The 144,179-nt window shown below is 38.1% G+C and overlaps 3 protein-coding genes across 5 annotated transcripts; 1 reads left to right on the top strand and 2 right to left on the bottom strand.

Annotated features, from left to right (window-relative positions):
* Positions 1-31,203: 31,203 nt before the first annotated feature.
* On the bottom strand, positions 31,204-91,337 carry LOC134534724 (TELO2-interacting protein 1 homolog). 2 transcript variants are annotated; one of them, XM_063373213.1, is made up of 18 exons: positions 90,965-91,337; positions 87,916-88,158; positions 82,889-83,025; positions 82,120-82,297; positions 78,202-78,385; positions 70,879-70,997; positions 69,002-69,196; positions 68,236-68,426; positions 67,216-67,395; positions 66,319-66,543; positions 65,472-65,641; positions 62,555-62,866; positions 47,090-47,275; positions 46,339-46,475; positions 44,936-45,181; positions 40,708-40,933; positions 33,928-34,017; positions 31,204-31,447 (listed from the first exon to the last, which is right to left on the bottom strand). In XM_063373213.1, exons 2-18 carry the CDS (start codon positions 88,107-88,109, stop codon positions 31,358-31,360), a joined length of 3,060 nt encoding a protein of 1,019 aa, XP_063229283.1. In that variant the 5' UTR covers positions 88,110-88,158; positions 90,965-91,337; the 3' UTR covers positions 31,204-31,357. The 2 variants fall into 2 exon arrangements, with proteins under 2 accessions (XP_063229283.1, XP_063229284.1); XM_063373214.1 differs by having other exon boundaries at positions 87,916-88,111.
* Positions 91,338-94,590: 3,253 nt separating this feature from the next.
* LOC134534723 (isochorismatase domain-containing protein 1-like) lies at positions 94,591-115,176 on the top strand. Of its 2 annotated transcripts, XM_063373212.1 has the most exons (5): positions 94,595-94,799; positions 95,331-95,540; positions 96,510-96,626; positions 113,247-113,448; positions 114,378-115,176. In XM_063373212.1, the coding sequence occupies exons 1-4, from the start codon at positions 94,668-94,670 to the stop codon at positions 113,397-113,399; spliced, it is 612 nt and encodes a 203-aa protein (XP_063229282.1). In that variant the 5' UTR covers positions 94,595-94,667; the 3' UTR covers positions 113,400-113,448; positions 114,378-115,176. The 2 variants fall into 2 exon arrangements, with proteins under 2 accessions (XP_063229281.1, XP_063229282.1); XM_063373211.1 differs by having other exon boundaries at positions 94,591-94,799; positions 113,247-115,176.
* Positions 115,177-116,249: 1,073 nt separating this feature from the next.
* LOC134534722 (deoxyuridine 5'-triphosphate nucleotidohydrolase) lies at positions 116,250-141,238 on the bottom strand. Its single transcript, XM_063373210.1, has 4 exons — positions 140,822-141,238; positions 118,918-119,054; positions 118,632-118,777; positions 116,250-116,833 (listed from the first exon to the last, which is right to left on the bottom strand). Exons 1-4 carry the CDS (start codon positions 141,007-141,009, stop codon positions 116,777-116,779), a joined length of 528 nt encoding a protein of 175 aa, XP_063229280.1. The 5' UTR covers positions 141,010-141,238; the 3' UTR covers positions 116,250-116,776.
* Positions 141,239-144,179: the final 2,941 nt, after the last annotated feature.

Genomic DNA, 144,179 nt, shown 5'->3' with positions numbered 1-144,179 from the left:
TACGGCCGCCATCTTGAAAACCCACAATTTTAATACTAGAAATTCCGAAAAAAAAATCCTAAAATATTCTAAAAATTGCCTACTTCAAATGTTTAGTTACTTAAACGATTTGCTCCTCGGTTCGATTCCCGGCGAGAGTAAACCAGTAATTTATTAATATATTTAATAAATTATCAATAAAATGTAATAAAAATGTCTTACGACACACCCGACATTTTTAATTATGTCACTACTTGTATCAATTAATTATCGTTAAAGGCACCATCTTGAAAATCTTTATTTATTATCCGATTTTAATTCACCAAAAAAATGACATTAATTTACTCATTGGTTCGAAACCGGTAAGAGCAAAAAATAAAAAACTACTGATACTTCCTCCACAGAATACACCTACAGACTGAACTACCACCACCAATAACAAGGTATATGTCGTCAGCTGGTATGACGTCATGCCCGTCATCTTGTCTTCGTCCGCTGGAGGCCGATATCTTGTTTTCGTCTGCTAGAGTGTGCTGATGCCTTGTTAGTACAATTTTCTGTTCACCATACTTATGACCACGACGTTGGCATTTAACTTTGACCTTAACCTAGAACTTTGACCTTGACCTTTGAATTCGACCTTGACCTAGAACTTTGACATTGACCTTGTAATTTGACTGTGACCTTGACAACCATCATGGATCAGACATTTTGTGTTCAGTACATGCTACCAGGAGCTACCACCTGCTAGAGGTCATTGCCACCATCTTGTTTTCGTCTGCTGGAGAACACCATCTTGTGTGTGTACTCGTATTATAGAGTACATTACCATCATGCTAGATTTATTATAACCCGCTAGAGTGCAGTAATAATTTATTATTACTTAGGTGCCCGCCATCTGGAAATTTGGGCGCCATCTTGGAATCGTGAAATTATTTAGCTAGAGATTCGGGGAAAAAATCCAAAATTCATCAAAAAATTCACTCATTAAAGTAATGATTGATTCGAAATTTGTTTCAATTCCTGGACGATATAAAATTAATTTAATATATCATCAATTTAGCATAATAGTTGCAGGTTCGAGGAATAAAACACAGCAATTTCTTTTACAAACATAATATTTATTACTTATTTTCTATTCTACTACAGGATCACCTGCGAAGGTTAGCAATCTTACAAAAATTTAGGACTATATAGGCGTGAAATGACTAACTCTTAGCTCAAATCGGTTTATACTAGACAGAGACCAGCCAGAAGCTTTACTAACATAGTTCTCCTCTTCGTGACAGAGTTTCTGGACACCGTGTTTAACAGTTTGCTTCACATCGTTAGAACTGTAAATTACTGCAGCCGACGTCTTGAATGCACACTTCTTCACTTTGTCATCGAACGGATATGGCTTTCCAAATATACAGTCCAACCACACGTTATATTTTAAAGGAACGTTTGTTGCTACATCATCAGTAAGCTGATTTATAATATTCTGCCTGATACCGCCAAGGAAAATAAAAATGTCTTTGTCTCCAAATGCTCAAACGACACCAAATGCTGAATCAGCTCTAAATGTTCCAACAGCTCCAAAGCTCCAACAGCTCCAAAACTCCAACAGCTCCAAAGCTGCAAGAGCTATAAAGCTCCAAAGCTCCAACAGCTCCAAAGTTCCAACAGCTCCAAAACTCCAAAGCTCCGACAGCTCCAAAACTCCAAAGCTCCAACAGACGCAAAGCTCCAACGCTCCAACGGCTCCAAATGCTGAATCTACTCCAAATGCTCAATCTGCTCCAAATGCTGAATCAACGTCAAGTGCTCCAAGAGCTCCATCAGCTCCATTTGCTCCAACACGAAATGTTTACTCAATGTACGCAATGTACGCAATGTACACACAGTACACACAGTAATCGGTATGAAGCCGCAATGTTCACGCAATTGACGCGCAATACACGCATTAAACACGCAATGTACGCAATGTACGCAATGTACGCAATGTACGCAATGTACACACAGTAAACACAGTACACTCAGTACACACAGTAAACAGAACGAACACGCAATTTTCACGCAATTAACGCGCAATACACGCAATGCACACGCAATTTACGCTGTTTTATAAAACTGTTGTGTTTGTTTCGTCTTTTCGTTTGGTCGTGTTTTTGTCTCGTTTTGACTGTTGTGCTGAATTTTTTGGGTTCACTATTTTTTGTGCTGTCATCATTTGTGGGGATTTTTTCGTTTTTTTTTTTTCGTTTCTCTTTTTGTTTTTTGTTTTTTTGGAAAACTATTGTGTTTGTTTCGTCTTTTCGTTTTGCCGTGTTTTTTTGTCTCGTTTCAACTTTTGTGTTGAATTTTTTTGGGTTCGGGATTTTTGTGCTGTCATCATTTGTGGGGGTTTTTCGTTCTGTTAGTCCATTTTTCTTTGTTTTTCCTTGTTTGTTGACCATATTCCTGTTGAGGAATATTGTGTGGCGTTAAATCCTGACAACAGCAATTTTTGCTTAATTTGTGTTTTTTGTCATTTGTGTTTTTTTTTGTAGTTTTCTTCTGCAGACATACATGTGCTAAGCAATGGCGTATGTCCAAAAGCCTACATCAAGTTATGCACTGTACACGCAATGACTACGCAACGTTCACGTAGGTCAAGCATTTAATGAAAAGGAAGCACATTTGGACGGAAATTCTACAAAACGGAAGCACATTTAACGAAAAGGAGGTGCATTCTCACGTACATTCAACTCGGTAGGATGCGATCGTCAATGTTAATTTAGGATATAATGTCTCCAACAGTCTATGAATCCAACATTTTTTTGTTCCAAAAGTCATTGGTTCCAATAGTCATTGGCTCCATTAGTCTATGAATCCCACAGTCTTTTGGCTACAACATTCATTTGCTTCAACAGTCTTTGGCTCCATCAATCCATAACGTCAAAAGTATTTGACTCCAAATAGTCAGACCTAGCGCTATTTGTCTACAAGACTAGGAGTCTACGAATATACGAGACTACAGGACTGCACGTCTACATGAGTACTTGACTACGCAGCTACAAGTCTAAAAGGCTCCAATTGCTGCATCTGTCTTCGGTGGAATTTTCTCTTTGGCTCCAACTGCTCCAGCAGCATTATGTTGTAAGGTTACAAGGCTACTTTGTTACGTAGCTACAAGTCTACGAGGCTCCAAGGCATCAAGACTACACGACTACGACTCATACGGTTACGAGACTACGAGTCTACAAGGTTACGCGACTACGAGCCATGAGGTAACGAACCTACGCGATTACACGTATACAAGGTTACGAGACTGCGAGGGTACAGGACTACGAAGCTTACAGAACACAAGGTTACGTGATTGAGTGGCTACAGGACTACGAGGCATCTAGGACACAAGGTTACGTGGCTACGAGACTAGTTGGCTCTTACTGACTACAATAGCACCATTCAGTGGTGAGAGTTAATTTATCTCATGTAAAATAACTTGCTGTAAGTAGTCCCGATTCTTGTCAACAGATGACGCCACGTGATGCTTGCAGGTAAATAATAATTAGTTATTTTATGTGGGATGCGGGATGCTCACTAACGATCGCAAAAGAAGGAAGGCTTCGCTAAGCACCAAGGAGAAGGAAGTCCGTCTTGCTTATTAGTGATTCTCTTATGTCTCAGAGCATATTATTATATATGACTGAGTAATGATATTTTCGTTTGAATTCCATCTGATAAAAATATTGCAACATTACAAGTGCTGATTTAGTAGCAGAAATTCACTAATAAAATGTAACCTTGAATAAAATAACATGACTCATTAAGTAAACATGCCTTTATGCAGAGATCAGTTTCTCAGAAATAATTAGGAGCACACGGAGAAAACCGTCAAACATTTTCTTTGATGTCAGAAAAATTACACAGGCCTTCTCGCAGGTATCACCTCCCGATAGGTCCGGTTCGCTCAGCAAGGACCACCTGTCCTCTTCACCTCTCGCTGATCGCACGGGTGTCGCCAGTATCACTCCTCGAGTGAGAGACTCTATCCTACTCTAAGAACTCTCCGCACCCTCGGAACTCTCGCGGAGGCCGGTGTCATCGCTTATATACCCGTGGCGTCCTTCTCGAAGGGACGAGAGCGGCTGTGACGAGTCACGCCATTCCGGGCCGACCCGACTTATAACAGCGACGCTTATTGACGATACTCCACGCGGCGGCCCCTGTAAGCCCGGAATTCCTAGGCCACTAAATGTGACAATAGCCAGAGGCGGGACGGTACTTGTTGAATGGTGAAGTGTGTGTTTAGGGGGGGGGGGGGGGGTAGCGAGGACCCTTGTAATCCTACCAGGCATGCATGGCATGCCTTACGTCAATGGACGGCGCGTGACGTCAGTGGCCGTGCGGGGCCGCCAGCCAGCTCCGAAACTGGCGCGCATCGCGGTCTGGTTTCTCGCGCTCGTAACAGTATAAAATGTTCAGTTTTCTTTTCTCAAGCCAAATCATCGCTTGAATTTCTGTGTACAAACGTTGGAGTTGTAATTAAGAGTCCACTACTCCCCGGGTTTTTAAGGTGAATATCAATTTTCTTTTAAAATTTAACTATAAAGATCACTTACTAATAAAAAAGATATAATGGTTAGACCGGACCCCCTCCTTCACAAAATCTTGGCTACTGTTACTGTAACTTTTTTTTTTCCAATAGTGCACACAGACTAACTGCTGCCTCAGCACGCCAGCTTTCGCATGTCGTTGTGTGCCTCGTCCTCGCATCCCAGCGATTTCTGGCCAATCATGACCCGGGGGAATAAAGCGACCCTGGACGCTTTTCCTGGCGCCTGCCGCTCGTCAGGCGGGACTCGGGTGTGCAGTACAATCGGGAAGCTACGAGATTATTCTTTAGCCGCTCTCCTGCGTGTGCCTGAATCCGACCGACGAACTTCGACTGCAGGTTCATCACAACAAAATAAGTCGACGATTATACGACTTGATGGTCTAAAGTGCTTCCCCGAGGCTGGTATACGTCTTTGAAGCTGAAACTGGACAAAAAATTTTATTGTAAATAATTGAGGAAGTATTTCAGATGTGACACTGAGCGTGTAAATTATGTTTAATTGAACGAAGTTCTACAATCGCCGCGAATTTTGTCGCTGTAGCAAAACGGTTTCTTTGAAACAATTGGGGGTAACACCTTTATTTTTTTACATATTTTTGGCATATATATAAACTTATTTATATACTAGCTAATGCCCGGCATGCATTGTAATGCCTAATTTTTTTTTTTTTTTGTTTGAAGATATACACAGCGTCTCTATTCATCTCTCTGATTCTCTCTCTCTCTCTCTCTCTCTCTATATATATATATATATATATATATATATATATATATATATATATACACACATATATATATATCGCTCTATCTTTCTCCTCTATATATCTATATATGACACTCTATAGCACTGAAAATATTAAAAAATATATGTGCCACAGTCACGGGTGACATAGGTATATAAAAACCCGCGCGTATTCGAATGAAACGTAGTGTCAAAATTTCAAAGAGATCGGTGAAGAATTTTAGGAGATGACGATTTTTAACGAACGAACATTTACATTTTTTATTTTTATATATATATATATATATATATATATATATATATATATACATGCAAAATTCGCGGATTCATTTCGCGATAGGATAGCATCAAAACAACTATACCTTCGTACCGCTTCTGCGATTGACCCACATTTTATCCGGGGAACTGTGAGCCAATGGGAAACACTAAACCAAGAAAGTGCCGAATTACGGACAGCCTAGTTGAAAAGTCTCACGCGTCAGTAGCCAATGAACAGGTGTCATTTCCGCGAGTATTTAAAGGACTGTGGAGTCTATCCTAGAGGTCAATAAATCCGCGAATTTTGCAGGTCTATATATATATATAAGTTAGGTCAGTGAGTGTGTTTTGTATTTCATAGTTAGTCTATACTAAGTATATACAGGGGTTTAGAATCTAGCCAGTCTGGTTTCTTGGGAGCTTCACTTCCCCACCGACACACGTAACTTCTGAAAAGAGCAACAAACCCGACAGCTCGTACACATCCCGTGAGCTACCAACTCACCAACACCTACACGCCCTGCCAGGGGCGTAGCCTGGGGGGGGGGTTAGGGGTTCAACCCCCCCCCCCCCCTTAGCACCAAATCTTTAATTAATTTCTTATTCATCACTCAAACAAATTTCATATTAAAATTAATAAAATTTTACCATTACAATATTTAAATTTTAAGAACCGAAAACTGCTAAAATAGCACTATTTTACACCTTAAAATCCAAATTTTTCCGGGGGAGGGCCCCCGGACCCCCCACTTTAATACGGGGGGGGGGGGGGCATGCTACTTAACACCCCCATACACAAATCCTGACTACGCCACTGCGCCCTGCGCCGTCGAATCCAACGATTCAAAACTGTGTCAGGGTAAATATAACGAACACCCAGTGATTTGTGGAAGCTCTGCTTCTGGCATCACGACACACAAAGCCTCCGGGGGCGTATGAGGATTCGGCTGAATGACAAACATTTCACGTTTGAGGTTGTACCGCAACACGATATATTTTATATGTGACTACCAATATCACTCTCGTGTAACTTGACTATCTTAGACTTGAGAGAAATTATAAAACAAGAACATTAACAGTATCACACTGATCAGCAATAATATGTGTGTTGTAATAGGTCATCGTGATGTAGTTCTTTTGAGGGTAAAAGCAACATATATCTTCAAATCAGAAAAACAAAACAAACCCGATAACATTAAATTCTTTATACTTAGGTCCTTATTGAAAACATACATTAGTAATAATGAACATACACATCATTATCTGTAAAAGTGTGTGTCTAAAAATCTCTTTTAAAACACGTTATGTAAGTTGCTTTCAATGTAATAAATTTACAATATAACCTTTATACACAATATTTAAAACAATGATTATTTTATGGCCTAACGAATACTTTTGTATATAAATGCTGGATATAGGTCGGACATTAAAAATAGCAATCGTTCATTCAATTTAGGTTAGTTTATAAGCCTTCGAAAATAACAACACACTGTTAATAGTTACTGATATTTTTAAGTAATGTGGTTGGCTACGGCTAGCTGAGGCTCAATGATAGTCACAAGAAACTTTCAATAGGACCACTGATAATGTTCAGTTTCAATTTTTTTGTTTCAATCATAAAATATACGTGTTAGATAAGTCTTATTGCTGATAGTCACGTTTTAACAGTGTTTTATGATCACGAGAACCTCATACACAAGCAATATTGTTTATTTAATTAGTGCAACGTATGTGGATAAGTGACGCGAAATGTGCAGAACAATGTAATCACCGTAATTGCCACTCACTTTACCGTATAGCAGATAATCACATTGTTTTATATATCAAAACAATTATCAACTTTACTAAAACACTTCGCTATTGTTGCTAATACTCAAAAATCCTTGTTTGCACATAAAACTCAGTGGATTCAACACCACATAATACCGTAGCACTAGGTACTTCATATTGGACGCTAAAACATACTTTTTTAATAATTTAAATGTTCTTAAATTAACAAAATGCTACTTCCTGATTGGCTGGAAAGTCGTGAGATTAAACTTTTTACCAAATCAATATAACATAGAAACTGTCAACAAAGATAAGTGTAAAATAACACAGATTTAAAATAAAAACATAATTAAAGTGTTACATTTCATAAAATAAAACTATTTCAGTTTACAAATATCATGACCAATAGTCCTGAGAGATATCTGTGCATTGCGTTGACATTCGAAAAAAAAACAATAGTCATAGAGTTCTCGGTTTCGCAGATACGGACATTTCAAAACTAAATACCGTTTATAAAGTCATAATCAATAAAATGCAGGAAATACAAATTATTAAATGACATGTTGTTTTAGTTCAAGGTGCTAAGGCGTTAAAAGACCCGCCGCAGGGCCGTAAAGCCGCCCCTGAGGATAGGCGAGCGATGCCATCGTTCGTCACCAACGAGTCAACCATTACTGACATTAGTTTATTTTATTCTACTGTTTTATCGACTTGCACATAAATGTCTTTGTATTACACAAGTTTCAACCCATGCCTTACCCAGGCCTCGAACCCGACCGCCCCACGCTCTCGATCACCGAGGAAGATCCACTCCTCCACAGACGAAGAACTGATCGCAAAACTGATCGGACCTCGGCCGTACGGGGGCGGCAACGTTAAAACGCGGAACGGTTGGACAATCTTCCAATTACAGCGACGGGAGCCGCCGCTACACCCGCGGCAACAAGTTCCGGTCTTTCCGCGCGTGCGGGAAGGGACCCGCCGATCAAAACTTTGGCGATGCTACGCGATCGTCGTCCCTGGCAACCCGTGCCGCTGGCTCGATATGAACTCCCCCCCCCCCCCCCGCCCCCATACCATCATCATCCGGGGGGGCCGAAGGGCGACCGCCCAAAAGCTGGCGGAACGACCCAACCTCCCTTTGGTCCCTTTCCCTTTTCCCGCCATCCTTGCCATGTGCCACTTCTGCTTCATAAATCCGGAAAGGGTGGAAGGGGGAGCGTGGGAGAATTAACTCGGGAGCTTGGTTAAGGGGCGGTTTGGAGGGGAAGGCGAGGAAGCCTCGAGTCTTTTAACGGTGCCGAGAGATTTGCGGCTAACCTCCGGATCAGTCACACTCGGGCCTTCGAGCAGCAAACAAGGCGGCGCACTCCTCTCTGTCCCGAAAAAAATAAAAATAAAACCTGTTAAAAAATTATTCTCGTGCTGAATTTTTGCACAGTGGTAGAGTCGAACATTGCAAAGTAGCATAATTTTTAAAACATGCAGTTTAAGTTCTAGATGACGGTCTCAAAAGCGATCCATTAAAATTTTGGTAATTAACAAAAGTTTTTACAATAGACTCTATGAAAACTTATCAAAATAATCAAGAAAACTTTTCTACACTACAATGTCAAAAATATTCCAGAACGTGATATTAAATATAAGTTAAAAAAGGTTTTGCAATAACTACTTTATCTAAGAAACAGGTTTAATAATACGATTTTTTATACAAATGAAGGCCCCAACGTTCAGAATCGACCTTGGTAAAGGTTTATTTTCCCTTATGTCTTACGCTTTAAGACAGTACTGTAGGTATAAAAAGTCAGATTTATTAGGTTCGCTCGGTAGAGCAGTGTGTCTACCGCGGCGGCGCTAAGCCCGGCCTCGCCACGCAGGGAATGACAATCGTCACACGTGACCCTCGTGGCCAAAAAATTGATTGTCTGTAAAGTCGGTTTACGGACGATAGTTTATCGTGACAACAAAACATTGATGAAATGATTGCATACTTTTATGAATAAAATTGAATAACTTTTATTGAATTATCACTATTTTGTATGTATACAAAGAAGGAGTGAAATGAAATCTACAATTTAATTGATAAATTTACTTTTATTTGCACTCATTAATTCAAATATGTTTATTACTTTAACGAAGAGATTATTTTAACTATAACTTTTATACATGTTTGCTATTTAACTTCTTCCGATCTGTGTTATTCTGTTAAGGATAGGACGATGATAGGAAAAGTAGGAAACGAATGGGAGTGTTTCAAGTTTAACGTGCCTCGAAAAAGTCAAATCGATGGTTGTTCCAATCCAGTGGAAGAGATATAGATAGATGCGGCGCAAGCGTACAATGAGCGTAAAGGGACAATGAGTCATCCTTTTTCGTGCGTGCAGCCGGCGTTCATCGATTTATTAGACGTCACGTCAAAAATGTACCCATTTTGAGTGTTAACTTTGTTAAGTGATTGCTTAGTTTAACTTAAGTAAATTTCAGTTATATAAATGCAAGTAAGGTATATTTTAATCACTTTTCTCTAGTGAAGTATTTTTGACCTTGCCCCATAGTCACCGTTTAACTTGTAATTTTTTTTATAAATTATAAACACTAAAATCTTCAAAACAAATTAGTAGTATATAATAGGGCATCCGGAAACAGGGTTCAGGGTGTGGAGCTTGGTGCCGGGTCAATGACCGACCTCTCTGACGTCACGACGGCCATTTTGGATGGTTGTGACCTTGAATTTGAACTTGACCTTTGACCTTCAAAACTTGTCAAAATTGGGCAAATTTTGCCCACAATTCCATCAAATTCGCCAAACTATTCATTTTTTTGGAAAAAATTCAGCCAAAAAATTTTAAAAAATTTTAAAAAATTCCTCAATTCAAAAATTAGGATTTAGAAAACACTCAAAAGTCGTTTTAGCATAGAAAGAACCCAAATTCCTAAAAACGGCTTAAGCATCCATGTCTAAAGCCTCCGGTAAGCCATTTCTAGGAATAAGGATACCATGACCGCCATTTTGGATTATGACGTCACCGTTGCAATTTCCGTTACGGCCGCCATCTCGAAAATCTTTATTTATTATCCGATTGAAAAAAAATTTAAATTTTATCAAATAAAGTAATTAAATTAAATTTAAAAAAAAAATATTTAAAAAACATACATATGACATGTACCTGGGAGACCTCGGTTCGAACCAGGTGAAGGCAAAAAAATTAAAAAAGGCGACAGATCATTTTCTCACGGTAGCTGCAGGCAGACTGACCCCCACCACTTTAATAGCATATATATCATCAAGTAGTATGACATCATGTCCGCCATCTTGAAAAACCATAATTTTTATGTTAGAAAATCGTGAAAAATTTAAAAATCGTTAAAAAAAATTAATCAACTAAATTAAATAATCAAAATCATTAAAACCACCGTTGCATGTTTCGTTACGGTCGCCATATTGAAAATCTTTATTTATTATCCGATTTTAATGGAAAAAAAAGTACAAAATTCATCAAAAAATTAACTTATTAGAATTCTGATTGATTATATCGATTCTCGTCCTTGGTTCGAGACTGGTGAGGGCAAAAAAAACAGATCCTTCCTCCACATAAGCCAACTACAGACTGACCTACCACCAATACCAAGGTATACAGGTATATACCGTCAGCTGGTAGGACAACATGTCCACCATCTTGTCTTCATCTGCTGGAGACCACCATCTTGTTTTTGTCTGCTAGAGTGTGGTGATACCATTTTAGTATAACTTTCTGGTCACCATACCTTAGTCCTCAACTTTTAGCATTGAACTTTGAGCTTGACCTTGAAATTTGACTTTGAACTTTGACCTTGACCCTGAACTTTGAACTTTACCTTGAAATTTGACCTTGAACTTGAAATTTGACCTTGAGCTTGATCTTTGACCTTGTCGACCATCATGGATCCGACATTTTATGTTCAGTACATGCTACCAGGAGCTACCGCCTGCTAGTGGTCATTGCCACCATCTTGTTATCAACTGCTAGAGTGCGCTGACGCCTTGTTAGTTTAATTCTTACCCGCTAGAGTGCAGTAATCATTTATTATTATTGCTGTGACACCTGTAATCTTTTCATTTGGCCATCATCTTGGAATTGTGTACTAGAACTATATCTTTGCTCAACAATGAGAAGTTCACAAGCTAGCGGAATCTGTTTATGTATTTTTTATTTTATTTTTTTTAATTTTTTATTAATTTATTTTTATTTATTATTATTTTTTCCTGAAATTTTATGATATCAAAGAAAACTTGTGGCGGTTTTCTCCGTGTGCTTCCGATTATTCTTGTCAATATTATGGCGGTTTACTCCGTGTGCTCCCGTTTATTCTTGACAGTATTATGGTGGATTTCTCCGTGTGCTCCTGATTATTCTTGACAATATTTTGATGGTTTTCACTGGGTACTTCTGATTATTCCTGACTAGACATCTGATGGTTTTCTCCGAGTGCTTCTGGTTACTGATGAGGAATTTATCTCTGCATGAAGGATTATTTACTTAATGAAGCATGTCATTTTTTATTCAAGGTTGCATATAATTAGTGAACATCTGCTACTTAATCATCACTTGTAATATTTTTATCAGGTGGAAATTAAAAAAAAAAAAATATCATTACTCAGTCAAATAATCTCTGAGAAATCTAAGAAGCACTAACAGGATGGATGAACTTCCTTCTCCTTGGAGTCTAGCGAAGCCATCGTTCTATTGCGATCGTTAGTGAGCATCCCGCATAAAAGAACTAAATATTATTTACCTGAAAGTAACATGTGTCGACATCTGTTGAAAAGCAGAACTACTTGCAACAAGTACCTTTGAATGAGATAAATTAATTCTCGCTGATGAAATAATTAAAAAATTCTATTTAAGTAATATATCTAATTTAAAACTCTTAGTTTGCATCTGGCATTAGTCTCGGTAACTAATATGAATTCCGATTTAGTATCTGACGCTGTATCGAAACGTCATCACTGTAGATACTGTAGCAAGGTGTTTACCTTGAGAAAGAATGCTAAACGACATGAGAGAAGCGATTGTAATATGGGTCCTTGTCAAAAACCGTTTCATTGCAGTCAGTGTCAGAAATCCTTTGGTAGAAGATATTACTTGGATAGACATTACAAGACCTGTACAATTAAGATGAATAAAGATAACGAAGACTGGGCTACAACATCGCGGAAGAGGAACGAAGGCGAAAAAGCTAATGCTAAAATTACTGATCTAGATCAAGATAATAATTTAAAATTTAAAACAAACGAAGGTAGTTGTAACCACATTAGAAATGAAAATATATTTACTCCAATATCTAGTCGTCTCCATGAAAATGAGAAAGATAGAGAACCATCTGAAGCTTACAAGGTCGAAGACTTTGATGAATCATCTGAAGCGTGCATGATTGAAGATTGTGGTGACACATCTGAGGCTGACATGATTGAGTACTGTACTGAAGCACCTAAAGCAGGCAAGATCGAAGACTGTGATGGCGGTCTGAGACCAAAACGATGAAAACGACGTAATAAAATAAATTATCCTGATCAAGTTTGTGGTGCTGACATGATTGAAGACTGTGGTGACACATCAGAAGCTGGCGTGAACGAAGACTGTGCTGACACATCTAAGGCTGACATGATTGAGTACTGTGCTGAAGCACCAAAAGCATGCAAGAGTGAAGACTGTGATGGTGGTTTGAGACCAAAACGATGGAAACGTTGTAATAAAATAAATTATCCTGATCAAGCTTGTGATAATCACTGGCACGATGACGAAAGTGACCTTGAGGTTGGTGTTAAAACGACAGACACCAGAGATAATAATATTTATTATAAACATGCAAGGATGATGAACGCAGCAGAAGAGTTTGATTATACCTCATGGGAAGATCCTAACATATTGGTTGACAGGCTACGACTACTACATGGATCGCTTTGTGCAGGAAACTATTCGAACATTAAAGAAATATCCTTCATACTCAAAGAACTGAGGGAAGCTGGTTACATACAATAATGGCTTAAATTAAATGTATGTGTATAAACTTGAAGATAAATTAATATATTTTCTTTCCAAATGGTATCTACGATTTATCGAAATCTGATTTCTAAATAAAACTTATAACTTAAAGGTGCAAAATACGTTACCACTGCCAGTCAAAATGTATACTAATAAAGACATGTTAGTAATCATGCCAAGTTCGATAAGAAAAGTAATTGGAATCAGTTGGAAGCTATTGAAGATGGAGCTCTTGGAACAATTGGAGCCTTTTGAAGCATTTGGAGCCTTTTGGAGCTGTTGGATCCATTTGGAGCTGTGTTAAGCATTTGGAGCCTTTTTTGGAGCAGTTGGAGCATTTGGAGTCATTTGGAGCATTTGGAGCTGTTGGAGCCATTTGGAGCATTTGGAGCCATTTGGAGCATTTGGAGCTGTCAAGCATTTGGAGCCTTTTGGAGCTGTTGGAGTCATTTGGAGCATTTGGAGCCATTTGGAGCTGTGTTAAGCATTTGGAGCCTTTTTTTGGAGCTGTTGTAGCATTTGGAGTCTTTTGAAGCATTTGGAGCCATTTGGAGACATTTGGAGCATTTGGAGCCATTTGGAGCATTTGGAGCCATTTGGAGCTGTCAAGCATTCGGAGCCTTTTTTTGGAGCTGTTGGAGCATTTGGAGCCATTTGGAGACATTTGGAGCATTTGGAGCCGTTTGGAGCATTTGGAGCCATTTGGAGCTGTCAAGCATTCGGAGCCTTTTTTTTTGGAGCTGTTGGAGCATTTGGAGCCTTTTGAAACATTTGGAGCATTTGGAGCCATTTGGAGCCGTTTGGAGCATTTGGAGCCATTTGGAGACATTAGGAGCATTTGGAGCCGTTTGGAGCATTTGGAGCCATTTGGAGCTGTCAAGCATTTGGAGGCTGTCAAGCATTTGGAGGCCGTTTGGAGCTTTTGGAGCCATTTGGAGCTGTGTTAAGCATTTGGAGGCTATTGGAGCATTTGGAGCCTTTTTTTGGAGCTGTTGGAGCATTTGGAGTCTTTTGAAGCATTAGGAGTCATTTGGAGCTGTCAAGCATTTGGAGGTTGTTGGAGCTGATGGAGCCATTTGAAGGTCGTTTGGAGCATTTGGAGCCATTTGGAGCTAAGAAGTAGTCGTTGCACGTCTATGCAGGGCTAAATGATTATAAGATTGCTGGCTTTCGCAAGTGATTCTGTAGTAGGATAGAAATTGAGTAATAAATATTATGTTTGTAAAAGACTTTGAGGTGTTTTATTTCTCGAACCTTACACTTTTCTGGTACTTTTTTAAAATTAAAGTTGATTTATATCGGCCAGGGATCGAACCAAGGACCTTAGACGATCTAATCAATCAGTATATAGATTACAAATTTATTTAATGAATTTTGAACTTTTTCCCGAATCTCTAGCATTACAATGGTTAGGTTAGGTTAGGTTAGGTTAGGTTAGCATAGATTAGCATATGGATTAGGTTAGGTTAGTTTAGTTTAGTTTAGTTTAGTTTAGTTTAGGTTAGGTTAGGTTAGGTTAGGTTAGCATAGATTAGCATATGGATTAGGTTAGGTTAGGTTAGGTTAGGTTAGGTTAGGTTAGGTTAGCATAGATTAGCAAATGGATTAGGTTAGGTTAGGTTAGGTTAGGTTAGGTTAGGTTAGGTTAGCATAGATTAGCATATGGATTAGGTTAGGTTATGTTAGGTTAGGTTAGGTTTGGTTAGGTTAGGTTAGGTTAGGTTTAGTTTAGTTTAGGTTAGGTTAGGTTAGGTTAGGTTAGGTTAGCATAGATTAGCATATGGATTAGGTTAGGTTAGTTTAGTTTAGTTTAGTTTAGTTTAGTTAAGGTTAGGTTAGGTTAGGTTAGGTTAGGTTAGGTTAGCATAGATTAGCATATGGATTAGGCTAGGTTAGGTTAGGTTAGCATAGATTAACATATGGATTAGGTTAGGTTAGGTTAGGTTAGTTTAGTTTTGTTTAGTTTAGTTAAGTTTAGGTTAAGTTAGGTTAGGTTAGGTTAGGTTAGTTTAGTTTAGCTTAGTTTAGTTTAGTTTAGGTTAGGTTAGGTTAGTTTAGTTTAGTTTAGTTTAGTTTAGTTTAGGTTAGGTTAGCATAGATTAGCATATGGATTAGGTTAGGTTAGGTTAGGTTAGGTTAGGTTAGGTTAGCATAGATTAGCATATGGATTAGGTTAGTTTAGTTTAGTTTAGTTTAGTTTAGTTTAGTTTAGTTTAGGTTAGGTTAGGTTAGGTTAGGTTAGCATAGATTAGCATATGGATTAGGCTAGGTTAGGTTAGGTTAGGTTAGGTTAGCATAGATTAACATATGGATTAGGTTAGTTTAGGTTAGTTTAGTTAAGTTTATTTTAGTTTAGTTTAGGTTAAGTTAGGTTAGGTTAGGTTAGGTTAGCATAGATTAGCATATGGATTAGGCTAGGTTAGGTTAGGTTAGGTTAGGTTAGCATAGATTAACATATGGATTAGGTTAGGTTAGGTTAGTTTAGTTTAGTTTAGTTTAGTTTAGTTTAGTTTAGTTTAGTTTAGCTTAGGTTAGGTTAGGTTAGGTTAGGTTAGGTTAGGTTAGGTTAGGTTAGGTTAGGTTAGTTTAGTTTAGTTTAGTTTAGTTTAGTTTAGTTTAGTTTAGTTTAGTTTAGTTTAGTTTAGTTTAGGTTAGGTTAGGTTAGGTTAGGTTAGGTTAGCATAGATTAGCATATGGATTAGGTTAGGTTAGGTTATGTTAGCATAGATTAGCATATGGATTAGGTTAGGTTAGGTTAGGTTAGGTTAGGTTTAGTTTAGTTTAGTTTAGTTTAGTTTAGTTTAGGTTAGGTTAGGTTAGGTTGAGTTATGTTAGGCTAGGTTAGGTTAGGTTAGGTTAGGTTATGTTAGGTTAGCATAGATTAGCATATGGATTAGGTTAGGTTATGTTAGTTTAGTTTAGTTTAGTTTAGTTTAGTTTAGTTTAGTTTAGTTTAGTTTAGTTTAGTTTAGTTTAGTTTAGTTTAGTTTAGTTTAGTTTAGGTTAGGTTAGGTTAGGTTAGGTTAGGTTAGGTTTAGCTTAGATTAGCATATGGATTAGGTTAAGTTAGGTTATGTTAGGTTAGGTTAGGTTAGGTTAGTTTAGTTTAGTTTAGTTTAGGTTAGGTTAGGTTAGTTTAGGTTATGTTAGGTTAGGTTAGTTTAGTTTAGTTTAGTTTGGTTAGGTTAGGTTAGGTTAGGTTAGGTTAGGTTAGCATAGATTAGCATATGGATTAGGTTAGGTGAGGTTAGTTTAGTTTAGTTTAGGTTAGGTTAGGTTAGAATAGTTTAGTTTAATTTATGTTAGGTTAGGTTAGGTTAGGTTAGGCTAGCATATGGATTAGATGACGATATCAGGTTGGCAACATCGAGGGTTGCAAGGCTAAAGGTCAGGGTCGAATTTCAATGTCAGGGTAAAATTTCAAGGTCAAGGTCAAATTTCTAGGTCAAGGTCAAAGTTCAGGGTCAAATTCAATGTTCAAGGTCAAAGTAAATGTTCAAGGTCAATGTTCAAGGGTAAGGTCAAGGTTAAATGTCAAGGTCAAAGGTCAAGGTCAAAGGTCAAGGTCAAGAAGTTTTATGTCACTGAAGATGTCAAATTTTATGTTAAAATTGAAAAGTTTTCAGCAGGTTGGAAAAAAAAACTTTGCAAAAATAAAACTTAATTTATTTTAATTGAAAATATATTAGAATACCTATGCTAAATATACAAATTTTTCTCTAGTGTTTGGTTTCAAGGTTTTTTTACATTTATTACAATGTTCAAAGATTTTAAACAAAACATTAAATTAATCAAATAGTAGTGAGGAATTTTAATATTATTTATTGGTTAACATTTTTTATTATTATAATTTAGTTCTCAATAACTTGTCAAAATTCTGTTTTTGTTGTACACGGGTTTTAATTAACTCACATAGAAAAAAAACATGGCGTGCGAAGGAAGTACCTACGGGTTCCGACCAACAGCGCTTCTCTGCTGTGAAGTATTAGGAGATCAGAACTTGAGAGGAGGTAGTAATAAAAACTTGCCGGTGCCGTTGCGCGTCGTGGAAGTACAGCGCGCCAAAACACATGGTTGCCTGGCCGTATGTATCCGGCGTTCATAACACGTGTAGAAGTAGGCTTATATTCGTTACCTCCTGGCTGTTTATTACCGCCTAATACTTTTCAGAGCGAGACGTCCTGGTGAGCTGGTCTGTCCGTCCTCCTCCATTCGTTCGTTACGTAACGGGACATTTTTTCGTGCGTACATGGCTGATGAACGTAACGGGACATTTTTTCGTGCGTGTATGGCCGGCGGAAGTGACGTAATCCAACATGGCTGATGATTGTAACGGGGCACTTTTTCGTGTGTGCATGGTCGAAGGAAGTGACATAATCCCCGAATCCCCCACCACCCACCGGTGCCCCCATACGAACCAAATACATCTACTGTAAACATTGATATAGTATGCTCACTAATGTACGTATCTGTTTTTTTTATATTTTTAAGTTTTGATAAAATCGTAATCTTTTAATGTATGAAAACACTAGTTACTAATTGTTTTCGAAAAAAAAGTCCATATGTTGATTACATCTGTTATTAGTGTCAACTGAGAATTTATTTGCATTTTCATAGCTGTTAGGTGCACAAATATAAATATTATATCTTGTATTAATGTACTTTTTAATATTAAAATTTCATTAGTTTTATTATTGAACGAGACTGTGCACGCACTGCGCACTGAGCGTACTTTGATGTGGGACAATAACCAAACGACTCGTAACAATTTCGCTTTGCGCCTCTCCTTCGACGCCTTCCCCTGCGCTTCGTCCCCTACATTATTTCCCTTCTTTATCCCTTATTCGTCGTTCCTGCTCCCTCCCCTTTCACAAGCTCCGCCCAAGTGACCGTCATCTGCGATCGGGTTCTGCGCACATTGGCCGTGGTGTTGTTCCAGGCGAATTCTGAACTGATAGTAAAGTACTTGATACTTTTCAAGTGTACTCGTGTGCCGTTCCTGATACAGACGCGTATCAGTGACAAAATATAAGGATGATACTTTTCGACCCACCTCTAGCAGCAAGGTTTTTACCTTGAGAAAGAATGCTAAACGACACGAGAGAAGCGAGTGTAGTTTGGGTCCTTGTCAAAAACAATTTAATTGCAGTCAGTGTCATAAATCCTTTGGTAGAAGATATTACTTGGATATACATTGCAAGAACTGTACAACTAAGATGAATAAAGATAACGAAGACTGTGCTCCAACATCGTGGAAGAGGAACGAAGACAGAATATTAGAAAACAATAATGATTATAAAGAATGTAAACAAGCTAATGCTAAAAATGCTGATATAGATAAAGACAATAATTTAAAATTAAAAACAAACGAAGAAAGTAGCAACCTCATTAGAAATGAAAAGATATTTACATCAATATCTAGTCGACTCCATGAAAATGTGAAAGATGGAGAACCACCTGAAGCTAACAAGACTGAAGACTGTGATGAAACATCTGAAGCTGACACGATTGAAGATTGTGGTGACACATCTGAGGCTAACATGATCGATGACTGTGCTGACACATCTAAGGCTGACATGATTGAGTACTGTGCTGAAGCACCTAAAGCGGTCAAGATCGAAGACTGTGATAGCGGCCTATGACCAAAACGATGGAAACGACATAACAAAATAAATCATCCTAATCAAGCTTGTGATAATCACTGACTCGATGACGAAAGTGACCTTGTAGTTGGTGTTGAAACAGAAGACACCAGGAATAATAATATTTATTATAACCATACAAGGAAGATGAACATAGCAGAAGAGATTGATTGTACCTCATGGGAAGATCCTAACATTTAGGTTGACTGGCTAAGACTTCTACATGGTTCGCTTTGTGCAGGAAACTATTCGAACATCAAAGAAACATCCTTCATACTCAAATAACTGAGGGAAGCTGGCTATATAAAATAATGGTTTCAATTAAATGCATGTCTATAAACTTGAAGAAAAATTAATATATTTTTCAAAATGGATATTATCATTTCTCGAAAACTCATTTCTAAATAAATCTTATCACTTAAAGGTGTAAAAAAAAGTCACCACTGACATCCAAAATGTATACTAATAAAGTCATGCATGTAAACATCTCAAGTTCGATAAAAAAAAAGTAATTAAAATCAGTTGGAGCATTTGGAGCCTTTGGAACATTTGGAGCTGTTGGAGCATTTGGAGCCTTTGGAACATTTGGAGCTGTTGGAGCATTTGGCATTTGGAGGTGTTGGAGTATTTGGAGCCTTTGGAGCATTTGGAGCATTTGGTGCATTTGGAGCTGTTGGAGCATTTTGAGCTGTTGGAGCATTTGGCATTTGGAGCTGTTGGAGCATTTGGAGCATTTGGAGCATTTGGAGCTGTTGGATCATTTGGCATTTGGAGCTGTTGGAGCCTTTGGAGCCTTTGGAGCATTTGTAGCTGTTGGAGCATTTGGAGCCTTTGGAGCATTTGGTGCATTTGGAGTTGTTGGAGCATTTGGAGCGGTTGGAGCATTTGGAGCTGTTGGCATTTTTGGCATTTGGAGCTGTTGGAGCTGTTGGATCATTTGGTGTATTTGGAGCAGTTGGAGCTAAGAAGTAGTCGTTGCTCGTCTATGCAGGGCTAAATGTTTATAAGATTGCTGGCTTTCGCAAGTGATCCTGTAGTAGGATAGAAATTATGTAATAAATATTATGTTTGAGAAAGAACTTACAGTGTTTTATTTTCGAACCTTACACTTTTCTGGTATTTAAATTAAATTTATTTTAGCTTCGTCCAGGATCGTGCCAAGGACCTTTGTTTACCTAATTAATCAGTATATTGTTTGAAAATTTTTTGGTGAATTTTGGAATTTTTCCCGAATTTCTAGCTAAATAATTACACAATTCCAAGATGATGGCCAAATGAAAATACGGGTGTCACAGCAATAATAATAAATGAATACTGCACTCTAGCGGGTAAGAATTAAACTAACAGGGCGTCAGCGCACTCTAGCAGTTGATAACAAGATGGTGGCAATGACCACTAGCAGGTGGTTAGCTCCTGGTAGTATGTACTGAACATAAAATGTCGGATCCATGATGGTCGACAAGGTCAAAGATCAAGGTCAAGGTCAAATTTCAAGTTCAAGGTCAAATTTCAAGGTAAAGTTCAAAGTTCAGGGTCAAGGTCAAATTTCAAGGTCAAGGTCAAAGTTCAATGCCAACAGTTGAGGACTAAGGTATGGTGACCAGAAAGTTATACTAAAATGGTATCACCACACTCTAGCAGACAAAAACAAGATGGTGGTCTCCAGCAGATGAAGACAAGATGGTGGACATGTTGTCCTACCAGCTGACGGTATATACCTGTATACCTTGGTATTGGTGGTAAGTCAGTCTGTAGGTGGCTTCTGTGGAGGAAGGATCTGTTTTTTTTTTGTCCTCACCGGTTTCGAACCAAGGACGGGAATCAATAAGTATAATCAATCAGAATTCTAATAAGTTAATTTTTTGATGAATTTTGTACTTTTTTCATTAAAATCGGATAATAAATAAAGATTTTCAAGATGGCGACCGTAACGAAACATGCAATGGTGGTTTTAATGATTTTTATTATTTAATTTAGTTGATTAATTTTTTTTAACGATTTTTAAATTTTTCACGATTTTCTAACATAAAAATTACGGATTTTCAAAATGGCGGACATGATGTCATACTACTTGATGATATATATGCTATTAACAAAGTGGTGGGGGTCAGTCTGCCTGCAGCCACCGTGAGAAAATGATCTGTCGCCATTTTTAATTTTTTTGCCTTCACCTGGTTCGAACCGAGGACTCCCAGGTCCATGTCATATGTATGTTTTTTAAATATTTTTTTATTAAAATTTTAATAAAATTATTTTTTTTTATAATTTTTAATTTTTTTTTTCATTTCAATCTGTTAATAAATAAAGATTTTCGAGATGGCGGCCGTAACGGAAATTGCAACGGTGACGTCATAATCCAAGATGGCGGTCATGGTATCCTTATTCCTATAAATGGCTTACCGGAGGCTTTAGACATGGATGCTTAAGCCGTTTTTAGGAATTTGGGTTCTTTCTAGGCCAAAACGACTATTGAGGATTTTCGAAATCCTAATTTTTGAATTGTGGAATTTTTTGAGATTTTTTGGCGGAATGTTTTCCAAAAAATGAAATTTTTTGGCGAATTTGAGGAATTTTGGGCAAATTTTGCCCAATTTTGACAAGTTTTGAAGGTCAAAGGTCAAATTCAAGGTCACAACCATCCAAAATGGCCGCCATGACGTCAGAGAGGTTGGTCTTTGACCCGGCACCAAGCTCCACACCCTGAACCCTGTTTCCGGATGCCCTATTATATACTACTCAATTTGTGATTATACATGTAAAAATATAGATTCAATATTCCGTCTCATAATGGTGACGACAGTCGTCGTACCCTCCCAGATACAGAGGTCGTACCTGGCCACCGACGTGGGCCTGAGGGGGGCTGTTTCCCCCCCCCCCCCCCAGTGAACCCCAGTGGACCCCCTACGAACCCCAGTGTGTGCATCGGCTAGGGACGCACCCGCGTGCGCCCTAGCACGCCAGTGTTTTTATGTAAATATTTCCGTGTATATATGTTTCTTTCTAAATGACAGTGATTTTGTTTAAGGGTGTAAATAGTGTAACTGTTATGTATGTATTAACTATCGGCAACTATCGTGTAATTCTTGTAAACGTATCGCAGTGTCTGTATGTAAGCGCGGCCTGGCGCTCATCCGCGTCGCGAGGGGTGGCGCTCTCCCACGCCGGCCGATTTCCCCTCCACTCCCCCGCATACCGCGCGCGACGGTCCGCGGACGAGCGGGGGAGAGCAGTAGTTGAACTCAGGACTCGAGCAGCGGCGGACGTGCGCTCCGCTCCGCGCTGATCGCGAGACGGGTGTCGAGCTCACGGTCCGGCGACTCAGCCGTAGGACGAGCATCTTTCGCAGCAGCCGTGCTGCCCACGACGAGCCGCCCACGTGAGTGGGTGCCTGAGTTGCGAGTACGTAAGTTACGTCACGCATCACGTATTACGGGATGCGTAAGCTTCGTTACGCGTCGCAGAACTTTCACAGACGTTACGAGTCAGTACGTAGGGGCCGCGCACGCGTCACGTGCCGTTACAACATAGTTGACTATCAGGAACTTTGTTACGTGGATAAAAGCCGGTACGCGTCGGGACGAGTGGGCCGTACGAGACGGTCTCCGGAAGTCCGGGTCATCGTGGGAGAGGCGCGCAACCTGCGACGGATCCGCCAGGCCGCTGCAAGCTCTCTGAACGCAATAAAAGAGCTCGTGAACCGATTAACAGCGAGTGGTCCTTTCGATCTACCTGTCACTCTACCTCACCATCCCTCCAGGTCCCACATTTCCAGGTCCCGGCCACGTCGGCCTGGACCCACACCTCTCCGACGAGAGCAGTACGGGCATAACGGACATTTCTAGCAAACAGGGAAATAGGGACCAGAAGCCGAGGGACGTCATTTGGCGCCCAACTAGTGTGGCCGTAAGCATACGCAAGCACACGCAAGCGCACGCAAGCGCGCAGGTGCAGGACAGGACGGAAGCAGGTGCGGCCGCGCGGCGTGGGAGCGGCGCGAATTCGAGACGTTTCGGCGAAGGATAACGCGTCGTGAGGGCGACAGAAATACAAGACGGCGGCGCAGCGGTATCCCGGACTGAAGATAACGCGCCGGGTAGGATCGTATTGTATTACTGGGAGAGATTGTGTTCACGATTCGCGCGTCAGTAGCTCCGAGAGGACAGAATGGCGTGGAAACAGGCGGGACAAGGGAGAGACGATCTAATAAGTTTCGAAACAGACTTGCATGAGGAAGGAGGCTCCGCGAAAATGGACGTAAAAGACGAAGTGTGCGAGTCCGGCGGCGCGGCCGAAGGCGCGAAGAGCACGGACAGCACGGACAAGGACTGTAAACGGGAACAAGGGGGCAGGCCCGCGGACATGGAGGGGCCAGTAGTGCGGTACGTGAACACGCAGTTCGAGTTGCCAGTGTTTGCAGGGAGGGACAACGAGGACCCGCGGGAGTTTTTGCGGGAGTGTGAACACCTCTTAAAACTGTACGAAGTGCGATGGGTGGAGTGGGCGTCGCGAGTGGCGGGACAGCTCCGCGGCGAGGCAAGGAACTGTTGGTCAATGGCTGGGAGTTTCGATACCGAGTGGGGACATTTTGTACGCCAAGTCAGGACCAGGTTTGATAACGATCAGGCGCGGGCAATGTGTTTGCGGACATTTTACTGCCGAGACCAGGAGGAGGACGAGAGTGCGGAGCAGTTCATTTACGAGAAGTTACGCATGTTCCGCCGATTGGGAATGAGTGAGGACGTGAGTGCGGCGTTGCCAACTATTGTCGAACAATTGCTACCAGAGTTCCGTCTCTTCATGAGAACGGCGGCTGGTCGTGACACAGAGGAGTTCGTGGCCCTCGCCCGCGTGATCGAACGTGACATGTCGCAGTGGAGGACGGCGCTCAGGGCGCGAGAACCCCCCGTGTCCGCTCAGGGCCGCGGGGGGTGACCGTCACAGAGGTCACGGACAGTGACTTGGCCGTGGTGAGCTACGCCGGCGGCGCGGGACCGCGCAAGACAACAGACCGGGGTGGCACCAGGGATCGTCCGGAATCAGCTGCGGCAGGAGGAGGACGTCACGAGCGGACAGCTACGAGAGAGAGAGGGATGAACGTCCGCCGCGATGCCGATTTTGCCCGGAGGCGTACCATTGGCATCGCCTCTGCCCCACCAGAGCCGCGTGGGAGGAGGCGCGCGAAGGCAGCACGTCGCAAGCGGGAAACGCAGGACCGGGGGCGGAGGGACAACTGGGTGCCGCTCCCCGGTTCGCCAGTCACCGGCAGACCCAGTAACCGACAGGGTTCGTCGACCACCACCGGAGCCTACCACACCAACGCCGAGTACGCCGCAAGAGAGCGAGGGGCAACAGACCCGCTCCTCGCCAGCTGTCCCCGTGCCGGGGCAACCCCATGGACAGCCGAAGGCCGGCACAACCACCGCGGCCCTGAGGCCGGTTATACCAGGGCCGGACCAGCCGCCTCGTCAACACGCCGTCGACGAGGTGGGCAACCGGAGCGGCAGCGCGGGCATTCCACCAGCAGTCCCCGTGCGGGGGCAACTGGATGCCGCCAGGACCCCGGGGCCGGACCGGCCGCTTCGTCGACATGCCGTCGGCGAGGTGGGCCACCAGAGCATCAGCGCAGGCATCCCGCCAGCAGTCCCCGTGCGGGGGCAACTGGATGCCGCCAAGATCACCGCGGCCCCGACGGAGGTTTTTCCGGGGCCGGACCAGCTGCCTCGTCGACCTGTCGTCGACGAGGTGGACCACCGGAACGTCAACACATCGACGCCAGAGCGAGCCGCGGACCTCGCCGCGAGTTCCCCACGCCCGGACGGCCAGGTGGCCGGGGGCGGTGGGGGACAGACGACTGCACAGCTGGGGCAGGTCGGCCCCGAGGAGCCGGAGCTGCTGCGAGTTCCTGTCCGAGCTAACGGGCTCCAGAAGCTGCTGGGGCTGCTCAACTGGCTGCGGTCCTTCGTCCCCAACTTCGCCACGGTGACGGCCCCGATGACGGACCTACTGTCGCCGAAGACTAAGTTCCGGTGGACTCCCACCGCGGACGAGGCCTTGCGACAGGTAAAGCACCGATTCAGGAACTGTCACACGCTCTCACGCCTGGTGCCCAGCCGCCCCATCTTCATCCAGACAGATGCGAGTCAGGAGGGGATGGGGGCGGTACTGTATCAGATGGATGACCAGGGCGTGAGACGCGTGATCGAGTACGCCAGCGCCAAGTTTGGGCAGGCTGAGCGGAGGTATCACGTGAATGAGCAGGAGTGCCTGGCGGTGGTCTGGGCACTGCAGAGGTACCGTCACCACGTCGAGGGGCGCTCATTCACGCTGAGAACCGACAGCCAGTGCCTCCGCTGGTTAGACTCCGCTCAGGGCCGGAAGTCTAAGTTCACTCGGTGGGCCATGCTGATCCAGGAATTCTCGTTCACGGTCAAACACATTCCTGGACGTGAAAATCAGCTGGCCGACGAGTTGTCCCGGAATCCGGATCCTGAGAACGAGTTCCACGACGATCAGGGCTGGGAGGAAGTGCTCCTCCCTGAGCGTGGGCGCGGGGTAGAGGACTCGGTGCCGCGACCGTGCGCGTTGTACGCGCTGACAAGCTCCACTGCTCCTGCACCCGACGCACGACCTGAGACAATGACTGACCTGCTCGCGTGGGTCCACGCAGCGCAGCTCCGGGACCCCGACACCCAGACCCGACTGACCGAGTGCGAAGAGGGAGTGGTACCGGGCTGCCGAAGTCTGAACGGGGTGCTCCAGACCAGGGGGGCTCACCGGGCGAGCGGGTGGCGGACCCACGTGCCGCCCGAGGCGAGGCGCTGGGTCATGAGCTACCTGCATGACCACCCCCTGGCGGGACACCCGGGTGCGGAACAGACGCTGCGGGAGGTCAGACGGACGTTCCACTGGCCTGGCGACGCGGCAGAAGTGAGACGCTATGTGCGGGCCTGCCTGCGTTGCCAGGAGCGGAAGTCCAGGCGACCCGACGGCAGGGAGCAGCAGGTTCCACGGCGGCCCCGAGATCCCTTCCACACTGTGGCGGTGGATATTATGGGGCCGTACCCTCGCACGTCCCGTGGTCGGCGATTCATTGTTGTGGTCACGGACGTCTTCTCCCGCTGGGCGGAGGCGTTCGCAGTACCAAACGTGAAGGCCGGCACCGTGATTGCCCTGCTCGAGCGCGAGTTCTTCCCGCGATACGGGTACCCCGCGGTCCTGCTGACGGATAACGGGGTGCAGTTCACGGGGAGAAGTTGGCGAATGTCCTGCGCGGGATGGGGGGTGGAGCATCACACGACGCCCACCTACCATCCGCGTGCGAATCCGACCGAAAGGCGGAATCAGGACATTAAAACTCAGCTGCGCATCCGGTTGGACGAGGACCACACCAAGTGGGACCTGCACCTGCCGACGCTGCTGTTTTGCCTGCGCCGTCGGACGAACGCGGTCACGGGCCATTCCCCCGCTGAACTGGTGCAGGGCAGAAACCTCGCCCTGCCCGGGGAGGCGCGTTAACCCCCCGACTCACACGACGTAACCGCGCACGATCTGCGCGAAGACGCCCGACGTCGCCAAGCTGACTACCTGACTAGACGCACGCCGCAGACGCACCGACCCCCTGAACGTTTGAAGCCTGGTCAGCAGGTGTTTGTTAAGTGTCATCACCTGTCGGCTGGCGAGAGGGGTTTTTGCGCCAGTCTGGCCCCTAAGTGGGCAGGACCTCAGGAGATCGTAGACAGACTGGGGACCACCTCGTACCTCGTGCGTCGCGCCGACGGATGGACGACTAAGGTACACAGGGACGACATTCGACTGATAGGCGACCCGCATGACGAGTACGACCACGACGACGGCGGACCAGTGGACGGTGACGGGGCCGAGGATGACGTCACCGAGGGTGTGCTGGCCGACCTTGGCGCCCCTGTGGTGGCACCGCCGGAGCCGGATCAGGGACGTCGACGGGGACACGCCCACCCCAGGTCACAGCGGGGGGTTGGCAGGAACGTTGACGGGAACGACGACACACGGGACGGAACCGATGACAACGTCGCAGTAGGCGTACTGGTCGACCTCGGTGACCCCGTGGTGACGCCACCGGAGCCGGATCAGGGACGTCGACGGGGACACGCCCACCCCAGGTCACAGCGGGGGGTTGGCAGGGATGTTGACGGGAACGACGACACACGGGACAGGACCGATGACAACGTCGCAGTAGGTGTACTGGTCGACCTCGGTGACCCCGTGGTGACGCCACCGGAGCCGGATCAGGGACGTCGACGGGGACACGCCCACCCCAGGTCACAGCGGGGGGTTGGCAGGAACGTTGACGGGGGCGACGACACCTGGGGCACGACACATGAACGGGCCCACACGACGACACCGACTCAGCTTCCTACGGGGGGACAGCAGAGGGGAGACGGCGGTTGGCAACTGTCAAGAGGGGGCGGGGAAAGGACGCCCGTCAGAAGGGGCGGAACGGGTCCGCGTGGCGCAAGCATGGCAGAGCTGGAGCGCTTCGTGGACCGCGTGCTCCCGCCTGATGACGTCAGCGCCTACGCCAATGACACTGACGGACCACTCATCGAGGACGTGACGCATGACAACACTGCACAGGGCGACCTGGTCGACCTGAGTGAACCAGTGGTGACGTTGCCGGAGCCTATCCAGAGACGTGGACGGAGGTACGTCCACCCCTGGGAACGGCGGGTGACGGGGACGAACGTGAACAAGGACGTGACAGACGGGGTAACGGTCCGGCTCCTCAGTGGGGAGGGCGATGTCGACAGGGCCCAGCAGGTGGTCCTGGACTTGCCTTCCGGGGAGCCGATGATGACCGCTCACGCGGGGAGGGGACCGGCGTTGCGCCGGTCCACGCGTGAGAAGACGGCCCCCCACTACCTCCGGGATTACGAGTGGGGGAGTCAGCACAAGCCCCGAGACGTGAGACAGACGGCCGACGGGGGGTTACGCTGCAGCGTGATGCGGCTCCTGCCCCAGTTTGCCCGACCCAGACGAACTGACGTGACGGACTCCGACGACCAGACACGTGGCCGGACGCGGACGCGGCTGCCGGTCTAGGTCGGCGTCGGGGGCCAGGACGGCCTCGGGAGAGGGGGGGCATATGACGACAGTCGTCGTACCCTCCCAGATACAGAGGCCGTACCTGGCCACCGACGTGGGCCTGAGGGGGGCTGTTTTCCCCCCCCCCAGTGAACCCCAGTGAACCCCAGTGAACCCCAGTGTGTGCATCGGCTAGGGACGCACCCGCGTGCGCCCTAGCACGCCAGTGTTTTTATGTAAATATTTCCGTGTATATATGTTTCTTTCTAAATGACAGTGATTTTGTTTAAGGGTGTAAATAGTGTAACTGTTATGTATGTATTAACTATCGGCAACTATCGTGTAATTCTTGTAAACGTATCGCAGTGTCTGTATGTAAGCGCGGCCTGGCGCTCATCCGCGTCGCGAGGGGTGGCGCTCTCCCACGCCGGCCGATTTCCCCTCCACTCCCCCGCATACCGCGCGCGACGGTCCGCGGACGAGCGGGGGAGAGCAGTAGTTGAACTCAGGACTCGAGCAGCGGCGGACGTGCGCTCCGCTCCGCGCTGATCGCGAGACGGGTGTCGAGCTCACGGTCCGGCGACTCAGCCGTAGGACGAGCATCTTTCGCAGCAGCCGTGCTGCCCACGACGAGCCGCCCACGCGAGTGGGTGCCTGCGTTGCGAGTACGTAAGTTACGTCACGCATCACGTATTACGGGACGCGTAAGCTTCGTTACGCGTCGCAGAACTTTCACAGACGTTACGAGTCAGTACGTAGGGGCCGCGCACGCATCACGTGCCGTTACAACATAGTTGACTATCAGGAACTTTGTTACGTGGATAAAAGCCGGTACGCGTCGGGACGAGTGGGCCGTACGAGACGGTCTCCGGGAGTCCGGGTCATCGTGGGAGAGGCGCGCAACCCGCGACGGATCCGCCAGGCCGCGGCAAGCTCTCTGAACGCAATAAAAGAGCTCGTGAACCGATTAACAGCGAGTGGTCCTTTCGATCTACCTGTCACTCTACCTCACCATTCCTCCAGGTCCCACATTGATCACAGATTCCTGTCCTTGGTTAGACATTTGATGCAAAGAATGTAATTCACACTCAAAAAAATAATTTATTTAATTAAATATGATGAAATGTCCACTAAGCAGCTTTAAGTCACCTTACCAGCCACCATTAAACCACCAATGTCATATTGACAGCCATCTTGAAAAATCTGTAACTATGAAACAATTTGGAAAAAATTCTAAAAATCATAAACAAATTACATATTAATACACTGATTGTACTGATCGATTCCTATCCTTGGTTTGCTCCTTCGTCTGTTGCAAAAAAAAGATAATCTGAGCTTAAGAATCAATACAAAAATTATTTTTCCTCAACAACTTTCAGGAAGTATAATAATCATCCTTACTAAAAACAATGACTGCATACAAGAAAACTGAGACTGTATAAATATGTTACTGTCATTATGCCTACCAATTTAAGACAGAAATGTGCTAGAATTTGAATTAAAGGTCAGTGATTAACTTAGACACTTTACAGAAAACATTTTATAGTTACTCTCAAGAACTCGCAAAGTATCTTATCTACCCTAATACTATCAAGTTGTTTTCTACCAGTATGCATATGTTTCATACACATTTTAACTAGGTCAGTTCAAAATATTAACTAATCAACTATCTAAACCAACACAATTATTTTCAAGGAGCTGAGTATTATTTTATTTTACTTGCATTAACAAGATAGATTTAAGCTAGGGATGGGCCAATCAAATACCATCAAATCCTTAGTATGCGAAGGAATTCTATATTCAAGGAAGAAAATTTGAAGAAAAATATAAAAGTAAATAAAGTAAATTAAAATACAACACTAATAATTACGGAATTTTACAGGTCTTTTTTTTCTTCATACCTATCCTGTTACCATTTCCTCAAGATAGTATACTTTCAACATGTAATTACAAGGCTTGTAGATAAAGTAAGTGGCAACGTAGCCCAGAAAGTCGCAGAACATTGGGCATTTGCAAACAGGATATTGGAGCAGTGAGGTGGCACTGTTGTTCATGTACAGAATACATACAAACGTCGATCAAGTAGAAGGGCTATTTGCTGCGTGGCGTTGAAGTGGACTGTGTCGTTTCTACCGCTTTAAAAGCATGTTTACAAAAAGTGACCAGCGGTCATGGATTAAAATTCGGGTTGGCCATGGCAAAAATGCATAGCAATATTATCAAGCATTATCTGAAGCCTGTGGGGCAAATACCACCTGGACGGTTGAATAATGGGTCAAAGCATTTCGTGCTGTTCAAACTGAGACTGCGAATTTGCACTGCACAGGTCGGTCATCCATTCCTCAACATCACGTTGACATCGAGAGTGGTATCCTTTTTATAGACTATCGATGGGCTGTCCAAGAAATATCTGCTGAAGTTGGGCTCAGTCATCAAATGGTGTGGCACATACTGAAGGAAAGACTTAACATGAGGAAATTTGCATTCCACTGAATTCCACATAGACTCACTGATGTTTAGAAATGGCACCTTGTTTGCAATGGCTGGCAGCCACCTCAACAGATACAGCAATGACGGATACGCATTTCTACAGCGTATTGTAGCCATTGATGAGACATAGGCTAGAGCCTACGAACCTGAATGAAAGCGCCAATCCAATGAATGGCATCACCCAGGTTCGCCATGTTCACAGAAGTTTCGTCAGGAACTCAGTCGGGTGAAGGTAATGCTGATTGTGGCATACGACTACGAGGATGTCATTCTTACGCATTCTGTGCCTCAAGGAGAAATTGTCAACACAGTCTACTAATGCAAATTTCTACAACACTAACTGCGCCCGGCTATATGGCGCAAAGTCCACCTTAAACGTGGGACAATCCCTATCATGTTGCATTACAATGCACATCATATTACAAAAGATATACAGAGTTATTTTATATTCAGGGATTACTAACAGCTTCATGCATATTATTGGCCAGCAGTTCAATACATAGAGAACTGGAAGAATACATATTCAGCAACTACACCAGCAGTTGCTAAACAAGGATGGAAAATTAAATTGGAGGGGAAGGGGGTTGTCACACATTTGTTTGACTGGTCATAACAAAACCTACAACTTTTTGAACATGAGTAAGAAAAACACACACATGAACTTATGTATGGTTAAAAATTTAATATATAAAAAAAGAAAAACAAACAGTAAAATGCTGGTACAAGTATGTACATATAAACAATCTGTACAATTATTTACACACACTGTTATTGGATTAATTGAATTTATCTAAATGGCTACATGCTAACTCTAGCAGGTAACAATTTCTTCACAGCTTTCCAAACACTGCAGCACCAAATGTACATTTTTCTCATATAGATGATTTTGATTTGCTGATACCTGAAACATATTTACACATCATAGCACATTCACATCCAATTTCAACAGCCAAAATTGTCTAGCTCTCTAATAAGAAATGAATGAATGATTCAAGACAAAATGACTTTCAGGCAAATTAATTTTAGGAATAATAACTTAATGCAAAATGCCAGTAGATAAATATTAGAGTACGAGAACACTTTCAGGCAAGACAACACACTCCCGTAAACAAAATTTAATGTTTCTGTTTGGAAATTAATTTTGCTAGTTTTAAGTGGTAACCAACAGCTTGATGCCTCTTAATGACCAGCATTTTAAAAGGTAGTAAATCAGGAACCCACACAACTAGGAACTGCATTAGTTTTCCCCACGGGAGATGAAAAATCACCCTCAGTGGAGTTGGCCAGGATCAAACCCATTATCTCCCAAACATATGTCAGGTACGCAACACCCAACAAAACATGCACGGTTTTAGTTCTAAATGAACTAGAAACTTAAGCAAATAATTCAATTAAAGCCAAATAAATACAGTAGAACCTCGATGATACGTTCCCGTTTCATACATTTTCCCGTGTCATACGCCGATTAATTTTGGTCCCGCCGAAAGTACTATATTTACAATGGTTTACTTTCCCGGAACATACACTTATAAAATAATTAATTTCCCGTTTCATACATTTTTATGAAGCGGAAAAGTCCTAAAATTCACAATTTTTTTTTGTTATATTCATCCTGATAAACGTTTTAATGTTTTTATTTTGAAAAACGTTCATTGTTTACCTTTGCAAACGTAAGAAAATAACTTTATTGCACCATAGATATGAATAGTACCAGGAAGACTGTGCACTTCGCTAGTAGCATCTTTGGCAAGCACCAAGCGAGACTAGTGGCGCAAACTAGCAATGATTATGAAAATGGTGCACGCGCTTTACCAAGGCACGGATCTCATATTTTGTGCATTCATTAATCTTTGAACTGAATATACTCGTTTGTTATTGATTTCTTACGATCGGATTGTTTTGTATTTTACGTTTCTCAAGTTAAAATTTTATTGTAAATTGTTCTGTTGCATAAAGTTGTTTGTAAAATGAAATAAACAAGCAAAAATTCCTGATTTTCTTTTTACAATTGCCTAATTTTTTTATTTCTAATTTAGGCTTGGTGACTTTTCCCCCCCTCCAAGAAAGGACTTCATAACATTTTGTAAGGCCACTGTTTCTCATGTCAGCTTTACTTGATTATGGACTGTATTTTACATTTCTGGTGGTTTTATATATGTATATATAATGATGAATTCATATCTTTCATTAATATAATGCAATTATTTACACATTATGTATTTAAGTTTAATCTGATACTGTGCTGGTATGCTAGATTGAAAAAAAAATTATTATTGCCATTCCCTTTTCATACACTTTCCCGCATCATACACCATTTTTGTGCCCTCCGTTGAAAAGTGTATGACAGGGGTTCTACTGTATATTGCAACATACAAAACAACCAATGGGAAAATGGAAATACAAATCAGATGTTTTAAGTTTCTAACCCCTTCCTAAGTTCTTTATTTATACATTAAAAAAATTGTAATTTAAAGTACAAAAAAAAACTTTGTATATACGATATATATCGAACCTCTTTATAACTATCCTTTTGCTTAGTCCAGTCAAAAGATATTTTTACTTCAATGTAACCAACATTTTTCTTCTTTTTCGGAAGAAAAATAATAACAAAGGAACAGAAGTATTTTTACATTTTATTTTTCTTTAAACTAACCATAATTAATAAAACAGCAGCTATGTACTACAAATATTGATACCTAAGTATTCACAACAAAATTTTTAGCAGGAAATAGAACACTACAAAACTATTTCACAAATACTGATAAGTGTTGATACAGTAATGTCTATCTGTACCAGAAAAATAAATAATTACCTCATTCCTTGTGAATGTGACACAATATACGTATTTTTATTAACTTTGGCTCACTTCTAAGGATTCTTTTAAAGCATACATGCTGATTTACTGGCACTTTGGTACATTCCTTACATGAATAGATTAGTTGTAAAAATTATTTTCTTTCTGAGAGAATAGCTGTAGCAAAATGCACTGCAGTTTCTGTTATGGCCATACTAAAAAACTTAACATTTTGCTGTCAAGAATAGATCAAAATGTAAAATCCAATATTGCAGACTTATTAGCCTTGTATCATTCCACCTTTTAATAAATGAATAGCATAAATGAACGAAAATTCAATCCCTTAAGTTATGTTACATAATGGTTTCAATATAATTCTAAAGAATGACATTTATTAATAATATTGACACACACTCACATATCAAATACATAATTATTTCCAGGAATTCACTAAGCATGTCTGTGTGTGTGTCAGGGGGGGAACCAGTTTGAAAGTACATAAATCTGCAAACTTTAATTGTGTGTACGCAAAATAAATCAGAAAATAACTCTGATAATCTCCAAAATTCTTAAGAAATCTAAAATACCTTGCATGAAACAAGCAAACCAGTAAGTCTCAGCCAAACTGCATCCGGATCATATCTTGTTAACTGTTTCAGTAGCTGCACACATGCCGTCTGGAAAAAAATATTTATATTATAAGCTTTTGACAAGAGCGCTAATGACTAGGTACAAGATTATATGGTGAAATGCTATAAAACCAAAATAACATCGAAAATCATTAATACACCATATAACACCAAAAAGCAAGTTAATCCACCATATAGCACCGAAATGAAAATTATATCATGGAATTAAGTAGTATTTAACCAAAACTGAATTCAAACCATAGAAAAGTAATCTTTTAATGTTTGAAGGAATGTTGACAAGGAATAACATTTTTTCCGGATTGTACTACAGTGCATGGAAGAGAAATATTAATTTTATTTTATTTTATTGTACCTCTCTTAGTAAATAAACTAAAAAACACAAATGCTCGCTAAGTTATTTTTATTGTTTGAAATTGATCTGTTTCAGAGCAATTTATTACAAATTATTTTATTGTAAAAATGCAGCATATAAATTTTAACACTGTTTTGGTGGAGTAACCATTGCAACACCACAAAACCCCTTTGATAAAATAGAAACAACACCAAAATTCTCTATTTTACCTAATAATGAAATTATACTGAAAATAAAACCATCAAATCTCGTCACTACTAATGACTTGTAGCGGTCAGGTCCGCTACCATCAAACTTTGCGCGTCAGCGTGGGCGTCAGCGCACCTTCCCCCTCCTAGTGTGTGTTTGATTTCTCCTCGCCTCCCCTCCTGGGGTTGGCGCATGCGCGCTGTGCCACGCCGATTTAATATAAGCTGCTGTCAGGGTGTAATTCGGTCTTGTTAGCTTGATTTGCTTGTCTCGTCTCGTCTCGTCTATTTGAGTAGCTTGAGTAGCTACATTGCCAGTTTCAGTCGGCATGTAGTCTGTTAGTCTCTAATTGTAACGACGTGCGAGAGTGACCTCGGGGGAAAAGAATGTAAGTGTTATTCTTTGTTTGCGAGTGAGGCGGTGGCCCTTGCCCTAATGTAACGTAAAATAATAGGCTGTCTTGTTTAAATTCCCTTTCGGCCGCCACCTAGAAAATTATGTTTGGATTAACTGAATTAACTTAATGAACTTAACTTTCAACTTGTAGTAACTGTTCTCCCCTGAGGCGTCAACGTACGTAAAGTAATTTAAGTAATTTTGTAACACCATGTAACTTCCATGCGCGCAATATTTTGTTGTTCGCGTATTTTTGTCTTTGAATTCTCATTTGATGTAACTTTTCTGTATTTGAAGTGTTTGTCTTGTGTGGACACAACGCCCCTTTTGATGGTCCGATTAGGGACCACGCACTGTTAAGCAGGTGTCACTTACGTTTTTCTTGGCCTTGAGAGATGGCTCGTCCACCTAAATATACGTCGTGTATTTTCCTTGTCAATTATTAATGTCTAATTAATAATGTCTAACTATTAATGTCATATTAAGTGAAACTTAATTGTAAAAATAGTCTGTCTTGCTGTCTTACTGTTCTTCGGTTTTTCTTTACATTTCGCCTAATTAAATGCAAACATAAATCGTAACTGATTAATGTATTTCCAGTAATTAAACCTGCTCCCAAACACCTTTCCGCAGTCCCAGCCATGTTATGGCCCCCCTATCCTTGTAGAAAGATAAGCTTTCAGACTAATTCTAAAAACACTCATGCTTCAGGTGGAACTCAAACACATGACCTCAGGGTTAGCTGTCAGGTTGTTAACCACTAGACCATAGAGGGCAAGCCTTTTACAATGTCTAACATTTGCTACTTCATCAAAAGTATACAGACAACATTTTCCATGAAAATGCTTTGCTGGCTGTGCATATTATATAGGAACAGGGTGTACCAAATCATATGCATATTCATTTAAAATGGTTTTAATAAAAGAATGATAAATAAAAATAATCTGCACTGATTGGAAAATTAAGCATTTATTGGATCAATAGCATATAATCTGTATACATGTGAGCCCAGACTGATCCATTGTCACTGATGAAATTACTAAGGTTGTATCGCAGAATGCTCACATTTTTTGCTGGTTGGTGCAATAATACATTAAATGGTAATGCGGGCCGTGGATGGTGGATGTGAATGGCCACTTTACCCTATCTTAATACATCTCATTAGTAGGAACCTCAAAAAATGGTGTTGCAAGAAATTTGCGAAATAACACGAAATCATTATTTTATTTTGTGAAATATATTAAATTTAATTATGTCACGTTTTAAAGCGAATGTAACACTGTGTAGGCGATATTTTCTCTAACTAAATATTAAGTTAAATATTCAACTGTGTTGTGCAGATCAATAAGTATCTGGGTCTTCAACTTAAGCCAAGGCCATGAATACTGTACACCAATCCCTTACATAGCACGACTAATCCGTTCCAAATATGTTTGTGTTATTCGAATTAGCATATTCTGAAATATTAGTCTACATAAATAGCAAGGCTAATTTTACTTACTGTGTTCCAAAATGTGTAGGGAAATATCTTTACTTAACATAAAAACGTACATAGAATAACACAAAACAATAAATATGTCACACCATTTATCTCCATACGCCTACCAATGAACACTTTGTATGACAAATATGACACCGCGTAACGGGAAATAATGCATTTTTTTAAACATATGCCATTACAGTTTTGCACTGTTTGTCATGGAAAAAGATTTCCTTGGAATTAATCATTTAAAGGGAGATAGGTGGTTATGTACTTATCAGTCAGCTGGTTGTCTTGCTTGCCCGGGCGTGATTTTCAACTCAATTAGCGTACCTTTCCACGAACTTTACAAACCATCCTTTACTGGCAGTGAAACCGATATTACTGTCCAGATATTTACATTTTAATTTGACTTGCTTGAAACTAAAGTGCGACCAAAATAAGTGTGGCCTTCCTGACATTCTGCTTGCCGTAATACTTTTAGTTTTGTCTCAAATACTTGAACATGATGCATTACGCTCACACTTGGAAGCCATGATTCCAACATGATTCCAACTGCAGGTGCTTGCACACATACAGTTACAGGCAGACGAATGGGTAGACGTTGCTTTGTGTTTGCGAGTTCCCTTCCAATGGCTAGACTGAACTTATCTTAGCTGATGTTCGTACAACAGCCGATAGCGTAGACAGACCTGCACGTGCATCTCTTCCGCCCCTTGTATGGCTAACTGTAAAACTGTATGCCACAGCATATCTGTTATTTACCGAGTTGAAGCAAACTTTGTGGCGTCATGCCCAACTTTTTTTTTGCCTATGGCGATTTCTTGCTAACTGAAAATTACATATGTGATATTCAAGACTGGGGCAGTAAAATTGACATTGCACTAATTGAATTTGCGCAATTTGAAGACATGCTAAGTGAGGGATTGATGTATTTGAAATGGTGTTTCATCGCAAACTGCAATTTCTTTTCAGTTGAAGCATGCATGTATTAAGATAGCATCTTAATTAGTGCTGAGCCGAACCCGGTTCCGATTATTGAAACCGGCCGATATAATCAATATCGAAATCGTGCACGATTCACATAAAAAATGCCGATATTAAAACCGATAAATTTGTACATTTTAATACTTAAACATTGTTTTTTATTACAGTAGAACCTCGATGATACGTTCCCGTTTCATACATTTTCCCGTGTCATACGCCAATTAATTTTGGTCCCGCCGAAAGTACTATATTTCCAATGGTTTACTTTCCTGGAACATACACTTATAAAATCAATAATTTCCCGTTTCATGCGTTTTTACGAAGCGGAAAGTCCTAAAATTCACAAATTTTTTTGTTATATTCCTCCTGACAAAATACGTTTTAATGCTTTTATTTTGAAAAACGTACATTGTTTACCTTTGCAAACATAAGAAAATAACTTTATCGCACCATAGATAAGGATAGTATCAGGAAGACTGTGCGCCTCGCTACTAGCATCTATGGCCAGCACCAAGCGAGACTAGTGGCGCAAACTAGCAATGATTATGAAAATGGTGCACGCGCTTTACCAAGGCACGGATCTCATATTTTGTGCATTCATTAATCTTTGAACTGAATATAGCCATTTGTTATTGTTTTCTTACGATCGGATTGTTTTGTATTTTACATTTCTCAAGTTAAAATTTTATTGAAATTTGTTCTGTTGCATAAAGTTGTTTGTAAAATTAAACAAACAAGCAAAAATTTCTGATTTTCTTTTTACAATAGACTAATTTTTTAAATTTCTAATTTAGGCTTGGTGACCTTTACCCCCCCCCCCCCCCCCCCTCCAAGAAAGGACTGCTTTACTTGATTATGGACTGTATTTTACATTTCTGGTGGTTTTATTATATGTATATATAATGATGAATTCATATCTTTCATTAATATAATGCAATTATTTACACATTATGTATTTAAGTTTAATCTGACACTGTGCTGGTATGCTAAATTGAAAAAAAAAAATATTATTGCCATTCCCTTTTCATACACTTTCCCGCATCATACACCATTTTTGTGCCCTCCGTTGAAAAGTGTATGACAGGGGTTCTACTGTACATGATCCCAACCAAGTTTATTTATCCATTTCTACAAAATTTTCGCCAAACAGAAAGAAAAAATATGGTTACAATCTACAGTGTATGTTTATGCGTTAAAAAATCAAAATACTAAAGTATAAAAAGGCACAAGTAGTTAATGAAATCACTCGGGTTATGCCGGGTATTGTAAAATTTCAACACAAGGCGTTCAAAAAGTGATGCAAATGAAGCTTTGCTTGCGTTGCAGTGACTTTCCAAACATAGGCCCGTGTTTAAGCAACGACGTTGAAAAATTACGTAAATATAGTAACAGCCTTTTTGTTTAATAGGCCTGCAGCGATGCAACACGTCTGTTTCAACTAACTTCATTTTCATTAGAAACCGTAACGTAACTTTCATTAGAAACCGTAACGTAACTTCTTGCATTATATATATAGCATACACTATTAAAAATTATAGTAGCGAATTTGAAACTGATTCTGCAGTGCAGTTTATCACAATAAAAACAAGCTGTTCGGAAGCGATGATGTGTACTTCACGGAACAAGTTTGTGCTGTACCAAGATGGCGTCCACAACAATCGAGGGCCAAGGAAGAGCAAGTCATCACAGCATTGCCAGATGCAACGGCATTTCCACCATTGCCATAGCTCTAGCAAGGTACAAGCATTCATAGTGTAGCCAATGTGGCGGCTAGGTTCTGTTTTTACCTCTTTGTTCATGTAATGGTGAATGATGTTCCGCTACGTACAATAAAGTGTCACTATAGATAATACATTATAGATTATATAAACGTCATGTGATTAAATTCGGCACTATATTACTGTATGTGGTATTTTTTCTACATACACGTTTCATTATTACGTTCTTGCATTGATGCGGGAAACGGAACGCAATTGCGAGCTTGTCGGCTTTCTGAGCAAGTAATGGAACACATACTGGACACACCATGGTTGTTGGCACGCAATGTCGGTTGGCACATGTGTTGTTTTATTGCTTGTTTACATAGGTAGATTACCATAGCATTTTCGTAAAACTGTTTTGAGAAAGTGTTGTAGTAAGTAATCTGCATTTATTAAACATTTTATAAGTTATATTTAAAGTTATGGTCATTGATTTGTGTTATGCATTATACATATTTCTAAAGTAAAAATGTTGGCTTCATCCAACACACTAGTAATAACATTTAGGCAATATCGGTAATGGAATCGGCAGTATAGGTAAGTTAATATTGGTAGTATCGGAAAAGGCTCAGAATCTGTATCGGCTCAGCACTAATCTTAATGTTTGTGAAACTTTAATATTTAAAATTTTTTGGTCTATGTTCGAAAAAAAAGTGAATTGATGACGAAGTAATGTTAACCTTAACTACTTCTTATTTCCATGTGTTTATTTGATCTGGTTATTCAACGACAGTACACTGTCAAGTCACAGTTCTATCATCCTTCAGTTCAAAGTTTCATTCTAAACCTGCTTGGGATCAAAAACTGTACATAACACTCAGGTAAAATGTAGTCTGCTAATATACTTTATGATTTTGTAAGCTGTAAGTTTTGCTGGCAACAAATGTGGGTGTTAAAACACTACTATAGTACCCATCTTGGGTATTCCAAGACTGATCTAAAATGCTCACTTTTACTGAACCAATTATAATTTTAACAAAATTTATGTAATTATGTAAACTGATATATTTCCAAAGAAGACATTGACTCTCATTTTAAAAAAAAAGTCCATGGGCTTAGAAAAATGAAATAATATAACAATATGATCACCAATTAAAAATTTTTTTAAATGTGACAAAATGTTTTGAAAGATTGCAGGAGAAGCTGAGGGTGAAAACACACAAAATAATGATAATCTGTAATTTATAAGCCTAAACCAAAAACATTGTCATTATCAGTAGGTAGAGACCTGCAAAATTAGCGGATTCAATGACCTCCAGGATAGACTCTACTACACTCTACACACTCGAGCAAATGCCACCTGTTCATTGGCTGCTGACTTGTGAGTCGTCTCGACCGAATTTCTGTGATTCGACACTTCTTTGAGCGAGGGTCTCTAATTGGCCCTCATTACTCCAGATTAGCAGTGAACCGATTGCAGAAGCAGCGCTAAGGTATAATTATTTGAATTGTAGCATGTCACGAAATGAATCCGCGAATTTTGCAGGTCTCTATCAATAGGTTGTTTTAATTTTGATTCACAATTCCTACTATGGGATATTGCAGTGCACTACCTGCAGAGGCTGGGGCTGCTCCCTGCTGAGGTAGGGCAACACGACCGACAGCAGTCCATCGACGTCTCTCTCCGACAGCTCAAGGCACTCGACCAGGCTCCCGAGTCCCTCCAGCAGCTCCTGCTGCAGCTTGAACTCCTGGGCGAAGGCGTGCGGGGCGCCGTGCCCACGCCTGTTGCCGGCACACCGCTTCGACAGGAACCACCACATCTTCGGCAGGACGTCTCTGGAACACCGTCACTGCCGAATGCTAACTCCATCTCTCGTCTTTCAAAACAGTCAACTAACCGTAGCTTTAACACTACAATACACCATTAATGCATGACAATGCTCGTTTCCACACCGTATTAATTGTAACGCATTATCTGGAAGCGGTTGGGATGCTGTTATGCAGTGGCTGGCAAGAAGTCCAGATTTCAACCCAATTTAGCACCTTTGGAATGACTTAAAATTGCGAGTGCGGTCATTGCGATCATGCCCCAACAACCCTCCAAGACCTTCGTGATGCTGTTGTGGAATGGAATAGCAACTGATTAGATCCATTAAAGATCGTATGGCAGCAGTAATTATGGCAAGTTAGGGTAGCACTAGATATTAAATAACATTTAGCAATGATTTTTATTTTTATGAGTAGTCTTTGTCTGGTTCTGTTTAAAACATCTTGCCTCAATAACAATTGGTTTATTCTTTCACAATTAACTTTTTTTCTTAAAACACCGAAACAAAAAGTATTCGTACCTTTAATTAACTCAGGTTAAAGCTAATTTCAAAAAGATTTTTCAATAGGTGCATTTTCTGTGACACCGGGTGTAGTTGTATTCACCGCCAAACATACAAACTTACTTAACTCTTAAACAACAACAGTAAAGGTGTGTAGAATTTCATAAAAACAAATATGTAGTTACAAACAGCATTTAATATAATATTTGCATTCAGAGATGGAAAAAAAAAAAAAAAATGTGCAAGCACACCTGTTTTCTTTCTAGTGGTTTAAAGTGATTCATTTTCACCACATTTTAATTTTGTCGTTTATTATCTATTAATATGTTCATATTAACGTGTACTGCAATGCACGTTTAAAAAGTTTATTCTGAGAAATAAAAATTAACTGCTTTAATTAAATCAACACACTGAGGTAGCTTGATGATAGTAAATAAACAGTACGCCATTTTCAAAATGAAACAGAACATCAGGAGGAATGTCAACAACTACTGTATTTTTTATGAATGTTTGCTACCATTTGTAAAGTGTTGAAATTAATATTCAAAACATATAATTTGATTATAATCTATCCTGTATTTGTTTTAATTATCACAGTTAATCAATGAGTTTTGTCTGTCATCGATGTTTGAGGTTACAATGAAATTAATTTCCAGTTTTCGCACTACTTTTTTTTTTGCTTAACCACTTGCTATTTTAGTAACGATCCGGCTGTAATTGTCCTTAGCTGGCATTTTAATTGCTGCAGTTAGCAGCAATGAGGTAAAGTTTAATTGGCTGTCACTTCTGTATCATCGCAATGTGCTTCAAGTTCAATGTTTTCTGTGGTTCCTAACACAATTTAATGAGTTTCAGTTATTTTCTCTCTAGGAGCACTTTCTGTAACAAAATCAGTGTGAATTTCAGGACCTGTGTTGTAATGTTATTTAGTATATGGTGAAGGAGAATACTTCAAAATTGAGTTTCCATAGTCAGATACAGGTACCACTTAAAAATACCGCAGGGTTGTATTTGAATTAGTATTGAGAAACGAAGCAGTGATGGTGCCATCTTATGTTTTTTTTTCAATGTCCTAAAGGCTAAAAACACATTAGCTTTTATTTTCTGAGGAAAACTATCACAACACATTTGACTTCTGTAACTGCTTGTCATTCACTTATTATTTAAAATACATCAGGAATAAATATCACATTGCCTCAACAAGCACATAATTTTCTCCTAAATAACTACTATATATAAACTTTTTTATAGCAATCCACTAAATAAACCATTTCATTAATATTTTAATCTCCTAGTTTGTTTAATTAACTAATGTATACATGCGAATAGAGCTGGGCCGATGCCGATCCGCGATCGTAATAATCGGCCGATTTTGTTAATTTTGCCGATCATAATGATCGGCAAAACGTAGCCGATTATTTTAGCCGATCATTGGTCTCCTACTGCAAACTTATAACATTGAATAATTACCTATACCTAACAACTTTCCATGTTTGTTTACGGTACTTTTCGGGAAGAAAATTTCATTATTCATTAAAAATAGTATGATTTAATAATTTAAAACTAACCACACACGAAAAAAATATACCAATGAAGTAAACAAATACCGTAAGTTTTATAAACATTGAACAGTTACATACCTAAGTATCAATTTTCACGTATATTTACGGTACTTTCGGTAAAATAATTTTCCATTATACTATTTGCAAAGTTATTTATCATTTACGAACCTAAAACTATGTATTTGTTTACCATTTACGGTTAATATTACCGGAATGGCGACTGGCGACTGTTGTTTAGGTTGGTTATGTGACGCCAGAGATTAAATTGACGCGCGTTGCGCGACGGAATTCGTACGGATTAATGGCGCTAGTAGTCTCGTGGTTAGTAAACAACTACTCTTCGGGAATTCATCTATTTAGTTTTTTATCGCTAAATATGGCCTATTGAAAGTTTTGTTTAGCGAAATTAATATTCTTATCCTGTTTAGCGGGAAATAGAGCTTAACTTTCTTTTGTATAAAAACCTGGTTGATGAAGAGTTTTGTTTCCCACAGTAGATCCTCGTTAATCCGTGACGCGCTAATACGGGAATCAGATAATCCGGGACGATTTAAAAGTGCAGAAAAAAAGAGAAGCTAAAGTTGTCAGCGCTTAAAATTAACGTCACGCGGGCCGGCGGCCGGCAAACACTACAAGCCATCGCGTGAGCCGCCCAACTCTGCGTCTGCAACGCTGTTTATACCGACCCTTTGTGTCGCCCCCCCCCCCCCCTTTCAGCTGTCACATTTGTCACTCTTTAAACTTGAGGGGGATGTCCTGACTTCTGCTTCATGTCTCCCGTTTATTTAAATGTTGTTTCACGTGCTGCTGTGTTACTTTCCGCCCGCCAACGCACGGCAGGCGCCTGGCGAGTGACATGTCTGGCTGGCATTCGGCTGGTCGAAGGTGGGTGGGGAGCTACCCAAATTTATGTGTACAAGGTCAGCACGATCTTATCTTTCTCTCTTCGGCTGTTGTAAATGACCGTGAACTATTGGCTAGGCAGTGCCGTATTTTTTTAAGCCGAGACAACAATTCGAAGGCGGCCCTTACCGTTAACCGATTATCCGGGTTTATTTATTTATTTTACAGAATTTCAATTATCCGGGCATCGGCGGGTCCCAATGAACACGAATAATGGGGAGTTTACTATTTCTATCCACGTGCTGCCAAGGTGCAGTAAGCCTCGGGAGATGCTACGTCACATGACCTTGGCCTTAACCCAGCTGCACGCTGGTGTCTGAGAAGCTTGACAAGACCTTCCGGGCTTACCTGTATAATCGCTAGTCCGTGAAATTTATGATGTCGTGATTTTTAAGTAATCATGTCAATGAAAAGTAGTTTTGTCTGGGAATATTTCACCGTTTATAGTGATCCGTCAAAAGCAACGTGTAATCTTGAAAGGCTCTAATCGGCTCAGAAGATCGGCAAGATCGGCAGCAGATGATCGGCATCGGCATGATCGGCAAAATAGGTGATCGGCCCAGCTCTACATGCGAATGAAATATTATTGTGCTGCATGTAAATGACTTCCTCACATTTGACAAAAACATATGAACAGAGATTTATATTTTTAAAATCAAGTTGATTGAAGTTCATTACCATAAATGGGTACAGGAAAAGTGGTGGAGAGTTAAGTTCTCAGAGTTTGAAACATTACAAACCAAATACGACTAAAAATAAAGTGGAATATATTACTTCTTTACAAGCGACAACCAAATGGACGAATGTTAAACACGCCACTTATGTTCTGAAAACACCAACAGGTAGCGTATTTTAAATTATATTTACACATTTTTTGAACAGTTTTTTTGTAATTAAAAAAATTATATTTCAGGTTACTATTTATTTTTTTAATTTATTTGAATGCACAATTCACACAAAGTATAACAAAAACACAATTTTGTTACTAGGCTACTGAGTTTGCAGTGAAGTATGAACAACTGAGAAAAATGGTTTGCCATTACTTGAGAGTGCGTGATCGTATGAAGTCCCTCGCGGTCAGAGCAAGGGTGCGCAACAGCTCAAAGCTCCTCCTCATGATGACAATGTCCGACCACTGCGTCAAGCGACCGACCAGGGGTGACCAGATGTGGTGCACGATCGGGAGGAGCTGGTTGGTGTGCGGCTCGAGCAGCTTGACGCCCTCGGTGAGTGTCTCCAGGACGATCAAGCACTGAGTGCGGTCCTTGGTGGGCAAGAAGTGGACGCTCCTATGACGTTAAGAATCATACTAGTTGTAGTTACACACTCACTCTCACGTACAAATTGTTACACCATAACAAAAAGTGATCAAATACTGCTATTTGCCTACATCACATTTTAAAAATACTGTCAGTAATAAAAAATACCATTACATGGAATGTTTGGAAAAAAAATAATGCAGACTTAATTTTAAAAAAGGGGTTTACACAAAACTAACTACAGTCTGTTTAGTGATTCTAAATTACCATTTTTTCAAACCTATTTTCATTTTGGATCAACGAAGAGAGAGAGATAGAAAGAGCTATACTCAGACTTGTCTTTTATAGATATAGTATATATGTACATAAAAATTTATTTTACTTCCAATTAGAGATGGGCAAATAAAATTCTCAAATCATTGAATACCATTATATCTTCAGTATTCAAAAGATTTCATATTTATTTCAGAAAAAAATATTATAAAATAAATATTTGAGGAAATGTAAATTCAAAAATTCAACACAAGTCAACTCGAAAATTTTATACTGTTGCCCAAAATATTTTGTTGAGATGGACAAGTTTGCTTTGGGGCAAGTCTAGCCGAGTTCAGCAATACCTTCAAGCCGAGTCGAGTCCACACTTGATAATTGATACACAAGTTAAGTAGAGTTGAGTCCTTAAAAACTGAGTCGAATTACAATAATTGCAGGAATTTACATTCCTGTTGTTTATGTTAGTATAACATTCTCATTATACTTGAGTTCAGTCGTCATCAGGTATTTGACAAGCTAGCCAAGTTAAGTTTTAGCTACCCGCTCAACTCGGCTCAATATTCCAAGTTCGGTCCATCTCTAATATTTTGAACTTTTATTTCATTATATAATTATGGTATATAAATAACACTGCAACATGTACTATTTCAAGAAACTTAGTTTGTAAAACAAATATTTAAAGAGTTGAATGTTTTAACACAATAATTAATAACTTTCATTTCTTATATATTATGATTTTTGACTCCTGACACTTAATATTCGTACATATTTGAGGAGTAGAATCTGAGTACTTTTTGTGATTCAGATTTAAAAATTTGAATTTTGGAAAATAGGAATCCGACCCACAAATGCCTCCTATTTTCATAAGTCTCTAAAACATAGTGTGTATGGTTGACTCCATAAATGCATCTAACCTCTGCAGAATTTGGTCAGCAAGCAGGATCAATGGAGGAACAGTTTCTTTCTTCTCAGACTCTGTCTGTTCCTCTTCAACTGTCGATGCTTGTGCACTGTCATTAACTTCATCATCTTCTTCCATAAGTGACAAAACCTACATAAATTATATATATATATATATATTTTTTTTTTTTTTGAAAAATAAAAAAAAATAAAGCCAATTTTTTGACACATTTGGAAATTTCAAGAACCTTTCTATTATCAACATATTTCACTATATAACTAACTTGTTAGCAACCATTACACTTCAAAACCAAAAATTTGGTTCAAGGAAAATAAACTATAAGTTTAACAGTTTTTTTAACACAATTGGAAATTAAAATAATTCATTTCAGAGCTTTACATTATACATATTTACACTAAGAAAAAATATCAAAGATGAATTTCAAACAAACATTTTCACGTTAAAGATGAATAAAAGTTAATCTTAGGAAATAAAAAAAAATTTTTAATTGGTTAACTACTAATGCTTAAAAAATTTCTGTGCTTTTACAAAATAAAACTGTAATATACTCAATCTGAAGAACAGTTCAATCAATGAACAGCCATTAAAAAGCTACATATAGGTAAAGATATTACAAGGAATCATGCCAGAATACAAAATTTAAGATATAATCACTGGTGAATAATTTCAACGTTAATAGTCAACAGATATTATAACATTATAAGTTATTATAATGAAAATGTTCAACGACATGCCAGATTTACCTTGGTGCGCTTAGCATGGTACTCCAGAAGGTTCGCTATTGCAGATTTGTCCGTTTTATCAATTTCCACAACCTGAGCTTCACACTGTCCACTCCACCTCCTTAACGCTTTCATGCTGGCAAGGAAAACCCTTAAAAATGGGACCGCTCTTTTATCTCCTGAGGTTCCAACGTTCAACAACAAGACCTACAACAGTTACATAGCTTCTGTACTTCCATTTAAATTTCAAGTTCAGCAAAACAAACATGACTGCTTCATTGTGATGGCTGCTCCGTAATTCTTACAAATAAAACTTTAATTTTGAAGGACAGCAATTTTTGTGTAAAAATATTATTTATAAACTCCAAATAGCATTTTTTTTACTTCTTAACATGTTTTACAATCATTCTTTAAAAGGGTGTTGTGGTACAAGTGGTAAGGTTGGGTTAAATATAACAAATACTACGATATTGTGAAAATGATCAGTTAATTTAGGTTAGCTACGTTAAAAATCCTAAGATATTGTTTGAAAATTGGTTAGGGATTACCAAAATAATGTAGCTTACTAAATTGACCAAAAATTTTCATTATTTTATAGTGTTTTTAAAGAAGAAAACCAACAGTAAACATACCTAATTCAAAAGTAAATCTGAAGTCGGTAACCTAACCTAACCACTCTTTAAAATGATCAATTACTGGTAAACTACTTGTAGTATCAAATTCCCTCTTAGATAATAATTGGAAAACATGTCAGGAAGTAAAAAAAGAAGCATGAATTTTTATTATAAATTTTGCTGAAATTAGCTCTCCTTTAAAATTACTCTCTCTTTTTCTGGAAACTTAATTGTCTTTTACAAATAATTTGGGTAGTTTACATAATCTCATAATGATTTTACTCCCTGTGTGATTTGTACATGGATAATAAACTACTAAAAATACATATCACATTTATATTTCCATACATTACTGATTTGACTGTTGAATAATTGCAGTTTGAAAAAAGAACACTGATTAATTTTTAACAGGGAAGTAGCATAACTGTAAAAAATAAGGGCCAGGGAAAATTATAATATGGTAAGGGAAAACCTGGAAAAGTCAGGGAATTTCATTTGAGAGTTTGTGTGACTACCCTGTATTTTTTTTAAAGACACACTACCATACTTCTTTTTAATTGTTTTACAATTTGTAACAGTGACGTTAAGAGTGGGATTGGTTGTTTCCACTTCCTTTGCCACATGAAAATGTGTAATTTTAGGTTCCTATATACAAATTAAATAAATTAAAACTTTTTATCAAGAATAGAAAACACCTTTTCTTTTACATCACGGAATAGTCGGTAAACTAAAATATTGTGGGACTACGAATGTACACCTGAAAAAACACTAGAATGGCAAGGAACAGAATAATTTTTTTTTTCAAGACAAGGTGTCAACAGACACCGCAACTGCGAACATTATGTACCTTCGATAGCAAATACACAGAATTAGCCAATACTAAAGTGTAGCGCTAGTGTTGATACACATTTTGTTTTTGCTTACAATCTTATTTGAACACACTACATCCATGGTATAACTGTGATTGTAAACAAAAACATATGTAAGTGTAAAGTAAACCTTTTAACATGTTAAACTACACAGATGGGATAAGTGTTGGAATAATTAGGTTCTTAAAACATTTTTTTGCAGTTATTGAAATCTAGAAAGCAAACGTTATCAGCAGGAAATACACCATTCATGAAACATTATATGCGGAAAATAAACACATTGTCCTTGTAGAAAAATGTCGGGACTTAAAAAATATGATGTTATAAGAAGGAATAAAGCAGGAATATTATAACAGGGTTGTAATATATCATGTAAATAACATTATTGTTTATCGGTGGTAGAGTTCGTGTGTTAGCATATGTTTTTATGCTGATGTTTTTCTTTAGTTTTTGTTTTACCGAATTCTAATAGTTTACTCAATTTAATTTGATAAAGCAACTGAAAGTTTTTTGACCTATTTTTTTTCTCAGTTGATTATGTTTTCATGAATATTCAAATATTTTTTAGGTATTGTTTGTAGAGATGTGCGAGTCGGTAATATCGAGAAATTATCGAAATCAAAATATTCTCGATTTCGTCTCGAGAACATTTTAGAATTTCCGAGAATTTTGATAATTTGTATTGCTTAGCTCTGATTGTCTACTTATGTATTTAAATAAAGCTAAGTTTTTACTAACACGTAAAAAAAATACTAGGTACTTAAAATAAAAACTTGAATCAGTTACCACATGCCGACATAACACAGTGTATGTTCTATCGTTTATTTTCCACGTTCACGTAAAAATTTTTAAACAGTGACGTTTCACAATTCAAAAAAACACCAATGCATGTCACACTTTAAGAATATACCATATTTTGAAAGAACATCGCTTGGATCGCTAGCAACAACGGCACGGATACGGCAAGAAGTGAACACTCACTGTTTGTGTGTCCCGTAAATCTATGGAAAGAGCTCAATACTTTTTTTTGGGGTTAATTTTAGTTTAAATTACCGGGAAATAAAGGATCATAATTTTTTTTTTATTTTTAGCGCTAATACATGTAATTATTAGAATGGCTTAGTGCTGAGCCGATACAGATTCTGAGCCTTTTCCGATACTACCGATACTAACTTACCAATACTGACGATTCCAATACCGACACTGGCTTAATGTTATTAATAGTGTGTTGGATGAAGCCAACCTATTTTACTTTAGAAATATAATGCGATAACACAAATCAATGACCATAACTTTAAATATAACTTATAAAATGTTTAATAAATGCAGATTACTTACTACAACAAAGAGGTAAAAACAGAACCTAGCCGCCACATTGGCTACACTACGAATGCTTGTACCTTGCTAGAGCTATGGCAACGGTGGAAATGCCGTTGCATCTGGCAACGCTGTGATGAGGCCCTCGATTGTTGTGGACGCCATCTTGGTACAGAACATTACTTGTTCCGTGAAGTACACATCATCGCTTCCGAACAGCTTGTTTTTATTGTGATAACGGCACCGAAGAATCAGTTTCAAATTCGCTACTATCATTTTTAATAGTGTATGCTATATATAAACTGCAAGAAGTTACGTTACGTTTCTAATGAAAATGAAGTTAGCTATACAGACGTGTTGCATCGCTGCAGGCCTATTAAAAAAAAGGCTGTTACTATATTTACGTAATTTTTCAACGTTGTTGCTTAAACACGGGCCTATGTTTGGAAAGTCACTGCAACGCAAGCAAAGCTTCATTTGCATCACGTTTTGAAAGTGTCGAGTTGAAATTTTACAATACCCGGCATAACCAGAGTGAGTACATAAACTACTTGTGCCTTTATATACTTTCGTATTTTGATTTTTTAACGCATAAACATACACTGTAGACTGTAACCATATTTTTTGTTTCTGTTTAGCGAAAATTTTGTAGAAATGGATAAATAAACTCGGTTGGGATCATGTAATAAAAAACAATGTTTAAGTATTAAAACGTACTAATTTATCGGTTTTAATATCTGCATTTTTTATGTGAACCGTGCACGTCTCCGATATTGATTATATTGGCCAGTTTCGATAATCGGAACCGGGTTCGGCTCAGCACTAGAATGGCTGATGGTTCTGGAAATGTTTAAGACCGTAAATTGTCAAATATTTGGAAATTTTATGAAAAACGAAAGGGCGAGGGTGAGTGCAAAGTTTGCAAAAAACGTATTCAGACGCTGACTTGTTCAACAAGTGGTCTCTTGCGACACTTGAAACTTCATCCAGCCGCCGAAAAGGATTATTTGGAATTAACCAAGGAAAAAGCTACAAAACAAAAAGAAAATTCTTATGGAAAATTATCAATCCAAGACTGTCTCAAAGAAACAAAAAGTTAGCGAAACTAGAAAAAACATAATTGACAGGAAAATTGGTGTAATGATGGCATGTGATTTTCAGCCATACATCATTGTAGAGGAACGTGGATTTAAAGGACTGCTCAATGAATTAGAACCAGGTTATGAAGTATCATCTCGCATTACATTTTCCAGGTCTATTGTAACAAAAATTTACCGTGAAGAGAAAGCCAAACTTGCAGAAGAAATAAAGAGAGATGTTGATGATTGACTTCAGTCTGCTTCATTTACCACTGACAAATGGTCATCCGCAAGGCAGGACAGTTTTATTTCTCTCACAAGTCACTATTTGACAAAAGACTTTGAGTTGAAATATCATGTCCTTGGAAATTACCACTTTTCAGGTTCGCACACTGCTCTGGCAATACAAGAAAAGCTGACAGCAGCTATAGACGAATGGAATTTTCCCACCAATTCAATTCCATTGTACGTAGTTACAGATAATGCTAAGAATTTCACAGCTTCCATAAACAAAACATCATGGATTCACACATGGTGTTTTGCCCACACACTACAGTTGGCAGTTCAAGATGCTAAAAGTAAACACAATGTTGCAGACCTTCTAGCAAAAGGTCGGGCAATCGTGGGACATTATTGCCACAGCAATATTGCTCGAGAAAGGCTATATGCTCTGCAGCTAAAGTTGAACAAACCTGTACACGAGCTGTTACCAATGATGCCGACAAGATGGAACAGTGAGTTTACAATGCTCTCCCGCCTTGTTGAGCAGCAGGTACCCTTATCTGCAGATCTCGGAGATTCAATGGCAGTAGAAAATTTCACATTGAGTGAGTGGAAGCTTGCTGCTAATGTAGTAAATGTGTTACAGCCAATAGAACAAGCCACAAGAGAGCTGTGTTACTCTAAATTTCCCATTATCTCTTCCCAAATACCTTTGCTGTATGTCACTTTCTATGTTGAAGATCAAAGTAACCCTGGAATTGCATTTGCTATCTCTCTTCAGAAAAGTATTAAATCTAGGTTTCCGTTGTACACAACAGTAAAAGAAGACATGATTGCAATGGTACTTGACCCACGCTTCAAAAACATTTTGCTGCAAGACCATGAAAATCTCATTTGTGTGCAGTGTATTACTTCATATCTCAAAGTGGTAGTTGATAATAAAACAGCACCTGTTCCAGAAGAAAATCCATCAGATACAGTTGAAGCCACCTGTTCTCTGTGAAATACTTTTGAACATCTGAAGAAATCAAGCTATTCCTCAGTAAAGTCACAAAGAGTTGAAAATGAACTTACCATTTATCTCAGTGAAAATGTTATCCCCCGATCAAGTGACCCTCCTATGTGGTGGCAGCAGAACCAGTCACGTTTCCCTGCTCTTGCCAGAGTCACAAGAAAATATTTGGCCATACCAGCCACGCAGGTGGAAAGCGAAAGGCTTTTCAGCAGTGCTGGTAACACTGTTACATCCAGAAGAGAGAATCTGTTGGCCGAAAATATATAGCAGCTTGTCTTTTTAAACAGCAGATTTTAAATGTCAGCTACCAAATAAAGTTGACTGTTTTCAATAATAGGGCTATTGAAATGCTCATGTGACTACAGTGCAGGCCTATTTATTTTTGTGGATTCATTTTTGTAAATGTATATTCTATAGCGTATATGTAGTCCTTTCATTTCTTTCATTAAATAGCTTATACATGTAAAACTGTTGATATTTGCACATCAAAAATTACAAAGAACTCAAGAGGAAAGAGTAGGGTGAGCCCAATTATGGCAACTAAAATCTCTTTGAGGAAAACTTCACTGACACCAAATTTCAATTTTGAAATAAGAAAAGAACAGAATTCTCGATCTCGTCTCGATTCTCGAGAATTTTAGTATTTCTGTCTCGATCTCATCTCGGTTTTTGAAAAGGACTTCTCGCACATCTCTAATTGTTTGCCATAATTCTTTTATTTACTAATGCCTGGATACAGAGTGGGTTTTTAGAATGTTCTAAAACAATGAATGAAGTAATAAAAATACTAGGGTGGTAACAAGGACTCGTGATTTGTTTAATGGAATATTTGTGTTGAACTGCAGTAGCAAATAATCTTGGTCTGTTTTCACTATGTAAAGTGTCTTACCGTATTTACTCACATATAGGTCGCCATCGCATATAGGTCGCACCCATAATTTGAGGTCTTGAATTTGGTATTTAAGATTCCCCCCATATAGGTCGCACCGGTAATTTAATGACGCAAACGGCCGGCGCGCCGTGCATGAAAGAGTTAATGGGTACTGCAAAACACCGCTACTACGAGAGCTGATAATGGCGTGATAAATTGTTGTAACAACAAGTACTCGTAATAACCGAATATAGAAAATTGAAGTCAAGTTAGATTCCTGACTTCTTAAAATGTCTTAATTGTAGACTATAACTCGAAAACAGTGCTTTGTATTGAAAAAATGCACAGAATAAAATAAGTGAATTCACGTCACGCGAGTTCGGCTATGCTAGCTGGCTGGTTGTTATTTTCGTTCAAAACCTAACGAGGGAACTTGTGTGGATCAAGTAGAAAACATTCGGCTATAAACGAAAGATATAAGAACAACGCTATCCTGAAATGCTGTGACATGTTTTTGGAGTAGATAATCACAGCGACAGACCGACAGGATGCGCTCCCGCCCTTGCCGTCAGCGATGTTTATTTTGACAGCTCAAGCAATTATCTTTTCCACGACCCTTCACAGCGTAAAAAAAAGAAAAAAACACGGCTAGACACTGCTGCGTGGACAGTCTAAGAGGGGTGGTATCTATTTTTTGTTGTCTTTTGTATTACTGCCTGCTTACAGTACAGCTCTTGCCAAGATAAATGTGAACACACAGCGCCCAACAAAGTGTAACATACTTGTTTTTCAGCCGATTTTACTCAAATTTTCGACTTTCTCTGCTCAAATTTTTCACAGTTTCTCAAAAAACGGTCGTATAAACGGAATGGACGCATCAGAGGGGGGTCGCATCAGCGGGATTCTACTGTATTGCAAAAAAAATTCCTCAAAAATTAAAAAAAAAAATTTCTTCACATATAGGTCACACTTCATTTTTCCCCCATCAAATCTGGTAAAATTGCCGAAACCTATATGCGAGTAAATACGGTAATTGTATGGAACTATTTGAGTGGCCTATAACTCCCAACTCCTTCCAGAAGAAGGTGGAATCGCTGCACGCCGTTCTTTAGTCATCATTTTGAGGTAGACAGAGACAGTTGCTTTTCCAGTGGTGGCTCAAAAATTCATTAATTTATTGTGAGTTGAGAAGAATTTCATGCCTGTGGTATGGACCTTTCTGCTGAGCATGTATCAGTTTTAGTTTTTCTGTTTGTGCCAAATGTCGCTACTATTAACTGACACTGTAATAGAAATAAAAATACTCGTGGAACATTACAAATACTTTATTTGCTATGTTACATATGTAACGGGTGTTCTCCTCCAACCCATTACACGATTTTACCACGACATACGAGGTGTGTTTCGTTGCATCCCTGGAAGGACGCAACTCACTGCACTTCCCAGTGCAGGAGAGACTCAGCTTGCCCATGGGTTCGGCGACCCACAAAACTTGAATGAGGCTAAATAACAACATTCTCGTTCATTTTCCTGTTATATGGGACTGAAAGTTCCGCCCAGTGCTTATGCAATGTGCAAAGCTTCGGCGAACGGAATAAAGAATATTCTGGTTCATAATGACCATTGCCCCGTTCTTGCGGAGAGGGACCGGCATTGATGCTCCAAGACACCGCACCGCCTCAATAAGAGACCAAGCAAAGCTATGCCTTCCCTCTACGCCGAACAAAGGACATAATTAGGGATGGCGATTTTTCGTTTTCGCGAAATAGATGCGAAAATATGCTAAATTATATTTTTTCCGCTATAAAATGTGAAATCTAGACTATTCCGAGATAAATGCGAAATCAAGGTAAAAAAACGTAGATTCGTCTTAACTCTACACAATTTATTTACCGATTGTATTTCGTTTCAGTTCAGTATCACAAGAAACCACAATTTTATGCTATATTCAGCACAAGTATCTTATTGTCACGTCATTCACAACACTATTGTTCGTAAATATTGAATGAAAAATGGCCATCCGTGCCTCACCATTGTACACAAAGCAAAGAACAATTAGCTGGAAGAAAGTCCGTCATCTTGCAGAGTACAAGTTTTTAGGCCACCATATTGCGACATCTCTGCTTCGCAGCGCCCATTTTCTGGCTGTGTTTCACGTGAAAGCTGCGTTCTTGTGTAGTCTGTGGAAGGTGGTGTGTATACAAATACGTGCATACTCGTGAATGTGTTGTATACTGTTATTTCTTGTGGTAAAAATGGGACGAAGCGTAATTTCCATTCGCGATCGCATAAATGAATATAAAAATGAACAGTTCTACGAAAGTGATACGAATATTTTAATGTGCAATTTATGTAATCACCGTCTGGAGTGGAAAAAAAAGATTCATCGAGAAATCGGATGAAGAAAAAAGTCGGTAAAACGGCAAGCAACGGTTTCTGGCATGATCGAGAACCAAAAGACGAAAATTGAAAAAACAAAAAAAAATAATTGAAAAAACCAGTTTCAATAACATTATTTGTGCACTCTATGTCAACTATGGCCATGAACACGGCTAAAAAATATTTATTGTAATTTTAAGTATTCAATTTATTGCACTCATAAGTGCTAAAAAGTTGTTTGGAAACCTGCCAAAATAGGCTATCTTTGTAGTTGTGCTAGATCTTTATTTCTGTGGTTGTTAATAATTAATGTGTGTATTATTCAATGCTTTTTAAAAATTTAATTTTCTTCAGTAATGTAAAATGAGAGAATTGGCTAAATCTTATTTTTAAAATGCTACAAAATGCTAAATTTCAAATTCAAAATGCTAAATTTTATTATTTTAAATGCTATAAATCACCATCTCTAGACATAATCATCAGGGTAAGCCCTGTCTCTAGGAATCACAACCAAGGTGTTGGCATTGACAACACCAGTACACAGGATCCTGGATTCAAGTCCTGAGTCGATAAGTGAATACTCGCTCAGTGAGTAACAAGTAAGAAACGTTGAAGATACAAGTAAACACAGAGCTGAATTAAGGCGGCAGTAGGGATGTGACAGTATTTAAGTGGCTGGTTTGAGTCCCAGACAAGTAAGGAACACTCGTTCAGCAAGATAATGTAATCGAACTAGCAGTACTCAACAGGAGAGTTCACTACTGCACGAGAGCGAACACCTGACAACTTAAGTGACTGGTTTGAGTCCCTGGACAAGCGAGCAACACTCGCCCAGCGAGTACAGTAATCCAACGAAAAGGAGCAAGCAGATGAGTCGGCAAAGGGGCCCCGAGAGCTTTCAGGCTGAACAACAGAGGACGAGGTGTCACAGCCCGCCAACAGCGAACAACACTCGCTCACCTTGTGAGCAGCATGTGGGAGACATCAGCAACGCTAAGGTGATCTGATGTCATGGGTGGTTCGAGTCCCAGTGCGACTAGCTACAGCCGTTCACCCGGGAGGAAGACGACAAGTCTTTCTGATGCTGATTGGATGTGAAGGTCAGTGAGTTCATCTCTTCCCGGAGCCACAGCAAGCGGCGACAGTTAGTTCCTCACCCCTTGGCGATGCCATGCGTCCCACCACAGAATGAGGCAAGTAGCAACAGAGAGAGTGACCGCATACTCAGATTTGAGTTAAAGAATAAGTACGGTCGTTAATAATTTAAATACTGGTTATTAAGAGAAGTTTATGAGCTGTGTTTAAAGCAGAGTTATAAATAGTCAGTCTCATCAATTTTAATGGGGGAGTTACCGGTATTATGTTTGCTATTAATATTTTGATTGTCTATGGCAAAAGACTGATTAAGCTTAATTTGTACTAATGCATGTACTGGAGTAATGCCCAGTAGGAACTTTAAGCCCCAAGTTACCCATTTTATAAATTGTTTCTATTGTGTGGGTATTGTAGATCTTTTTATAAATATTTTTGATGTCCAAATCCTTTATGTTCACAACTGATGAATAGTGAAGCATGACATTGTGAAGTCATCAGATAGTGTGGTTTATGTTCACAACTGATGAATAGTGAAGCATGACATGTGAAGTCATCAGATAGTGTGGCAAGTCCACAATGCACGATTAGGTATTCTAGATCTTTAATAAAAGCTAATCATTTGAATTTGGTATCATGTGCCATTGAGTGGACCATGTCAATAAATGCCTATTTTGTACCCTTTCTGTTTTGGTACATAAACACCCTAGCATATCACATATCATATCCCATCCAGAAGATAGTGGACACATACCTATGGCGTACTGTTAGGCATTTAATTCAAAAACGGCGTCGATTTTTGAGATATGAATAGAGGCATGTGTTTCCCAGATATTTTAATCATGGAAAATACACCATACTCCATACAGTATGAAAACTGCATTAATGGCAAGAAAAATATATGGTAAGAACTAATGATCCAAGTTTCTAGGTACAGTAGAATCCCGCCGATGCGACCCCCTTCTGATGTGTCCATTCCGTTTATACGACCGTTTTTTGAGAAACAGTGAAAAATTTGAGCAGAGAAAGTCGAAAATTTGAGAAAAATCGGCTGAAAAACAAGTCTGTTACACTTTGTTGGGCGCTATGTGTTCACATTTATCTTGGCGAGCACTGTACTGCAAGCAGGCAGGCATACAAAAGACGGCTAAAAATAGATACCACCCCTCTAGACTGTCCACGCTAGCCAATACCAGAAAACTGTGCGCATCACCTAATAGCATCTACGCGCGCGTCTATTGCCGTCCCGGTCCCGTGCCTTTGTCTTGCGACTGGTTAGTGTGCTGTGATCTTGCCAACTGCATCTCAGGTGTCACTGGACACACAAAGCTGTGTTCACTGTGTTAATGACGTCACCAGGTGTTTGGTTCTCGGCTATTTTTCTATAACATCGCTGACTTCGCACATGCGCAGCTAAACAAAAAAAATTGCGTGGAATTATGCTAGACACCTTGGACTCGCATACCCCGAAAAATGGGTTCCCATAAATACTCGCGCTAAGTGAACTGGCGTCACGCGTCCTGAAATGCTGTGACATGTTTTTGGAGTAGATAATCACAGCGACAGACAGACAGGATACGCTCCCGCCCTTGCCGTCAGCGATGTTTATTTTGACAGCTCAAGCAATTATCTTTCCACGACCCTTCGCAGCGTAAAAAAAGGAAAAAAAAACACGTTGGAATGCAGATGGAAAAGTAACTATGCAGTAAAATAAATATATTTACGGCCCTGCTAAATTTTTCTATTCAATAAAATTCGAGGTATTAGCGATTTTTCAGCAGAAACTGCTGTGTGACTAATAAACAAATTGTATCATAATAACTTATAAAGTATTTATTAACGGCGAAGGACAGTCATATAAGCCCATAAAAATATTTATTTTTACCGAGAATGGACTATACAACCTGGCTTTTGTCGCACGCGGTGTGGGAGGGGAGGAGGATGCTGACAGTTTCTCACGCAGAAGGGTGAAATAAGGAGGGAATGTGTTGAAATGTTAGACGGAAAAGGAGGGGGGGATGTTTTTACATGGTTTGTGGCTCTGGGAGGGATTAACCTTGAAGAATTAGCAGGGGATGGAGAGGTAAGCGTCGCGTCACGTCACGTATGACGTCAAGCCGCCGCTACTGCCAGCCTGGCCGGATGAGTTTCTTATGCTCTCGCAGAAGCTACCACAGCGGCTTTTCATGCGGGCGGGTAAGATAACATGACAGCTGAGACGGCCTTTCGTGCGATAGTGGATGCGCCGAGCTCGGCTAGACACTGCCCGAACGGCATTCACATGTATCCGACGATGCGGTGACACCCCAAATTCTCTATTGCGACCATTCCGTTTATAAGTCCGTTTTTCCGTTTTTTCAGAAACCGTGAGGGGTCGCATCAGCGGGATTCTACTGTATAATTAGGGATGGGATTTACGAATCTTGGATTCGTCGAATATACCGAATCCTATGGATTCGAGGATTCGTAGGATCCGAGGTGGGATTCAAGGTAGGATTCGAGGTGGGTTTTTAAGAGTTTTAGGTAGTAATTGAAAATTGTAGTCCTGGGCAAAGTTCAAAAATTTAGAACCGAACCGAACCCTTACGTTCAGTTCAGTTCGAAACCTCATAAAATATATTCAAAAAACCGAACGTTCGTATAAAAAAAATTACGTTTTTCTAGTTTTCTAACCCCCATTTGAGACCATTCACAAAACAGCACAACAAAATTCCATTACTTGTAATATTCCGACTTTTATCGCATAATCGTTGCCTCAACAGTTTCAAGCGCAGACAAAATAAAAATAAAATTATTAATCGTCGCATAACTCGCATAGCATTTTTTTCATATAGGCGCGCTTTTTTGTTTACTTTAGAGATTTTTGTATGCATTTCTCGTACGTACTAAGTAATATAAACTATCGTACAAATGCCAAAGGTATTGTATATTATACCTTTAACTATAGTGCGTGTACGAGAAGTGTTGTAAAATCACCAAACATTGCGTACCCCATAAGTTAAACTAAAGCGCATGTACGAGAACTCTCGTATTTCGGCAAAACTAACGTGATCAAGTTAACACAAGAAAAATGTGGTAGGAAATGATTACGTAAATTACGTTTTTTAAATTACTGGGATGTATTTATTTTCTTTGGCCTTTTTGGTTATAACAGTCAAGTACTGAAAATATTAATTTAATCTTGTGTATTAATAGTACTGGTCCAGTAAATTTTACAGTACGGTACTAAGTTGACTAGCATAGTCGCGGCAGCCATCATTTATTCTCGTGTTTTCTTTTTTCTGACGCAAATTTCTATAACCACACTTCTTACGCTACGTTTACAATATTATTGTTCTTGAGGTGATTTGCGATGAGCAGGCTTACGTCGTTGAAGTTTTCCAAATGGAGAAAAGATAATGACGACCCAGATGACCCAGAACCACCCAAAAAATGTCTAAAGTTTCTTCTGACGAGCAGCATTCTTCCAAGAAAACAGCAACTGCATTCAGCAGATTTTGTAATGTAGATAGGTAACTTAATTCACATTCGACTTTTTTTTAATGTCCTATTAAAAAGTTTTACTTATTAAAAATGTTAGGTTATGTCTACCACAAAAATATGTTGTGTGTCATTATGCTGAATGTTCGTCATCTTTATAATATTATATATTTTTTAATGAAGGTTAGTGTACACTGAAAAAGGAAGATACTCTTTATGAAATTTAGATGGAACTTCTTCATGAATTAAAAGTATGTATATATAAAGAAATTAAATGCAAAATGATTTTCTCTAAACTGTTTTCTTTCCTTCATTATTTATTGCATAAACTTTACTTATAAAATGTTTTGCAATTTAATAAAGCTAAGCTATATAATGTTTTAATTTTACATACGGCTGGAGAACTTTTCTTTCTCACCATTCAGTTAAAGACCAAAATTCTGGTGGTCGGTTCATTTTAATTCAAAACAATTATTTCTGTATGAGGTTTGGTTCGGCTCAGTTCGAAACCAGATAACTGAGGTTCGTCCAGCTCTAGAAAATTGTATACCTAAACTATATTATAAAGGTAACGGAAATAGCACAAACATAAGATAAACTATGCTGCATTTTGTCAATTAGCATAACTACTCGATCATTTCCAACCTTCAATAATATAACATTGCAGAAAAAAAGTAACTTTTTTAAAATGGTGTCTGTTATACAAACGTATTTTATTGAAAACATAGGAAGGATTAATTTAACAGAGAATTAGACAGATGCAAACTTACGTGTGTGGTTTTTGAGGTTATTTGTCTCTATTTTATATCAGGTGTATACACTATGCACTTATTTTATAATTTTATAAATACACATGTGATTTTTTTAATACACCAATCCCTCACTTAGCACGACTAATTCGTTCCTAAAAATGTTCGTGTTAATCGAAATCGCGTATTCTGAAGCATTAGTCCCCATAAATATAAGGCTAATTTATTAATGTGTTCCAAGATGTGTAGGGAAGTAATCTTTACATAATATAAATGCGTAGAATAATACTTGAAAATGCATGTCATATCATTTATCTTTTTAAGCCTACCACCGAATACGTTAGATAAAGAAAACGTGGCACAGTGTAACGGGAGATAAGTGGTAACATATTTACCGTCAGTCAGCAGGTTGGCTTGCCCGCCCAGGCATGACCTTCAACACGCGCGTGCGTCTGTCTGCCTGCTGTTGCAAGCAGCTGGATCCTTTGTTATTACGTTTAAAACTTAACAAAATTAAAACACTTTTATGAAATTAAGAACCGGTTTTATATAGGTAACTTTAAAACACACAGGCATATGTAAACATTTAATTTGTTATGCACACCTCTTATAAAAGCGGCTATGTAAACAAATCAGTTAACAGATAAACAGATTTAGATTTTCCCTAGAGCACAAACATAACATTAAAATATGTACAATATGTACATATACAAAACATAAAAGTTAGTTTTGTATTTTCTGGGGTGAAATTAACACTATCATCTTGCTTTTTTTTAAAAAAACGTGTCCAATTTCATCTGCTTTGGTTTCTGTACGGTACGGCCTGGTCTGCAGCCGGGCATCAACGGTACGGCCTGGTCTGCGGCCGGGCATCAACAGTACGGCCCGGTGTTTGTTTATCTGCGTGCGCATCTCTTTCCTCTCGCATTCCAAACCACTCTTCCCCCCTCGAATTCCATACCTGACGTCGCGTTGTTTCCGAGATTTTTTTTAGCCTGTGGCGATTTCGTGCTAACTGAAATTTACAGACGTGCTATTCGAGACTAAGGCAATAAAATTTACATCGTGCTAACTGAATTCGCATTAATTGAAGATGTGCTATGCGAGGGATTGGTGTACATAGGCCTATGTAATTTTTCAAAATAAATGTGTGATTTTTTTTAATAACATGTGAAGTTTAGTGTGAGACTGGGTTCGAGATTCGATGACAAACACTGAGGATTCGAACAAGGATTCGGATTCGACCAAAATGTGGATTCGTCCCATCCCTATGTATAATGTTTGCATAATAGTCATACTTTGTTTGTTTGTTGCACATGTTGAATACGTATTGAGATTACAACAAAATACAATCCAGTCTCATTCGGTCGAGTAATATGAACTTAACTTTCGAGACGAGTCGAGCTGAAGCTGCTCACTCAATCTGGCTCTAGTTTTCAAACTTCAGCCCATATATATACCTTTTTTGAACCGAGTGCATACCAAAAACAACTATTTATTTTAACATCACAATAACGAATTTAAACCATGCTATATCTAAAACCAGTAGCAAATTTTCAATCATGTGGAACATATTTCGATGGAAGAAATAAAGAGAGAAAGGAAGACTTAGATTGAAAAATTCTAGGCTTTATAGAGGTTTTCATGAAAAATGAAATTCTCTAAGATACATGACGTTTTGAGGGCTTTAGTGATGCTCGTGACTCAGCAAATATCCTGCACAAACCACAATACCTTATATAAACTAAAAGGTCATGGATAATTTAACGGTGAAATGAACTCGACGGAACCGTGCTGACCTCCTGGGCGATGCCCTGCAGGTGCGGCAACATCTCCCGGTCGCTGTGCGCCAGCACGACCGCCAGCACGTCCAGGGCACCCGGGTGGGCGCGCACGCGCAGCAGCCGGCGCGACACATGGAAGCTCACGTAGTCCTGGTTGGCTCGCACCAGCCCCGTGACGCCCGGGTAGCCGAACGCCGCCGCCATCCCCTGCGCTGCTTCGACACCGGCGGCCCGCAGGACCGGCTGGGCGCTGCCACAGCGCTCCAGCACCGCGTACAGCGTCTTCAGGAGCAGCGGCCGGAACTGGCGGCCCAGGGCAGTCGCCACCTGGCAGAGAACACATTACTGCACAAGTGCCTCGCATACATTCTCATTCTTGTGAACCTGGGTTAAAAATAATTATCTCTACACTGACAGCATGAAAACAACACATACAAAAATACATGACACTATTTCAGTTATTTATAAGAATGCTAGCAACACATATTCCTATAATCTACCAGATATCCACTGCCACATAGATACTGTAATTCAACAAACCCTGAAGAACTGTAACTAAATATCATGCAACCGAAAAACATAAGCAAAGAAGTATTAGAAAAAACCACATAAAGTCGCTTTTAACTCACTATATATATATATATATATATATATATATATATTAGGGATGGGACGATTCCAAAATTTTCGATTCCGATACCCGATTATCGATTCCTTAAAAAATCCTTCGATTCTCGATACTCGATACTCACCTAGTTAACTTAATATTAAATAATTCAAATTCTATTTGCAACATTTTTTTTTTCAGCTTTCAATACATATATGATGTAGCATACATCATAAATTCATATTTATCAAATTTGAGTACACAACTAAGTTATTAACATTAACTCATATAAATGTTTACATCATTAGAAGTTAATGGCTCATATGTCAAAGGGGTCAAACTAATCTAAAATTTGTTTTGTAATACGGAATAAACTATAAAAAAAAATTTTAAGCTTTCCTGGAGCAGTATAAATTATTTTCGTTCATACAACTTGCCTAACTTAGAGAAGGGTACAAATTAACTAAAAAATTTGTGAAATTAAACAGTAACAAAATTAAGCAACAACTAGAGAACTAGCAAATGAAAGTGTTGTACTTTATTGTGGTATTTCGGCGTTAAGTTACATTTAAGAAACACAAATTCATTCGTTGTTATTTCGGCGTTGTGGTAACGACCCAACAAAATCTATAAAACACTGACCAACTAATCATCATCGTCATATCATTCGAAAATGAATGTTTGTTTACATTTTTCCGCTTTTTGGCGCGATTTAAAATGCTTGTGCTGCCCCTTACGGCTGGGTGACGAAGTAGCATGGTTCGCCCGATAATCTGCTTGAAACTACGACGCTGTTCCTACTATATACCAGCGCCCCCGGCTGACGTGGTATGGCCACTCACGTAAGGCTGTTCCAAACACAGTTTGCCTAATCATCTGCTTGCTTTTGTATTTATTTGGTGTCGCTGTTCCAAGCTGACGTCAGTGCCCCAAGCGGTGTGCGTGGACTTTAAAACGTCGCCTGTTTGTCTTATCTATCCAAACATTATGTCGGAAAGGAAAATGAACGCCGTAGTTTTGCGTATTTTTACAGTATATTTTTGGGTTTAACATTATAACGTGAGCGTGTGTAAGCTTTTGTTTCCTTTAGTGCATTTATGATTAATGTTCAGTGGCGGCCATGTTGCGGTGTTTGTTTACCAGTGACCAAGTATTTAAATTTCCCGTAAAAACATTGCGATTTCGTGTTTTAATACTAAATTTCGCGGAAAAACGCTGTGTTGTGGCGATTTCGCGTAAAAACTATATTTTACGGTGATTTCACGTTTATCGTCGTTTAATCGCGATCGCGAAAAGAACAGGCTCCTTCTAATACGCAGTGATATTTTTTTTTATAAATTATTTTTGTACTTTGACTTGTGTATAACATCGACCCAAGTTTTAGATATTGTTTATTTGGGGAAATATGACTGTTATATATGCGTCTAGTCAGTCATAACCCCACTCAAAGAGTCGTTAAATAATTGTATCTGAAAGATTTGCAATGTTGAGAAATGATTTTTTTTTGCTACATGCGAGAATCGACTTTTATCATCGATTCTCGATTATCGATTATTTAAGTAGAATCGGTAGGTATCGATGAAATTGGGAATCTGTTTTCCCATCCCTAATATATATATATATATATATATATATATATATATATATATATATATATATATATATATATATATATATATATATATATATATATATATATATATATATATATATATATATATAATATACACACACACACACACACACACACACACATAATGGCAAGATGTTGAGAGACTCTTAAGATGACATTTTTGGTTATGAATAATTTTGGGATGAACTCAAGAGCTCTTTAAATTACAAATAATGACAAAGACGCAAACTAAACCACCAGAATGTGAGTGATGGTTTGGCAGTATTTCCATGAAACAAAGGAATATTTCAATATCTGTGACCCAAACTGCATATCATACACACCAGGTAAAAAAATTCCAACATTCATTAGAACACGAAATGCAAGAAAATATGTCTGTGTACTGGAGATCTTACCACTGAATACATATTCTCAGAGCAAAAGTCACACTTGACAGTGTGCCCTTTCTAATTTTATTTTCTACTCTTATTCAATAACTACAGCATGTATGTAATTAACATCTCTATTTTTTGGTGCATACTGTACTTCTTTCATTTCTGACCAGTGAATTCAATATAAATTCTATTTTTTTGAACCAAACATAACACCATCACTAAATCTTCACAAGTTAGATGGAAACAAAGTATTGCATTGCACATAAACGTTCACGTGAACCTACGGACAAACAAGGAGTGAAATCAAGCTTCCATTACCTTACCAATTCCTTCCACGAGCAGGCAAGCTTGCACGACATTGCTGCGAGCCTCATTCAAGGTCACGTGAGTATCGACGGACAGAGGCAGCGACCACAGGTCGGGATCGATGTACACATTAATCACAGTTCTCGCGAGAGACACTACATCCACATGGCTTGTTTTTAAACCTAAGGCAAAGACACTGCTTCAAATTTTTGTCACCTAAACAAACGTTTTAGTAGTGCATAATACAGTGACACAAATGTCATGTGATAAGTTTTAGAACTTTTTTCTAAAGTTAGAAATTTATTGATTTAATGGTCCCACCTACCCAGACTCACATACAGTGTGCAGAGGTTCAAAAGAAACACAATTTGAAACAGCTCAAGCTATCTGAATGGAGTCTGTTTACGAAAAGTATTTGAGAATACACTGAGAGCAGATGAGGTGATTTTGTTTTAAAACTATATTTTTAAAAGAGTGATAATGGCTAAAATACATGTTTTCAGAAAAAAAAAATTTTAAGCATAAACACCTGGTACAGATTCTTGAAAACACTCAAGGGACTTTCATTATACCTACATATTATACAATTTTATGGTTACCACTCAAATCTCAGATTTGGTCTATGCACAATGAGAGGACTGTGCTCCAGTTCAGAGCCTTGCACTAGAGATGATACTGCACTAGAAGCACCAAAGAGTGTAGCACTTATCCCACTTACTACACAAATACACCCCTGACTATGCATGATATTAATAATAATTTTGATGAACATCAATTATAACCAAGGATTTATTCAAAGGAAAATAAAACACACAAACAACTAGTACAAACAAATCCATTAAACAAATGATATACTTACTTGTAAGCAATATTTGATTGAGTATAAGAGTAATTTCTTTCCTGTGCTCCGGCCATTCACTCAGCATGTCTAAAAAGTAATGAATTAAAATTTCAAGGTCGGAGAACTGACCCAAGAGTGAACACGCAGACTCAAGACAATCCAGCACCTGCTGATCAGTGAAATACTCATACTGCTTCCACGGTGCTCCAATACCAAAAATTTTGATCTCCATGTTCTCCGTACCTGAAAAAAAAAATTTCTCCTCAGTTCTGGTTATCTGGTTACACATTTTAAAAAAATACCCACTCGTAATGGATGGGTCCCTTAAAGTCGGTAATATCTACATTTCATTGACACTGACAAAAAAACTTTCAAGTGACCAACTTTTAAGCTGCATAAGCAATAAGAAAATGGTAGTATCACAAGTTTTCAAGCTTTGCATTGACAAAAACTAATCTAAAGTATTTAAAAAAAAAACATAAAACGTTTAATCAGCACCACGTGAAACAATATATTATCTCTTATGAGTTTATGACTGCTTGAAGGAAACAACCAGTGCAGTCAAGTAGGAGAATATAGTGTTAAGAAAGTAAGGTAAAGTTAATGTCAAAAAAAAATAGTCTTTGTAAAACTTTTCATGGTGCGTTTCTTAAATTCCCATTGGTCATAAAAGTCTTTAACATACCAAAAGACAACAAGTCTGCATTTTAATCAAATCTTTTATAAGGAATTTTGAAATAAAAAATATATTTTCAAGTTATTTGTAAAATTACATTAATATGTTGGTAGCATCTGGTGTGGTAGATAATTTTTTTTTATTTTTCAAATTAGTATAAAGTTGTAATTTGAGAACAACTGGTTCCATTTCGTATCTGATGCATGCTGTCCCAAGTACGGAACTCTGGTAGGCCGTACCTTGAGCGGAACCAGCTTCGAGCGGCGAGATGCCGCAAGTGCTCAGCTGGAAGGCCTTGACGAGGGCCAGCACCAGCTTCTCCAAGTGAACGTGCGAGCTCAGGACCTGTGGCAGCCTGTGTCCCAGCAGCCTCAAGTGGCCCGTCAGGAGTCTCACCGCGGACAGCTGCTCCTTCTCACCTGCACACGGCCCACCGCCACGGCTGACTGCAAGCTGTCTGCACCACAGGTGGTGCTACACATTGTTAAATATGAAATCCCCTGACTTTTCCAGGTTTCTCAGTCTATATGGAAAATTTCCCAGACCATTACTTATGATTATAATTATAGCTGATAACTTATTTAGAAACCTTTGTAAACAGCAATTTTGTTCCAGCATATTTTCAGCCCGACTATCTGATAATTTATTTAAGAGATGTCCTTTCAGAAAGTTAATCTCTTAGCATTAAGTTAGCTTAAATAATTCTTTTTTTAATGAGTGGTTTAACAATATGCATTTTTTATACTTCAAGTTGAACAAATAAATTTATCAACTGTCAAATATATACCAAAATATAAATTTTTAATATTCATATGTATAGGCCCACAAATGAACAAAAACACAATTATGAAAAGATTAAATTAAAAACGTACTTACACATTGCAAAGAAGTAATGATAAAGTTGCTATTTAGCAAGTTTAAAATACCTAACATATAAAAAATGTTCGTAGAATGTACAGTATTTCCGGTATTTCATTATGCTGATAAGTCTAAACATACAAATAAATTAAATTTATGATAAGAAGATAAAAAAACAAAAACCAAACACAAAAATTTACTTGTACAATATTCTCAATACTGTTAAGAGTTATCAATAAGAGAGAAATAGATAGTGGAAAGCACAATGGTACATCAATGCTTGTTAGTGTTATATAGTCTGGCAACAAATGATTACATAGTGCGTAAAATGGGCTGCAAAAGAGAATGCTTGGACAATATTGTATATGAGGACACTGGGACAAAATGCAAATATGACGTACCAGCAGAGCGGATGACACGCGGCAAACTCTCAGCAACCTTGTAGAAGTTCTCCTCCAGAGCACTCGTGAGTAGGGGCAACTGCGCCAGTTCCGCCAACGCTGCAGAACTGGCCGCGGCTACTGCGTCAGTGCTGTCCACAGTCGAAGCGACCAGCACTTCCATCAGCGGCAGCTGGCTGGACTGCAGGGTTCTTGGACACAGAGAAAACTTGACGTAAAGTGCAACGTAAGACCACCTTAAGTGATGTCTAAATTTCATTTAAAAAAATATATACTACCTTAATGCTTTAATTATTAATACTGCAATCGTATAGAATTTAAAAAATTTTAAAGACCCATTATATGTAAATGTTATAAATTGAATTATGTTCATAATGAAATATGGAACAATAATCATTCAGTACACAAACAACTTCCAACAACCTTGTAAGACATGAGGCTCAAATTTAAAAATAAAACTTATGAAGAGAGATTATGAGTTAGTTCTTTTGTCTGTAAGAAAACTGGAACTATTTAAACTTTTCTTTCACAGTTATAAAGCTATATTGTTCCAGATAGTCACTGACTATGTTACATTTAAAAATAATTATGGTTCTGCTGATGAAACCAATACAGGTATAACAAATTAAACATGTCGCAGCGGCACTTCTGCACTAGCCAATGCACGTGGTGTATATATGCGTTCCCAACCTTTATCTACCCGTGCAGAGCAGGATAGCTCAGCTAGTTTAAAAATAAGACACTAGTAGGCAAAATTAGAACTGACCTCGCACAATGCACTAGGATAAGATGGCTCACTTGCACCAGTTCCAGTCTCACTCTCCAGTCGTCACTGCTCTGCACTCTCACTGCAAGTTCCATGTGCTGTGCCACCTTCCTGCCCGTGGAACATGCCCATCTGTGTCGTTCCTGCGGGTTGAGCAAGATCTGCTGCAGCTCTTCGGTGGACTTGCGCTCGTAGCTGGGCACAAACACACACCCCACACACTTAGCAGTCTACGGACACAGGCAGCTTCCGAATAACTACTTACAGAGCCCTTTAGCTTAAAGGATCCTTGAGACGTACATCTTAAAGCATGTCAGCCAAGTTTGTTGACCAGTGTAGCCAAGAAATCTCTAATAAAATCAGGGTTGTAGAAACAACTACACGACCTGTTTTTTTTTTGTTTAACTCAGGTTTTTCTTATTACATTAGTTATTTTGTTTCTCAGCATGTTCAAATGAAAGCCTTAAAACAACCCGCTTTCTGCCACTCATTTTGAACCAGAAAAGTTATAACATCAAAGAACTGAAGTCCAGCAAAGCTGCACATAAGACTGGGACTAAGCCAGAGAAAGAATATTTCGGTAAATATCTCACATCGCTGCTTTTCTGCAAAGTAAAAATAAAATTACGAAAATACCATTTTCCAACACTAGAGACATTCCTGTATTTACCGTGAAAACAGCGTTAATAAATTCCTACTAGTTTCTGAGAGATCCCAGTTTGTATATCGCATTGCCATTTATTAATTTTAGTATGTTAAAAACTTAGGTGTGTATCTATATATATATATATATATATATATATATATATATATATAGTAGTAAAACAGTAGTAGTAGTAGTAGTAGTAGTAGTAGTAACATAATAGGAAAAAATATATGTTTATATAAAAAAATTAATTTTTACAGTTTTACCCAACTAAAACTTGTATTACATGCATTTTAAATCAATTCCATTCAATTCAGACTTTCAGTGATCCAGACAGTTTCTTGTCCCGTCTAGTCCATATAAGCAGAATTCTACTGTATTTTGAAATTTTCTGAGAGAAATAAATAAAATCCAGCCTCCATCATCCACATAGCTGGCTTAGTTCAAACATAACCTTGTAACACGCCATTTTATAGCATTAATGAATATGCATTAAGACACCATCTGAAAATAAATGCTTTCTCAGTCTGGGTGATGACAGACTGAAGCATGACATTCTGCCCCCCCCCCCCAGAATTACTATCACTTTGGATTTTTCATGGTTTTTCCAGGATTTCAAGAAAATTTCCTGATATTCTCTGACTAATCCCAATTGACCTTCCAAATAGTAGAAAGGATCTTTACAGAATGGCTGACACAGCATTTTGTGAAAGGATGAGTTACGTATATATTTTCATGCATCCTTGTGGCTTTGAGGGATCTGCGATGCTATCTTTGAATAAAAATATATATGATAGTCAGTTGCTTGGTCAGCTAACTGCTAGCTACATCCTGAAGGACACAGCTTTACTATTCTGAAACAGAAACAGTCTCGCACGATGGAATGCACGACTGAACTGGGATTTAGGTAAGGTCTCGCTGATAATGATAATAGGGTGTAAAACTGCAAGATGTAAGCAATGATAAAAAGCATTAGTGTGAGAAACAGAAGTGTCCCAAGAAACCTATAGGTTCACAGCAACATATGCCCATTTTCAAATTGAGAAAAATTCAGGATTGAAAGTTTCCAGGAATGGAATACAGATTGCCTTGGTGAAGTTTCATATCAGAACACATAACCACTGTGGCTTTCCATACCAAGTGGAAAATAACATGAACGACAATAATAATCAGAGTAGTGACACAACTAATTACTATGAAAATTAAAAAAATATTGGCAAAGCTTTTATACTCAGTTTCTGCTTCCTCTTCATTATTCAAGTGCCAGTTCATCATCGTTGGTTCTTCATAGCTGCCGGTTCTGTCCTCAAACACCAACGCAATTATGTTCCCCCACGCACGCACAGCCATCTAAAAAATTTGACACACAACTTATCAGTCACCACAGTGTCTTGACTAATGACTTAAGAGTAGTGGTGTTCGAAGTTCACTTTTCTAGGGTAGAAGTCGAAGTCCAATTCTGAATCTGCAAATGTTCTAAGTCGAAGTCATAACACATTTCAACAGGATAATTGTAATGTTTTCAGAGTCTGATATCTGTACTTTAATTTTAAAAAAAAGTTTTCGAACACACAACATTATATTAGTAACACAATGATTTAATAAAAAATGTATGTAACTGGATTATTTTGATTCAAATGTTAAAAGTATTTACAAGAAATAAAACAAGAATTTAATAACTGGAAGGTGTGGATTATTCACAGTTTAGTTTAAGATATAGGCCTACTTCTGGAGTCATACCTCATCACAAAATTTCTTACTGATTTTACTACCAGTAAAGTAAATATTACAGAATTGTTTTGAAATCTGTTTCACGAAATTCCTATAAAAAGGGGAGGGGGAGAAAGAAGTTATGAATTTGCACTGTCTGGGGGTCAAACAATACCCCAAGAGTAGCAAATATATACGCTGAACAAGTCGATGACAAGGCTCTTAGCTATATTAGAGAAGCATGGACTCGTAAATGTTGAACTGTAAAAGAAACAAATTACAAGGGAGTCTGACTAATGTTTTACATGTGCCATTTTATTTATTTCATTCATACTAAATATTACAAAGCAATAACAATGATTAAAACCTTAAAATGTCTCTGTGATCACAGCCACATGCTCATACAAATATTAGAGTAGTTATTTTTGCACATAAAACAAATTTAATCCAGCGAAAATTCATGACAAGGGTGTCAGAACATATTACGTGTCTGAAAAGGTACAACAGATATGTTAAACATTATAGCACGGATTAGAGAATAGAAAAATCTAGTTGGTTATAAGCTAGATTGAAAACTTGAATTAAAACAAAGTATTATGAATCCTATAAGTAATAAAGACGTAACAGTACATCACAACACACGAAAAGTCATAGATGCAGAAAACATCCAGCACAACGATATCTAGACAAACTTTACATAAATATTCAAATAATTACGTAACACTAGTGCAACATAATGCTGTCATAAAAATTCTGGGCAGAGCATCATGGACTTTAACAAGCAGTTAATCATTAACTCAATATTAAATGACTACTGAAAATGGAAAGCTCAGAGGGAGCAGCAAAGGGGGAACAATCCGTGGCATTAATATTACAGAATAACTAACATAAAAAATATTAAAATACAGACAAACAAACAAAACTAACCGGCGAATGAGACACTGCACGCTTAGCAAGGTTTACTTACTGTTCAATCTTACAACCACCATTTAAGCACAATAGAGACAAAGATAATTTTTAAGACAGCACACGAAAAAAGTTATTAATTGGTGCAGTGACATTTAAAATTAACTTTAATGGTGTAGCTGTCATACACTCATACACAAAAAAGAGGAATGTTACTCATACAAACTCGCGATTCATGCTAAGCACGCTCTCGTCGCATAAACTAAAAAAATATGAGAAAACAGCTAAGTCGAATCCACATCGCAAGTACTTTACTGCAAAAGCTGAAGCTAATAACACTACTGGATCGACGACACGACTGCGAGCCTACCTGAAAACAAGAAGGAAATGAGGACGAGAGAGACGCTCACAGCCCTTATAAAGCATACTATCCAGCAAGTGCGCAGGGCTCAAACCAGAGGGAAAGAAGGGGAGGAACTCACTTCAGCACAAGAATAAGGGGGGGAGGGGGGGGTTTGGAAGGGAAAAGGATGAGAAACAAGAGATAGATGGACTTCGGCACTTGCGCGTGAACCGACAAAATTTCAATAGCCCTTTGCAAGTTCAGATAATATGCACAACATTGTATCTGAGTTAATAGATACCTAATTAAAATAGTACATATTAATGTTAAATTATTTTGAAGAATAAACATAACTAACGTGAGGGTGTTTTCATAACCTTTCTGCAAGTTTTGAAGATACAAGTTTTTTTAGCTTCACTCCTGTCAATAAATATATTACATTCGCCGGTGTACTTTGAGACTGTTTGCTTGTACACGGGATAGGATCGTTTTCCTCAAGATAACGCTTGCGTACAACCGATGTCACATCCATTATATATAGTTATTCACATGAACATAATCAGAAAAATACTGTGGAACGTATGGATTGATATTTTACCTATCAGATGCAAAACTATCAAATTCATGTCTCATGTTCTATGTACATACGAGGAAAAAAACTCCTGCATTCCATGAGTTTCATTGTTAAACAAATGCTAACAGCCAAACATTGTGTTGGAACTGTTCATTAGCACAACCAGAAATTTGGTGACACTGTTTACTTGCAAATTCTAACATTTGCAGCAGAAATCTGGATGTTAATTATGCCGAAAAGCACATTTTAGAGGATTTAGTATAAATTTTCATTGTGCAAATAAACAAAATTGGAAGAAATCCACCACTTCCATTAACCTAACTTAAAATATCATTCTCAGACCAAAAAATGTTCACAATTTAACATCAGCAAAGTAGCATTATCATTTGTAACTACCCAAAAACTGTTTAGTGCAGAAAATTAAATTAACGTTTACGTAATTTAATATTGAGGCGTATATTTGGATACACGCAATAACATGTTGATGCTACCTGGCTGGCCAACCTCTGTTATTAGAATTCTTAAGACATAAAATTGAAGACCTTGCTGCAAAAAGGGGATAACTCACATTTCAGTAATTTTACAGGAGAGACAAAAAAACGTATTGCAAAATTGGGGCTACTATATGTGCATGACTTGTTTACATTTTCATTATAAAGTATGGAAAAGTGTATCGTCAACCACATTCACAATAAAATTGATTCCTAAAGTCGGAAGTAAATCGTTAATAAGTGAAATGAAGTTATCCCTTTTTTGCTCCAAATAATGAAAATAATAATACATATACAGTAAGTCCTCTATTTACGTCGTACCGATTTACGTCGTTTCGGATTAACGTCGCTAATGTTTGAGTACTCATGTTTCAATTTAAGTTGTCGCCGATTCACAATAACGTCGTTTACAATGACAGTAAATCTTTATTTTAACCAAAACACCGTATATAATTCGTTTATAATTCTTTGTTTTCTTCGGTAGTTAATTTATGCTATGTAGCGTAAGCTACACGTTCACCGCCTTATCTTATCATACATCATGAGGGACGCTTCCTGCTCTCCGCTGCTCTCCGCGCGGTGATGCAATACTACCAGCCCGCCCGCTCGGCCACCCACGTATCTCGCACGTAGAAGTGTTATCTACTTCCCGCAACGACACAGCATTTTCTCCTACCCCTTCCGGCCGACCTTGGGCCGTGGCCGGCCGGTGGCATGAAACATGGCTCATTTTGCGTCGTTTCTATTTACGTCGCGGTTTTCAGGAACGTAACCCTGACGTAAACCGAGGACTTGCTGTATGTATAATCCCTAATTAATGACAGTATTTTAAATTAACAATATTACCACATGATAGAAGACTCTTTCTACTCTTAAAAAACTATGTATTGTAATAAAATCAATATACATAACATTAATTTCAGAGAAGTACCCAAAACTTAAGATAAACAATACAATGTTATTGTAACAAGTCACAGTACCACACTTCATTATGTACTATGAAAGAATATGGCTGTAAATGAACACACATAAACAACTATTACACGTTCACAGTGAAATGTAGTCATCGTCTGAACAAGAAGTACCACATTCTAGATCTATCGTTGCCACAGACTTCAAGTTATTGTAGTACCACATGTCACACTTCGGAACATACTGCTCTGCGAGTTTCATTGTGTCCCTTAGTTTCGCATCTTTAAGTGGTAGTTTCATCACATATGCAGGAGGAGCATCAAGTGAAAGTTGTTGTTTAGCCTTTATTAAATTAAAGTTTTCATAGTAAAGTTCACTTTGGTGACTGCAACATCGCAGAACTTGTGATGAGCCAGAGTAGTGGAAAATACGGAAACGCGATACAGTAAATACACTTGTGCCCTTCACTTTTTTCAGAAACATTTGCTTCAAATGTGTGACGAAATCTCGTACATCATCTTGTTTTACGTCAATGACAAAGAACTTCTTAGGTGAGGTTTTCTTCACCAAACTTTTGTACTCTTAAGGCAAATATACCCTCTCTGTTTTTCTGATGTTTATTTCAATGCGACCAAAACACCGGTCACATGGAAGGAAACTGTGGCCCGGTTCTGGAAATCGGTGCACAATATCGTCAAATCTCCCTATTTGTGTGCAGCTAAAAAGGAACTGGACTAAAGCATTGTTCTTATTCTGTGCACAGCAGTTGTCTGAAAAAAGGTAGTTTCTTTACCGATGTGTTGAGCACATTATCAAAATAATGTTTCAGGAACGAGATAACTTCATTTGAGCCTTTCTTTGCTGTACATTCATCATACATATAATAGTGGGCAGTTTTGAGTTTCGCTGAATAGATACAGAAGTTGTACATCCAAACCTGGCGACAGTAAAAAGCATCGCTGGACGGTACTTTTGGAAGGGGCATATTTTGTTGATAGTCAAAACAGAGTGTATCGGTAAATTCATTGTTTTCAGCTTCATGTATCTTACCTTTCATGCTTGTATAAAACATGTCTGCTTTAGTGATGTGAACCATTTTTTCAGTCTCAAGTCGTTTCTTTTCCTCTATAGAAGTTGCCCCATTTATCTGGTTCTCCAGAATATCACATGTTTTGCACGTGTCTGTACGAGGCCTCCCGAATGAATAATTAAAGTTATTTCGAAAATATCTGTAATAATAATCATACGTCACAGTAGGTTTGATGTTTTGTCCTTCCTTCAGACGATGATGCACATCAACTTCATACTTCTCCAGATACATTTGGTACATATGTGATATGTTTAGCAACGCAGACAAATAATACCTGTTGCTCTTACCTCTGCTGTAATGTGACAATCTCCTTGGGAAGCTTCTGATATGGTTATCGACTAGCTGTTTGATATTTTCAGGAATAGCATTTGCTCTGGTATCATGTTTCCCTCGGCCATCTGTTGGAGGTGTTACAGATGTTGACATGTGCTTTGCAATCCTTTCCACTCTCTTCTTACCAATGCCATGTAGTAAGCAGAATCCCATTTTGCAAACTTCGATTTGCTTTGGGCCGTCCCTAACCTAAAATCAAAGCAAACATGCAATAGTAAGTACATATGTTCATTGGCGTGATGATTGTTTACAAGATAAGGGTAGAGGTATTGAACTTACTTTGTATTTGATACTGAAGCAGCGAGGTGACTTGTTTCCGGATACTATTCTTCGTCGGGCTACTGGTAAAACTGTAATCAGTCCACTAAGGTAAGAATCTTGTCTTTCTTGTTCTGCTATATTATTGAATGCTTTCAAGAATAAATGTTTGCGTTCATTAGTCAGACTGCCGAGGCAGTTTTTCTTGCACTTGCAGTTTGAAGCTGTTTGCCTGCCTGGTTTCTTTTTTCCTCTATGCCTCTATGCCTCTATGCCTCACCACGAGCACGTTTTGATTTTGCTACATTTCGCTTCCATTTCTTTACATTACACTTTCTTTTTCTACCTCTATTTTTACTTTCACCTTTATCTAGTTCTGAATCACTATTTTCCACGTTGGACGGAATATATTCACTTCCAGATGCTTCAAAGTCTGTACACTCATCACTACTTTTTTTTTTTTTTTTGTTTGTGTGGTTAACAGCTTTCGCCCACAACCAGAACTATATCTTTCGAAGCGTCATCATATCGTATCAATAACATCTCTTAATGTAAATTAACACCCATGCCTTACCCGGGACTCGAACCCAGAACCCCTCGCACTAATCACTACTTTCTGCCATATTTGGTAAACGAACAGATGTTTATTTTTTCTCCATAGAGATTATACTTAGTAATCACCTTCGAACATATAGAGTGCGTTCCAGCTATATGTTTTCATGTTCACATCTAAAACAGATGATGAGAGGCGACGTAGCACGCGAGATATGCAGGTTGAATATTTAAAAGTGATTTTTATGGGTGAAAAATAATTTTAATTGTAACTGTGAACATAAGTTAGGAAAATATGTTTGCTGCAAAAAGGGGATAACTCCGCAACTTATCCTTTTATGCACCAAAAGGTTACAGGGGATAACATTCTACAGTCTGTTGCTAAGGCATTTAAAAAGGTATTTATACCCTTTCTGCACCAGTTTATGCAGTGATTTTTTTACTGTATAGCCAACCAATAAAATGATTTTAGGTAAAAAGTGGACTTATCCCCTTTTTGCACCAAGGTCTTCAATTGTTAAAATTATCATCTTTTAATAGGTACTATAAGTAATCATTGCTTTTTTTTGTGTGTGGGATGAAACAAATTTTTATGTTAATACTTATTTAGCATTTTCTCAGTGCATGACACCAATGTGTCATTTTTTAAATTGTAAATCATGTCACATTGGCCATGAAATTGTAACCATAAGATTCCTGCTGCCAACTATCACCGTAAATATTTTTATTTAAATTATTTTTATTTGAAGCAAAAATAAATAAAATATATGTTTCTAAACTCTATTTTACTATAATAATTAAAATGATAATAACTTACATTGATCATCATTATGACAGTGTTGAAAAAAGCCACAAGACATGTTATGATTCCTTCGAAGAAAATTCTTGGTGTTAATTTTGAATTGAAATCGTCAAGCTTACATTCGACTTCAACTTTCGAAGCTTCTATAACCCTTACTTAGGAATAAATTGTAGCTGGAAATGTTCCTGTGTGATAACACTCTCATAGAGACCCAAAGCCTCAGAATTCTAAGGCCAAAGCTGCCAACAAAAATTAAACATTCAACACTGTAAATTAATGCACTTTAAATTGCTACCAGCACTTCAGAGACATCTTCAAACAGCTTGTTAAAATATACACATACTACTTACATCACCAATTAAGGTTTTGGTTTGTTTATTTTTTGAACAACATCCATGTTCTAGAATTTTTTCTGTTCAATATCTAAAGAAAGCAATGCTATTTTCATTCTTGTATACACATCTAAATGTACTGGAAAAATTATCACCAGTTTGATGAACTAACGTTAACAGCACTGACCTTAATTTAAAAACATTTATTAACATGCATCATAACGCCAAAAAACATCCTAACATCAACTCACCCTTATGACCTCATGACCAACTTTCGGATCCCCGGTGATCACTTTCAGGAGACCAACCAAAATTCCCGGCAGAATCACGCTGATGATATCTGCCACCTGATGACGAAACGTCAGGTTGCTGGACTCGAAGAAAGCAGATGTTTCAACTCGGCAATGGACCATCACGCACTGTATCACTGCCAGCCTAAAATAAAGCACATCACCTACTTGATCAATTTTCCAGGAGACAAGTGCATATAACACAATTGACAGAACTAGACATTACACCCATTAGCACCCACATAATTGGAAAGTAGATTTTACATTTATACATTTTCATTGCAAAACTATGATGTAGGCCTAACCTTTGTTAAAGGTGTAACTTGTATTATTATCACCACCCCAACAACCACTGATAATGACAGACAACTGACAAATACAACTAATAAAAAACTTTAATGATGTTTTCTGATATTCTTCATGTGGTGTGGCGAGCACTTACTTATCTGGTTATTTTCCACCCCTCTAATTGATCTTTCCCAGCCATGCACTGTTTTTGACAATGCCCACACCCACAGTTATCTAGCACTACGTATGCACACATACATCCATGAATGATGATTATGGTGTATAGACATACTTGTAGTATAATTAACATGAATACAGAATATAATATTATAAAGATAAATACAGTAGAACACCGGTACAACGTACCTCATTATAACGTATATTTCACTTTAACATATTTTTTTTAAGTCCCCGCCAAAAATCGTATCTTCACCATGCAAAACTGTTTCAGTTTAAAGTATCATATTTTCACTATAACGTATAATTCTACTATTAGCGTGGCATTACTACACCAAAATTTACTTAAACTGGTAAATAAATTTCCAGCTAAATGATTAATGTTGTAGAACAAGCATACACAAATACCACCGCAACAAATTATCTAACCTCTAAACCCTCAAAACAAAGTTATGAACAGTTGCGCGCACTACCATAGATTATACCGTACGTAGTATGCGACGTGAGCAACACAACACTGTTCAATACATCGAAACACGGAAGTTTGAGAGAAGTATTAATTATTTAGACAAAAGTGTTACGCTACGCTAATATACTGTTTGTCGTCTGTGCCGGGATTGTTTATTGTTATTGTTGAGTTTATTTTCAGGTTACGTTATTTAGACACCGCATTGTATTTGTGCTACAAAATGAGATAAAGGGGGATAAAAAGAAACGAAAGCAATTCACGCTTAAGGAAAAAGTGAAAATACTCAGAGAACTAGACAAAGGGAATAAACAAGTCGCAGTTGCGAAGACATAATATGAGATAGAACATTTTGTTCAACAGAGCATCATTCAAGCTCAAAAACAAACTGAAATAACAGATTTTTTTATAAATAACTAAACTTAAGTTATACAAACACACCATTGTATAAACTGAAGTCAGATGTTGGCCAAAAAATAATGTATTTTATAATATTGTCGCGGGTTGAAATTTTGCAGGGTTGTTGAAATCAAATTTAGGGACTTTACTGACGGGACTCTGGGCTGGCTGCTCTGTTCACTCGTCAGCGCAAGTGGCGTGACCATGTAATTGGGGCACGGGGCCGGCGCGGCGCGCTGCGGGCTTGCAGAATTTTGTTTGTTTGTTTGGCCGCGCGCTGGCGCAGCCACGGGCCGCAGTTACTGGGGCGCGCTGTCGTAACAAGCCGCGCGGTGTGGCCTGCACATCGGGGTAGAGGGGGGGTAGTCTTCCCAGATGTTCTAGTTAGTTGTTTAGTAAATTTGACTTCAATAACGAGCTTTTGTTATGCTAGGCGCGGCAGGGCGCGCGAATTTAAGCGCAAGTGATTGGTGACTCGGGGCTCACTCAGGCGGAGGCTATGCGTCTCACCTGTGGTCACGAGTTGTTAGTTCGTTCGTGATGTAGGAATTCAAGCTTTCGGGCGGAAGCTATGGCCGACGCCAGAGGCCACGAGTCGTTTAATTTAAGTTAGGTCATAATGTAGTCATCTTCAAGCTTTTGGGCGGAGGCAATGGCCCTCGTCACTAGTCGTTTAGTTATAATTTTTAAAATGTAATGTTCGTTCGGATTTTAAGGGCAGGAGAGGCCCCTACGTTAGTTTTAAGTAATCGATCAAGAAAGGCTTTTTGGAAAATGTGAGTATGGACTTATCTTTGTTTTAATTTTAAGTAGTAATTATGATTTGAGGTATTCGGAAGGACTAGGGAAGTGTTTAGTGAAGTTCTCTCATTCTCTCTCTTGTAAGGTCGTTCAATCGTTAAGGAAGTAAAGAGATTATTGTTTTAAATTGTAATCCCGCTATTTAAATGTTCTTTAAAATGATGTTGAGTATTTGACTTTAAGAATAAAATAATTTTAATTAAGTATTATGTTATTTTGCAAAATCTCCTTAGTTCAGCTCTCACCAGACATCCTGTACGGGATGACGAACCTATGATCCTAGGTACAGTATAGTATTTTATGAAGTTAAGACTAGTTGATGCCAAGCGAGTTGTTTCTATGTAAAGAGCTACGATTCTCTCCCCCCTCCGAAAGTGGATCGTGACAATATCGCTATTTTTGTATTTTTTAATATTTTTTTTCTTTTCATAAAGATAATATGTATGTATGTTTCAGTACTAAGTACTTTCAGTACTAAGTACAAAAATTTGAGGTCCCTGTAAGTACTTAGTACTGAGATTCTACTGTAGTGTCCAAGTTTTTTTTGTTTGTAAGAAGAAAATTAAACTACTTGACTGTTTAAACTACATCATTCCAGATGTATGCATGTGTCAGTCTGTGCATGTGCACTGTACTCACACACGTGTGTATGCATCTGTAAGATATAAAAATATGTGTAGACAAAATCTGAGGAATTGGCTAAACTGATAAAACCATTATAGATATGTATATAAAATAAACCATATAATGTCAGCCCTGTTGCACATGCCAAAAAATGGTGCACACGTACATTCAAAAAATGCTAACTTGTAAACTTTACATACAGGGTTGGCTGATTTAAACCAAAATGGTTAAAACCACAGTTTAAATCAAGTGGTTTTTATAAAAAAAAATTGTTTTTTATATAATGTATTTTTTAATAGAATATCTTAATATATATTTTTTTTATGAAAGGTCTAATTCCACTCTAATAACGATAGTTTGCTGATTCAGGTTTCTTATGATTTATTAGAACAAAAATTTATGTACTAATCAAGATCTTATAATTTAAATTACTATCTGAATAAGTTGTAAATATATCCAGCTAAATACTCCTATAAAATTAAATGCATTAGTGACATGTAGTCAAAAGCATAAAAAAAAAGAGGAAATAAATAAATTCATTACATATTTGTAAAAAAAATTCCTATTCTGTGGGAAATCGCAGACTGTACTATAAATCCTATTTCTGTGGGAAATACCCATTCTGTAGTGAAGTCCTAGTCAGATGTGCAGATTTTCAGGCCTTCAGTTCCATGTGTGATAACTTCTCTGGTTCAACATGAGTGGCAGAAACCAAGATGTTGTATGGCTTTCATTTGAACATGCTAAGAACCAAAATAACTAATGTAATTAATAAAACCAGGTTCAAACAAAAATAACAAGGTTGTTTGGTTTTTTCTCCAACTCTGCTTACATAGTTATATGTATATATGTTGCAAATAGACATACTTTCTGGATCTTAATCCAGTCTTCTGTAATTATATTTGCTGTCATGTCAACATAGTATTGGTTAAATAAATTTTAATAGGAAAGGTAAGATATGAAAAAATCATTTGGAACATGACATTAATTTTGATTCCAATTTTTTATAGTGATTCTTCAAAGAAAACTTTACTTTAAAAAAAAATCTTTATCAAACATTGCAAAGCCAGGTACCTCATCTAGTAAAGAATGTTTACAAGCAAATATTTTGCTACATACAGTACCTGAGACTTCTCATCCTTTCACTCTTCAGGAGTTCCATGCATATGTAGATGCCCTGCCCAAGTCTGGGAACATACTTTGTTTGGTATACTTCGGCAAGTGTGTCGGGAGTGGCAGAGCTCAATAGCTGTGTCACGCACTTGACAACACACAGCTTTGTTTCTTCTGCTACTGATGCCACTACAGAGAATTAAAAAAAAAATTTTTAAAATTAGTTGAATTACAGATTCATTTAGATTGAATATCAAACTCAACTGAAAGTTCCGACTGAAATGATCTGGATCAACGCTGGACGACAAGTAAACATCGTTAAGTAACTTGCTTTACCCACATCAATTTAACAACTAAGAAAGAGTTTATAAGAGTACACAACTTCACAAAAAATCAGTTCTTCAAATAAGCATACATTTAATGTCTTATAAAATACTCATGAATTTTAATCTTCATGATTCCTTAGAATTTTAAAGTTTAATCATTTTGAATGTATTTTAGATTTTTCTCATTGAATAAATTTACATTTTATAACTATGGCTGCACTAAAAAATATATGTATGACATCATGGTAGTTTTTAAGTATATTGAAAAACAATGACTGAGTTTACGAGCTGAAAATTGTGACAAACAGATTTAAGAAGAAAATTATTTTTAACACTCAGTAGTTTTTATCTTACTACACAATCTCAGAGAAAGCTGCAATGAATACATACTTGAAAATAAAATTTATTACAAAATCCTGAATAAATACAAAAAAAAAAGCACGTCAAAACTCACACAATGAGGGTTTGGAGGCATCAAACAGATGAAGGAACAGAGGCACATAAATCTCAAACAATTGCATCACAGTCACGATCTTGGTTTTCTTGAGAACATGTGCGATGCAATCAATCAAGTGCTGCCTAACATCACTCCTGCACAAATATACACATGTTTTACAAAATTTGTAACTATATTAAAAAAAAATTTAGTTTAACAAATTACATGTAGCAGGCCACAGGAGGTATTCTTATTTTGTTATCATACAGTTCAATTACATAAATGTGTTGTACAGTTTTAAAGTATTCAATACCAATTAAAAAACTACTTTATCCAATAACTACTTCTATGAGCATTTAACTTCGTTCCGTGTGTAGTGTGTGAACAGTTGAAGCTCTGTCTCACATGTAGTGATGATTATTTTATTTTCTTGTCACTACTATAGACAAGATTATATGGTGAATTGAGATAAAACCGAAAACCATGTCAATAACCATATAAAACCTAATTTCAAGTTATTACACCACAAAGCACCAAAATGCAATTAAAATCACGAAACTAATCAACATTTTCAATCCAAACTTAACTCCAATGATGAATATGCAATATTTTAAATAGTAAACTCAATGAAAGAAATTTATTTAGCACAAAACTTGAATCACATTCTATGCCAAAAAAGAAATTGGAAAAATATTTATTTCTCTTTAATCTTGCAACTGATATTAGTTACTCATTTTTACATTATGACCTTAAAACATTTTTCAAGCAAAGAAATACTTAACAGATGCTTTAAAGATTCTAAATTAGATACAAACCATACATTTGAGATATATAGAGGTTAATAAATAAACAATGGCAGGACAATGTATGCCAGGTTCTGGTTCTGCTAGTAATATCTAAGGGCGGTAAAAATTTCATGGAACCTTACTAATTTAATTATGATCACTTGAGTGACCTCTCACAGTTTTAAAATAACATTTAGTAAATATCTTGTGAGAAAATTTATGACACAACAACTGCAAGAGGGCTATCAAAATAGATAGTTAATACTACCAGTTGATAGTTCATAGTTGGAATACTTGTGGAAAGAAAAGTAAAAAAAGATTTCAAAACACACTAACAAAGAGGTATGCATTTGTGGTTGCTGATATAATTACAGTATGTCTACAAGTACCTGGAGAACTTTTCTAACAACTTTTTTTTATATTTCCAGGCTCATTATTATACGTAATAAGCAATATTAAACATGATATGAAATAAATCTACTATTGAGTATTGATAGGAAAGTGCCAATTGTTATGTTGGAAAGCTAAAACCTTTTCGGAGATAATTTTGACGTGATTATTTAAGCGGACAGCCCCCAATTTTTTATATTTTATTTGCAACTTTCAACAGAAGTGAGGCATGAAAAAAAGAATTCACGTAAGCAAAAAAATTCTGGAAATGGGTTTTTTTTGTGGCTTCAAACACAGTTGGTGTTTATTTTAGGAACTTATCATCAATTCCGTGACCATTCCTTCCATTTCATTACTTTTCCGTTACTTTCGTGACCTGAAGACCGGAAGAGTCTTTAGAACTTGATTCTGCAAACAAATGTTATCTCTCATACTTACCTATAGACAAGATTTTATAGTTTTATTGACGTGACGTCTAATAAATCGACGAATGCCGGCTGCACGCACAAAAGAGTCTCGTTACGCACATTGTCCCGTTTCGCTGTGTCCCATAACTGTCATTTTATATTGCTCTTTGCTAACCTGTACCTCCTAGCATTGCGACCGAGTCCGTGGCATAATTCTGTTTTCATGCATTTCAATGTAACATTTTCATTGCTCTTTGCTAACCCGTTCCTCCAAGCATTGCTGCAGAGTCCGTGGCGCAAATATATTATTTTTGACTGCATCTTGGTGTTGGGTAAGCCATTATCCTTCTCATCATCCTTGAAACACTCCCATTCATTTCCTACTTTACCTATCATCGTCCTATCCTTAACAGAATAACACAGATTGGAAGAAGTTAAATAGCAAACATGTATAAAAGTTATAGTTAAAATGATCTCTTTGTTAAAGTAATAAACATATTTGAATTAATGAGTGCAAATAAAAGTAAATTTATCAATTAAATTGTAGATTTCATTTCACTCCTTTGTATCCATACAAAATAGTGATAATTCAATAAAAATGATTCAATTTTATTAGTAAAAGTATGCAATCATTTCATCAATGTTTTGTTATGACGTTGTCACGTTAAACTATCATCTGTAAACCGCTTTACAGACAACCAATTTTTTTTTTAGTCCATATTCAATTTTTAAAACTGTGTTATTGTTTTTTATTTTTATAAAAGCTGTTATGTAGGTAGTACTTACTCCACCAAAATAGGGATAAAATTTATAAGCTGCATTTTTAAGGTAATATCATTTTTAATAAAGTGGTCTAAAACAAATACATACAGAACAATAAAAATAAATTAGTGAGTATTAATGGTTTGAAAAGGATTCAATAATAGTTTGTCGCGGTACAAGTTTCGAGAGGGTCGCTACGGTGTTGATTGGTAATGGGCGCCACCACGTGGAAGGGCACGTGGACCCGGCTATCATCCGTCTCAGGGCGTGACGTCACCCGTGTAAGGCAAGACTGGACCGTTGTTTAACTCCCGTAGTACGCTCAGACCTGGCCCGCTCTCAGCGTCGGGCACACTTATGCTATAACAAGTAATAGTGGGCTCTCCAGGCATCCCACACGCCTGCTCACGAGGTATAGGTCGCCACGTGGTCAGTGCAAAAAAAATACAAGTATACAATTAGAATAAATACGTTTAATACTGGCACGTACTCCTGTACACGGTCTCACGAGGTGCGTCTCCAAGATCCCAGGCACCTAATCGGAACACAGGAATAAGGCCCACGCACGTGGCCTGCACAAGCGATCACTTAGAACGTTAAAAGTCTCGTTAAGAGTTAAAAAATTATTAAGTTAAACAGTCCCCCAACCGAGGCAAACCCGGGGATATGTGAAAGAGATTTGAAGTAATTAAGCAAAAACAGAATTAATGGTCAGCAAACAAAGAGTGAAGTCCCCGCGTGCGGGTGGCAGCGTCTTACCTCGGTCGTTGGCGGCGTAGAACTGACCGAGCGATAGGCTCCCTCGGAGCAACATTGCGTCTTCCCGCCTTGCCAGATTACCGTTACACCTTTCCGATTAAGTGCCTTGTAATCTTACATAAAGAAATACAAAAACACTCCTAAAATTAAGACACATTCTCCCACAGCTCTATTACTATTTAACGTAGTGTTATTAATTACTTAAATTAAAATACATGTCGACTTCGTTCGTGTTCGGGTCCGCTCGGGTCCGCCAGACGTCTTTAACTTACACAATAAAACTTATATTCTAAACAAAATAAAAACCCTCCCGCCCGTCAAGGGCGACACAAATGAATGGGGAAAAAATAAAAAGCTATACAATATAATTATTACTAATTAAGGGGGACGTCGCACTGCCGCTATAGCGCCCTCTTGAGGTAGTTCGTGGCGTGCTATTCAAACACAAACACACAACTACGTACTCAAGACGGATCGGCTGCCAGTACAGGTAGGTGAGGGGAAAGGTGGCAAGAGGCTGACCAGGCTTCTGGGGTGCAGGCCCGGTTGACGTCAAGATAGTAAAACAAATTGAATTAATTTTTTTGATGCATTCACTTTGGTACATTTTTTTTTTAAATAACGACATTCCATGAATTTCAAACATTCAAAATTTCTTTTTTTTATTATTTGAATTAAGTTATGTTTAAATGTTACTTAATTTCATTATTTAACTTGCATTTTGGTGCTATATGGTATATTAACTTGCATTTCTGTGTTATTTCAGTTTTAACACAGTGCATATAATCTTGTACCTACTCATTCCTAATGCATTCTATAACCTCTAAAAGTTTAATGGAGCGGATGTGAAACATCAGGGCATAACTGACCAGGCAGTGTCCCAATTCGCAAAGAGAGCCCTTTATCCTCCACTCCGACATCACAAGAGTGAAGCTGCCTCACCGTCAACTCAAAGAAGAGAAGTCCAAAGGGAGAGTGAGCAACAACGTACTCTAGTGGACACTCACCCACTTATTGGCTAATGCCTTTGTTTTCAAATGTAAAAATATGGCTTCTGGAAAATAAACAAATAATAAATGAAGTGAAAGGTTTAAAATTGAAATAAAACCAATTTTTTTCCAGAATTTTAATATTTTTAAAAATATAATATTAATTATTACTGTAGCTTTCCTATCTTTTAACTACCTTTCACTTAATTATTATTTCTCCAAAGCCATGACTCCTCAAATCTGTCATGGGTCTAACTTGTTAGTTATAATATTAAAAAAAAACAGATCCGATGCTATTATAACTCAACGACCAAGCAGCAAAAGGATAGGAAGGCTACTAGCCGTGAGAAAAACATATGGCAGGGATCGCTTAGTGTGATGCTGGAATCACAATAATGTGATGAGAAAAATGGCAGACACTACAAATATCCAGACAAGAAGGTTTTTTCTATTTCTATCATGTCACTGGTGCAATTTTACCAAATTGAGCTTGAGTACGTATTTGGTTTTAAAATGTTGGATGAAATGATGCATTGGTAATAAAATTGTTATTCTTGAATTTTTCAGGTTTGACTCATCCAAAAAAAATTTTTTAGTGCATTTACTTAAACTTTTTCAATAATTAAACATTTTTGTAAATATTTTTGGCTTTGGCTGTCGCATATAAGTTGTGTATGTAACGGTAAGAAACAATTTATATCCAGTTTTTTTTTTATTTTTTATGTTTGTCCGTGGTTAAAAATGGTATGTTCACAGTAATCCATCACTCCTTTGCATCAAAACTGTTGTGCTATTGTGATTCCAGCATTACACTCGTGTTCCGAGACTACGGTTGATAACCATTGCAACATCTAGTATATGACAAAAATTGTATGCTATGCCTCTCAATTAGTTTATGTACTGTATTATGACTACACACGCAGACACACGCAGATGCCGGGCATAACACTCACCCCACCGCGCTGTTCCTGACGTGCAGCAGCAAGGGGAAGAACACGTAATTCTGCAACTGCTGCAGAGCCGTGGTCGGCACGAGGTCGAGCTGCGACCGCAAGTGCAGCACTGTCTCCACACTCGGGCCGCATGCCACGGCAGTGCAAGCGGGCTTCAGGACTTCAAACGCGTTGCTGTCCGCCATTTCAGTCATCGCTGTGTGTGAAAATAACCCACGATATTCGAGTTGCTTGAAAGTAATTCTGGGGGGAAAAAAATCCCAAGTGTAACAAAAACACATTACCTATTTTAATCAATATCTGTATATGTACAACATACGTGGTACACACATGAGAATGAATCCAAATTAAGTACAGCTTTTCTTGAAAATAGTGTTTTTGAGCATTACAGATGTTTCTTGATTTTCCCCCGAAAAGCTCAGTGAAATGGCGATGATTTCCAGTGATAAACCCTATTATTAATTGAAAACATATCACTTAAAACTATTTAAATAACTGCAACAAACACTTAATAGCAAATTAAATAATTCCACACAAATATTTATTTGTTTCCAACATGCTAAAGCACACAATTTTTACAGAATTTACAGACGTTCTTCAGAACCAAGTTTTCTAGAATCCAATCATGTTACCTACAAATTTTTTTCCCCGTCATTTATACTATTTTAAATTGAGGTCCTTTAAAATAATACAAAAGAGTAAAGATGGTTGGTTGGATTAAGTTAGCAACATTTAATATTGGTAATTACTAATTGTTCAAATAATTTTACAGTATTTTTAATGAAGCTAATCTAACCTAACCAACCATTTTCATAATATAACAGTATTTGTAACGTGTAACCTAATCTCACTCCTTGTTCAATGATAAATAACTGGTAAACTAGTTGAATTACCACAATGTTCTTCTACAGAATGATTGTAAAACTTGACAGGAAATTAAAAAAAAAAAAAGTATTTTGAAGTTAATAATTATTTTTTTCCTAAAAGTGGTTCTGCTTCTGAATTAGCAAATGATCAATGTCAAAACCTCAAAAACAATTAAATATATTAAATATATCTCACATTAAAAAGTATAAACAATAACAATACCACACTTTTCGAACACTAAAACATATTAAAAATTACAGTAAACAAAAAGAAAATCTTTTAACATTAAAACATATTAAAAAATTTCATAATAGTGAAACATTTTTTTTAAATAAACAATTAACTATTTTAACTCAAACAATAAAAGGAACATATAGTAAACTATTCACAAACATATAATCATCACAATCTGTGCACAACAATGTAGTCATGTTTATGGAAGCCTTTTGTAAACAAAAGAACTCAAGATTAAAATTGTCGTCAGGCAGAGAAATTCTTCCGATACTGCGATGACTATAGAAAGATTAGCAGATGTTAAGAATTTTTTTTTTACTGAAAAGCTGCACTGTATTAGCATTTGAGGGGCCTGTTCTATGTTTTTTTGTACAATTTTACAAGGGATTTGGAAAGATCGAAATGCAGGTTAAAGGAATGATATAAGGATAAATGTAGGTCAGACATAGTAAGAGTCAGGATCACAAAGAAAAAAGTTATATGTAATGCATTCTACTATGGCAGAAAAGATGGTCTACCACCAAAGAGGAGTCCAGCAGCTATGAATACCTAGGGATTGTGCTCCTAGGAAGCCTGGGATGGGGTGAACAGGTGGAGAAAGTTGCAAAGATAAGGGCAGGCACGCTATGGGTAGAAATTTACTAAAAAGGATGAAAAAAAAGAGTATATTAAAAGCTCATCTGAACTAATGAAGGAATGTGGGTGGGAAAGTATAAAAGAATGAGAGCGGTCAGAAAGTTAGCATGTACAAGGTAATGGGATGGGTGGAACATGGGACGGTATGGAAAGTTGGGACAAAAGGTAAAGAGAAGCAGGAGAGAGAACTTGCTGTTTATGAGAACAATCAGAGAATTGAATGGTTTAAATGAGAAGTGTATGTATGAGTGGCGGAGGATAGGAGGAAAGTAAAGTGGACAGCCTGCCGCCGGCTTGTAATCACCAGAAGCAGGATTCAAATTCAACAACGGTGACAACCTTGTCTGCTTGGCAGGACATTGAACAGTGCGGTAAAAAAGGTTTAGGGGAAAAAGCATACTCCATATTGATCAGGCCAATGATGAAGTATACAGAGGCAGGGGTGTAGCTAGGAGGGGGTTTTAGGGGTTCAACCCCCCCCCCCCCCCCTTAGCACCAAATCTTTAATTAATTTCTTATTCATCACTCAAACAAATTTCATATTAAAATTAATAAAATTTTTACGATTACAATATTTAAATTTAAGTACCGAAAACTGCTAAAATAGCACTATTTTACACCTTTAAATCCAAATTTTCCCGGGGGAGGACCCCCAGACCCCCTGCTTTAATACAGGGGGGGGGGAGGGGTCATGCTTCTTAACACCCCCCATACTCAAATCCTGGCTACGCCACTGTACAGAGGTGGTATGGGACCCATACCTAGTGACGCAGGTGTGAGAGTTGAAAAAAGTTGCGGTGCAAGGCAGTGATGGGTAATGGATATGTAGAAAACGGAAGGGAAAGAGGAGGAGATGACAAGAGTTTGGGTGGAAATCCTTGCAGGGGAGGAGGGTGGAAAGACTGATAAAGTTAAAAAAACTCCTTATGGATAGTGTTTTTAAAATGGGCTGTGCTAATAACTGTGCCAGAAATTACACCGGACATCTGCATATCCTTGTAGCAGACAATACTTTCTTGCCTGAAGCAAGAAAGCTGCTGAAACAAAGTGATCGAGAGGGAGGGGAGCTGTGAAAAGAGAGAAAATAGGTTGTGTAGAGGAGGGTACATAGGGAAGGGAAGCCATGCATAGAAGATAGAGGGAGTGGCTAGAACAGAAAGAGGGAGGCACTCGTTCCTGAAGAGAACTGGGTGTGAAAAAGGAGAAAGCTTAAAGGGGAGGGATATGAAGGGATATGAAGTATGGGAGAACTTGCCTCTGGGTGGCAGCCCAATTGCAAGCGGATACAAAATATATCTTAATTCTAACTTACCCTTTTCTGGGAAAACTTCATTCCGTTTATATCACAATATAATAGTATGTTTAAGCAGCAAACATAGATAAGTCCGTAACGATAACGAACGTGTAGCAATTGCAATAAACATTTCCAGAATGAGAACCTTGGCGTCTTAGATCGCTTTTGGTCGCGCCATTAAGGCATGTTCCTTTACTTGTCTATGGTAAAGAGAAGTCTGCAGCTGAACACACACTACAAACGTAGCATACCATACCTAATCAAACGTAAAGAATTCCGATCTATCATAAATCAGCACTCCTCTAGTTATCAAGTTGCGATTAAAGACAAGCCTACCTGGCACAACAAAAATTATGCTTGAATTAGTTTTATCTAAAATTTAAATTAGTACATGTATGGCATCGACATAAAAACTGGGATTACATATACTAGACCATTAAAATTATACCCACATTATGTTATCAATACGAGAATTACAATTTATAATTAATTTTAACTTCAAAATATTCAGAATAGGTTTCATGTGGGTTAGTTCCTTTTTCTTTTTGCATTAGTGAAGGGTCGTTCGTGAACGATTCGTTCAAAAAGAACGAATCCTTGAGAGAACGAAATCTTCCGATTCGTTCGCGATGTAAAGAACCGGCTCTTTGAGAGCCGGTATCTTGAAAGATTCGGAAGAACGAAAACGCGGAGAGAACGAGAGAACGAGAGAACGAGAGAACGAGAGAACGAGATGAGAGAACTGGCCACGCGCCCGGTCTGATTCGTTCGTGAAATGATTCATGACGTCAGGAGTCTGAAGAATTAGTAATCACAGCGTGCGCATGTTCACAAGAGCAAACGATAACTGATCAAATAAAATAGGGTTACATGAAAAGTATCTATACCTGAAAATGTCAACTTTAAGTAGTGGTTTAAAATTGCTTTTTCACATCCACATACACAAATTTGGAAATAAAAAACTAATAAAAACCATATGAATTAAAAATAACAGGGAAAGTAACTACAAACGTTCACACTTACCATTTTTTGGTTAATTAATGTTGCCGTCGTCCGGGGTCTCGGGCTCGAGTCCCGGTGCGGCTCCTAGCGGGAATGGCTGTTGTCGATGTAGTGTTTCCGGGTGGGTGCCAGACTAGCTCTGTTTCTAGTCGATAGGTGGGTCGTGGGGTCGGTTGCCCTGCGTGGCCCACTAGGACCGTCGGCGGTGTTGCGTGGGATATGAGGAATTCCCTACTTGGCGGTGGTTGGGAGTCGTAGGGTTAATTGATTAGGCGCTGAAGTAGTGCAACAAATGACGTGCATGGTTTATTCATGCGACTGTGGGCTTGGTGTAATACCGTTGATTACACACCACGTCGTACAGAGGGTGACGTCACACAATACAGAAGTTACACAATTACACAAAGTTAGTCTGAAAAGTTACGTAATAAGACGTGGCACAAGTTTACAAAAAATGTTACGTGATAGTGCGTTGCACAAGTTTACTGAATTTTACGTGGTGGCGCGTCGCACAAGTTTACTGAAAAACGTTCCAGATTCAAGGCGTCGCACAAAATTACTAAATATTACATATTAGCGTGGCACTAGGCGGTTCTGAGCCTGGTTACTCAAAAGGGGGGTGAGGGCGATTGGAGGCAGCCAATCCCGTATATCAATGTCTCGAGGCGGTGTTCGCGTCCACGGTAGTGGAGCGCGGACCGCAGCTAAATTCGTCCAAGTTCCCTTACGGGGTGGTTTCAGCGCCGGGGCGACTGGTTTTAGTTCAAGTTCTGTGGTTCGGGAGGCGGCCCGTGCCGTATACTGAAACTACCCCGCAGACCAAGTGTGGTGCAGGGGGTTTTAAAAGTTATGCGGCTGGATTAAGTCCTGGACCGAAAATTGGACCGGGTACGCACGGAGAGATTAGTAAAAAGAGGTTTCGAGGAAGTGACTATAATTACCAGAAGTGAGTTCAATGCAGACAATGGATGATGTCTCTCCGTGGGACGTGCGTCCGCCCCGGTCCACGAGTCGCGCTGTACTGGCGTGATGTCATGGCGTTCGGCCGAGGCTCGGTGTCCCTCGCGCCAGGGTTGACCTCATTACGTTATTTTCTAATGTAACATGTTAATAAGAGATTTTAAGGGCGCTAAATTCCTACATTAATTATTAAGGCTAAATTAACATTACTCATCCCTTCTACAATTTAGAGTTAGTATGTTTACGAATTTATGTCCTTTAAATTATACGTCACACCAGCGACTGTTCGTCTCTTGCCAGACTGCTCTGGTGGGGGGTAATAACGAAACACAAGGGGTTAATAATTATGTCACATGGGTTAATTAACTAATCTAGGCAGAAGGCCGCCAGGGGGACACTCACACACGTATCGACGCATTTACACACGTGAGTGCCCGGGCACTCCTACGTCGCACTTTCGTTAATCAACTTTTAATTTATACGTAATATTGTTTAATATTCTGTGTTTGTTTTTGCAACGTGGTCGGCTGTAATGTCGGTCTGTTTATTATGGGGCCGGGTTCTACCTTGGTTGCTGGTGGCTCGCCTGACTCGGGTGGGCCATGGCTAGGGGCGCGTTCCATTAGCGGGGTTGAATACTGGCGGTTGCAGGTCGGGCTTTAGGGTGGCCTTCGGTCGGACGACGTCAATGTACATACTTCATTTGTCTCTCTTCATACGGTACTGAATCGCAGTAGTAGTATTAAATTTTTGTCTTTTTTTCTCTATATGTGTTGGTCTACATGTAAACACTTTACTGTCACTAGAGTGTAAATAGCCTGTATAATAATATTTGTAACTTTAAAAGTAATAAAATATAAATAATTTTGTTTCATATACGCAACTGTGATTCACTGGCTACGAAAAGCAATGTTCAAATACAAAAATACGTAGCTATATTACTCTAAAGGATGAACGAGTTACGACACCTGATAAAAGAGCCAGATCCCATACACAGAAAAGTACGAAATGAACGAGATGAACGAATAATTTCACGGAACTGATCCAAAAGAACCGATTCGGTCAAAAGACCCGTTCTGCCCATCACTATTTTGCATAACTACGTCCATTTAAAGGCGAGACTCCGAGGCCAAAAGACCCCATCTTGATTTTAACAGTTTTTGTACACAACAATTGTCTTTCACTTCATTTTTATAATTTTGCGTAGTCGTTAAATCATATTATATTATATTATTAAGGAAAAAAATGAAGTGACTTGCTTCTACAAATAGTCTCTCCTTTGAACTTATTGAATTTTACCATTATTTATTTTTTGAGACTGACTAAAATTGTAATACCTTTAAGACCTTTTTATGAGCTCTAAAAATCTGTTTGATATCTGCCATCATAAAGTTAAATTTTTACTATTTAATGTGGAAATTTTCCTTAAAAATTGTTTTTCTCCTTAAAATATGAATAAAATGAGAAAGAATTTGGAACTTTTTTTATAATTTTAATTAATCTTTTATACGTATAAAATTTACTATCGATTTTATACTATCTCTTTCTTCACCCAGAATTGCACATAGATCATAAATATTAATTGTATATTTGTTTTGTATTCCAGTTTCAAAAAATTAAGACTTTACACACACTGGCACAGAAAACGTATTTACACTTACTGTACATCTTTGGTTGTATGTCGGACACAACTAATAAACAGAGTCACGTGGAAAATTTGTGTCGTCTGCTACAGGATAATTTTTTTTTTTTTGCAGAAATGTCCAGGCAGTTATTAAAATATGGTTTTCTGCCCGAAAATAAATGTGCTTTTTTCCTGTGCGATCTGCAAGAGAATTTTAGAAAGGCTGTAATATATTTTGATAATATTGTTGATAGTGCGAATAAATTGGTAAGTGGAATACATATTTCAATACTCAAAAATACCTATCTCCAAATCACATATTGCATCATGATTTTGAGAAGTCTATATCAACAAATTTATTTTAATATAAAATTAGTGGTATATATATTTTCCAAATTTTAAAATCATATTTAATTTCATGAAGCCTTAAATTGTTAAAACAAATAAGTTTATGTGTGTTACAGGCAATTATATTAAATAGGTACCTAAATTGATTGGGTAATTGGATTAGAAAATAAACAAATCCTAAAATTAGAAGACAACTTGATTGTTTTGTATCTGTTTAGAACTGTTGCATCGTTGAATTATGTTTAGGATGTTCCAAGGCAAAATAATTTTTTTCTTTGTCAATTATGTTTTTGCAGGAAAAAATTTTTTCTTCTCGGAAAAACACCACTTGCTAATTTTTTCAGTATAAATTTTTTTGCCATTTTTTACTGTAAAACAAATTTACTGCACCTCCAATTGATGGTTATAAGTACTACTTACTAACTAAAATGTCATTTCTAACTTGATTAGGTGAAAACATCAAAAATCCTCAACATCCCTCTTGTGGTGACCGAGCAGTACCCGAAAGGCCTGGGGAGGACGGTGCAGGAGCTGGATATATCTCACGCAGTTGGCGTATACCCGAAAACAAGATTCAGCATGCTGGAGCCACAAGTGGTCAATCATTTGGGATCACTTTGCAGCAGCCAACTGGAGTGTGTTGTGCTGTTTGGCATCGAGGTTAGAAATTATTTTGTACATTAAGACGTGGTGAAATTATCACATTAGGATCCCAAGTTGAAACCTATGCTCTGTCTTTCCATACTGATTTTTGTTCTTCATACAAGGTCTTTGAGAAGGCAGGGCAGTGGTGGAAACATCCCCCCCCCCCCCCTTTTTTTTTTAAAGGTTTATTTTAATGCCTGGATTCACCCTGATAGGATTAAAATTACGAGTCTATTGTTAATAGAATTCATAGAAAACTTTGCAAGTAATGCAATATGCACATTTACAGTTTCAGTGATTGTATCATTTACATTTAGATTTTTTTTTTTTAATTTTGGGGTGTGAAAGTTGTACATTAAATAGTTTTCTCTCTATAACCCTGTTTTCCCGAAATGATCCAGACTGGAATGGCTCCTTAAAAACGGCTATGGTTGACACCTTTGCCAGTTTCATTAACTTGTGTTTCTTATTCTCTATCTGTAATTAACTTACTGTAACCAAAATAAATTAAAACACAGTACTTTGTAATGTCTACAAACCAAAATAGTTACTCTTGATACTGCTAGTGTAGTCCTTAAAGGAATTAAATACTGCATCCAAAACAATATTTGATAAGAAAACATTTAAGATTACATAGTTGCTTATGACATTAAAAATCATAATGGACAAGATTTAGATTATAAAAGAAGAGATTATGGTGTTATTTTTAATTTATATATATTTTTTGTAATATTATTTCACCGAAATAATGTAACATTGACATTATGCATTTTTTTGAAAAAATAATTTGCAGTAAGTTTATCTAAAAAGATACATTCAGAAAAGTAAAAGCAGATGTGCTTTTGTAGTCTAAAAATTTAATTAAGTAAGTGATGCATAGTTAAACAAATTTTATTAATTTTCCTGATCTATACAGTTTGGTGCAAACTCTATATGGAAATAATGACATTCTTTGATTCTGCGGTGATATGTCCACTTTACAAGGCCCACGTCTGCATCGAGCAAACTGCTGCCGAACTGAGTGCACGAGGCATCCAGGTCCATGTGGTTGCAGACGCTTGCTCTTCCAGATCGCAAGAAGACAGACTTCTGGCTTTTCAGGTACTTGTTCTACATTCGTGTGGGAAATATTGGGGGATTACTCAGTAATTAACATCTCAATGTCTTACTTCACCCAATCCAACATGCTTTAAATGCCATAGCATGGTAGAAGCACTATTTACAATGGTGGGCCTAGACATTGTGGAGCCCCGGGCCACTTACTTTAGCGGTAGCGTATTATTTTGGAGAGGGGCCGTACTGAGGTGTCTCCCCCAGAATATAAATATAAACAAAACTTTTTCAGCCAACCTGGAACTTCAATTTTTTTCTTCAGTGATTTTACTAATTTCTTACAAAATTTTGCTTCTCTCTCCTGATAATTTATTAATAGGTTAAATTTTTTTTAAATACTATCAAAATCTGTGAAATCACATTATTAAGATAAAATCTTTGGAAGTTTTTCAAATACAAAATTGGAGATTAAATTTACTAACCAGCACTTTATGAATTACATGTTAATATGTACTTAATTTTCCCATTTATATCAATAAAGTTTCCCAGAAAGGTAGACAAACAAGGAGGGGCAGGGGATGTAAATGTGCAACACGGGGCCCCAGAGCAACCCCTGATATTTAACCAAGTGATTACCAACTAGGGGTGTGCAAATATTCGAAATTGCAAATATTCGTGCAAATCAAATATTTGATTCGATTCACATTCGAAACCAAATTAGGTATTTGAAAATTTCAAATATTCGAAAGTTTTTGAATGTTTTAAAATATTACTTTCGTTTGACAAAACGTGTGATACAATATTATGTCGAACCTCGAGAAATCATTTTCCCGAGAGACTTAATGGAAGAAAAAAAACTGTAAGCAGACCTTTACTTGCATCAAATTTTAGGTTAGGTAAATGGGCATGCTGAGAACAGTTAAAGACAATGTAGCGTGAAAATTATCATAAATGCTTACGATTTAAATACAAACTTTACGTAATGTTTAGCATAATTAATTTATTATATCCAGTTGTCCTTAACACAATTTTTGGGTGAGCCATGTGCCATATAAATATGTAAAACTATTTTAAACAATGCCAGCGCATCAGCTTTCAATAATAACCTTTAAAAACTAATGCACACATAATCTTTGATCACCATTCTATTAATTTTACTAATACAAATCTAGAGAATTTTTTTTAACGATAGAAAAGTAAACACAGCTGCCCTCATGGCTACAGCAAAAAAGAAAACGTGTCCGTTTGTGGTTATGGCCAGCAGAGCGGCCCATGGCCAGAGAATTGTGTTGCTAGAATTGCTCTAGCGCAATCGCTTTTTAAACTACCGAAAATGTTACGTAAATAATTAGATAAAATTAAAAAGACACGATAAACAAAATTCATTAAAAATTATTTTGTCTTGACACGTTTGATTCCAAAAGACTCTGAGAACGGAGTATTGACCAAGCTTAGGAGCAGTTTTAATAAACAACTCTTCGATATATCGATTGGTAATCGCTTGACTATTTATTGCGGAAAATAAAAATTATATTCGAATATCTGTTTACTTTCATAAACTTTTTTTGCCGTTTTTAATTTTCAGAAGAAGAAGTGAAGTTCAGCACGTTGATTTTCTGCTTCTGGGAACATTGTGACTTCCAAGAGGCAATGCTTGGATCCAGAACATGTAAAGGAATTGGTCTTTTTTCACTGCAATTTACGTAAATGTTGATGGCAAGGTGTAGGCTTGGCTTTTGATGAAGACATTTGTATACAAATGATTGTGTTTTATTACTAAAACATTAGAAGAGACATAAAAATTTACATGTTACTTGAGCAATAAAAATGTATATAAAGCTAAAGAACATTACTCTTTTAAACAACAATTTATAATATGCCAAATTTTTACTGTAATTATTCAGATTTATACTTAGAACTTAATTAAAAAATATTCGCAAATTATTCGCTATTCGCAAATATTTGCAATTATTTGATTCACATTTGATTTGCATTGAAAAAGTCACATTCGCACAGCCCTATTACCAACGTTAGGTACTTTTTTTTGAGGTCCAGATATCATTCTTCAAATTAAACATACAAACAATATATGTATTACATTTCTAACAAGGATTCTTTAATTTTGTATTACTTTAAAAATTAATCAATACAGCATTCTGCATGTTGAAAAAAAAACTTTCAAGATGAATTGCCATTAATGCAAACATACATCTGCCCCTCGAGGTGATGCTGTTCTATTTGCACGATTTTGTAATAAAGATGTCAATAAATTACGACATGATTTGAAGTAGCGTGGTCATAGATTTAAATTAGAGCTTTTTTTTTTTCTTTGACGTGAATTTTTATTTCCGTGCATGCACACTGGCAACAGCACTTGTGTTGCATTTAATAAATGCAACAAATTAATAATGTGGCGAATCAAGAAACAAATGTTTGCTCTTTCCTTAATAGTTACTCTCTTCCTTCATTGCCATTTTCTCACATGACGGCCCAAGTTTTCAGTCAATATATTACGCCATCCCGTAAGTCAGCAGCAGCTCTGGAGAGAAAAGCCAGTAGTTTTCAGGGCTAGTTTACCTTGAATCTAATAGGATGCACTAGTGGCAAATCATGGAAGACACCATTTAGTAAACAACAGAGTTGGGAATTACATTAAGAGATTAGATCATTAGACTATCTTTCTAATAGAAAACATTTAATTTATAGTATATATTTTTAAATCTTATTAGAAATGATATATAGATATCTCTTATATTAATAATATTATTTTGTAACTTGGGATAGTAGACCCTCTTAAGAATTTAATATCCAAGCCAAATCAGTAAACAGTGTGGTCCAGTCCATGAATTTTTTGAATTTGATTTTAGGTTGTTTTAATCTCAAAATGTTATTCAACATGTATTTAAATGTACTTCAAATGTACAGTCAAACCTAGGATGCTGTACTCACAATGCTAGACGGCTTTGCTTTAAACCCACTTCAATCTTCATGACAAGTCCGTCACCCTACATGCCACCTCTAAAGAAAATATGTGTTAGTTTACATGTACGTTTTCTGCTTTCCGTAGTTAAATACACTAGAACCCCTATGTCACGAACCCCGGATTTAACGAAGCAGTGATTTTACGAATACATTCTCGGGAACCGTCAAAGATTGGACATTTTGACCAAAATGTGAAAATCAGAAAAAAAATTAAAAAAAAAAAAAAAAAATGAAGCAGCCAAGAAAAAGTATCGATATAAAGACATTAAACTCTACCGGCTACCGCAGCCCAGCATGAGTTGCCAGACGTGTCCTTCACAGACAGAACGGGTTGCCAGTGCGCAACCATTATGTAATTATTGTTAAACACCCTTCTAAAAAAAATTGGTTGTCTGTAAAGTCGGTTTACGGACGATAGTTTAACGTGACGTCATAACAAAACATTGATGAAATGATTGATCCAGAAGAAAAGGAAATATATTCGGCCTGAGACTGAGCCGTAATAGGTTTTTGCAACCAAACCAGTTAGAAATTTAAAATATTATATTGTTTGAGAAAGAAATTTTTTTTTTAATTTTTCTATCTTTTGTATGATAAAATCTATCTCTGCATACTTTTATGAATAACATTGAATCATTTTTATTGAATTATCACTATTTTGTATGGATACAAAGGAGTGAAATGAAATGTACAATTTAATTAATAAATTTACTTTTATTTGCATTCATTATTCAAATATATTTATTACTTTTTAAATGTTGCGTGCGCCGTATTTATTTTAACAAGTACAAAAAAAATTCCGCAGCTGCCGAGATTCGAATCGACAACCTTTGGATTGGAAGTAAGCTGTGTTGACCGCCAGGCCACGAGGCCATGCTTGAATTATAATAGTTTCAGATGGTATATATACGTTATAAAAATTTTGCTCACGGTAGGGGAATAATATTATTTCGTTTTTATAACAAATACACATCCTAAATACACCAAACTTATTTATGTGTTACAATATTTTTTAAAAAATTGTGCAAAAGATCCCGGGTGTAATTTGAATTATTATGTGTAACTGTACAACACCATTGTTGGTTCAAAACATATTTGAATAGTCAACATTACTTTTAATTAACCGTACTGATTGTGCTGAAAATCGGTGGACAATCATTAAATTACATAATATTCAAAATTCAAACGACGTAAATATGATTGAAAAGTCAAATCGATGCTTGTTCTAATCGAGTGGAAGAGAGATGCCACGCATGCGTACAATGAGCAAACAGGACACATCCGTAGTGGGACACTTTTTCATGCGTGCAGCCGGCGTTCATCGATTTATTAGACGATGTCACGTCAAAAACGAAATGAAAGATCATTAAAATCTGTTAATTTTAACACACAGCGTATTTTTGTGTCGGCTTTAATACTTCCAATAATGTTCATGTAAGAATAACAGAAAAATAATGGGACATTTCCTTTAAAAATATGGCAGTTGTAGGTTCTGCAACGCGAGTGGGCGCACACGAAGCTCCCCCGGCTGGCTAGCGGCAGTGGCTTCATGACGCATAAGCTCACCCCTCCCTCCCTCCCTCCACTATCGTTAACATTCTTCAAGGCTAGCTCATCCCTCCCAGACACACAAACCATCTAGTGTCCTCCCTTATAACACCCCAACTTCGCTCCCCTTTGAAAAACCTTCAGTGAGAAAATGCCCATTTCACCCTCCCTTCTCCCGTAAAATTGGGCTATTATGAATGGGGTACTAAAGCGGCGAGGGAGGGGTCAATATATGTCACTTTTCATCAAGTTCAAGTTCAGTCATCTCTGGCAAGGAATTTACAAGCTTTCAAACCTAAATATAAATGTATTTTAATAGCAAGGGTCCTATGAAAAGGAATATACAGAATAAAATCAAGCTGCTGTCACCAAACAAAGCATAAAACGGCCCAACGCGTGGTCGCTTCGTTATTGCTCGCGCGAGAGGTGAGACGTGGAATGTTAGAAGAAAGATAAATGCTAGGGAGACAGACCGCAGCCAGTGTGTTTCCTGCGTGGGCAATAAGTGGCGTAGCCTTTTTTTTATGCTGGGTGAAGCGATCTTTTTCTGTCAACCCACGGGAAAAGATAATTGCTTGAGCTGTCAAAATAAACATCGCTGCGGCAGTTAAAACAAGTCGAGGCGGGCGTGCATCCAGTCGGTCGCTGTGTATTGTCAACCGATAGTGATCAAAATCAAGAGAAATCCAGCACGTAGCTTTCTTTGCCTTAACTGCGTACCACACTAGACACTCGCAAAAAGCTAAACGTAAACACGTCGCCACAAAAACCTTTATCTGCACCCTGCCGACAAAGGGACGTGGAATGGGGGTTGTTAAGCGCTGACAGCAGTCGACAGGAAGTGGTATCTATTTTTAGATATGCGCTGCCTACGGCAGTACAGCACTCAACAAGAGAAACGCAGTAACACACTACTCACCACAAGAAACTTATTTTCTGTCCAATTTTCTTTGGATTTTCGGCAATTTTTCACGGTTCCTCGAAATCGAGTTGTAATAGAGAGGTGGTTGCAATAAATGGGGTCGCAACAAAAAGGTTTGACTATATTTAGATATATATTAATACTGTAAATTTATTTTAACGGTAGTAGTGTCTAGATTAAAATGGTTGTCAGCAAGCACACTTTCATGATTAGAAAACAAATTATTTTGATGAACACACATTCTCATGGGTAAAAAAAAAGTACTTGATTAGCGCTCTGTTTTTCTGAAATGAATTGGGGCATTAATTCAAGGGGTGGGTGTATAGATTACCAAAAAATACATAAATTTTTTAAACTTATTCTGCTTACTGTATGCAAACAAAGACTGCTAATACACAAGAGTGTACTGAAAGTTATGTTATTAAAGGGTTCTTGAAGTGGGCTGTACAAAACAATTTCAGTGGGCCATACCAATTGTCGTGGGCTGCCAGTTGGTTATCACTGACTTACACCACGGATGTAATCAGTTAAGGAGTGGATGTGTTAACTGTCATGGTTATGATTTTATTTATTTATTTATTTGAAATTGTAACATGCCAACCAACAGGAGAAAGCCTTTAATGGTTGGCACACAATTAGATACATATACACTCACAATAATAAACATAAATGAAAAACACAAAACAATACAATATAATACATATAAAAACAAAACACACATAACGAAAGACAATAAAACAAAAATCAAACGTTACAATTTAGACAAAACAGAACTAAAACACACATGATCATTAGGAACTAAGGAAAATAATTAAAGTCTTTATCAAATTTATTAAAATTGGTTATTAGCCTAAAGATAATATCATTATTTCTGTTAACTGTACATAAAGTGGAAGTTAAACGACTGTTAAAAGGAGGTACTCTTAAACCGGTGTTGTCAAGTATATATTTACAGTTTAATTTGTTAGTATAACATTTTTTAATAAAAATAAAGTCAAGTAATTCTCTTCGACTTGAGAGGGATATCAGATTGGGTAGAGGAAGTTGTTTTTGAATAATAATATTTATTAGTTTATTCTGTATATTTTCAATTTTCATATTATCGCACATATTGATGTTGTTCCAAATTACTGAGCAGTATTAAGTCACATTAATAACTCTGGCTACCAGAACATTTGTAGTTTTTTTTTTTTTTACCATCAATGCTCACTACATGCTAGAAATTTTTTGATTCTTCATAGGTAAGAGTACCTTTCAAGCGGTTAAACTTCTTTATGCAGCTACGGTTTGTTTTGCTAACCAATTACTAACCAGTGTGACTACCATTCATATCAGACACCCACTTCATAGACTATACCTACCTACATGGATTAAGTTCAGAAATATGAGTGTGGCATTTTGCATTTGCTTCTCTTGATTCTAGTAAAATTCTGCCTATTGTAGGCAAATTTAAAGATGTGCCATTATGATTTGTTAAATTGTCAATACACATATAATATATGCATACTTGCCAACATTTCAGATCTCAATGCATAAAATGAATTATGATCGCAATATGTATACAAGAGAAAAAAACTTCAAGACCTCACATAATTTGTTTATAGTGTGATGTTCAAGTTTATGTCCAGGATATTTCGACGTACTAAATTAATACAGCAAGCATCATGTACCACTGCATCAATGTATACATGATCATGCCATCACGATCAAGGGAGAAACTTAAACACGTGATACAAAATAATTACTTTCTGAAGGAAAATTTAATGGTTACAACTATGCTTTCAGTTTCATTACTTTCACCACACCAATTTTCATACATTTATAATAGTAAACATGAAATCATTATTCAAAAATATAAAATAATCAAACAAAAAAAGTGAGCAAGTCTTTCAGTACTCCTCAGTAATGACCAAATTCAAGTATTTTCATATTGCAAATGCACTTATACGAAACTCAGGCCATGGACATGAAATTTAACATAGAATTCTTTAAAAAATAATGTTGAGCATGATAAATATGTTTCCACGTCCATTTCTGGATGCGAATCACACATACTTTCTGCACCCACTGCTAAAATACGCTGCTGGAATCGCAGTGACGGTATTATGAAACGGCTCCGATAAAAGCAAAAAAGTCTTTAAAAAAATACTGAAACCTCGTTTGGACCTGATTTTTGGCAAGGAATTTTATAAAAATACTGCCCCTTTTGTTAAATTTTACCAAACAGTTAATAGTACATTGTTTTTATTTGTCATTGTGAACTTTGGTTCGCACCATTCACTATATATAGCAGCACCACTGTTCTTATTTTCCAATACATATTTCCATCGCATTTACAAAATTGCTCCCACCAAATGCTGCATACGAAAAGCTCAGTTGTTACACATCAATATGTATACAGGATTACAAGCGCACAAAAAAAACTTTTTTCACTAACCCCACAATTTGAAGATTAAACCTGAAAGTAACAAATTTACCAATAAAACAAACCATTGAGTTGCAAGATATCTGGTCATATGAATTACCTAACAGTTTTAAGACCATACAAAAAATTGTAAGCAAGAATACTATACAATTGAAGAAATTCACTGCACTTCCAAGACAGTTACTCTTTCTGGTTTGCTAAGCATTTAAAAAGAGCTTTTTTTTTCTGGCCTGCTAGAACTTGGAACTGAATGTCTGTTCATCGCATTTCTTCTTCGGAAACCTAATCCAGTTGTTACAGATCCATTTTCAAGAACAGTATTAGACATTAGAGAACAAAACTAGGTTCTGTTCTTTTTGAGAGGCTGAACATACACTCACTTTCTTTCTGCATTGCTGTGGTATAGTCAAAATCCCTAGCATAATCTATCATTTTATGTTACCTATAAATGCTTGACAGATGCAATATTTTGGCTCACTTATCTACTTCTGACTCTCCTGTATTTTCCATCTTAGCCAGGAATGTTAAATTTTCCAGCTGAAGAAGAATTGACTCTGAAGCACAAGTTCCCTCAATATTTGGTCTTATTGCTATTTACAGGCAAAATAAATGAAAACTAGTCAATAGAAAACTTAAAATCTGGCTTATGGAAATTTTTCATCAACAGGTACACTTGCTTTCTGTACTTCATTTTCGAAGGGAAATTTGTTGACAATATAACCACGAGTGGAAAATATTTTCTGACAGACAAAACAACTTATCACTTTCAGTAAATGCACTGAACATCTCACATGTTGGGCTCCCAACTACCAAATCACAGTCCTGCCGCTGATTTTTCAGTAAATGGTAATTTACCTCCAACAAGGCAGAGGTTTTCAGAACACTTGACTTCACATATTTTGAAAATAATTCTTTCAACAAACAGTAACAGATGAATTTGTGGAGATGAAGACAGCAAAATAACATTATACTTGTCAAACACAGGTATAATGTTCTGTAAGAACAAATACTGTAATGTTGCAAGACCCTGCCCTCCCCAGCTTTTACAAATATTTATTAAAAGAATCAATATTATATTTTGTCATTCAGAAGGTATCAGCTAATAATTAACTGATACCTTCTGAATGACAAAATATAATATTTATTCTTTTATATATTATTATTATTATATATATTATATTTTATATAATTATTATATAGCCTTCAAGGTCATAGTGACCTAGTTTTTCATACTTATATTTTATTATTAGTAATATTCTGGTAATTAATTTCAATCTTTTAGTATTTTATTTAGAAAAAGCCTCGTAACTATAAGTTTATTGGTTTTCACTTAGCTGGCTAGGTCATTGTTTATGCAAGTGTGCCTTTCAGTATTTTTTGCATATATATGTTCTTTTTATAATATTAATTTTATGTATTAATTTTATGTACAGGATCTGTTTAATAGTAGTTTTAAAACAGTGAGGAATTGTGTGAAAAGAAAGAAACAAAGACATAAGGTGATGCAGCAGCGCTGAAAGACAATAATTGATTGCATCCTGTGTAGGAGAGACAGACAGCCCAGACTGTGGGAATATCTAACAGAAATCCCTGAATTCGGTGTGAAATTAAAAAGAGATGGAAGGTGTGAGAGGACAGATGTGACCGAGTGAGGGGAAGCCCTCAAAAGGGGTACTTCAATAAACCACTAATTCCTCAGCATCAGCCTTTCCTTCACATATGGTTTGGTTAACAGGCTTCTTTGGAACTGTGTATCTAGGCAATTGTTTCTGTGTCCACACCGGCACCTTGAAAAAAACTTAATAATTGATCCCACATTTGAACTAGCCACCACTGGGCAACCATCTCGTGCAGACATTTTTCAATACCTTTCTTGGCTCATCTCCATGCAAGACCTCCAATTTTTCAAACTATCTTTTCACTTCAGACTCTTTTCAAGGTAGGAATATGTGTGTTAGATAGAATCTTATCAATTTATCAAGGACAGCAGTCTGACCCTTTCCAGCCACCAGGTTTATCTGAGGACAGACATATACTAATCCTACTACATTTTCTTGTTTTACTTTTAAAACTGTTATAATTTCATTTTTATTACCCATCATTAACAGTGCATTGTCTGCGGAAATGCTATGTTGCTGACAGGTACATTCAAACATTCCAATTCACTGAGAACTAACTTACCTATTTATTTTGTCCTGTTGAACAAAGTTCAGTTTCTGGTAATGATAGTACATAGAAGACAATAACATGTGCTTCTTGGTCAAAATAAGAAACCACCATGGGATAAATCTTAGCATCTGAATCATTTGAGCCATCAGTAGCTAAGGAGTAAGGCCCAAATTGCAAATTTTTCACTATTGCTTTGCCTTTGGGGGAGGGGGGGGGGGGGGGGGAGAGAGAGAGAGAATGCCACACAATCCAACACTAGGTTCTTATGACATTATCACTGCTAATATATATATAAACAAAATTTACTGTTATCATCTGATTTTTTAAATTATTACAATGTTTGATCGACTTCTTTACAATTTGCAGTGTTCAACTCACATCTATACACACTGCAAAAGCAAAGTGTTTCTCCGTCAGATTTTAACATCTATCACGAAAATTTTGCGTGTACCGTTTATTCTCTGCAGCATTCATTTTGGCATATTATTTGACAAACCTTTCAAACACAACCAAAAAACTACCAAACACAAAAAGTGCCCTGACAACAGGGAACAAAAATTGCTACCTTTTGTACCAACACGGTTCAAAACATCGGAAACAAAACGACAGTCAGGTTTTTCACTATGTTTTGTACGCCAAGCCGAATCTGTGTTTCAATAAAGTTTTATTTCTTAGAACTGCATTTTATGGTACAAACACACGAAAGTGTTAATACATGCCATATAAACATCATGAAACCTAATAATCGAAAATAACACGTTACTGAAACCTTATATTCGGGCTGGCATATCAACTTAATGCCCACATAAAATCAATAACTCTACAGCACTGCCACCAAGACTTCTAGCACTGTTAGTTCCCGTTCCACCACTTCATGGACTTCATCAATATATCACATTAACTGTCAATATCTGTGCATCCAACTCAAAAAGCTACGTAAACAGAAACATTCTTTGACCTGGTAGACAGTATATGCTTTTAGCTTCAGCATTTTATTTAAAACTTGTTACCTAGTCGTTGGAAATTAGAATGGCAACAAGAGCTTAAGGAAACACAGAGCAATGTATAACACATATTTAGTACGGCATGTACAGAGATTTATTCACACATTATACAAACACATATAATCCTCATACATTAATATAAATTTTCTTATTATGTTGGCTGTTACACATTACTGCTACAATTCATGTTCCAGCGATTACCAACAAAACACCTGAAATAAATTTATACAAAATTACGTACCATTCACTACTTTTTAAACATTTTCTCATAACCACACGAATTATTCCTCAATAAATAATTCTAACTGGACCCTTTTCTTTTAGTTATAATTACAAATTCTTTTTAATACAAAATACTTAAACCTTCACTTACAGATCAAAATTAGACATTGTTTTAACAGTACCAGAGACTTAGGAACGAGATATTTCTAACACAATTTAAATTTCAACACTTCTCCCCAAATAAAATTGGCTAAAATCTTCAGTGTCGTTTAAGTGATAGCGGCGAGTGTTTTTTTTATTTCCGTTGATCCTTGACCTGATCACCCCAGTCGGACCGGAAACCATCGACGGAGCGAATTTCTTTATTCTACCTCTGCCGCCGTGCTGATTCCCTGATACTTGCACATTTTCGCCGGCTCTTAATTCACACTATTTGGTAATAAAACGAACACTATACTAGTGCAGAGAATTGGAGACACATCACCTAACATGCTGTTGCTTGAAATTATTTTAAAACAGTTTTTCATTAAAAATTTACCTCCTTGTTTATGTTCATAGGTAGTCTTAAACGACACGACTGATAGTCCCGCTAATGCCACTGCACTATGCCCTTAACGTTTTAATCAAGTAGTAGCACCTTTTATTTTCACCGTATTAATAGAACGAGAAAAAATATATATATATTTTTTTTAAAGTATTGCTGAGCAGAACTCTGTTATGCTCTAAGTCGCAAACCACTTCATGACCCTCGGCGTAATTTTCTATGTTCCCCTTGGTCATTTTACTGCAAAGTCCGACACATACTTTTTACTTCCAAAGTCCCGTGCCAACTTGCAAATTGTTACTGGGCTACCACTGAATTATTACCAAGTCCGTAACTGACTTGTATATTTTGCGGCCTCTCTTACTGCCTTTTTCGGGATCCGTGCGCAGCTTGAAGACCTCAACGGGCCGCCTTTCGGCGTCGATGATCGAAGGTGCGGATCGTGGTCACCGCATTATTCACGCAGCCGGTTGAGAGAAGACTCTGTGGAACTCGTGCTAGCAGCCTGCTTATATACTCGCTGCGCTCCATACTAAAACAGCGAGGAATATTCTGGACATCCTGAATCGGAAACGCGGCTCGGAAACTTCCGACCACGTCCACGTGCTCCGATCAAAGGCGATTCGGCACGAGTGGACCCGAGGTTCTGCTATCCAACGCGCATCAATTGAAATTCGCGCGCCGAGTCCGTGCAGTGTATGGCGGGTGGTATCCCACTAGCCCGCAGGGGCGAGTTTCCTCGTTACGCAGTACCGACCTGCGTAACATATCTCCACAGGACGGCGAATCGAAAACTCCGGCTTTCGATCAGATATCACTTAGGTCTAAGTTTCTGTTTAACATCAAAAAAAAACAAGATTCCAACACATGTATACACATGACATTACCCAGACAAATGTATTTATAATTGGGGTCACAAGCAGATATTATATTACTAAACTCAAGCCATTGTCAGTTACTAGTACCCATTTCTAATAAATTGTTTTACTCAGGTTTCTTAGACATTGTAGGACATATATTACTCCAATGCCCTATATCCCCACATTTAAAACAAGCCCCCTTTTTATGGTCTTGTCGGTTTCTGTCAACGGTAGTTTTATCAGTTGGATTACCGCCCCTTTTTCGGTAATAACAATTACTCGTCACATGATTTGTTTTTCCACAAATTTCACATCTAGCCCTCTCTAAATACTTTATAGGCTTATTTTCTATTTTAATTTTATGTTTTCCCATACTCATCCTACATTCGGCCGTCGAAACAACCTCTATTAGCTCCTCTATGGATGATGGTTTCTGAACCAAACAATGGGTACGAATTTGGGGGCAAAGATTATCCTCAATAATCTCGACTAACTCTAACTCCGAATAGGGATTCCCTAGCACTTTAACATACTTGGTAATATCAGTCACGAATGCCAGAGCTGACTCGTCTTCCCCTTGACTTCTACAGATAAACCTATCCCGCAGTCGCTCGCGTGTTTTCTGATTAGTGTTAAAAAGGATCATTTCCTGTTTAACTTGCTCCCAAGCCCAATTATTGCATTGTGCCTTAATTACCAATGCCCTTAACTCACTCGGCACATGGGTTAACAATAAGCTGAAAATTGATCCTGAATTCAAAATATTCAAGTCAAGGACTTCCTCCACTAAACACAAAAATAGTATTATATTTTCAGGTTCACAATTTTTCAAGACTGGCAAGTGATCTAACACCGGTTTGACTATGAACTCCAAACATCTACTTTCCTTTATCTTAGGTATGCCCGGTATATGTCCGTCGGAAGAGGACTCACTACTTTTGTTGAAATGGGCTCGTGCTCGTTGTCTAAGTTCGTCCATCGTCATGTTCTCCGGGTCCACGTCAGGCAATTTCAGGTCCACTAACAGTCATCCCAGCGTAGCCTTGGATAAATCCTGGATCCAACCAGTCCCTGTAAAAGGCATTGTAAGGCAGTAATTTACACTTATACACAAAATACAAACAATACTAAAAACCTTCATTAGCAAAACTGTGACTTCAACCTCTTGTGCTCAAAACCCTCTTTCTTTTTGAAATTTGAAATTTTGTAATTTTACTGTACTGAACCAATGTGTGTTCTGACACACCGCACACACTCTGTGAGCAGAGTTGCGCAATTTTCTTGTTACCTAGTCGTTGGAAATTAGAATGGCAACAAGAGCTTAAGGAAACACAGAGCAATGTATAACACATATTTAGTACGGCATGTACAGAGATTTACCGTATATACTCGTGTATAGCGCGCCCTTTTTTCCCCTCAAGTAAAGGAAAAAAATAAGGATGCGCGCTATACACGGAAAAAAAAAGTTTGGGGGGGGGGGGGGGGGAGGCGGGGAGGAGTGAAAGTCGTTAACTGCCGGGTGACGGGTGACGTTTCTGGCCAGCCCCCACACATACGCACAAGCAACAAGGCCTCTCTTTCACACACGCACACGCACACGCACACGCGCGCGCAAGCTCGCACATCATGGTCTCTTGTTTATTTTTAGACCTCCCCCCTTTACAGAAAGCCAGCTCAGAAGCTAGTAAAAAGAGAGAGAGAGAGAAAGAGAGAATGTTGTCACCAGTTCCCCCCCCCCCCCCAGCCAACTTCTTCGCTTCCTCCATTCCTCACCGGTGAGTCATATAGTTCTCCGCGCCAGCTTAGCAACGTAGCGCGGCACGCCTCCCTCCCTTCCTCCCTCCCGCCCACATACCAGTTGTGGCGATATAGCGCTTCATTATCTTCCGTTTAGACAGCAGAGTTTATGTATTTTCCTGACGCATCACCACACATCAATTTAAATAATCAGGTACCACAAAATTTTAGTAAAATTTATTTATGGGAAAAAAAAAATTTTCAATTTTTTTTTTCTTTGGAATTAGTTGCAAAAATCGTGGTGCGCGCTATACACGAGGGCGCGCTATACACGAGTAAATACGGTATTCACACATTATACAAACACATATAATTCTCATACATTAATATAAATTTTCTTATTATGTTGGCTGTTACACATTACTGCTACAATTCATGTTCCAGCGATTACCAACAAAACACCTGAAATAAATTTATACAAAATTACGTACCATTCACTACTTTTTAAACATTTTCTCATAACCACACGAATTATTCCTCAATAAATAATTCTAACTGGACCCTTTTCTTTTAGTTATAATTACAAATTCTTTTTAATACAAAATACTTAAACCTTCACTTACAGATCAAAATTAGACATTGTTTTAACAGTACCAGAGACTTAGGAACGAGATATTTCTAACACAATTTAAATTTCAACACTTCTCCCCAAATAAAATTGGCTAAAATCTTCAGTGTCGTTTAAGTGATAGCGGCGAGTGTTTTTTTTATTTCCGTTGATCCTTGACCTGATCACCCCAGTCGGACCGGAAACCATCGACGGAGCGAATTTCTTTATTCTACCTCTGCCGCCGTGCTGATTCCCTGATACTTGCACATTTTCGCCGGCTCTTAATTCACACTATTTGGTAATAAAACGAACACTATACTAGTGCAGAGAATTGGAGACACATCACCTAACATGCTGTTGCTTGAAATTATTTTAAAACAGTTTTTCATTAAAAATTTACCTCCTTGTTTATGTTCATAGGTAGTCTTAAACGACACGACTGATAGTCCCGCTAATGCCACTGCACTATGCCCTTAACGTTTTAATCAAGTAGTAGCACCTTTTATTTTCACCGTATTAATAGAACGAGAAAATATATATATATTTTTTTTTTTAAAGTATTGCTGAGCAGAACTCTGTTATGCTCTTAGTCGCAAACCACTTCATGACCCTCGGCGTAATTTTCTATGTTCCCCTTGGTCATTTTACTGCAAAGTCCGACACATACTTTTTACTTCCAAAGTCCCGTGCCAACTTGCAAATTGTTACTGGGCTACCACTGAATTATTACCAAGTCCGTAACTGACTTGTATATTTTGCGGCCTCTCTTACCGCCTTTTTCGGGATCCGTGCGCAGCTTGAAGACCTCAGCGGGCCGCCTTTCGGCGTCGATGATCGAAGGTGCGGGTCGTGGTCACCGCATTATTCACGCAGCCGGTTGAGAGAAGACTCTGTGGAACTCGTGCTAGCAGCCTGCTTATATACTCGCTGCGCTCCATACTAAAACAGCGAGGAATATTCTGGACATCCTGAATCGGAAACGCGGATTGGAAACTTCCGACCACGTCCACGTGCTCCGATCAAAGGCGATTCGGCACGAGTGGACCCGAGGATCTGCTATCCAACGCGCATCAATTGAAATTCGCGCGCCGAGTCCGTGCAGTGTATGGCGGGTGGTATCCCACTAGCCCGCAGGGGCGAGTTTCCTCGTTACGCAGTACCGACCTGCGTAACAAACTCATTGCAAATTAAAAATGAGTCATAGGAAAGATGTACATGATAAGCAGGGAAGTAAATATTAATTAAAAATTAAATGAAGTTTTTCTGCAGCAGGAATCTAGAAGATATTTACCGCAGCCATAAAATTGTACAATCAGATGCACTTATGTACATCTTCAAAACAAATTGTGTAAGTTGGCAAATATGTACATGATTCGTATTGACAATTTAATATATACAAACACAACACGCTAGCAAAAATAAAACTTTGTTCATTAGAATACAGATTATGCTAGGGAGAAAATATTCAACTTTTTTCTTTGTTTGTAAGAAACTAGAATTTCAATACTTAACATCATCTTAGCTGAAGAACATAAGCAGTTGATATTTTTAACTCCATGGCCTCAAAGAATTAATTAAATGCAAAGTTTCTCAACAAGAATTTTCAGGTGTCAAGAAATAACTTTTCTTTTATTTCTTTGCTTAGAGACTGAAGCAGATTGGATGTTTCATCACAACCACAGAGAACGTCATCTTCAAACTGATAAAAGATAAAGAGCACCCAAAATTTGGAGACGTGCGGTTACTCATCAAAACACCTACACCAGAAACTGGCTTGATGTATTTTTCTAAGATGTAATTCTTTATTAAGGCCAAATGTTGGTGTGGCAAATCCAAAGGAAATGAAGGTATTGTAATAAAGTTGTAAAGGACAAGGTTTGATGGTAAATGGTTAAAAAAAAATCAAAATAACATATATACCATATGATACCCAGAAATATGTATACGTTAATTCACCATAAAGCACCAAAATGATATTAAAATCAGGGAAAGAATTAGTATATTAATAATAACCTCAACTGAATACCTCAAATCTTGTCTCAAAAATTGTATACCTATTTTAATTTTTGAAATGAAATTATAATGGGATTTTATAATAATCATGTGGCAAAAAAGGAAACTTTTTCAATTATTAAAACTATTTACTGTAACATATAATAAGTGGTATACATCATTATCATAACTCATTTGAAATAAAATATCAAGTCAACTTGAGATCATCCTGATGAGACTCCACACAACCCTCCACCTATTCTGCCCTGGCTTATTTTTTCAGACCTTGTATGTCAGTGTGATGTGTGTGTGCAAGGTCAGTTTGAACAGCGTGCCTTCACCTGGGTGGAAGAGCATAGTTAGTACCCCGTACCCATAAAATATAAATGTATTTAGTAATTTTTTTTTAATTTTATTTCCAAGGGCTTTTTTGTATTCGATTGTAAATATCTAAATTAATATTTTCACTTATTTATCCCCAGGTGGACTTGGACATTCTGAACACACCACTGAGTAATTAGGTCTGCGTACGTCACGGTACTACGTAATTCTCTGTTCTATACTCGCATCTTCACCTTGCTAGTAGACCAGAGATAATGAACAGTCTGAGTCTTACTGACTCATCCTACTTATACATTCATTTCCATTCTTAAGCTTAAGGACTTTTTTAAAATAGCAGATAACCAGTGTGCCGAAATGACGGTTGTCTCGTACAAACTGTTTTTATTTATATAAATGTTGACAGCTAACATTTATGAATTTTTCTTATATCATTATGTTCTAGGTGGTGTATGGGTCTATGTGGTTCTGCGACATTTCAATTGTCTAGCCCCGTCTGGAAGGGAATGATATACATTATCCCAACAATGGACTCTTTAATACAGAGTATTACTATGTTAAAAATTGTTTTATAATTAATAATTTTTTTGGATATTTACAGTTTAATTTTTATGTTTGATTTCTGTTCTGCTACGACTTGTAATAATTCAGCATATCAGTCAGCCAATGGGAGGATAGCATTTTGAAACAATGTTAATTTAGATAAGCTTAAATTAAGAACCTTTGTAGTAGTGACATCATTAAAAAAAACATGTAAAAGTTTTGTGCCAGAAACTAATCAGTGTTTTAGTTTAGCAATTTTGTAGCATCTCTCGCACAAGGGCAGATAACTTTTACATACTACAGCTAAGTAAATTGATTAAGACAATTCCGTATGAAATTGTAAGTAGGAAGTGCCTGTGATATAAGATTACGCAGTAAGTCTGTATCTGTGACCATTTTGTATGCTTATATTTGTGAACAGAACTGACACCAATGCTTTAGAAAGTTGGATAAGCGTAATTGAATTGGCGTTTAAGCATTGTCGTGAATCAAGACTAATTTTATTGTGCAACAATATTTCATTAAAATTATAACATACAGGAAGTCTGAACACTCGCGACCTCAGTGGTTCTAAGTAACAGGGATTGTGTTCTCTGGCTGAACTAGCTAGTCGGATGTATAGAACCCTAACAAACTTAAAAATACATTTTGTGATATTTTGTAGGTTTCACTGTAAATACAGTATATATTACAGAGTGCAACCAGTGAATTTGTATTCAATTCATTTCTAAAGACATTTGTTTTTACTCTGTGCCTGCCTGAACTCCTGTATATTTAACCAGACATACCCCAAGTTAAAGTCAATTGTTGATATGTATGTGCACTGTTTTAATAATGCACAAAACAATCTCACATTAACACAATAAAGGCGTATAAAATAACTAAATGAAGCCTACTATCACATTATAGTAATGATGTATATACATTTTTGTGTACATAACTTTAGTGACAAACTTGTAGGCAGCACTACTACATATTTTGACACATGTACGCAAACATATTAAGTGTAAATGTGGAAATAACACCACACTACTACACCACGCAAGGCACTCAGAAAGTGCATTGTTGAACACACCGTAATGGTTGGGCACAGCTGAGTTGGTCTTGATTTGCTCTTTTGCAAAAGATTTTATTCTCAAGCTGTTTATCTAATAAAGAAAAAAATATTACCTTCATAAAAATCCAATTTTGTTACCAAATCCAAATCCTTATCTGAGATTACCTAATCTTGAACCCAAACATAAAAAAGGGCCAAACTTTTTTTTATTAAAGAAATAGCATAAAATAAATAAAAAAAAGTTTAGTACAAAACTAATAAATCAACAACTAAACACTATTAAACTACTTTTATAGTGTCGTAAATATAAATTTGTGGCATGCGTTATACTGCATTATTCTTTCAGAAATGGTGCCAACCAGTGCATGAAAAATATTTGTATTTTGCGTAAAACTTTTGTTTCCACAATGTTTAGATTTTGCCAGAAACTTCCAAAAACCACAGTTTCGTTATATTCCACGCATCTTTGTTTCTTAGGAACCCTAACTATACCTTTGTTTTATGGTACAGCTTCACTGTTGATGTGGGTTTATTATAGATTGGGACATATTTTTAGCACAATTTTTCAAGAGGTAGAAATTTATTTCTTGCATCCTAAGCATTCAATACACTTTCAAATAATTTCTAAGGTAGTATGTTTTTAATCCCAAGGATTTGATGGATTCGTCAAATCTAAGATTCAGTCGACCCATCCCCAATTCTAATAAACAATTCAAGTTAATTTTATATGCTTTATTAGCTCTTAATACGCACATTAAAAATATTTTATTCACAGTTTCAGTTTATCTGCAGTATTACCATTAAAATAATGAATTTAGATTATCCTGCAAAAATGGTTATCTAGCAAAGCAGTAGTACCATGCTGGATTAAAGAACTTTTACTGTAGTACCTAATTTTTTTTACAACTTAAAACTTGAAATATCACAATATCATGTATTAAAAGTACAGGTTTCTAAATGTTATTCCCAGAATGTATTTACACTGCATAAATAAAAAGATCACCATTGCTAAAACTAAAAGGGATGATTTTGTCACAAATAAAATCAATATTCTACTAAAAACATAATCACACAGCTCCAATTTGAAGACAGGAATAACTTAAATATACATTAACAAAAAGATTCTTTAAACAGAAACTTAAGTCACACACACACAAACTGGTGAAAAGCTCAAGAATGACTTTCTTCATTTGATATTGTCTTCTTTCAGCATAGCCAAACCCAAATTCCTGCCACAAAAGTTATTAATTTTTTCCAGTAGAGCCAAAACCATTTTCACCTCGCTCTGTATCAGAGAGATCCTGCAAAACAAGAAGATATAATTTATAATATGTTTACAATAACACACACAACTGCAGCAGATAGCATGAAATGGAAATGGCTTTAAGTCTTGTCAAAGGTGATGAAATACTAACGGAGCATTGCAACAGAATGAGTAAGCGAAGGAAAAAAGGAGTACTGTGAGAAAACATAGCTCTAGCAAGACTGCCTCGTTTTACACATATGATCACTCAACCATTGCAGCTTTTTATAATCATGAATTTAATAGTTAAATTATTAGGTAGACTTAAATGTCCCATTTAATAATTTACACATCATTTGATGCAAATACAGTGTAAACTCTTTACAATGTCACTCGAATTAATGACAAACTCCTTAAAACTTCGAAATTGCTTGACTTTGGTTGGTTACCTTGTTTTCTATACAATAATACATTCTATATAGTGTCACGTTCACTCTATTTAACGACAACAATACGGCATTATAAATCATTAAGCAGTACTTTCTGAGTTGCCGAAGTTGATAAGAACTGCAGCTGTGTACATTCTTTTGTTTGCTGTTTTGTTGTATTATCTAGCACTTGTTAACTTCGACTGACGTACCAGAGATTCTAAGAAATTTTGTTTTTGTATGATGAACTTGCACATGTTTACCTCGGTTGCTAGACTTTTGTCAAGTTGTTATCATTATCGCAGCTACTTAAAAACTTTCGAACTGTAAACATGGCGAGTAAACGAAAATCTTTGTGCATTGACAAAAATGCTTTATTAATATGCTCAATAGAGACGGGAGAAAAGATCAGTGATGTTGGAAAGACACTTTGGATTTAGCCGCTCTACCATGTCTACAATATGGAAAAACAAAGAAAAAATAACACACTATACACAATAAGTGTTATTTGTATGAATATTAATGTTCATGTGTAAAATGTGTACTATATTAGTAAATACATATTATTATAGAATAGTAAAAAGATATCTTTAATTTCTCACCATTTAATGACCAAGTAAGACTTAAAATTCTAAAATTATTATTCACGGTTACTATTGGACTGTGAAAATAAAATAAAGTGACCTTTTAGTGATATAAAAAAAAAAATACCAAACTGAAGGGATGTTAGTATGTTACAGCTTAATATCTCTCTTGACACCAAGGCAACAGATAGGGATGAGCTTATGAGAATGGAACAATAATGAACTAATACTTTTGAAACACTACCAACAAAATTAACATTATAAAATCAAAACTCATTAATTACAACTAATAAATATACCAAATACAAATTTTTCTACAATTCACGGGAACATACAGATTTCAAGTTAAAAAGCTAATGTATTTTCAGAGATTATTTTCATATGCTGATATAAGGCATTAAAAAAAAAAGTTAGCAAAAGGCTGCTAGAAATTAGTCTGGTGACTTCCAACATCATTGATGCTTATTTAGGGACTTTTCATGACTTGTAAAAATTCCCTCAGATTCCTTACTTTGTCACTTGTGACATGAAGACACCTTGAACTTCATTGTAATTTTAACGGGAATATCAAATGCAAAATATAACCCACTAAAAGAAAAATTAAAAAAAAAAAAGTACTGAAATGAAAATTGACAATGACAAACTCTGAACCAACAAAAAACACAAGCAACTTAGTGACGCGACATGCGGCCAAAATCAACAGCCAGATCCACCCGAAAAAATCAGAATAAGAGCTGCTCGATTGGTGCCGAATTAAAGAATTTGCCAAACCATAGAATGCCAGATTAAAGATGTTTCACTGAAATACTATTTACTAACATTTTAATTTTCAAGAACTACTTACCTCTACTTCAACCAAATCGGGGTAGAATATCCTTTGACAAATCAACTGAGCAATTCTGTCACCTCTCTTCACTACAAATGGCTGTTCTGAGTGATTGAACAACAACACACCCACATTGCCTCTGTAGTCTTCATCTATCACACCAGCTGCAAGTAGCAATAAAAAGGAAAAAGTTAACCATCACATGGAAGCAAAATAATAATAATAAAAAAAAAACACTTGTAAACTTAAAAAAAAAAAAACCACATTAGTTTTTTTTAATGGTTGGTCAGCTTTTAATACCTACCGCCAACGTCAATGTGGTTGTGATATGCCAAGCCAGACCGCGGGGCGATGCGGCCATAACATCCTGGAGGGAGTTCTATCTGAATGTCTGTCTTGACCAACTGCTTTCCCCGTGGTGGCACTACCACTTCGTATGCACTACGACAAAAGTAAATACCTCTTTAGTAACTCTTAAAGATTGTTACCAAATAATTCAAGAGTACAAGGAGTATGCTATGCACAGGTTTGGCAAATATCTTCTTTACCCAGTTTATTACAAGAAATAGCGAATTGTGCACCTATTAAGGTTTTTAAATAAGCTCTTACAGATATTGCTTTTCATGCAGTAGCTAATAGTTTCTCATAATTTAGTTCCCTAAAAGCCAATTTTGGTTTAAATGTTGTCAATTTTTTTTGTAATTAAAATGTATGTTACTAATAAGTTATGCTCATAACACTTACGTATATTTTCTACATTGACTTCAAATAAACCTATAGTAAAAATATTTAAAAATATACATATATGTGTATCATTGACCCTTAAAAAAAGTATTATATAGCGACTTCCTTAGTTTTTATCTCAATGCAAAATGCTCCTGCAAATTTATCTGCCCAATATTTGCTTTTGCTTGTGGCCAGTTTAGTAAACACCCTGATGAACACTTCTCAAATATGTACCAACTGCAAGATGGTGTATACCTGATGTTTCAGCTTTATTTTCAAACATAATTACTATCTTAGTTTTGGAACGAGACCTGCAGTACTCTGGCTTTCTGCCAACATTTGTTTTCTGTAATCTGACCATGAACAAAGAAAATTCTAGCTACCATTATCCACAGAGCTAACTACCATTCGGTTTTGATAAAGAGAAAGTGTAATGTCAGTTGTCAAATCATACTGATTGTCCCTTCGCAAGGTTAAAAAGAGTTTAACTGCACCTGTGAGCAATATTCGAGGGGTGGGTTGAACAGTGGAAATAAATTAGGCAAAACTAGAGAACCACAATTCTAATCTCAAGACTGCAACATCCCAGGGGCAGCAGTTTTAGATGGTGGCTGTGTGTATGCATAAATATTTATGTCCATTACCCTTCTTGTTCCCAACAAGGATATCACTAGCAGAAAATCTCCACATATTACCAGGAATATATAAAACCAGCAAAGACAATCTGGAATGCTATGTCTTTCAGATCATGATATAATCACCTTAGGGTGATTTATTTGTTGATCATAACAGAAGTGAACCAAGAGATAAAGCATGATTGGCATAATGTGCAGCCAGCCCGCTGTTCCTTTTATAGTTATTAGATGGGTTATGGCATCCATGTTTGGTCTGATATTTCCCAATGAATGCAAGAAAAGAAGTTAAACCTGCTGCCTGTGTTTTTGTTCTAATGAGTTAAGGGGTTTAGGGATATCTCTCTAGACATGTATATATTTAAAAAAATTGAGGGGGAAAGTTCAAAATTTGATACCGGTCTTATTATTGGATGGAAATAAAGTAGGGGAAATGTATGACATCATGGAAGTTGATGGTTGATGTTAGGTGAGGGGTGTGGGTTGTGGGTTTAATTTGTGATGTTAGGTGAAATAGCTACTGGTATTTATAGTCTATTTTACAATATTGAAAAAGTATAATATTAAAAAAATGGAAATGCATGAAAATAGCACATTTATAGTTCCCTGCCCAAAACCCCACATTGCAGTTATTGCTACGTTAGAATGTAGGTGTGGTAATGACGTAAGTGATGCCACCTTGGTGACATCATAAGCATTTTTATGCAATAGAGATCTAGACTACTCCCAAATTGTATTTTTGTGTTTTACTGATCAATTTGGATCAAGATCATTTTAAATGGAGAAACTGCAATTGTTTTTGGTGTAAATTTAATATCTACAGAAGTATATATTGATAGTACAGGATGTCAACCAGGTTCCAACAGCAAAAATCAGTCACTTTTGGAGACCTTTAAAAAATTCGCTACAACCTGAAATTTTAAGTATTATGCATTAAATGTTTTTAAAAGGGTGCACAAACAATTTTCAAGGTTTCAAATATTTTACATTAGATTAATTATTGGCACTAAAACTGTTTATACACTTTTCTTAAGTTTTCTCTATTCCATCTCTATTTTTAATAATTCTCCTATTTTTCTCTTCAAGCAATTTTTACTTTTTTCATTTTGAGTAACTTTATTTAGTGTGCTGCATGCTGCTGCTCTTTTTCTTGCATTTAACACCTCATCCTATTTGTTCTTTTTCATTCTTAGGTCTTCCTTCCTTCTTGCTGTCTAGTCCAAAACACATTAGTTTAAAATTAAAAGCTTCACCTGGAAGTGAAAAGATGTGGCCATGACCAATCTTTGAAGATTTTCAACCAAAAAAACTTTATTGAAAGATAAACTTTTTCTCTACCGCTGCATTTCCATGGAAACAAATCAAAAAGTGCTGGAAGAGTAGGATTAACTGTTCACATGCATCTTGCATCAGTGAGCTGATAAAATTAAAAATTAACTTGTCAGGTTTTCTTTTTTTCTAATTAAAATATTTTGCAGCTTTCAACATCTCGGGATGTTTACAAAACTGTGAACTTTCTAATAATAATCATCTCTCCATCAGCAGGTGCCAACTGACTGTGAGATAAGTTCCTCAATGGCAACCTTAGCTCTAAGAGCTCTGAGTCGCTAACCTTTACTGAAGGAGACAAGCAAGTTGAGCCCAACACAATTCTCTTTCTCTGAGGACTCTTTTCATAGTTTGGCAAATAAATATAACAGAAATTACCTACAGTCAGCCCTTAATTTCAGGTAGTCAAGCTCCTTCACCTTTTCTGAGACTGAAAGTGGCACCAAAACCAATCCCTATGAAAACAGTATTTCGTAAGATATTCTCATTCTAGATACCCAGACTCTTCAACTAGAATAATTAAAATTTTGTCCATTACATTTTGCTTGATAAAACTTCTTCTTCAAAAGAAACAACTATTGGTGAATAAAAGGAAGAAGAGGATCATTTCTATGGAAGTTTGTCAGAAATTCTTCCAACTCCTCAGCAATCATAGCAGAAAAAGCAGTTTGGCTTCCAGAACTGAATCTTCCAACAAAGCCTTTTTCACAGTGCCAAGGTTCTGGGTGTTGGGAGGATTTTTCTCAAGCTCTTTGTCTGCTAGGTATTTTTGTCAGAAATGGAATTATTTCTAGACATATTTTGATTACAGGTGAGTTATCAGTCTACCGCACAGCACAGAACTTTTTTTGGAAAAACTCTGGAACCAGTAATCAGAATAAACAGCACGCAGAGATGGATAATTCTTAAACCAGTTAATACAATGCTCCAAGAAACTGATTAAGTTGCCAACCAACCTTTGTGCAGTTTTGTAAGCACCATTGATTATTAGCAATGGACAAGTAACAATATTGAAATGGTCTTTTTTAGTATCATTCTTATTGTTCTGGTAACTTTTGAGATCAGAAATCATATTCAGATTTACATTTGGTCCATCAGTAGTTAGTTGAATTAAACGTTTTAGGGAAAGTTTGGCTTCACGAACACACAATATAACTTTTTCAAGCAGATCTACTGCCGTACAATGCTCAAGAAAAGCAGATGTTAATTATTTAGTACATGATATACTGTATTCTAAATCCCAATATTTTATAACAATGCCATTTTACTGTTTTTGGTAAATATCATTCAGACTTTCATCAACACATAGTGCCAAAAAAAAAGCTTTTCTGTACACTATCAGAAAATAATGATGCAAGATGAGGCCCAAGGCCAAATGTGAAACTATATGCTAATTTGTCCTTGTGGAATTTTTTTTGAAGCTACAGTACTATCTGGAAACATAAGTGGAAAAAGTCCCACTGCAGCTGCTCCTGAACGGGTTCAAGCATGCATAGACGTGAGTAGTCCACACTATCTATGCTTTGGTTGCACTATCACTAACAAGGAAAGTGGAGAGCTATTGTTCTTGACATGTCTCTCCCATGCCTGACCAGATTACAACGGTCGTAACTACCCCATCCCCCTCCTTCGTTATATGCGCATTGTCCTGCCTCTAACTATTATCACATTAAGCAGCTTGGGAATTCCAGGCTGAAAGTGGCAGCCGCATGGAGTGGCGTGAATAAACATCGCCATTCACTATGTTTCGTGCGTCGGGTCGGCCCGGGATGATGCGACTCATCACAGCCGCTCTCGTCAGTTCGAGAAGGGCACCATAAGTACTTAAACAGCGATGCCAGCCTCCGCGAGTTCGGTGACATTTCAGAGAGTTCCGCAAGTGAAGAGAAGCCGACATCGGCTAAGAGGGTGAGAGACCCCCTTGAGAGTGGCACGACGGAGAGTGGCGGGATTGAGAGTAGTGCTAACAAGCTGGTTCTGGGACTAAGGGATCTACGGGAAGAGGCTATGCTATTCCTATCCCAGGGGGAAGGGGACCCCCAAGAGGTGGAGTGGGTAGGAGGCTGTGTTATTCTTGGTCTAGAGGCCACCATTTTGTTTCCTAGCAACAGGTGGTTGCTTGGGGTGGGTGTGGCAGGTGGGGGGTATGTCGCCACGTGGAGTTATCTTTGGAGCGTCGTCTGCTGTGGTTCATTCTTTAGGATCTAGGAGGTGTTGCTGTGTAGCACTGAAGTTATTTATATTAATAATAAAAACGTTGCTGCGGCGGCAGCGGCTGCTGGGGTTTGATCCGGGGGACGTGAGCACATTGATATTGGAAGGCAGTGATCTTAACCGCTAGACCAGGTCAGTTGAAGATTAAAAAAGAAATAAAGAATATAAGCTACAGTACTAGTTATGCCGCCATACACTCACAGAGGGGTGGGGCGCCACATCTGAGTACTAGCTATGATATAAGCCACCATCTTTAATACCAACTCTCACCAAAGAGAGCACGCCACAGTCAAGCGCCATTTAGTTGTCTGCTGGGACTACATGCACAGTACGCTCCAATAATAATAATAATAATCTCCCCACGTCATTTTATATATATAGTTTGTCCAGAGAGAATTATATTAATGACATCACTTAAAATACTGTTACGATCGCGCTTGGCTGCAGTGCTGGCGTTGCCGCGCTCGTTCGGCCTGTCTGCGCCCCCTTCCACCTGCATCCTCTCCCTGGTATCTCGTGTCATACTATCTCGCTACATCCTGACCGTCGCAGCGCGCACCTGCCTCAGATCGGGTTACTTAAAAGAGGCCGCACTGCGGAATAAAAGGACTCAGACGCCTTTATCGGCGTTCTTAGAGCAGCCATCGCGTCCTTCGAGGACTCACGACGCGTTTCTGGGCATTTCGACGGCGAAGGTCGCGCGATATCTCGGAGACATGCCCGATTGTTCTGGACGGGAACCCAAGGGCTATATAAGGTGGTTGAGTCTGAGTCAGTCAGTCAGTCAGTCGGTGACTGAGTGAGTTCTCCCGCGGCGGAGTTTCCGGGCGATAGTGCCGCGGGTGCGGCAGAGTGGCGAAGTCCTTGGACGAAGGTTCCAGGGCAGGGAGTGAGAGAGCTCAGTGGAGTCGGGAGTTTTCCCGCGGTGGAGTTTCCGGGCGATAGAGTCGCGGGCGCGGCGGAGTCCCGGGCGAAGTTGCGAGCGAGTCGTCGTGTGGGATCTCGGCGAAGAGTGTGACGGCAGCGGCGGAGTGCGGCGACGGAGTCCCGCGGCGGAGACCCACGAGGGGTGCTGCGGTCAGAGTTGCGCCGGAAGTGCGGCCCAGCGAGGTGTGTGAAACGAGTGACTGGGGAATTGGCATTTCTTTACCTGTAATTAATTATCTGCCATCTTAGAAGATTATTTGTAAGTGACAAGTAGTGGTAATAAATAAAACTGTGTGTGAAATAAAATCTATTAATTGGGCTATCCTTACGAACCCGCAGGGAAATCGTAACATTTTGGTGTCAGAAGTGGGATAGCCCTAATTAATAGATTTAGGACTCAGTTTTATTATTAGAATAAAAGTTAAGGATATCATTTAGTTTACTAGAATATAGTTAGTGTTTAGAAATTTAGTGAATTTGTAATTTTCTAGAGCTAGTTTGAGTTTACTGTAGTCAGTGATAGTTTTGAATGTAATAGAGTTATTGTTATTTTAATTAGAAGGTTCGTCTAGGTCATTTAAAATTAAGAACAGCATTTAAAAAATTATTATTTAGGTTGTTTAATTATTAGTAAATGCTTTAGAGAGAGATGGCTACTGAAGGGCTTACTGACGAGCAATACAAGGAGATAATGGTTGCCCTAGAAGAAATAAGAGCCACTTGGGAGAACTATAACAAAGAAATGTTAGCCAGTATGAAGAACTATACAGAAGAAATGGTAACCAGTATAAAGAAATTTACGGAAGAAATGAAGAGTGAAAGGAAGGATAGTAAGAACCACCATGAAGAAAAGAAGAGTGAGTCGAATAATAGTGTAGAGAAACTGAAGAAGAATCAGGATGAAATGAAGAGTTGCCAGGAAGAAATTAAGAATGAAATGAAGACCGAAGTGAAGATAAGCCTAGAAGAGAAGAACAGCCAAGAGAAGAATAGCCATGATAAAAACAGTGAAGAGAATAACAGCGAACAGAAGACCGGCCAGGAGAAGACCAGCCAAGAAGAGAATAACAGCGAAGAGAAGAACAACGAAGAGAAGAACGATGAGAAGAACAAGGATGAGAAGAACAACGATGAGAAGAACAGTGATGAGAAGAACAGTGATGAGAAAAACAGTCATGAGAAAATTAGCCAAGGAGAGAACAGCCAGGACATGAGGATGAAAGAAGAGCTGAAGAAAAGTACAGAAGTGAAGATGAGTTACAAAGTAAGGAATATTGAACATAAAGAAATGAAGATAAACCAAAGAGAGAGGGGTAAATGCCAAGAAGAGATGAAGAAAAGCCGAGAAGAGATGTACATGAGTCAAGAAGAGATAGAGAAGTGCAAAGAAGAAACGAAGAAAGACCAAGAAGAGACGCAGGAAGACCAAGAAGAGGTAAAGAAAGACCAAGAACAGGGGAATAAAGACAGAGAAGAGAAAATGAGAACACAAGGGGTCATGAAGAGGGTGCAAGGGGAAACTAAGTGCAGTCCAGGTGAGACTCATAAGAACCAAGAGGGCACAAGTAACCAAGAAGAGACGAAGAGGAGCCGGGATGAAATGCTGTGCGAACAAGTAGCTGCGAGAGAAGAAATGGAGAGAAAAAGGGAAGATACAAGGAAACCGTTGGAAGGCAGTAAGCAATGCACTCAAGAGTATCGGGTCTGTCCAAGGCAACGGTCAGCCCATCTCGGGCAGCTGGCTGAACGACATGGGGCATCTGCAACGCAGAAGTGTCGCCGGGTGACAAGAGAAGCTACATCTAATGAGATAGAGGGTTATCTGGTGAGACTGTACAGCCCGCGATGGAGGAAAGGCAGGAGGCCTAAACTTCGAGTAGCATGGGAACCTCCAGGAGGAGATGCATTACCTGTTCGGGACGAACAGGTTTAAGGAGGGGGCAATGTTACGATCGCGCTTGGCTGCAGTGCTGGCGTTGCCGCGCTCGTTCGGCCTGTCTGCGCCCCCTTCCACCTGCATCCTCTCCCTGGTATCTCGTGTCATACTATCTCGCTACATCCTGACCGTCGCAGCGCACACCTGCCTCAGATCGGGTTACTTAAAAGAGGCCGCACTGCGGAATAAAAGGACTCAGACGCCTTTATCGGCGTTCTTAGAGCAGCCATCGCGTCCTTCGAGGACTCACGACGCGTTTCTGGGCATTTCGACGGCGAAGGTCGCGCGATATCTCGGAGACATGCCCGATTGTTCTGGACGGGAACCCAAGGGCTATATAAGGTGGTTGAGTCTGAGTCAGTCAGTCAGTCGGTGACTGAGTGAGTTCTCCCGCGGCGGAGTTTCCGGGCGATAGTGCCGCGGGTGCGGCAGAGTGGCGAAGTCCTTGGACGAAGGTTCCAGGGCAGGGAGTGAGAGAGCTCAGTGGAGTCGGGAGTTTTCCCGCGGTGGAGTTTCCGGGCGATAGAGTCGCGGGCGCGGCGGAGTCCCGGGCGAAGTTGCGAGCGAGTCGTCGTGTGGGATCTCGGCGAAGAGTGTGACGGCAGCGGCGGAGTGCGGCGACGGAGTCCCGCGGCGGAGACCCACGAGGGGTGCTGCGGTCAGAGTTGCGCCGGAAGTGCGGCCCAGCGAGGTGTGTGAAACGAGTGACTGGGGAATTGGCATTTCTTTACCTGTAATTAATTATCTGCCATCTTAGAAGATTATTTGTAAGTGACAAGTAGTGGTAATAAATAAAACTGTGTGTGAAATAAAATCTATTAATTGGGCTATCCTTACGAACCCGCAGGGAAATCGTAACAATACCATAGTGGTAGATATGTTCATATAATAGTTTTTTTAAAATAAAAATGTTTTATATATTAAAAAAAGCATATCTAGGACCAATATAGTACTAAGTTCAAAGAGAGACACCACCATCTTTTTTTTATAGTGCTTGGTCACGATTAAGTTCAAAGAGAGATCGCCATCTTTATTTATAGTACTCTTCGTGTTTTAAATTCATAGACCACCATCTTGTTTTTATAGTACTAGTAGATGACATCACATCAAAAGACCCTAAACATTTAAATTACCATATAGTGCCACCCAGCCTTTGTCGGAAAAAAAAGGTGCATACTAGAGCGTCACATTTAATAGAATAAGTATAAGATACCATTATTTTCTTATAAAAAATTTCATTTTTTAAATTAATAGTTGTTTTATAGTGTTACATAGTCTTTAAAATGTTTGTTGTGTATTAATATAGTGCTAGATATGTTCAGTAATTCGGTGTTAAGTAATAAAAAATATTTTGATATAAATTTAGCTTTTCTTATGTTATACTATGTGTGTGTGTGTGTGTGTGTATGCGTGTGTAAAATAAATATAATTAATGTTATTTGTGTTATTATTCAGTTGAAAAACTCCTGTGTTATAACAGTCAAGAGTTTTAAAACTTTTAACCATACACATCTCCCCAATCACAGAAGGGAGGCAGGTGAGAAATACACTGCAGGCGACACCAGCCAGCTGCAAGTGTCTTGATACTCCGTCACTTGAATTTCTTCAGAATAAAAACCACTCTTAACTTAATTACTATCCAGGTCAGACAAGTAGTAGGTTCTAGGGTAAATGTTGGATATTTTCACCACTTTAAAAATCTTGTGAGACCAATTTATGGAATAACCTTTTGAAAAAAATTCTTATTTCTTGAGATCAGTACATGATCGCCTACCCGAGCTTTCAGCCGCCTGGGATAATTTTTTTTTCAATTTTTTTCATATCACTGTAAATGGTTGTAAGAAGAGAATTGTTCTTGACCTGGTCAGGACTCATGCCAATGGTTCTATGGAATCAACCATTATATATTTTCATAACTTTAGACAAAAGCGTCAGCCACTTGTAATTTCCCTGAGCCGATATCTCTGTAAACAAGAGAGATTTAAAACTTCTTATAAAACGTTTGACAATTTCGCTGTTGTTGAAAAATGATTTATTCTTTGTTTTTTCATCAAGCTCTGAAATGGTCTGTTGTAAAATTAAGTACCTTTGTCTGACTGTACTTGTCTGAACGCGCCTGAAGCCTTCAAAATATGTTTCATTGCTTGAGATACGAGCTCTGCACTCATCTTCTTCACTGGGACAGCGTAAGCACGCTTTGAGTATACATCTATAACAGTCAAAATATATCTGAAACCTTTATTCATATGGTAGTAAGGTTGCATTTCAACTAGATCTATTTGTAAAACATCGCCAAGGCCACGGGTGATTACCCTTCTGCGAGGAAATACTCTTCGAGCACATTTGTGAAGTTCAAGTGCAATCCTGTGTCGGCTGGTCATTTTTTTTATTTAACTACTTTTTTATATGTCCCGATTCAGTCAATTCTTCAATAATGGACAATATTTCATTTGTGTGAGATGTATTCCCGGCTTGTTGCGACGCCAACAATAATTTTGAACGTGATGTCAATTCATTAACTGAATTCCAAAAAATAAATTCTCTTCGATGATTTTAATCCAATTTTTTAAGCATACCCCTGCCTAGCTGTATACCAATGTCCGGACAAAGATCTTTAACAATGCCAAACTTTGCATGGTCAATGGTTTTATAATGATTGGAAGCAGGGTCGTTCCTTTTAAAGCATGCACTCGTAAACTCCAGCAAGCCTTTGTATTGACGCAATGCAGCTTCTGAATACACCTTAGGTTCTTTCAAAAACAAAAGATCGTACAAGCCAGGAGCAGGCTAGATTATGTCATCATTTATGTGGATAATATTATTATAGAGACCTGAAATTGGCGGTGTTATTTTTGGCCAAAAGCGGTATTATTTTTGCCAAAAAACGGTGTAAAAAAGCGGTGTTATTTTTTTATCTGTATAATTAAATTAAATAGTTTTAACTGTATAGGCTTAATATTTGTTACGTAATTAATTTTCTTTGGCATAGCTTATAATTATCCTAATTTAAACACACACTTTACATTTGCTTAAACCAAAAATAAATAACAATGAAAACATTAAATTTCCAGTTGTACATAAAAATTGCTCACCACTGACTGTGAAACTTCCATACAGAAATTTTTTAGTTACTTAGTTGCTTAATGCATTGTTCAGTACATAACATAAGAAATTAAAGAACTGTTCATCATATGTAGAACCACAAAAACATTTCATTTCACTATTGAACACTGTGTGTTAATAATTTCCTTGTAAAAATTTTACACACACATTAGCTTAACATAACTGTTGCATAAAATTCTTAAAAAAATATATATATATATATATATATATATCAATCATCAAAGGAGAGCATTGTAAACACTTCGATATTCTCTTCTTTTAAGTTCTGCCATCTATCTGAAACAACAATATTGTAGTGACTCAACAACCTCTCACTCTCAACATTATTTGTAGGCATCCATATTGATTTAAGCACAGCTGAAGCAAACTGTTGACAGTCAGTTGTCAGTGCAGTGAGAATTTTCACTACATCAACAACTTCACCAGCTCTGCACAGTGACTCTGCTGCATCTTTTAGAGACTGGTACCCTTTAAAAAGGTCAACACTGTCTATCATCTTCAGGTCAGCAATGGATTTTAGTTGTGTAACTATGTTTTCAGTTTTGTTAAGCAGAATGTTCTTAGGGTTGAAAAGCTGGTTCAATGACCTGTAAACATGTGCACAAGGATCACTGTTCATGAGTGTCTGCAGTTTGTTCATGCACAGTGTTGTGGCTTTTTGGCAGTTGTGCTTCACATGTGCAATGTCAGTGGTGTTCAAATTTTTGAGGACACTACTGTTTTCGAACGTATTGGAAAATATACCCTTTGCTGCACAGTCCAAACATTTTTGTATATTTTCCAGATCCCCATACAGAGTATGTGATGTAGGGTACTTAGACCCTTCAAGTTTCGTTAGCAGATCCATTATTTCAGAAGCATGCTGCTGTACAAAAATACACTGTGCTAAAATTACGGATACTTCTTTGTCTGAAAGCATGATCAGATACTTAATTCCTGCATTGTTAGTTTCCTGAAAGTCACTATTTCTGAAAAAGTTAATGATTTCCAAAAAATATTCAGCCAGGTAGAACACTGCACGAAACCATGAATTCCAACGAGTATTGACTGGCATTGGAAACAATTTATCTGGTTTCACAGTTTCTTCTCGCAAATATTGCAAATATTGGTGTTTCCTCTTGCGAGTGTTTAAAAAGGCAGACTTTACCTTCACTACGACATCGTTTACCTCAACAAGTTCACATGACAACACATTTCCTACTAGGGCAACTTTGTGGGCCCAGCACTGAATATGGAGTACGTGATCTCCATACAGAACTTGCAAGCTGTTGACACACTTTGTCATGTAGCGAGCTGAGTCTGTAACCAAACCTGTGATGTTCTTGTATGAAATTGCATACTTATTTACACATTCTGAAATAACTTGTGCACATGTGGTCACATCCGCTTTTGCAAGAAAATTAACTGAAGCTACTACTACCTGAGGTTCGCCTACTGGTTCTTGGAGCACTAGAAAGAGTACCACAAAAACACATCTTCCCTGACTATCTGTAGTCTCATCCGAATAGATAAAAATTAGTTTATCTTTAACAATTTCCATCACGTTTTCAAAGTGGTATTCAGCAAGTTTAGGAACATACTTTTCCCTCAGTGTTTTGACACAAGGCATGTCTCCAGAACCTGCCACAAATTCATTTAACCATGCCCTTATGTTAGGATCATCCAATTTTTGAAGAGGTATGTTAGCTTTAGCGAAGGCCTCTGTTGTCCTCAGTGCCAAATGTTCGACGTCTGCTTTTTTACGTTTAGCACTACCAAAGCACTCTGCAACAGAGCTCTGAATTTTTTTATCAGCACACCCATCATCATATTTTTTTCTTTTAGTTATGTGTTTTTCGCTCTTAGTGTGCTTTATCACGGTGTCTTTTCTCTCAAATGTGACTTTACAATTACAAAATTTGCACATTAACGTCGCCGTATCGGGTGCATATAGCCCGTCGCTTTTGAAATCGTCGGCACGTTGCCGCGCACTTGCAGCATTTTTCGGCATATTGTTACACAAACTCAAGTTATTTTATTTTAATGTTCCCATGCAGCAATAAAATACGATACATTAAACGAAAGAAGTGGCAATGTATGGTTGTACGGTGTTTATCTTATACTTCAGCTGGAATCGCGTTACAAACACATAGCATTGATCCTTACGGCAGACGTGCGCATGACTGCCAGTGCTGGTTGTTTGTGAAATAAAAGCTGATTCTTCCCAGCATGCAATCTTTTGTGGCGTCACAAATCGTTTATTCCATAACTGCGTTGTGTGAGAACAAGATTTTAATTCGTTTATTTCGTAATTCTATTTCATGGCAAAATTAAATCACAAAGTCATTATTGTGCAATAGTTTTATTAATATAATCGTAAAAAAAAATTCATGTACGGATCTGGATCGGGAAATACGGTCCAAATGACATTTTCGTTCGGACATTTCTTGCTGAAGGGTTGGCCAAGCTGGTTCCGCTTGCTCACAACTTGCCGCCTCCTTCCAGCCATTACATCAACAGTATCGCTCATGTATGATGTGGAGTTGTGGTTGCGTACATTATGTTTATTTTGTGTTGTGGTCACATCTTAGCAGCAATATATTTCGTTCTTCCATACATACATGTAAAGTATGTGATTTTCGAAACGTAAACAGTGGCAGGCTACCGCTAAGGTTGGTTAGTTTTAGTTCTGACTATGGCGATGCCGGCGAACTCAAGATGAAACCAAGTTTGTTACCGTACATTTCTTAAAATTTCGCGTGTATACAGAAAACTAGACGAAATCGTATTATTTCGCGAAAATCAACGAAATTCGCGTTATTTTTCGCGTTATCGCGATAGCGAAAATTTCAGGTCTCTAATTATTAGATATAAAAAAAAACCTCCTTATTTCCCAGAAACCATTGATGATTGCATTTATAAATTCCATAGATCGTATCATTTTCCCTGGAGTTGAACCCGGCTAAGTAGGATTGCACCTTTTCACTCAACGGCTCACGTGATGCAGCGACTCGTTTACTAGAACGGAGCGTTAGTGGGAGAGATCCATAATCGTTGCTTTCTCTCGATGCTTCTTTAATTTTGCGTTTCAAAGGTGATATCCCGGGTTCATTTTTCACATCAGCTGAGGACGGGTCCACATGACGATCACTAGTATCTAGACGCAAAGTAATAGGTTTGAAAATTTGTTCATTAACAACATCCCGCGCTAAGTCACGCGTTTCACCAACAAATAATTTTCATGCACATTGTTTATAACACAATGACAATCACTCGCTTCTACGGACATGACTGAATCCTGAAAATGTAATTAGATGCTTTTTATACATTACAGGAACGTGAACTAACTGGAGTGGAACTCGTTTTAGTAGAAAGAGTCACAGACGATCCTGTTATAGTCGGGAGTGGTACGAGCGTCCTTATGTTTGGCAGCGGCTCTGAAGATTTTCTTATACCTGGAAGTGTTACCAATGCTGTGTTCGCCAGCGGGTCCACAGCTATGGCTGTCAGTTTCGTTCCCACAAGACTATACAGTAGTTATAAATGAGCCTTCATGGTGTTTAAGGTGTAATTAATTGCATGCGGGAGCTGGGAATATAAAGTAGAGACACTAACGAGAGAATCCACCTTATTTTCTATATTGGCCATAGAGGAGAGTCCTTGATAATTTTAGCATTATCATCACGCGCAGCAATCAAAGCATTTTTCAGTGCATCAAAGTCACACCTTTGCGAGTGCAAAGCATCACTAAGTTTGGACATAAAAATATCCTTTAGTTTCATTAAGTTCTGAGTGCTTCTGTCAGTAGACTGTGATGCCAACAGCTCTAGAATCTTGGCGAAAGATTTACACGTATCGCTATCATTCACTTCTATAAATTTTTTATTCAACTCATCAGTCATCACATCGTGTCTAGCAGATAATAAATTTTTAATTTCAACTAATTCTCGTTTCACATCACCCTGAGGTAATTTTTCTATGATCCTAGCAAAAGACTCGCGTCTGATACCATCCGCCTGATGAAGGTAAATTACAACAGTTTGTGCGTTCTTACAGATATTGCAGATAAAAATTCAAGGACTTTCGAGGACTTTTCAAGGACAATAAAGCTGAATTTTAAGGACCATCATTGGCTGTGATAAATTATCAAATACGTATACTTAATACCTTGTTTTGTAATACTTGAAAAATGTGGTCCTTACAAGACTGAATGGTTTTCACGTACATTTTTAACCTATTTCTTTTTTATCACATTTTTAAGAGAGACATCAGGAAAAAATTAATATCAGAAAATCTAAATACAATTGTAAAATTGATTGTAGAATGAAATATTATTGCTAAAATTCTAATATGCCAAAATCAATTTCATCACTTACCAGTATTTCATAAACCTTCTCTGCTGGTCACTGTCCCTCAATTTTCAGAATTATACATTATTAACCTGTGCTTCAGTAAAATCATTTTAATCATGTTTCACAGTTTGTGTTTCTGTCTTGTCACAAGTAGTATGCTGTACTGCAGACACTGACACCCATTAACAAATCTAAACAAATATTTACACAAATGAGGCTAACAAAATAATTGTGAATTTAAAAAATGAAGACCCATTTCTGTATATTCAAGATCAAAAGAAGAAAAGTCCTAAACAGACAACAGACAATACAATTTAAAATAAATTTGTTTACAATCATTCAACTTGCTACACAAAAGCTCATCAAGTTTTGCAAGTTCTGCCACTTTTTCTTTTGCTGTCCTCCTGTAACTGTTAGACCTTGAAACAAACGTTAACTTTCCTGTTTTTTCTGCTTGCTCTGATAGTTTATCAGCTGATGCACTCAGTGTGTCTATATCTGCTTGAAGTCTATGCTTTTTTTCACTTCAGTTCATCTAACTCATCAGTAACACATTTCCTTTTCTGTTTCTCTTGCTCTTTTTTTTCTTCCAAATAACCTTGCCACTTTTGCCGTGCTGCCGATGCTGAGATGATCATGTCTTTTGTAATGTGAAAATTAGTAACACCACCAGCAGATGTAATGTGCTCACCAATTATTCGCTGTGCAATAAGTGTACGCTCTTGCATGTTCTCCACTTCAATTTTCCTGTTCAAGAAAAACACTCTCTCAACTGCTGCTTGACCATGGGAAAGAATAAGTAGCATTTTCATTACTGACCACAGCTTTTCATAGTCAGATTTTGACATTGCACAGGCATATAATAGCGAATCCAAACGATCTACCACTGGTCTGAACTTCTCAAATTCTGAGGAGAAACCAAATTCAGCAATGAATTCTTTGTATGATGAAATTAAGTCTTCACAATCAGTTTCTTGAACTCGTTTAGCCTCCACTAACGTCTTCAATGTCAAAGTAAACTTTGTTGCACAATCTGTTGAAATATTCATTTCCCTTGGGTCTAAACATTTGAGGCTTCTCACAACTGAATACTGTAAAGGACATTTCTTCAAAATTTTCTTTACTGTTTCAACTAGAAAATCACGGCATTGCATATGCAACTGCAAAACATCATATTCCTTAACAATATTCCTCTGAATCAAATCTTTGATCCTGTTCTCAGCAGCAAATCCTAACTGAACTTTTGCCACAGGCAAATGATTCTCTTTCATACTTACATCAATTTTCATAAGCTTGATGCCCGTAGCAGCACTCTTCAGCTCACTATCCTTGATGAACATTTTCATCAAGCTTCGGATCAATTTCTCCATGTCCTTAGCCAAAAAGGGCAGCATGGGTTTATCAGTTTGGTACACTTTCAAAAAAACTTCAACTTGTTTTGCAATTGATTGGAATGCTAAAAGCTTCACTGGACACAATGTATCATTTGCTGCTTCTTTAATAACTGAGAAAGATTTTGTGTTCGGGTTTGGAATCTTTTTGCCTGCAACTGCCTGTACATACATTACAATATGAGGCCAAATCTCAAGAGCACGAGTAACCACAATCACATTTTCAACCCATCTTACTGTACAAAACTTCAAGGGAAATACATTTGATTCTGTCACTTTGACATAATCTGCCCTTCTAGCTTCTAGCTTCAAGCTAGATAAAACCTTATGTAGATCCCATGTGGATGATATAGAACCATGTTTGAATGCCCCATGAATTATGTGTAACCCGCAGCTCCCTGTATGAATCACTGAAACATTGGAATCTCTCTTCAGCTGATCACACACAAGGTCATAAAATTTCCAATTTATGTTTGGGCCATCCATGGACAGCTGTAACAAAGAACTGCTTGGGATACCAACATCTGAATACATCTTTTCATAGGAGGTGAACATATCTTGAGCAGTAGAGTGTTCTAAAAATTCGGAATGTATGTAAGATGATCTGACCTTATCACCTTCCCAGTAACGAACATGATAATCCATTTGTTTCTTCTGCAGTTTCCTGTTCATACTTTCATCAAAAAGCAAAATATAAGTTTCTTGTTTCCGAAGGGTTTCCATAAGTAGAGATTGAAAATATGGAGCAATGCCAAAACAACAAAGATAAGCACACTCAGTTTCTCCTAGTGAAAAGCTCTGGGCAATGTTACTGTCACTAAACATATGTTTAAAAATTTGTGAAATATCTTCACATGACATACGAATAGTGGCTACAGCATACTTTCAGGACCCACATAACTTCAGCTTTCAATGTATCATGGCTCGAGAAGAAGGGAGTAAGTTTCTGGTTTTCTTGAGGTGTAGGCCTAATGTTCACTTCAGTATCAGTCACCATGGAAGATGAACCTTGTTGGGACTTGGATCTACCATAAAAGTACTGGATTCCTAAACAAGACTTTTTGTCACTTGCACGATTGGAGTGTTTTTTCCCATTCATGTGGCTTGTTAAAGCAGACACACCCATTTTGATAACATCAAAATCAGCTTCACACACATTACACCTAGCTTTATTTTTGTTTCCAACTTTTCCCAGCCACTTATTAAAACTGGGATTCGGGAGCCACAAATCATTGAAAACACAATTGCCGGGCATTTTGATACAAACATTAAACTTAGTAGACCTAAATTAACCCTAGTTATGGTCTACACAAATTACACACCGAAAAAACAAACTCCACTACCACGAAATTAAACTACACAAAACTGCATAGTGCGAAGTATTTATTGCAGACACTAAAGTTACAATCACAGCTGAGTCCGAACGAAAACAAACGAAAACAGTGTCATTTTCTTCTTAAGCCAGCACACGCCAACTGAAGCCTGCAAAGAAACGGACCAACACGAAAAACGAATTAATACATTTGTGACGATGATGAAGTAGTTTACTAGTTATGTAAATATTATCAGAGTTAATGTACAATATTTAATGAGCCATAAGATTTAGGTGGCAGTTACTGAATAAAGCATTTCGGCGGAATATTTTACACAGTAAAGTTGGCGAAACGAGCTATTTTCCAACCTTCGGAGATGTTCGATAACGCTCAGAACACACGCTCCGGCAGCCATACAATATTAAACGTATATTTACACATATTATGGTACAATTAAAGTATGGTTGCATTATAACTATAGTAATAGTTTATTCGTACCATAGTACCACACATTTATTGCTTCGTCATTCAGTTTAGGGTCGTACGCCCGTCTTACGCCTGTAGCCAGATATTTGTAGTATCCTGTAGCCAGATATTTGTAGTACCCACGATTTCATGTCACGTTAACTCAAACGTCTAAATTCAAGGACTTTTCAAGACCCAAGTAATATCAAGGACTTTTCAAGGCCTTGAAATACCCTTACCTAAATTCAAGGACTTTCAAGGACCGTACGAACCGTGTGCGGCTCCCGTGCGGATTCAAGTCCACTTTTTAGTACATTCATGTCTCGTTCTAAACTATTCGCCATTTCACTAAGTGCATGTGTGCTAGCACCAGAGACAACATCAACATAATTCTTTGTGGCTGCGTCAGTGCCATTCCGAGGCACTCCAACACTGCGCAGACGTTTCCCGCCAACCTGACAATGTCCGTCTTCTGTAAACGTCAAGCATGACTCGTGCTCACATTTATGTCCTCTGCTTCCAAATTTGGAGATGGTCATGTTCATTCTTCACGAACGTAACACAATGAAGTGGTCCAGACCACAGCGATAATGACCTTTTTGTAGAGGAAAATCCTTAGCCATGACTAGGAAGCCATAACCATTATTGCTATTCCAACAATGAGCACAGACATCTTTAAATTTATTGTATGACATGTCAGAGGTGACGTGTTCTTGGTAAATGTGTTGGAGGTTCCAAAAATCCATTTTAAATAAAATTAAGAAATTACTATTATCACAAACCAATTGTTTGCGAGTTTGACTATACGTTTTAAATGAAATAAAAACAGTCGCACAATACATGACGTCCCATGGTAAAATATTGTTGAACGATTTTCTGTTTCTCGCATCCTATATAGTCAAAAATTATTATAGAGTTGGGAACAACTTTGCTCGGCAGCACTACCTCTTCATTTTTTCGAAATGGAAATAAATTTAAGCCCTTTGACATTAGAAAACACGTGTGTTAAATGTTTGTACTTTGGCTGTTCCAAATACATATTATATAAATATATATTCTCGAATCGCACTCCATTAGGATGATGTAGTAATGATATTAAAATGCACGTTTTCCCTGCATTTGAAGGTCCAGCGATTATGCATCATATAGGACTACGCAACAGAGGCCCGTGATGTTGTTCCCGTTTGTTTTTCAAATCTTTGTGAATAATTTTGATCGGTAGACTGGCATGTTGCGGGATTACCTCATTTGTTACAACTAAACGGCGCAAACTATAAAACAGTGTATTTATACATATCAGACTCATTATGGTGATATGCCTCATGGAAGGAGGACGGTAAAGGGTAAAGGACTTATTAACTCCGCCATGAATAAATTACCTTTCGAGCTACATTTGCCAACTTATCAGTACTGTGGGCCCGGTAAAAAACTTGCAAAACGTTTAGCTCATGGAGACCCAGGCAAAAACCAATTAGATAGAGCGTGCAAAGAGCACGATATTTCATACTCAAAGAGTAACGATTTGGAGAACAGACACCAAGCGGACCTTATTTTAGTAGATAAAGCTAAACAAATTGCACAGAACCCTCAAACTAAGCTAGGTGAGAAGATTGCGCTTGGAGCGTAAGTAAAGTAATGGCTGTTAAGCGTAAACTAGGGGCTGGCATAAGATTCTCAAAGGAAAAAAAAAAAAAATAAGAAAAATAAACGTGATAAAAAAGGGCGGTGTTCTACCATTTCTATTTTCAGCTCTGGCAGCACTTGGTTCTTTGATCGGAGACACAGCCGGAATCGCAAAGAGCGTAACAACTGCTAATAATCTGGCAAAACTTTAGCAACAAAATGTACTGCATCACAAACGTATTCAGGCCTCAGCAAACCGTCCAAAAAACAGGGCGGGACTATTTTTGAGGCCTTACAAAGCCGCGGGTGGTGCGCTCCGCCGACGAAGGAAGGGGGGAAGGAGGAGGGAGAGACGCTTTTAACCCTTACGAGGACTGCGCACGCCATCAACTAAGAAAGTGGGGAAGGAGGAGGAAAGAGTGCTTTTAGCCCTGCCACACAGACAGCTTATGGCAACAGATTTAGAAAAAACTGCAGTCAAATTGAAAATCTACCTCACTACGTTAGCACTATTTACTCAGATTTACGAGTCCACACACAAGAACATGTAACATTAAATAGTAATAAAATATTACTACAGGGATTGTTTACAATATTTTTGCACACGTTAATTTATGAGTTTGTTTAACATCTCCAAAAGCAAAGTACGTAGCGAGATCTTGGCAATGTCACGGGTCCTCTCGTCCTGATCCACAGGGAGCGTCGCCACATCTTCACTGACGGGTCGCAAATGACTGAGGTCGCGATTTCGAGTTTTGCGCGGTGCATAAGTGACAGCTGTACTTCGCCCACGTTTCTTGCGCTCCGCTCTCACAGGTCTGGCAACTGAGACGTTCGATACTGGCATTTCGGGGCTCACTTGAACACAATCAGGTGAATGAAGTTCCGGCACTTTCAAGGCGTGATCGTAGACTTCTTTCACACTGCAGGGAAATTGGAGTGTCTTTTCGCATGTAGTGAACTGCACAACGACCGTATGAAATGCACTGAATAACTTCCAGAGGTAGGTCGTTAGGTTCAGGATTTATAATCTGAACCGTGTGAAAGAGACCGTCACAGCTCTCCATGTAGTTCTTCAAGATGCCATTATTCCACATTGAATACTCCACCATAGATGAACCACGAGTCAGGTTTTGATACTGATTACCCCGATGAAACATGTTTTCTCAAACGAGGCTCACTCCACACTGAGCTGAGACTGACTGTCTTTTAGCAATTATATGTAAGAGTTCCAAGAAAAAACTTGTAATGTATTCACAGAGGTTGTTGCATGTAGGTGTGTTACAACATGTAGGTGTGTTACAACATGTAGGAGTGTTACAACACGTAGGAGTGTTACAACACGTAGGAGTGTTACAACATTCGTAGTCCATTGTTTATTATTATTAGAACAGTTTACGTTTAGTCTCTAGCTTGGGAGTAACACAGGCCTCATGCATCATTAAATTACTCACTGAAAAGTTTGACCCTTTTATCAGTTTTTCACGGTATACTGGACATAGGTGCCCCACACATGGCGTGTTTAAGTCATTGTCATCTTGCAAAAGAATGTCATAAGCCTTTCTCCGCCAAGTTTGGTTCCACGACAGCTCTCTGTGAAAGTATAATCTTTTTTATTTTAGATGTCCTGAGTTCATCGACGGTACAGGGATGCTAGTGGGTGACACAAGAGCACACAACAGTTTTTATCTTCACAGAGAAATGTAGTTAACAATCTCATGGTAGTATATGAAAGTGATCGGTCCCAGGACATGCGATAATGAATGTTTTCGCGACACGATTCAAAGTAGACCAACCAATGTTCAGTCTCTGTCCAAGTCATAATATCTAACCCAATGTTCTGCACAGTGCAGGCTTGGGTGTACATGAACGTATCTACGTATTTGTTTAGGTAGAATGTCTGTATACCGGGGATCTGCAAGGCGCTGTTTCTTTGCCTTTTTTTCGCCATTGACGTGAAGCTTTTGATATAGACATACCAGGCTCGCCATGGTTACTAGCATTTCTGAAATATTTTCAATAGTCAAATCTAGATCGCGCACATCTTCGAAAAGCGGCATGGCAACATCCAGGTGCTCACCAGATGCCAGCCTTAAGTTTGGAGGATATGGTCTACGTACTGAACGCGCTTTTTCCCGTGATGTCTCAGCACGGTCTCTACCCCAGACAGGTGGAAACATGGCGACGGTGTTACTCACCGGAGCTGCTGATGCTTAGCCGCAACGGTGGCGGCACCACAGGTGGGCAACCTCGTCGGCGTCCTCGGGATCCTCGTTGGAGTTGGCATCAGCGACTGGTCCCACGGTGTAGACGTTGCATATGCTTGTGCTACACGGCACACTCGAGTGGTTGCCCCCGTCGAGGAAGGTGAAATGTGTGAATGCATCACATGATTCACTCCAGGCAACCACGATGTTGTTGGGGCGACGCAGCTCGCACTCAACAGAGCCGTGCTCCTGACCGGCCCACACTCGGGACGGTCTCTGCTGCGGCCTCGCTGATCAACACCGCCAGGGAGCACAGGAGCTGTGTGTCCGGCCGTAGGAGGCTCACGCCGCAGTTCTGTTGAGTGCAGGGCAGCACCAAATGTTGTTCTCCGTTGTACACCATGTGCCCTGATCTGGTGCACACGTGACATTCCCATGTTGTAATTTTTATTACTATTTAATGTTACATGTTTTTGTGTGTAGACTCGTAACTCTGAGTAAATAGTGCTAACGTAGTGAGGTAGATTTTCAATTTGATGTTATATCTCAATATATATAGTTTTAAAAAATGTGTTACAACAATCCTACGTGTTATGAATTTACGTGTGCAGTAACAGTACTCAGAATTCCTTCAATAATATGTGTTGTAATTCTTATGTGCTTAGCAGGATAATTTGTTTTTTTAACTAGTCATTATATGTGTGTATGAGGTGTGGTTTGAAAAGTGGCTATCAAATAAAACTGTATATTAACAAATTTATATATATTGTTATTATTTGAATACTAGCCTGATGATTGTGTTTGAATTAAAACTGAAAAGCGCCGAGATGCCGCCATGGCGGGTGCACACTCTGGGAGACAGTCTGGGAGGGTAGGGATAAAAATAACCAGACGCGCCACGCTGGGGCGAAAGCGCTTGCAGTGTAAAAAAAATAATGAACTGGCAGCTATATTGAAAATGCACTTTCATATATACGTGTGGTAGTGGTGGGATTCAACAGTTTCTGATCAGTCGCGGCTACTGCCTGACTGTCTGCATGCACTGTCTGTGTGCCTGACTCGTGTTCTTTTCTAAGGTAAGTTGGTCCTCCACAATGTGATAAATAATATCATATCAAAGGAGTAATATTATTCTAAATAAGGGAATTTTTTTGTTTAGAGTTGTGTAACTTTATAAATTCTTGCAAATTGCACTAAAAATTTTTTAATAATAAAATTTGATTTTGCAGTCTGCATAGTTTAATTTTTATTTACAGTAAATACATCTCACACCTACACAGTTTAAAATTAGCATTGCTTACCAACTCGTAGACTACGACCAATAGCGAAGCTAGTCACACTGACTGCGTGCCACGGAGAGAAAAGTTTTTTTTTTTTTTTTTTTTTTTTTTTTGCGGGCTGACATTCCTACGGACAGACAACCGTGCTCCCCGTAGCTAATGAAAGGAAGAGAGGCAGACAGCGCCCCTCACTGAAATCACTGCTTAGTTTATGTTGTGCGTTTAACTGAAAAATATGTTTCTTTAAAATGTTCAAACATTTCACTACCATGCATTTTTTATTTATTTAAAAATGGTAATCGTGTATTTTTTTGTACGCTTCCGAACAGCTGGGTTTATGGTTGCATGCAAACGGATTCTTACGGTGCGCAGCGAGGGTCGAGCCCGCCTCATTTTTATTAAAAAATAATATTAAAAAACATTTAAAATCATTTTAATTAAAATTTTTCCCAGGTTAAAGCTGTGTAAACACATTAAAAAAGATATTTTCTACTTTATTATGATTTTTTTTTCGTGTTCTATACTGCTGAACGTACTTTCTTTCTATCATTCTGTCTCTTTCTCACTATGTCTTCTTCTTCGCCTCCGAGGCAAAGCGAACCCGTCTAGAGGAATGTCAGCAGGGTGTCCACTTATAAACTAAAAAAAAATTCCAGTACATGAAAAAAATTTCAAGTACATTTTCCACCAGCCAAAATTTTTTCCCATCATTTCTCAGCAGGCTTCTACAAAAATTTCTTGGGAACTACAAACATGAATCTGTCTCAATAACAGGCAAGTATAACAAATTAACAATATACAAGAATGTATTACAATTAGCTAACTTACCAAGTAGGTAGTTTAATAGTACGTGGGCACTGCATCTCATCTCTTCGCATCACAATTAAACGTCACAGAATAACAAGTGCCACAACTGTTTTCCAAGTTTATCATTCTTGAGATTAAAATACCTAGTACCATGACTCGAAAATATGTTGAAATAAAATTATTTTGTCCCAAATTTTACCTTCTTTATAAGCAATTCCATCTATAACAAGTTCTAAATACAAGATATAATAATAGTTGTGTTTTGTCAAAACAGTGACAGCATCACAATATTTAACTTTAGTCCAAGACTACCAAATTTCATTTTTTTAATAAATGTAATTTGGCTGAAATTTCAGCAAGTTACCTTTCTTTTTCTTTAACCACTTTCCTTTTCTTCATTTCAAGTTCACTGATTTCCAATGCAATTTTCTTTCTTTCATCTTGCTTCCGCTCATCTGTCACTTACTTTTGTCGCTGTCTTTCAAGAGCTTCCTTGTATTTTCCACTAACATTCCTAATTGAAAAAATAAGTGATTTTGTTATTTCAATACTGTCCATTCCACCCTTTGCAGTCACTGAATCATAAATCATTCGCTATGCCACAAGAGACTGTTCTTTTAAGTTTTCCACTAGACATTCTCGATTAACTGAAAAACCTCTTTCGAGATTTGAGTTTCCGTGAGACATAATAAGAATAAGCTGGACAAAATTCTTTAGGTTTTCGTACTCTTAACTTGTGCCCAAGCACTTCCATCCAAAATTTATCCACACGCTTTTCACTCCTAGCATAAGTTGTCATTTGATACTTGACACTTTCCTTAGTCTGCAAGTCTGTATACTCACACTGTATTTGCTCTGCTACATTGCCTTGTATTACATTATTTGTAACAACTGTTTCAAGAGCCATTTTTAACCTCACAATACCCTCTTCTGATGCAAAAACATGGGGACTGAGACAAGAAACAGCTTTTGTAAAAGCATACTTCAAAAGTGATCTCTCCATACATTTCTGAATAAATAACTTTAAGAATGTCCTACAATCATTTTTGAAAACAAGGATATCTTTTTCTGATGTACCTACCCTTGCATTTCTTAAGAGCCGACCTTGTTGCAAAACCAATATCAATGTCTTTTGCATAGATGAGGTTTGCTTTATTCCCAACATCAATTTTCTTAATGTCTGTGTTCATTACTTCAGATTTGACTATTTTTGCCATGGTATTTTGCAAAAGAGCTGAAAATGTTTCAAACAAAAACGGGGT

This window comes from Bacillus rossius, chromosome 8 (assembly GCF_032445375.1).
Source record: "Bacillus rossius redtenbacheri isolate Brsri chromosome 8, Brsri_v3, whole genome shotgun sequence".
Lineage (NCBI taxonomy): Eukaryota > Metazoa > Arthropoda > Insecta > Phasmatodea > Bacillidae > Bacillus > Bacillus rossius.
This window is presented reverse-complemented; position numbering and strand designations above follow the sequence as displayed.

Bases quoted from the DNA above. Each gene is read 5' to 3' on its own strand.
- LOC134534724 (XM_063373213.1), bottom strand. From the start codon at position 88,109: ATGACTGAAATGGCGGACAGCAACGCGTTTGAAGTCCTGAAGCCCGCT. The intron at 78,386-82,119 runs GTACTGTATGTA...GCTTTATTTTAG, and splicing joins GAAAGGATGAGAAGTCTCAG to GCTGGCAGTGATACAGTGCG. The intron at 31,448-33,927 runs GTATTTTAGATT...AATATGTTTCAG, and splicing joins GTTTGCTTGTTTCATGCAAG to GTATCAGCAAATCAAAATCA.
- LOC134534723 (XM_063373211.1), top strand. From the start codon at position 94,668: ATGTCCAGGCAGTTATTAAAATATGGTTTTCTGCCCGAAAATAAATGT. The intron at 94,800-95,330 runs GTAAGTGGAATA...TAACTTGATTAG, and splicing joins TTGATAGTGCGAATAAATTG to GTGAAAACATCAAAAATCCT. The intron at 96,627-113,246 runs GTACTTGTTCTA...TTCTTTGCTTAG, and splicing joins ACAGACTTCTGGCTTTTCAG to AGACTGAAGCAGATTGGATG.
- LOC134534722 (XM_063373210.1), bottom strand. From the start codon at position 141,009: ATGCATTCACACATTTCACCTTCCTCGACGGGGGCAACCACTCGAGTG. The intron at 118,778-118,917 runs GTAGGTATTAAA...TGCTACTTGCAG, and splicing joins CAACCACATTGACGTTGGCG to CTGGTGTGATAGATGAAGAC. The intron at 116,834-118,631 runs GTAAGTAGTTCT...CTTGTTTTGCAG, and splicing joins CCGATTTGGTTGAAGTAGAG to GATCTCTCTGATACAGAGCG.